Raw genomic sequence first — 143,647 nt, 5'->3', positions numbered from 1 at the left:
GGCCTACATCTCCATCTATCTCTCTCTCCCCTCAGAAGAGGGTGCTCTTTAAGCATCAACCATCCGGCCCTTCTAGCAGTCTCATTTTTCAGCTGGTTCCCATGTTTATGCCTGTTCTATGTTTTTCTTCTCCTGTTAAGCTGTCTGTTGTCAGCTCATTTCTGCAGTGAATCTTCAGAGAGGAGACTGGAAGCTTTCCTTCCACCCATATGCTAGAACTATAAAGCAGAAGAGTTTAGAAAGAATTTCCTATTTAAGTGATGAAACCTCATACTCCATTTCTGATAAATAACACTAAGGTTAAAAAAAGTTATTTTTGACCAAAAGCTCTGTTGACATTTTATTAAACAAACACCAACCTATTTAATTTTCATAATGTAAATGGCAGATATTTTCATAATTCTTATGCTAATAAATCATTTCCCTGATTTTTTGGGTAAAACCACATATTCATAATGAAGTCCAGAAACGTGAATTGTTTTAAATAATTTATTCTTATTTGTGATTACAAGTATACCTCTACAGAAAGTTAGTATACTCACACAAAGGCTAGTTTTCCAGAGGAAAATGGCAAGTGTAGAAATTCCCAGAAACACAATAATGATAACTATCCAAGGAATTCCACAAAAGTCAGTCCCAGGATGAAAATCATCAGGCAGAGAATTGATAACCTGGAATAATAATAGTTGAAATAATGAAAAGGTCAATGACACTGACAATATTTCACTCAGAAAGAATCATCCTTAGAAACCGTCAATCTCCTCCAAAAGGTAACCACATCCCTCAGATATCACCGTGGGATTCCACTGCTACAAAAAAGAACAGAAGTTAGAAGTCTCATGTTTTTCAGATGGCTGGTAGTGTTTCTAGGCATTGCAAATGTGGGGTGTCGTCTCTCTTGGTATAAAGCAGGGATATCCAATCTTTTGGCTTCCCTGGCTATATTAAAAGAAGCAAAGTTGTCTTGAGCCACACATAACATACACTAACACTAACAATAGCTGATGATCTAAAAAAAGCTCGTTTTTTTTTTTTTGGAGACAGTGTTCCGCTCCGCTCAGTCGTCCAGGCTGGAGTGCAGTGGTGCAATCCTGGCTCACTGCAACCTCCAGCTCCTGGGCTCAAGCCATTCTCCTCCCTCAGCCTCCCGAGTAGCTGAGATTACAGGTCTCTGCCACCATGCCTGACTAATTTTTGTATTTTTAGTAGAGATGAGGTTTCACCATGTTGGCCAGGCTGGTCTCGAACTCCTGACAGGCGATCTGCCTGCCTCGGCCTCCCAAAGTGCTGGGATTACAGGTGTGAGCCACCGTGCCCGGCCATTTTTTTGCTTTTGTTTTTGTTTGTTGTTTGTTTTTGAGATGGGGTCTCACTCTGTCACCCAGGCTGGAGTGCAGTGGCGTGCTCTCGGCTCATTGCAACCTCTGCCTCTCAGGTTCAAGTGATTCTCCTGCCTCAGCCTCCTGAGTAGCTGGGAGTACAGGTGCCTGACAGTGCACTCAGCAAATTTTTGTATTTTTTGTGGACATGGGGTTTTGCCATGTTGGCCAGGGTGGTCTCAAACTCCTGACCTCAGGTAATCTGCCCACCTCAGCCTCCCAAAATGCTGGGATTAGAGGCAAGAGCCACTGCACCTGGCCAAAATCTCATAATCTTTTAAGAAAGTTTACAAATTTGTGTTGAACTGCATTCAAAACTGTCCTGGGCCACATGCAGCCCATCACTCATGGGTAAGACAAGCTAAGTATAAAGTAATTATCTTATCTTTTCTTTTCTGTTTTGAGACAAAGTCTTGCTCTGTTACCCAGGCTAGATTGCAGTGGCATGATCTCAGGTCACTGCAACCTCTGCCTCCTGGGTTCAAGCGATTCTCCTGCCTCAGCCTACTGAATAACTGGGATTACAGGCGCCTGCCACCGTGCTCGGCTAATTTTTGTATTTTTAGTAGAGACAGGGTTTCACCATGTTGGCCAGGCTGGTCTCCAACTCCTGACCTCATGATCTACCTGCCTCGGCCTCCCAAAGTGCTGGGAATACAGGTGTGAGCCACCGCGCCTGGCCAGTAGTTATCTTTTCTTTAAAGTTATTTACTTGTTTTTTAAATTGACGTGTAACATTGGATGCATTTATTATATATCACATGATAAAAGAATCCCTCTAAATAATACTTCTCTCTTGGATTATGTGAATCTTTGTAATTTAAAGCTCAGCATAAGTAAAAAAAAAAAAAATACAATGAAGGGATTACTTCATTCACAAATAAGTATCAAATTTTAGTGCTTAAAAATTAACAAGGTGGGCCGGGCGCGGTGGCTCATGCTTGTAATCCCAGCAATTTGGGAAGCCGAGGTGGGTGGATCACGAGATCAGGAGATTGAGACCATGCTAGCTAACATGGTGAAACCCCATCTCTACTAAAAATACAAAAAATTAGCAGGGCCTGGTGGCACCCGCCTATAGTTCCAGCTACTCGGGAGGCTGAGGCAGACGAATCACTTGAACTGGGGAGGCAGAGGTTGCAGTGAGCCGAGATTGCACCACTGCACTCAGCCTGGGTGACAGAGTGAGACTTCGTCTCCAAAAAAAAAAAAAAAAAAAGACCAAGGTGGAGATCATGCAAATGGCATGAAGAGTGTGGGATTTCTCTAAGATTGTTCATATTCATTCCATTAGACTCTTATGTGAGTGAAGACGAAGACTTCCCCTGAGTAAGTTCAGACAGCTTGTGATAGCATTTCTACATCGATTCCTCAGGATTTAACTATATATTTTTGAAAACATCTCAATTTTAAATGTTTCTTTCAAGATGGTGAATTAAACAGAGATAGCCCTTCAACAGGGTGAACTCAGCATATGCTGAGTCTGAAATGCAAATGATGGAGTTAGAGAACCATACAACAATGGTAATGATTCAGAAACATGGTGTTGAGCAGAATAAGGCACACACAAAAGAGTACCTATGGCATGGCATGCATCTGTATACGTGAAATTCCACAATAAGCAAGCTAACCCATGATAAGAAAGAGACTGGCTGGGAACAGTGAGAGTTCACTTTCTGGGGTGACGTAATAGTTAGATCTTGGCTGGGCACGATGGTTTACGCTTGTAATCCCAACGCTTTGGGAGGCCGAGCGGGCGGATCACCTGAGGTCGGGAGTTCAAAACCAGCCTGATCAACATGGAGAAACCCTATCTCTACTAAAAATACAAAATTAGCTGGGCGTGGTGGCACACGGCTGTAATCCCAGCCACTCCGGAGGCTGAGGCAGGAGAATTGCTCGAACCTGGGAAGCAGAGGTTGCAGTGACCTGATACTGTGCCATGGCACTCCAATGGGCAACAAGGGATATTGTGCCATTCCACTCCAGCCTGGGCAACAAGGGAGAAACTCTGTCTCAAAAAAATAATAATAAAAAAAATAAAAATAATAAAAATAAAATAATGTAGATCTTGAACAGGGGTTGGGTTATGCTGGTGTACGTACTTTCCAAAGTTAGTAAACTTACACTTAAGGTTATATATTTTGGCCGGGCGCGGTGGCTCACGCCTGTAATCCCAGCACTTTGGGAGGCTGAGGCAGGTGGATCACGAGGTCGAGAGATGGAGACTATCCTGGCGAACATGGTGAAACCCCGTCTATACTAAAAATACAAAAATTAGCCAGGCGTGGTGGTCTGCGCTTGTAATCCCAGCTACTCAGGAGGCTGAGGCAGGACAATTGCTTGAACCCCGGAAGCGGAGGTTGCAGTGAGCCGAGATCTTGCCACTGCACTCCAGCCTGGGCGACAGAGTGAGACTCTGTCAAAAAAAAAAAAAAGGCGTCAAACCAGATGACACAAATCAAATGATATTTCACGTTGTTTTGGTCTATTTTGTTTTTTTGAGACAAGAGTGCAGCGGGGCCATCTCGGCTAACTGCAACTTCCAGCTCTTAGGCCCAAGCGATCCTTCCACCTCAGCCTCTCTGGTAACTGGGATAACAGGTACGCACCACCAGGCCCGACTAATCTTTTTTGGAATTTTTTGTAGAGATGGGGTTTCTCTATGATGCCCTGGCTAGTCTTCAACTCCTGGACTCAAGTGATCTGCCCACCTCGGCCCCCTAAAGTGCTGGGATTACAGGCCTGAGCTGTGTAATTTCATGCTGGGTGACACAGCCCGGGAACAAGGAAGAAACCCCGCGGGTCCAGCGTCTACTCACATAGGTGGGGTGATGGCTGATAAATCCCAGCAGGAGGAGCCAAAAGAGCAGCCACCACACCGGCATGTCCTGGTCCTTTCAGGGAGCCCTGAGGCGGCCAGGACAGAGGCGGGGGTGGCTTAGGGCGAGGGGAGGGAAGGGGACGGGACGGGGAGGCGGAGGGAAGGGGGAGGGGAGGGGAGGGAAGGGGGCTATTGGGCACCTGGAGGTGGAGGAAGAAGGAGGAGGAGGAGGAGGAGGAGAAGAGGGAGGAGGAGGAGGAGGGGGGAGGAGAAGAGGGAGGAGGAGGAGGAGGAGAAGAGGAGGAGGAGGAGGAGGAGGAGGAGGAGGAGGAGGAGGAGGAGGAGGGGGAGGAGGAGGAGGAGGAGGAGGAGGAGGAGGAGGAGGAGGAGGAGGAGGAGGTCTGGGAAAGGATCCGGTTCAAATTAAGTTCTCAAGTGCTGGTGGAAGGTTTAGTTACAGGTCACAGAGAAGGTCAATCAGGGAAGCAACAGGACGCGCAGGGCAAGGGAGCGTGAGGCTTAGGAGCAGTTAGATGGAGACCGGTTCTGCTTTCCACCAAACCTTCTTCGGGCTGGGCCGTCGCTTAGCAACCCTGGGATTTTTTATACTCCCTCTCCACCAATCCCTGGGGCCGGTGGTGCGGCCTCACAAGGGACATCCCATGAGCGCCCCGCCACTGGACGAGCGCCCCGCCATTCCAATGCCCCCTCCCCCATCTCAACCCCCAAGCTCCTCCCAAGGACAGGTCCTCTCTGGAACCTTCACAAACCTGATTTCTGGTCCTCCCCAACCAGCTCCCTGTCCCTGCTTCTGGGCACTCCTTCCTTCCTGAGCTCCCAGGGTTCCTCAAGGTCAAACATGGAGAAACCCTATCTCTACTAAAAATACAAAATTAACTGGGTGTGGTGGCACACGGCTGTAATCCCAGCCACTCGGGAGGTTGAGGCAGGAGAATTGCTCGAACCTGGGAAGCAGAGGTTGCGGTCAGCTGATATTGTGCCACTGCACCCCAATGGGCAACAAGGGATATTGTGCCATTGCACCCCAGCCTGGGCAACAAGGGAGAAACCCTGTCTCAAAAAAATAATAAGAAGAAAATAAAAATAAAAATAATAAAAATAAAATAATGTAGATCTTGAACGGGGGTTGGGTTATGCTGGTGTACGTACTTTCCAAAGTTAGTAAACTTACACTTAAGGTTATATATTTTGGCCGGGTGCGGTGGCTCACGCCTGTAATCCCAGCACTTTGGGAGACTGAGGCAGGTGGATCACGAGGTCGAGAGATGGAGACTATCCTGGCGAACATGGTGAAACCCCGTCTATACTAAAAATACAAAAATTAGCCAGGCGTGGTGGTCTGCGCTTGTAATCCCAGCTACTCAGGAGGCTGAGGCAGGACAATTGCTTGAACCCTGGAAGCGGAGGTTGCAGTGAGCCGAGATCTTGCCACTGCACTCCAGCCTGGGCGACAGAGTGAGACTCTGTCTTTTAAAAAAAAAAAAAAAAAAAAAAAAAAGTCGTCAAACCAGATGACACAAATCAAATGATATTTCAGTTTCTTTTGGTCCATTTTGTTTTTTCGAGACAAGAGTGCAGTGGGGCCATCTCGGCTAACTGCAACTTCCAGCTCTTAGGCCCAAGCGATCCTTCCACCTCAGCCTCTCCGGTAACTGGGATAACAGGTACGAACCACCAGGCCCGACTAATCTTTTTTGGAATTTTTTGTAGAGATGGGGTTTCGCTATGATGCCCTGGCTAGTCTTCAACTCCTGGACTCAAGTGATCTGCCCACCTCGGCCCCCTAAAGTGCTGGGATTACAGGCCTGAGCTGTGTAATTTCACGCCGCGTGACACAGCCCGGGAACAAGGAAGAAACCCCGCGGGTCCAGCGTCTACTCACATAGGTGGGGTGATGGCTGATAAATCCCAGCAGGAGGAGCCAAAAGAGCAGCCACCACACCGGCATGTCCTGGTCCTCTCAGGGCGCCCTGAGGTGGCCAAGACAGAGGCAGGGGTGGCTTAGGGCAGGGGGACGGAAGGGGACAGGGACGGGGAGGTGGAGGGAAGGGGGAGGGGAGGGGAGGGAAGGGAAGGGAAAGGAGAAGAAGGGGGCTGTTGGGCACCTGGAGGTGGAAGAGGAGGAGGAGGAGGAGGAGAAAGGGGTCTGGGAAAGGATCCGGTTCAAATTAAGTTCTCAAGCGCTGGTGGAAGGTTTAGCTACAGGTCACGGAGAAGTTCAATCAGGGAAGCAACAGGACGCGCAGGGCAAGGGAGCGTGAGGCTTAGGAGCAGTTAGATGGAGACCAAGGTTCTGCTTTCTGCCAAACCGCCAAACCTTCTTCGGTCTGGGCCCTCTCTTAGCAACCCTGGGATTTTATACTCCCTCTCCACCAATCCCTGATGCCGGTGGTGCCGCCTCACAATGGACGGTCCGTGCGCGCCCCGCCAGTCCAATGCCCCCTCCCCCATCTCAGCCCCCCACGCTCCTCCCAAGGACACGTCCTCTCTGGAACCTTCACAAACCTGATTTCTGGTCCTCCCCAGCCAGCTCCCTGTCCCTGCTTCTGGGCACTCCTTCCTTCCTGAGCTCCCAGGATTCCTCAAGGTCACTCTTGGCGACAAAACATAAAAAACAAATGATGGCAGGACGGCAGGAAGAACCTCATACCCAAGCAGAGTGCTAGGTTTTACAGTCCCCGCTCAGCCATTCATATCCTAAGCAACAAAACATCAGCAGGATGCGGAAGGTCCCAATAGTAAACCATCTCCATCACATCCACGTAGCCATCAGGCCATCAACCTGTATCTCAGGGACAAATGTTGTAGATACACTCATTTTAAGCATGCATGGTACATTTACAAAAATTAACCTGACTTATTTTGTTCCAGCAAATCTCAATATATTTTAGAGCAATCAAATCACACAGCATGTTTCTGATCATATAACTGTGCTAGAAGTCAATGATTAAAAGCTAACTCCAAATTATTATTTGCTTGGAAATTCAAAGTGCCCTTATAAGATATAAACATAAGAAAGAATCCAAAATGAAACAAGATTGCCTTTAAACTCAATGATAAGATCATAACATGGCAAGAAAATGTCTCCCTCTGGCCTGGGAATTCCACTTTGTGGCACAAGGTTGTGTGATCTCACATCACCCCTAACCCACCTAGACATGTTAACATCCTAAACAGAGTGATGATGTCACTTATCTATATCATCTTACTGCCTGTGTGCATGGACTTTAAATTCTGAACCCAAATGAGGGGGAGAAAACCAAGTTGACTTTCATGATTGACCTTTCAGGGATGTCCAAGAAATCTGCATTTCAAGAAACAAAGTTCATCAGCTTCTCTCCTAGGGTATTTGGCCACAATACCCAGAGGGCTTGGCAGCATCGTGAGTGATGGGTGGGGAGCACCAAGCAGGTGGGCAGGACCCAGGGCCTGGTGACCAGGACAGAACCCCACTATCCATCACCTTTGCAGGCCCTGTCCTCAGCTAAACTTCCCAAAGGCCTTCTTCTGCCCGATCACACAGAGTGTGCCCAAACTCACTCAGGCCTCTGGCAGCTGAAAACCACTGCTTTAAATCCCTTTACCATTTACTATGACATAAGGTTATTGTAAGCAGGAAATATTCTATTGATGCTACAAATGGAAAGCCAATGCCTTTACCATAAATAGAAAAACAACCCTAAGAAACAAGCAAAACAAAACAAAACAGGGGCTGGGTGTTGTGGCTCATGCCTGTAATCCCAGCACTTTGGGAGGCCGAGGTGGGCCGATCACAAGGTCAGGACTTCCAGACCAGCCTGGCCAATATGGTGAAACCACGTCTCTAATAAAATACAAAAATTAGCCGGGTGTGGTGGTGGGTGCCTGTAGTCCCACCTACTTGAGAGGCTGAGGCAGGAGAATAGTTTGAACCTGGGAGGCAGAGGTTGCAGTGAGCGGAGATTGCACCACTGCACTCCAGCCTAGGCGACAGAGCGAGAGTGTCTCAAAAACAGCAACAACAACAAATAAACAAACAAAAAACAGGGTTAACAAAACTATGGAATTCAATTCTATTTGTATGCTGCAGCCATGCTCCAGCCCTAGATTTGGCTGGGCGTGGTGGCTCATGCCTGTAATCCCAGCACTTTGGGAGGCTGAGGCAGGCGGATCACAAGGTCAGGAGCTCGAGACCAGCCTGACCAACATGGTGAAACCCCGTCTCTACTAAAAATACAAAAATTAGCCAGGCATGGTGGCACATGCCTGTAATCCCAGCTACTCAGGCGGCTGAGGCAGGACAATCCCTTGAACCCGGGAGGCGGAGGTTGCAGTGAGCCGAGATCGTACCATTGCACTCCAGCCTGGGTGACAGAATGGAATGAGACTCTGTCTTAAAAAAAAAAAGAAAAGAAAAGAAAAGAAAAAAAGAAGCCCTAGATTTCGGTTGTGTTGGTTGTAAAAGGAGAGACCAAGTAAGTGGGGGTTGAAGTCAGATTAGACCAAAAGTGAATGGCAGAGAGTAGTATAATGTCCATGAAGGGTTGCTAGAGTCACCTTCATTAGAGCCCAAGCAGAGACAGGGAAAAGAAGATGTGAGCAGAGTTTGGGGCCTCAAACAGTGGGGGTTATTCGTGCAGCCCAGGAAAGGCTCCCCAAAGCCAGGATCAACCTCCCTTGCAGGCCAGTCCCTCGTGGAGGCACGGCCAGGCACCTTAGATTTGAGACCAGCTGTGTTGCTGCTGACCAGCTGTGTGACCCTGGGCTGGTTTCCTTCCATGCAATGGGAGTGCCAATGGCTGCATGCATGCAAAGACTGTCTGAGGATAGGAGGAAGCAATCTGTTGAGCACCCGTGTACCTGAGTGTCATCATCTCCCAAGGGCATCTTTCGTTGCAGAGCTGGCAACTTGGAAGGCCCTTGGCCACTAAGGGCAGTGATGATGGTAACAGCAGAAAATCATCATGTACGGCTGACGAGGGAAGGACAGGGGGTAGGGCTCCTGGGTCCTGGATAAGAATGAGGGTCTGGGCACTCCTGGGGACAGCTGAGTGGTAGGACTCCTGGGTCCCCAGGGGGCAGGTCCAACTTCAGTGGCATTGGGCCTAGGCTGGGATGCTGAGTTAGCCACTGGAGCATCAGCAGTACAGGCAGGCACAGAGGCAGTGGATCCATCGGAGGTGACAGGTGTAGGAGCCTCTGGTGAGCAAGTAGAGTCACCAAGCCTGGCTTACCACTACCCCCACTCCCCCCACTCCCCCCACAGACGATGCCCTGTCCCTTGCCTCATGCTCCGGCAGGGTACAGGCTCCCACCTGGGGCCTCATGGAGCATCTCTCTAAAACTTCTGTGTCCTGGTCATTGAATGGGCACTTGAGTCACCCAGGGCCACTGGAACAAAGAGGAAGAATCAGGCCCCACGATGTTTTGGGAGAGTGTTTAGCACAGGAAAATGCACAGAATACATGCACGACACGGGGGCACCGTCGGTGTGGGAGCGATAGTTTACAACCTCCAGCCCTAATCTGAGCACTCTCACCTGTGCAATCTGAAAGGAACAGGAGACTTGCAGGAAAGATAGTGCCTGGATTTAACTTAAAGGAACTAAAATGTTAGAATTTTCACTCTTGATATCCTTCCAAATCAACTCTCTCAATGTTCCCATCCTCAAAACTATCATATGGGGTAACTGAGGCAGTCAGAGATTTACTGACTCAATGTCACTCAGTTGATTCTGAGTTCACTGCTGATTACATCTGACCAAACTGCTTTTTTGAAGTGTACCCCATTTAATCATGCTGGTGATGATTTAGTGCAGCTCTGGGACAAACTTCACCTGGTTGATGATAAAGCAAATCCGTGGTGACTTAGTCCTGCTGTCATTTCCCATCAATTCCCCACTCTCCTCCTCTGACCCTCCACAGTCTCCCGTGCAGGCTGACACCATATGACGGCCTTAATGAAATACTCCACCGAGTATTTCAGCTTCTCTCCTGGGCCACTTGAAAGTGGATGTACACATGGGATTTGCTTTGACCCAGGAGATGTGAGTGGAAGTGAAGCGTGTCACCTCGACACAAAAGAGTTGGGAGGCATTGAGACTGGCCACCCTCTCCTTCATCTCTTAGAGCAGCTGACGGCTCCCATATGGAGGCTGCTCCTTTATTCTCGTGGCAGGATGAGGGGATGTGGGGCACAGGGCACAGGAGAGCCATGGAGGACGTGCAGCATGGGCAGGAAAAGAGCCTTCAGTGTTGTACATTTCCATTGTTTGGGGCTGTTTGTTACCTACAGTGATACCTAGCCCATCCTAGCAGGCATGCACCGTCTACTCCACACTCTGTGAAGCAGACTGGCCTGCCGTCAGAACATGAATTGGTGGTCAGACACACGTAGGTTTCAGTTCCAGCTCTGCCTCTTATTGACTGCAACCTCATGCTTAACTTTCATTCTCTGAGGCTCAGTTTCAACTCTGTAAACTGGGGTGGCTATACCATCTCAGGTTGCAGAGAGAATTAAACGAAATATAAATGCATGTAGAGCACTGAACCCAGGGCCTGGCACACACAGTGAGTACTCAATGTTAGCCATGTAGCTTCATAATGCATACTGACTGTCAATATTCAGACAATGCAGTAAAGTATTACCAAAAAAACAGTAAACTTACTTGCATATGTATTTTTTCAATATTTATTTTTAAACAGATAGGGTAAAACTATGTATATTCTTTCATAGCCAGTGTTTTTCTCTTCATAGCATATTGTTAAAATAATTTTATCTCGGACCGGGCACAGTGGCTCACACCTATAGTCCCAGCACTTTGGGACGCTGAGGCTGGCAGATCACAAGGTCCAGAGTTTAAGACCAGCCTGGCCAATATGATGAAACCCCATCTCTACTAAAAATACAAAAATTAGCCGGGCGTGGTGGCACACATCTGTAGTCCCAGCTACTCGGAGGCTGAAGCAGAAGAATTGCTTGAACCCAGGAGATGGAGGTTGCAGTGAGCCAAGATTGTGCCATTGCACTCCAGCCTGGGTGAGAGAGTGAAACTCTGTCTCAAATAAAAATATATATATATGTATATATGTATATATATACGTATATATGTGTATATATATACGTATATATATAAATCTCAAAAATAAAAGATCATTTTTGAGATTATCATTTCAAAAGACAAGATAATGTTCAATTTAATGAATAATTTATTACTATTGGACTTTTTGTAGATTGCACAGAGCATTCAAAACAAATGAAGGAAAATAAAAAATATGTATTACATGTAAAATAAATATGATTTGGTTAATTCTTTTCTTCAAAAATATAGAACATATATATGTAAATACAGAATGTATTTCTTATTATGAGTCATGTTAAAAAATAGTTTAGAAGCTGTTGATTTGGATTTCCTTTTCAAATTTTGCAGGATAATTTTTTTTTTTTTTTTTTTTTTTTTTTTTTGACAGAGTCTCGCTCTGTCGCACAGTCTGGAGTGTGATGGCGTGAACTCGGCTCACTACAACCTCCACCTCCTGAGTCTAAGCAATTCTCCTGTCTCAGCCTCCTGAGTAGCTGGGACTACAGGCTCACACCACCATGCCCGGCTAATTTTTGTATTTTTAGTAGGGATGAGGTTTTGCCATGTTGGTCAGGCTGGTCTCGAACTCCTGGCCTCAGGTGATCCACCTGCCTCAGCCTCCCAAAGTGCTGGGATTACAGGCATGAGCCACCATGCCCAGCCTAAATTTGGCAAGATAATAAATAACATTTTTAAGTATCACTGGGCACTTGTCTGGTTGTTTTTCTTTAGGCTAACATGCCAGCAATGATTCCTTTTGAGTTTCTGACAGAAGATAGTGGTTTTTATCCAAATAAGTCAACTACTCTATCCCATCCCTAAGCCACTTGTATGGAAGGAAAAAGAGGAAGAAGCCAGTACTGTGACTGTGTAAGCTTCCCCAAGCAACGCCCACTATGAGACGTGTGGCAGCTGAGACCCAGGAAGTGCTCAAGGGCACCAGGCCCCACCTGTCTGCACTCACTCACCTTCCTCAGGTACTCGCATGGGGGATGTCACTGACTGTTCAAGGGCACCAGGCAGCATCTGTCTGCACTCACTCACCTTCCTCAGGTACTGGCGTGGGCATGTCACTGACTTTACGTGCTGCTGCAGCTCCTTGGTGAGCTGGCCCTGGTCATGGGACAGGAACTGTGGGGTCAGGACAATAGAGAGCTTCACCACCTGCAGAATGAGAACAGGGGCTCATGATGAGTGCCAACCTATTAGATAATTAAAAAAAAAAGTGTGTCGAATGAGTGGAAAAACAAGGTGATGTTTGAGTCTATAGTGGTCAAGAGCATGGGGGCTTCGGAAAAGGACAGAACCAAGTTCAACTTCCTGTACTTTGAATTTCTACTTCATGGCATGCAAAATTACTTTCCCCCTTTTAACCTCAGTTTTCTTCTGTGTGAAACAGGAACAATAAACTTTCATTCGTCATTCAGTTTCTCTCAAGGTTTCACGAGATCATACCTAGAAAACATCCAAGTCATTGAAATGTATCATCATTTCTGTCATAATTAGTGGGATCCATTTCACTATTATTGGATATACAGTTTTGTGCCTGAAACCTACATAAAAAGAAAATGTTAAGTCTAAAAAGTGTTAGTGATTCATCATTTTTATATTATTAATTATAACCCTATTTAATCACACAAGGCCTTGTCCATGGCAGGTGCTCAATAAACACTTGTCGAACCAATGCATGTTTAGATTCTATTCTGTTTAGATTCTATTCTGCCTCCAACACTTATTAGCTGTGTGATCTGGGTAAGATAATTCACCTCTTTATGTCTGCATTTCCTTCTCCATAAAATATATAGAATAAGAATGCTTAGCTCATTCGGTTGTTGCCAGGGGTGAATGATTTGGCACATAGGAGGGGCGGGTTAAACATCAGCTGTGATGATCTCCTTCCAAATCTTCATTTTCAGAGCCACAGATGAGGCCACAGTGCCACCTGGTGACCCTAGAGTGTAAGTACACATGATCGCCAGCTATGCTCTGTCTCCACCATAGGTCCAAGACTGGGTAGTTCCGGCCTGGAGGTTTCCTCCTCACATCCCCGCAGACGGGGTTCAGACTGCCCGACACAGCTGAGTGATCCCAGGGCAGTGGCCACCTGTGCCAGCCCTGTGAGGTAGCTGGAGGATCATTGTTCCTTCCTTCTCAGGCTCTGGGCAGATGCCAGGGTTGGGGTGACCATGCCCTCAAGTTTCTTGCTTTGGAGGGCCACATTTTCCCTCGGAAAAGAAGGTAAAGGTCACAGGAAGCCAGAGACCTGTGACTTCTCTGTGCCCTGGGCCCAAACTGTAAAGACCTAACACACTATGCTAAAGTCCAAGGCTGGGGTGCTCCCCAGAGCTTCTTGCCTCACCACCTCTGCTGAGGATGCATGAATACTATGTCCTCCCAGAGCTTTGGGAGCTTGTAGCAAGCAGTCTCCCCAGCACAAAATCTCTTGGAAACCTCTAACTGTGTCAGAAACATTTGTGCAAATTTTGCATCCTATTTCCCAAATGTCCGCATATTTTAGGAAAAACCCCGCAATTTCCTAAATATGCATGAAAAATTGGTATTATAGGACAATGTGACTTTTAAAAAATGTTATTTAAAAATCTTCCCCACCTCCTTTCTGCCCTCCAAGACTGCCAAATTCTTGTTGAACAAATATTATTAAATGCCTGTTACATGCCAGCCATGATTCATGGTCTTGGGGATATAGCAGAGAACAAACTCACGGGGTTCCTCTCTTATGTAACTCACATTCTTATACGATAATGATAAGGGTTAACATTAATTAAGCTGTCAATACATGTTAGTCACAGTGCAGTCATTCCCACACATTATTTCACTTAAACCTGCTAGCAAGCTTCCAAGGTAGTTAGTTGTTTCTCCCTTAAAAACTGAGTCTCAGAATGATGAAGCACTTTGTCCAATGTCACACAGCTACTAAGTGTGGAGACCTTGCATCCAATTAATGCCCATCTCATTCTAAAGGACATGTTATGTGTTCTCCAGCCCATGGAGAATAATTTTAACACAGCCGATGCGATTTCTACACAACAATGTTCTTGTCTCAAGTCCAAGAAGGCCTCCTACAGCTCCTATAATACTGGCTTTCTGGTGAGCAAAGATGCCATTCTCATGTGTAATCAGGTGGCAAATGGAGATATGACCAAAGTAATCATTTGTCTACACTCATAACACTGTACACACTCTTCCTGTGTCTGATTCAATTCAAGTACCCCTTTTGATTACTTAGCAAAACGGAGCTTTAAAAGGGTTAAGGTTTTTATATTCACGTAACTTTCCGTATTGCTTTGGAAGTCTCTGGTTAAATGAATACCCTTTTTTTTATTTTTTTGAGATGGAGTCTCGCTCTTTCACCCAGGCCGGACTGCAGTGGTGGGATCTCGGCTCACTGGAAGCTCCGCCTCCTGGGTTCATGCCATTCTCCTGCCTCAACCTCCCGAGTAGCTGGGACTACAGGCGCCCGCCACCACGCCCGGCTAATTTTTTTGTATTTTTAGTAGAGACAGGGTTACACTGTGTTAGCCGGGATGGTCTCGATCTCCCGACCTCTTGATCCGCCGGCTGTGGCCTTCCAAAGTGCTGGGATTACAGGCGTGAGCCACCGCACCCGGCATGAATATTCTTTTAATAGTGACCTGTGATTCTGTTTTGATCAAGTGTTTTCAAACTTGACATCTTTGATGGGTTTCTCCAGTGTCAAAATCCTAAATCAAGTCTTTTTGGCTTAAAATTAACTTTGGGATTTTTCAGCTAGGTCCCTTGGGGAGTCTAAAGAATGTATCTCTCATCTTGTAGAGGTATTAAGTGATTCGATTTATTTGGTAGATTATATGGGTGGGCATCGTCAAATGTGGTGATACTGCATGGGAGGGCATTGTCAAGTGAGGTGACATTAGATCTCATCTCAGTTATATTTATGGGTATGTTGTTGATAAACATGTTCCAAAAATTACATACATTTATACAAATTTAATATGTTATGATTTGTAATTTTGATTATTATGCTAAATATTTGCTGAAGTTTAGCTTTAGCAATATTATGCTAAATATATGTTAAATATTTGCTAAAGTTATGTTTGCATAAACATGTTATGAATGGCTGGGCACCATCACTCATGCCTATAATCCCAGCACTTTGGGAGACCAACGCAGGTGGATCACCTGAGGTCAGGAATTCGAGACCAGCCTGACCAATAGGGTGAAACCCTGTCTCCACGAAAAATACAAAAATTAGCCAGGCATGGTAGCACATACCTGTAGTCTCCGCAACTTGGAGGCTGAGATAGGATAATTGCTTGAACCCAGGAGGCGGAGGTTGCAGTGAGCCGAGATCGCGCCACTGCACTCCAGCCTGGGCGACAGAGCTAGAATCTATCTTAAAAAAAAAAAAAAAGTTATTAATTATTTCTGAAGATTATATGAAATTTATAAAACACTGGTGGTCCTGATGTGATGCTGTCAGTCATAATTCTGATTACTGTCTTAAAATGCTGCCCGTAAGATAAGTAATTGGCTGGACACAGTGGCTCACACCTGTAATCCCAGCACTTTGGGAGGCCGAGGCGGGTGGATCATGAGGTCAGGAAATCGAGACCATCCTGGCTAACACGGTGAAACCTCGTCTCTACTACAAATACAAAAAAAAATTAGCCGGGCATGGTGGCGGGCACCTGTAGTCCCAGCTACTTGGGAGGCTGAGAGGCTGAGGCAGGAGAATGGCGTGACCCTAGGAGGTGGAGCATGCAGTGAGCGGAGATCACGTCACTGCACTCCAGCCTGGGTGACAGAGTGAGACTCCTTCTCAAAAAAAAAAAAAAAAAAAAAAAAAAAAAAGATAAGTAATTAAATTTCCTTGTGAACTGGAAAGTTTCATCAGACTTTTATCATAACTATTGTTTTCATCATCCACAGTTACTGTTTTGAATTCTTCTCTAAAAATATTTGTAATTGGCAATAGTCCAAATTTTCTTTTGTTTTCTTTCCTGTTTTTGAGACACAGTCTGGCTCTGTCGCCTAAGCTGGAGTGCAGTGGTGCCATCTTGGCTCTCTGCAACCTCTGCCTTCTGGGTTCAAGCGATTCTCCTACTTCAGCCTCCCAAGTAGCTGGGACTACAGTCGCCCGCCACCACGCCCAGCTAACTGCCGGTGGTAGAGATGGGGTTTTACCATGTTGGCCAGGCTGGTCTCCAACTCCTGACCTCGTGATCCACCCACCTCAGCCTCCCAAAGCGCTGGGATTACAGCCGTGAGCCACCGCGCCCGGCCCCCAAATTTGCTTTGCATGGAGAAAACTCTAACAAATCCTCTTCAACACGGTTTTCTGATAACCCAGATCAATGAACTACCCAGGCTTCACCACTATAGGCATGTGAGAAACTCGCACTTATGCCCCCTCAATACATTAAAACTAAATATTTTTTAAAAAATCAATGGGCCAGGCGCAGTGGCTCACGCCTGAAATCTCAGCACTTTGGGAAGCCAAGGCGGGCGGATCACTTGCAGTCAGGAGTTCCAGACCAGCCTGGCCAGCCCGTCTTACTAAAAGTACAAAAATTAGCCAGGCATGGTGGTGCATGTCTGTAATCCCAGTTACTCGGGAGGCTGAGGCATGAGAATCGCTTGAACCTGGGAGACAGAGGTTGCAGTGAACCAAAATTGTGTCACTGCACTCCAGCCTGGGCGACAGACTGAGACTCTGTCTCAGAAATAAAAAAAAATAAAAACCAATGAACTAAAAACCGATTTCTAGTGGCTTCTAATAAGAAAACAATGGTTCAAAAAACTGCTAAGCGAGATCAAGCAAAACAAAAAATCTATTGATAATGTTTTTATAACTCGTATTTAAAACATTGTTGATTGTTGATTCTTGATTCATTCTTTTCTTTTTTTTTCAGACGGAGTCTCACTCTGTCACCCAGGCTGGAGTGCTGTGGTGGGATTTCCGCTCACTGCAACCTCCGCCTCCTGAGTTCAAGCCATTCTCCTGCCTCAGCCCCCCGAGTAGCTGGGATTACCGGCGCCCGCCACCACGCCCAGCTAGTTTTTGTATTTGTAGTGGAGACCGGGTTTCACCATGTTGGCCAGGCTGGTCTCCAACTCCTGATTTCAGGTGATCACCCCCCGACTGGGCCGCCCAAAGTGCTGGGATTGCAGGCGTGAGCCGCCACGCCCGGCCCGTTTTGTTTTCTAGATTGAAGAAATGTTTTTCTCAGAAGTTATCTAGAATTTACACCGATTTGGTAAAGCACACTTGTGAACAAAGATGGGTGGAAGCGTTTGTTTTTCCTCCCTACTTGATCCTTCCAAAGTTTGGAAACTATTCATGAATATTCTTATTTTCATGTACACATGTTCTCTTTATAAGCAGTCTATAATCAGAAAGATTGGTTATATTATCAAGGCTTTGACTGAAACATCCTATTTAAGAAAATGCAGGAAATGCCTGGCTTCGAGTTTGCAGCCTTACATTACAGTCAGGGGGAAACTGTCACTCCCTGCAGGCCTGAGAACCTTAGAGCTCTTCGGGGAGCAACTTGGCAGGGAGGGTCCCGGCAGCTGCTCGTGGGCAGGAACCATGGGGCGCAGCCCCAGGCGACCCTTTGGCCAGTGGGGACCTTCCGCTTCCTGGCCTCTTTCTCCATCGTCCCGCCGGCTGCTGGGGAAGCGGTGGCCGCCCAGGGCCTGGAGGTCGCTCCCTCGCCTCCTCTGGCTGCGGGAATGGAGAGGCGGCGGCGGCCGGAGCAGGGTGGGTGGCCTGAGGCGACAGCCCAGCCAGCCTCCGTGGAGAATATGGCGACCTGCGGCGAGGTGAGCGTCAGCTGCTGCGCCGCCGACTTCTCGGAGCAGCGAAGGCTACTCGCGACAAGGCGCCACCAAGTGGAGCCCGGCCCCGCGGCCCTGGGAGGGGGCAGCAGCCAGGCAGCCAGGAAGCCCCGGGCGGGGCGCTGGGCACCAACGAGCGCCAGGGCAACCTCCAGGCGGCGCCCTCACCAGCCTCCAGGCGGCGCCGCGGCAGCCTCCAGGCAGCGCCCACACCAGCCTACAGGGGGCGCCGCTCACACTGCACCTGCCGCCGCGGCCCCGGGACGTGAACTGCGCTATCTGTCGGCCTGGCCACGCTGACCCGGGCGGCCCAGGCCCGCAGCAGCCGGAGGAGGAGCCCAGGGCCACTGCCTGGGGTGACGAGAAGGGGCAGGACGGTGCCCCAGAAAAAGGCAAGAGCTCATAACTAGGGCCCCCGTGCCAGGAAAGGCTAGGAACAGAAGATGGAGAGATGGAGATGGAGAAGCAGCAGGTGGGAAGGAGCGGCGCTCCACCGGTGGGGTCAACATGCGCTGGCCGGGCTTAGAGTATGAAGAGGAAGAAGCAGGGCAGAAAGAGCAGAAACGAGAAGGTGCAATGACACAATGGAGCACAATGCAGAATCCAGCCCTAGGACTCCAATAAAGGCTGGGTTTCATTGCAGCTCACACCCCCCACCCCTAATCAGAGAGGATCAGGGGAGAGAGAGGACCCAAGGAACACTGGAAGCTGAAGGGCGGGAATCTGAGGCCAAGACTGATTGTTGGAAATTGTGGGAATCAGGAAAGGAGAAAGTGAGGCAGAATGGGTGGACGGAGGGTGGGGGGGGGGGCAGTGAACCGGGTTAGGAAGGATTAGAAATCAGAACCTTAGGAAAGATCCAGAAAGGAACTGTCCTTAAAAAGGTGCATGCTGCGGCTGGGTACTGTGGCTCACGCCTGTAATCCCAGCACTTTGGGAGGCCGAGGCGGGCAGATCACCTAAGGTCAGGAGTTCAAGACCAGCCTGGCCAACATGGCGAAACCCCATCTCTACTAGAAGTACAAAAATTAGCCAGGTGTGGTGGTGTGCACCCGTAATCCCAGCTACTTGGGAGGCTGAGGCAGGGAGAATTGCTTGAACCTGGGAGGTGGGAGTTGCAGTGAGCTGAGATCGTGCCACTCCATTGCAGCCTGGGTGACAAGAGTGAGACTCCGTCTCAAAAAAGAAAAAAAAGAAAAAGAAAAAAGAAGGTGTCCATTGCAGCCTGGGCGACAAGAGTGAGACTCCGTCTCAAAAAAGAAAAAAAAGAAAAAGAAAAAAGAAGGTGTATGCTGGTGATGAAGGAATGGGTTCTAAGAGTCAGGGAGTGAGGGAAGGGGAGGGACAGGGGTTGGGGGTGCAGTGGGGTGCTAATGCAGCACCCAAACAGAAGAAGACTGGAGGAAAACAGGGCCCTTCTCCTCCAACTCCAGCTGCTCCCCTGAGTCCTGGGCCACCTGCTCCTGTGTCTGCCGACCTACTGGCCTGTCTCTGAATCGCTGGAATGCCGTTCCTCCTGATCTCTGCCCTGCCTCAGACCTTTCACTAACACCACCACCCCCACTGCCCAGGGACCACCACCCCCACTGCCCCCGACCATAGCCTGCCCCTATCCCAGAAGCCCCTGCTTCCAGCCACATGCCCTAGGTGACCTAAAGGGGACCTGTACATGCAGATGAAGAGGGTGCTCTTCTGGCTCCTCCTGCTTAGGTATCCCAGTCGTGCAATCATGAGTGTGAGTAAATGTTGGATATCACACAGATTCTATTTCTCAAGCTGTTTCACACTGTGGTTTACCTAACAGTGTTTTTCTGGGGGTCATCGATGGGGATTTGGTTCTCCCTGCAGACCAAGGACCTCAGCGCAGATTTCTTGAGCAGCCTAGAGAGGCTCTGGCCTCACCTGTTCACATCAAGTTCTGGGTCCTGCCTGCCCTGCTTGGCCCAAACACAGCAAGGGTGACAGGAGGGAAACGGGAAAATGGTAACTTTATAATATTGGAAAGGAAGGATTTCATGGCCCAGTGGAACACAACAGAGAACCCAGAAATAAATCCATGCATTTACAGCCAGCTCATTTTGCACCGAGGCCCCAAAAACATACCGTGGGGAAACAGATGGTGTCTTCAATAAGTGGTGCTGGGAAAATGAGATATATCTATGTGTGAAGAATAAAACTAGACCCCTATGCTTCACCATATATAAAAATCAAATCAAAATTAATTAAAAACTTATACGTAAAAAACGACAGTCTGGGCACAGTGGCTCACACTGTGGAGCGGCCCCCTCCGAGCCCCGGCCGTCCCCCCTCCTCGCCCTGCACCCACCCCCATCGCCCCTGCCCCCGGCGGCGGCCTCGCGTGCGAGGGGGCTCCCTTCACCTCCGTGCCTCAGTTTCCCCAGCTGTAAAATAGGGACAGAGCGACCCAGTGGCAGAGAGGAGCCAGCTGTGGAGCCCCGCCCGCCCCCTGCCCCCTAGGTAGCCTCTGATGAGGATTGTTATTCTAAGCGCAATACTTGGCCCGCCGGCTTCCCGCTGCCCCCACCGCGCTCACGCAATAACCTGCCCAGCAGCCATCGACGCGCGTCCCGCGGTGACCTCCGCGAGCAGCACCCTGGCTCCCTCCAGCACCTGCGCCGAGGGGCGGGCCGTCCTGGCTGCGCAGGGCACGGGGGCGAGGCTGCAAAGGCTGGGGTCCCGCTGCCGTGATTAATGTACTGACAAACTGAGGCAGCAGTGCCCCCACCACGGCCACCATGGCCACCACACCCCACTAACCCCCACACCCCCACTCCGCGAAATAAACGACAGCATTGGCAAAAAAAAAAAAAAAAAAAAAAAAGGCAAAAGATCTCAATGGCTATTTTCCAACAGAAGACATACAAGTGGCTAACAGGTATATGCAAACTTGTTTAACATCACTAATCATCACAGAAATGCACATCAAAACCACAGTAAAATTTCATCTAACCTCAATTAAAATGGCGACTATCAGAAAGTCAGAAAACAACAAATGCTGACAAGGACACAGATAAACAGGAGCACTCAAACACTCTTGGTGGGAATGTTTTTTGTTTGTTTGTTTGTTTTGAGACAGAGTCTCTCTCTCTGTCGCCCAGGCTGGAGTAGTGCAAGGGCGCGGATCTCACTGCAACCTCCCGGGAGGGGCTCACTGCAACCTCCACCTCCTGGGTTCCAGCATTCTCCTGCCTCAGTCTCCCGAGTAGCTGGGACTACAGGCGTTTGCCACCACGCCCAGCTATTTTTTGTGTTTTTAGTAGAGATGGGGTTTCACCATTTTGGCCAGGATGTTTTTGATCTCTTGACCTCGTTATCCTCCCTCCTCAGCCTCCCAAAGAGCTGGGATTACCGGCGTGAGCCACCGTGCCCGGCCGGTGGGAATGTAAAATAGTTTATCCACTATGGAAAACTGCATGGAGGGTCCTCAATAAGCTAAAAATAGAAGTACCGTATAATTCGGCAATCACACTGCTGGGTATATGCCCACAAGAAACTAACTCAGTATATCAAAGACACATCTGCACTTCTATGTTTATTGCAGCACTATTCAAAACAGCCAAAATACAAAATCAACCTAAGTATTCATCAACAGATGAATGGACAAAGAAAATGTGGTACATATACACAAAAAGAAAGGATTTGTGAATATACTAAAAGCCATTGAATTGTATGCCTTAAATGGGGAAGTTGTATGTTATGTGAATTCTATTTCAATAAGGTTGCTTTTAAAAAACGCAAGGGGTCGGACACAATGGCTCATGCCTGTAATCACAGCACTTTGAGAGGCCGAGGCGGGTGGATTATGAGGTCAGGAGTTCAAGACCAGCCTGGCCAAGATGGTGAAACCCCGTCTCTACTAAAAATGCAAAATTAGCCAGCGTAGTGGCGGACACCTGTAATTCCAGCTACTCAGGAGGCTGAGACAGAGAATTGCTTGAACCCAGGAGGCGAAGGTTTCAGTGAGCTGAGATCGTGCCACTACAATCCAGTCTGGGTGACAGAGAAAAACTCAAAAAAATAAATAAATAAAATAAGGGGCCGGGCACCATGACTCATGCCTATAATCCCAGCAATTTGGGAAGCTGAAGTAGGTGGATCATCTGACGTCAGGAGTTGGAGACCAGCCTGAGCAACAGGGTGAAACCCCGTCTCTACTAAAAAGACAAAAATTAGCTAGGCATGGTGGTGGGTGCCTGTAATCCCAGCCACTCGGGAGGCTGAGGCAGGAGAATCGCTTGAACCCGGGAGGCAGAGGTTGTCGTGAGCCGAGATCACGCCACGGCACTCCAGCCTGGCGACAGAGCGAGACTCTGTCTCAAAATTAGAGAGTGTCTCTATCACTCAGGCTGGAGTGCAGTGGTACAATCACAGATCGCCATAACCTTGAACTCCTGGGCTCAAGTGATCCTCCCTCCTTGGTCTCCCAAAGTGCTGGGATTACAGGTGTGACCCACTGTACTCAGCCTCTATTAAATTCCAAATGGGAGAGGGAGAGAAGCCAGTAGGTGCAGCAATATCACCAACCAGCCAACGGCACTTCAGTTTTCTAATGTTATACTGCACATAAGTCTATTTAAATTTGCTATGTGTTCATTCAAACTAAAACCATAAATCAATGATGATAAGACACCGGTTTAAGAAAAATGTAGGCCGGGCACAGTGGCTCACACCTGTAATCCAAGCACTTTGGGAGGCCGAGGTGGGCAGATCACCTGAGGTCAAGGTCAGAAGTTAGAAACCAGCCTGGCCAACATGGCAAAATCCCGTCTCTACTGAAAATACAAAAATTAGCCAGATATGATGGTGCACGCTTGTAATCCCAGCTACTCGGGAGGCTGAGGCACGAGAAAGAACTGCTTGAACCCGGGAGGCGGAGGTTGCAGTGAGCCCAGATTGCACCACTGCACCCCATCCTGGGCAACAGAGCACGACTCCGTCTCAGAAACAAACAAACAAAAATTTACACCTTAACTAAAGGTATGGATCCTCATTGCCACCTACCTGCCCTGGAGTGGGCCTGGAATATCTCCGGATATGAGCTCCTTTCCATTTTCCTCTTCTGTTCTTCTAATTTAAAGAAAAGAAAAAGCTGTTCATTTGTTTCATCATACCAAATTTCTAACTCCTGAACATGCAAACATGACCATGTTGCCTATAACCTCCCAGTGACTGAGGCAGGATTTCAAACACATTTATCACATCTCCCTGCCTCCAGTTTCAGGTATCGTTTGAGTTTCTGGAAAAGACAAGAATATGCGACAAAAAAGTTCCACCCACTTCTTGTTTACTTGGTGCTCTATATGACCTGAATATATAATAAGTATTTATAGAGTCAAATCAATATATTAAGTAAATGAAACTTTTAATAGACAGAATTAAATAGTATAAGTCTTTCCTCTCAATTTCAAAATCCTTTAATTACAAGGCACCTTTTACCCAAGACAAATACCAATTTTCAAGTCAGCCGAAGCTGTGTGTGACACTGCGAAGCCAAGAGTCACCTTTAACAGAAGGAAACCGAAGCCACTGGCTTCACAGCAGGCTGAACTCGTTGAACAGGGTCACCTCTGTCCTACTCACCTCTGACTGTCCTCCAGCATCTTCATGGCCTCCTTCAAGTTTTTCCCCATTTCAGCTAACATGGGGTCTGCTATCTGGGAAACAAAAAAAAAAAGAAAGAAATTTTAATAATCCTCTATTACCTCTATAACACAATTCACCCAGAAAAATTAAGTGCATAATTTCTTCTGGATTTACTTTAAAATACATGATTTTAAAATTTGCAATAGTACAAAAGTATAACAGAAAAAGTAAAAGTCTTCCAGCCCCACTTCCCAGAGGAAGCCGCTGTTTTGATTTTTATTTTTTGAGATGGAGTCTCACTCTGTTGCCCAGGCTAGAGTGCAATGGCATGACCTTGCTCACTGCAACCTCTGCCTCCTGGGTTCAAGTGATTCTCTTGCCTCAGCCTCCCAAGTAGCTGGGATTACAGGCACACACCACCATACCCAGCTAATTTTTGTATTTTTAGTAGAGACGGGGGGTTTCACCATGTTGGCCATGCTAGTCTCGAACTCTTGACCTCAAGTGATCTGCCCGCCCCGGCTTCCCAAAGTGCTGGGATTGCAGGTGTGAGCCACTGTGCCTGGCCTCCTTAAGTTCCTTTTGAATTTTAGTGCCATGTGTACACCTATCTCCCATCCAAAAAGTAAACAAAATAGAACTTAAATTTTTCTGCAGAATTATTCTTTTTTCACCATTCATTCTGGGAAGAACCACGTGAGGCCAAAACCAAGGACCCTACCCTTCTTCACTTGGTGCCACCTTCCCACCTGACAAGTTACAAGTCCCATGGGGGTAACCACAAGGTCCCCTCAGCCTGGCCATTGTACACAGCCCCAGGGTACCGGCAACGCATGACCTACACTCCAAGGCAACTGGACAACTTGGTCTTTGGTGAGATCACTTCTGATAACAAAGTGAGTCAGCTTCACTTCAGACAAGCAATGTGGCAGTGATACAAAGACATGCTATTTTGACAAATATTATTTTTGAGACAGTCGCTCTGTTACATAGGCTGGGGTACAGTGGTTTGATCGTGGCTCACTGCAGCCTTGACCCCAGGGATCAAGTGATCCTCCCACCTCAGCCTCCTGAGTACCTGGGAATACAAGTGCTCGCCGCCATGCCTGGCTAATTTTCAAAATTGTTTTGTAGATACGAGGTCTCATTATGCTGCACAGGCTGGTCTCGAACTCCTGAGCTCAAGTTATCCTTCTGCTGGGATTACAGGCTGAGCCACTGTGCCCAAACTTTTTGCAGAATTAAAACATACACATTCATTTTCCTTTCTCTATTCTTAATCTCTGTAGTTATTTTTAGGGAGAAAATTCTTGTTGACTTCAATCTCTATGTAGCATGAGTTGTGTTATAACAATAAATTATCTATTATATATTATATTACATATAATACATATAATATCATATATAAGTTATAGCTCTTTTGTTCCCCTCTTACTCTTCTAAGTGTGCTGCTTAAAGGAAGAGCTGTGTTTACCTTTTCCTATTGCTCACTGTATCTAGCAATATCCTACGGCATGGCATACAATACGTACGTATTTAAAACTGCATTGCCTCCTCAAAATTGTTTTTAAGAAATTCCACTCCATTTATCAATATAAGATTCAGAAATTGTTACATTCTAGAAGGGACCTAAGGGATCTAGTCCAGGGATTTTCCAACTGTGTTCTCCTGAGCCTTAAGGTCCCTGGGAGGACTCTGAGAAGGAAGGGTTAGGTAAGCAGTTGGGGCTTCTAACTCCCTAGCAGATCAGCTCTGTCTTGTATAACAGGGTTTTGAGTAAAGTTTTTATTTGTAAAAAGTTTCACTGAATGATAAAGGGGATATCACCACCGATCCCACAGAAATACAAACTACCATCACGGAATACTATAAACACCTCTACACAAATAAACTAGAAAATCTACAAGAAATGGATAAATTCCTCGACACATACACCCTCCCAAGACTAAACCAGGAAGAAGTTGCATCTCTGAATAGACCAATAACAGGCTCTGAAATTGAGGCAATAATTAACAGCTTACCAACCAAAAAAAGTCCGGGACCAGATGGATTCACAGCCGAATTCTACCAGAGGTAAAAGGAGGAGCTGGTACCATTCCTTCTGAAACTATTCCAATCAATAGAAAAAGAGGGAATCCTTCCTAACTCATTTCATGAGGCCAGCATTATCCTGATACCAAAGCCTGGCAGAGACACAACAACAAAAGAGAATTTTAGGCCAATATCCCTGATGAACATCGATGCAAAAATCCTCAATAAAATACTGGCAAACCGAATCCAGCAGCACATCAAAAAGCTTATCCACCATGATCAAGTGGGCTTCATCCCTGGGATGCAAGGCTGGTTCAACATACACAAATCAATAAATCTAATCCAGTATATAAACAGAACCAACGACAAAAACCACATGATTATCTCAATAGATGCAGAAAGGCCTTTGACAAAATTCAACAACCTTTCATGCTAAAAACTCTCAATAAATTGGGTATTGATGGGACGTATCTCAAAATAATAAAAGCTATCTATGACAAACCCACAGCCAATATCATACTGAATGGGCAAAAACTGGAAGCATTCCCTTTGAAAACTGGCACAAGACAGGGATGCCCTCTCTCACCACTCCTATTCAACACAGTGTTGGAAGTTCTGGCCAGGGCAATGAGGCAGGAGAAGGAAATAAAGGGTATTCAGTTAGGAAAAGAGGAAGTCAAATTGTCCCTGTTTGCAGATGACATGATTGTATATCTAGAAAACCCCACTGTCTCAGCCCAAAATCTCCTTAAACTGATAGGTAACTTCAGCAAAGTCTCAGGATACAGAATCAATGTGCAAAAATCACAAGCATTCTTATACACCAATAACAGACAAACAGACAGCCAAATCATGAGTGAACTCCCATTCACAATTGCTTCAAAGAGAATAAAATACCTAGGAATCCAACTTACAAGGGATGTGAGGGACCTCTTCAAGGAGAACTGCAAACCACTGCTCAATGAAATAAAAGAAGATACAAACAAATGGAAGAACATTCCATGCTCATGGGTAGGAAGAATCAATATCGTGAAAACGGCCACACTGCCCAAGGTAATTTATAGATTCAATGCCATCCCCATCAAGCTACCAATGACTTTCTTCACAGAATTGGAAAAAACTACTTTAAAGTTCATATGGAACCAAAAAAGAGCCCGCATTGCCAAGTCACTCCTAAGCCAAAAAAACAAAGCTGGAGGCATCATGCTACCTGACTTCAAACTATACTACAAGGCTACAGTCACCAAAACAGCGTGGTACTGGTACCAATACAGAGATATAGACCAATGGAACAGAATAGAGCCCTCAGAAATAATGCCGAATATCTACAACTATCTGATCTTTGACAAACCTGACAAAAACAAGCAATGGGGAAAGGATTCCCTATTTAATAAATGGTGCTGGGAAAACTGGCTAGCCATATGTAGAAAGCTGAAACTGGATCCCTTCCTTACATCTTATACAAAAATTAATTCAAGATGGATTAAAGACTTAAATGTTAGACCTAAAACCATAAAAACCCTAGAAGAAAACCTAGCCAATACCATTCAGGACATAGGCATGGGCAAGGACTTCATGTCTAAAACACCAAAAGCAACGGCAACAAAAGCCAAAATTGACAAATGGGATCTAATTAAACTAAAGAGCTTCTGCACAGCAAAAGAAACTACCATCAGAGTGAACAGGCAACCTACAAAATGGGAGAAAATTTTTGCAGTCTACTCATCTGACAAAGGGCTAATATCCAGAATCTACAATGAACTCAAACAAATTTACAAGAAAAAACAACCCCATCGAAAAGTGGGTGAAGGATATGAACAGACACTTCTCAAAAGAAGACATTTATGCAGCCAAAAGACACATGAAAAAATGCTCATCAGCACTGGCCATCAGAGAAATGCAAATCAAAACCACAATGAGATACCATCTCACACCAGTTAGAATGGCCATCATTAAAAAGTCAGGAAACAACAGGTGCTGGAGAGGATGTGGAGAAATAGGAACACTTTTACACTGTTGGCGGGACTCTAAACTAGTTCAACCATTGTGGAAGTCAGTGTGGCGATTCCTCAGGGATCTAGAACTAGAAATACCATTTGATCCAGCCATCCCATTACTGGGTATATACCCAAAGGATTATAAATCATGCTGCTATAAAGACACATGCACACGTATGTTTATTGTGGCACTATTCACAATAGCAAAGACTTGGAACCAACCCAAATGTCCATCAATGATAGACCGGATTAAGAAAATGTGGCACATATACAGCATGGAATACTATGCAGCCATAAAAAATGATGAGTTCATGTCCTTTGTAGGGACATGGATGAAGCTTGAAACCATCATTCTCAGCAAACTATCTCAAGGACAAAAAACCAAACACCGCATGTTCTCACTCATAGGTGGGAATTGAAGAATGAGAATACATGGACACAGGAAGGGGAACATCATACACTGGTGCTTGTTGTGGGGTGGGGGGAGGGAGGAGGGATAGCATTAGGAGATATATCTAATGTTAAATGAAGAGTTAATGGGTGCAGCACACCAACACGGCACATGTATACATATGTAACAAACCTGCACATTGTGCACACGCACCCTAAAACTTAAAGTATAATTTTAAAAAATTAAAAAAAAATTTTTTTTTAAAGTTTCATTGAAAAGAAAAATAAAATTCTTTGGGAGGCCAAGGCAGAAGAATCACTTGAGGCCAGGAGTTTCAGATCAGCCTGGGCAACACAGTGAGAAATAAATTAGCTGGGTGTGGTGGTGCACACCTGTAGTCCTAGCTACTTGGGAGGCAGAGGTAGGAGGATCGCTTGAGCCTGGGAGTTTGAGGCTACAGTAAGCTATGATTGTGCCACTGCACTCCAGCCTGGAACAGAGTAAAACCCTGTCTCAAAAAAAAAAAATGTATAGCATAAAAACATCTGATTCTGGTCTAACATTTTGGAGGTGAGGAAACTAAGATGCAGAAAGGTTAAGCGACTTGCCTACGGTCATGGAGCTAATAAATGACAATGAGGTGCCAAAACCTGGGGTCCCTGACTCCTGTTTCTGACCTCTATTATACCACACTGGCTCCCACAAGGGTTTACAAGGTAATCATTTAGACACAACCAAATTTTTAGATAAAACAGACAAATTTTAAAACAAGTGTTTTCAATAAAATTCACCACTTTAACTATGAGAAGGTTCAGAAAGCACTCGAAAAAGGCCTCAGTGCTGACAGTGAAGAGAATGACGAATATGATGGTCAAGAGAATTTATCTTCACCCGAGTCAGCTGGTGATGCTCCTGACGATCCTCACTCCTGTGACACTCCTGTGTGTCCCCTACCATCTGGCCAAATGAAAAGATAAACAGTTTGGCTTGATTCACACCTTCATGCTCCCAACGACCATCCTGTCTGAAACATCCTCATGACTTTTCTGTCTCTCTCGCCTAGCACCTATTCAATTACAAGTCAATAATTCCAGGAAGCCTTTACAGATAAAGCCACTTTTGCTCTTTCCCATCCCCTCTAATGATACTGATGCCTTTTTTCCTAAACCAAAAATCTAGACTTGTTGCTTGACAACGTTGGTTGTATTTATGGGGACAATGTGCTGCACACTGTGGGGCACACACATGACTGTTGAGTGCCAACAGCAGTCCCACAGGACGAGGGTGTTTTTTCCCATTTGGGGTGAAAACTTGAAGCTCAGAGAAACGGGGCCCATTTCCCAGGTCATGTGTCCAGTAAGCCTCAGAGCTGGGCCTCAAACCCAGCCGCGTCTGACTAAAGTCTGTGTTCCTCACTGCCTCATTATTTATACCCCAAACAACTGATCACCTTGCAATTTAAAAGCATACAGTACCTGCTGCCCCATCAAAAGATGAAGCTAATTTGCCAAATGATCCAGTCCCTGAATTCCCAAATTTGCCAATGGCAGCCTCAGCTTACCTAGCAATATTCACTTTGGTAACTGACACTGAAATATGTTCTGAATATCAACTAAACTAAGCCTGTTACACTCCTTGAGAAGTCCTAAAAATGTTAAAAGGGTTGGCTCTGAATCCAAACACATTTTCCAGTGAAAAACATCAGCATTTCATAAACGAGATGATTTCTTTGGGGTGGCCTGAATGTGATTTCTGTTTTTTCACACTTTGAGCATTTTTAAAGAATTCTTTCACCCATTCCTCAAATGGCATATAAACCTTGGGTTTTCAGTTTTCTAACTTTTAAAATTACAGTATAATTTAATTAAGCACCCTAAGGGAATCAGACTTTAAATTAATTTGATCATTATTTTGGGTTAATTAAATTGTTCCAGCAAATTGCTCTTCAGTGACCCGGTCCAAAAGAATGCATAGTCCCGAGTGCAGAGGGGAGAAACTTCTCCTGCGTCCCAGTTCTCCTCTCTTTGTAGAACTTTATAGGAAAAGCTCTTACGAAGTAACAGAAGTTTGTTCTCTTTGCATTTGGATGCTGGGGTTCACACATACCTCCCACACCTTTTAGGCAGAGAACTGGAGCTGATGACCTAAAGATGTTCATTACTATTTTGACACAGTGAGTGTGGAGAGGGGTGTATGTATGTGCTGGTCCCTGATAATTTACAGCTATAAAGAAGCTGATAGCATAAACTTTTCTAAGATTCCGAAAACTTAAGGCCTTGACATTTGATGCTTTTTTTTTTTTTTTTTTTTTTTTAACCCCTTAACAAAGATGATTTGAAACTCACTGGTCCTCCTGCTAAAGTTCGCGCAGCACGCAGCTGCTCCTCCGGACCCCGATCTTGAAAGGAGGCTCTGTAAATCTCTGCAGTCTTAATGTTGACAGCTGTGAGGGACAAAAGGATGACTCTGAATTGACAAAAGACCAAAGTGGAAAGTCTGCACAGTCTTACATTTCTACCACCACTCCTAAGAGAAAGACCGGAAAGTGAACAGAATGGCTCCTAAGTATCTGGACTTCCCCCTCCCTGGAGGGGGAAAATGCAACCTTTACCCCAAGCATCTTGGTGAAAATCGCTGAGGCCCGAGCTGGACTCGGTGAGATTTTGTTCTAAACCAAGAGCTGCTTTCCACCTGGGAGGCAGCCATTCCTTCAGTCGGACGTGTAGCAAAACCTCTGGTCAGCCCTACTGGTGTACGGCCAGGGGTGGGTGGGTGAACTGTGATCGTTCTGTTTGAATCTTCACAATTTAGTATTTTATACATACACGAAGTTACAGAGAATAGAACAGTGAACACTGTGTACCTACCACCCAGCTAAATCAATCAAGTATCACCGCTACAGCAGAAGCCCTCTGAAATAGAGCCGATTCCATGATGCCTTTCCCGTGGGAGTCCTGGGGCTGCCAAGCAGGGAGGATGGTTCTAGGTTTTCTCTAGCCTGAGAGTTTTGCACTTTGGAGGATTTCTGTTCTCAAGCAAAACCTTCCTCAGTTCCTGATGTATAAAAGGATTCCAGTGCCTGCCTTCCTACCCCAGAGCACTGGCAGGAGAAAAGCACGCCGGGCCTGGGGTGCTGGGGGGAGAGGGAAACAAAACCAGGCACTCTCCCAGCTCCTGGGAAGGGTGGGCATGGCCTGTGCTTTCTATTTGCTACCACGTTGCTTCTTCAAAGTCTTAAGAAGTGAATGTTATCTCAGTTTTATAGGTAAAGCTTAGAGAAGTTAAGCTACTTGCCCAAGGCCTCACGGCAGATGTTCGGAGTAGCTGGGATCTGAACCCAAGGCTGTCCCATCCTGACAGCAGTGGGGTCATTGGTTTGCTGAATTAGACTTTTAACTGCACATGTGACCAAGCCTCCAACCCACAAAAGATGCACACTACTTACCAATGCCATATATTATTGGAAAGTGGCTTTCGTTTTCTTCCCGGTCATTTAATTCTACAAAATAAAAATGTTGAAGATACACTTTACTTCGTATAATAAAGGCGAAGGAGGAGCTCCTCAATGCAGAAAGGGAGGAAAATTCCAGAAAATGAAAGGGATTGTGGCCCTGTTTCCCTACCCTGTCCCAAGGCAGGGGGGTTTATACTGAACAAACTGGCAGCTGCAGAATCGGTCCCCACTCCCACCCCACCTTCTCTGTGCACCCTGTCTGCCACACGGGTGGCAGCTCCTCTGAGATCCAGTGCCCTCCTTCCTGGGAGACAAGGGGGCTGCATTGGAACTGAGGCCAGGCAGATGGTGGACGAGGGCAAGGGGAAGGGGAAGGCCATCCCACCACAGGAAGAGCCGGGACAGACGGTGGCCAAGCAGTGACAGCAGTGTGTGCCGGTGCTTGGGCCCACTGCAAGACTGGGGACAAAACGGTCCTGAGACCCACATCTTCGCTTTGGGGCAAATGGCAGAACTTACCTGTCACACATAATGTCACTAAGTGAATGTCATCTTCTTGCCTGTCAAATTCACCTATGATGAGAATTTTAAGACCGGATGTCAGAAAAGTTCCTCTAGTTACCAGAACAAACTGCTGAGCAAGCCAAGGACAGGGAGGGACGGCAGCCAACTGAGTGTGCTCCACCCTACAGCCTGCGCCCACACTGCCACAGCCTGGCCTATGGGGCCAGACACTAGGGAGCTGACACCACAGAACCCTGACTGCCAGGAGACGGCCACATTCTCAGCCTCAGGCCCGAAGGAGCCTGGGCTGAGCCTTCCCATTTTTCTCTTCATTCTGAGGGTTTTGCGGGGACCCATGGATTCGTAAGATTTTTACTTTTCTCCTAAGTAAACTGTTTTCCTGTTTCTCAGAATTACAAAAACAAAAATCTGGCCACTCTAACAGATTTGAAAAATACAGGAGAACATAAGGAAGTCGGTTTTTAATGTCCATAATCCTAGCACTGTTAATAATTAGTGGATTTTCTTCCATATTTTTCTATGCTCAGCAGAGCTGACCATAAAGACAATTTTATATCTTTTATTTTTTGAGATGGAGTCTTGCTCTGTCACCCAGGCTAGAGTGCAGTGGAGCGATCTCTGCTCATCATCATCTCCACCTCCCAGGTTCAAGCGATTTTCCTGCCTCAGCCTCCCGAGTAGCTGGAATTACAGGCGTGCGCCACCATGCCTGGCTAATTTTTGTATTTTCAGTAGAGACAGATGGGGTTTCACCATGTTGGCCAGGCTGGTCTCGAACTCCTGACCTCAAGTGATCCACCTGCCTTGGCTGCCCAAAGTTCTGGGATTACAGGAATGAGCCACCGCGCCCAGCCGACAATTTTATATCCTGATTTGCTTGTGCACAGGTATTTTCCCATGTAATTCTCACCCTTATATGTGTTATTTTTTAGCAACTACATAATTATTATTCTGATAACATCACATTTCCTGTTATAAGTAATGTTCTACCGCTCATCTTCAGGCTCAAATCTCTATGCACATTTCAGATTATTTTCTTAGCATATATTTCCACAAGGGGAATTACTGGGTCAAAGGATATGAACTATTTATTTATTTATTGAGATGAAGTCTCGCTCTGTCACCCAGGCTGGAGTGCAGTGGTGTGATCTCAGCTCACTGCAACCTCCACCTCCTAGGTTCAAGTGATTCTCCTGCGTCAGCCTCCTGAATAGCTGGGATTACAGGCGTGCGCCACCATGCCCAGATTTTTTTTTTTTTTTTTTTTTTTGAGATGGAGTTTTGCTCTTCATGTCCATGCTGGAGTGCAATGGCATCATCTCAGCTCACCACAACCTACACCTCCCCGGTTCAAGCGATTCTCCTGCCTCAGCCTCCCAAGTAGCTGGGATTATAGGCATGTACCACCATTCCCGGCTAATTTTGTATTTTTAGTAGAGACGGGGTTTTTCCATGTTGGTCAGGCTGGTCTTGAACTTCTGACCTCAGGTGATCGGCCTGCCTTGAACTCCCAAAGTGCTGGGATTACAGGCATGAGGCACTGCACCCGGCCTAATTTTTGTAATTTTAGTAGAGACAGGGTTTCACCATGTTGCCCAGGCTGGTGTTGAACTCCTGACCTTAGGTGATCCACCTGCCTTGGCCTCCCAAAGTGCTGGGATTACAGGCATGAGCCACCATGCCCGGCCGGATATCAACCTTTTTTAAGAGTTAAGTCATGGCGAGACCCTGTCTCCACAAAAAATTTAAAAATCAGCTGGGCATGGTGGCATGCACCTAGTCACAGCTACTTGGGAGGCTGAGGAGGGAGGATCACTTGAGCCCAGTAGGTTGACACTGCAGTGAGCCATGATGGCGCCACTGCACTACAGCCTGGGCGGCAGAGTGAGGCCTTCAGTCATGATGCCAAATTGCTTCCCAGACAGGCTGTACCATCATATGAGTAAGCTTACTTCATGGCCTGGTGGTTAGTCAACACACGACAATGTTGTTTTTGTTTCTTTCTTTTTTGAAAATATTTGCAAATTTAGGCCAAGTGTGGTGACTCACACCTGTAATCCCAGCACTTTGAGAGGCCAAGGCAGGTGCATCAAGAGATCAGAAGTTCACGACCAGCCTGGCCAACATGGTGAAACCCCATTTCTACCAAAAATACAAAAATTAGGTGGGTGTGGTGGCGCACGCCTGTGATCCCAGCTACTCAGGAGAGTGAGGCAAGAGAATTGCTTGAACCCAGGAGGCAGAGCTTGCAGTGAGCCGAGATCATGCTACTGCACTCCAGCCTGGGCAACAGAGCAAGACTCCACCCCTGAAAAAAAAAAAAAAAAAAAAATTTGCTAATAGGGAAAAAATGGTATCATCAGTGTTTTAATTTTCTGCAGATTAAAATGGACATTTTTGCCAGGAGGGAGGGTGGCTCTGTTTTCACACAATTCAGAGCACTTACTATTTTGGAATGTGTTCACTGCTGTTTTAGTAGAAAATCTTATCCCCAGCCCTGCTACCCCTACACATGAGCTCCACGCATTCAGTCTTTCTGTGAAATTCCAAGCTGGGCAGTCTGTTTCTCTGTGCTGCTCCAAGTGGGTGTGCCCTTCTCAGGTTTTGTACCAGTTGGGATTTTTAACCCAAGCAAATATGGGTACATATTTATGTCCAATTTGGGGGAAAGAAAAAAAACAATGAACTTACTAAGAAGTTGATGAGTGAGTTTTTGTGACAACTGCCTGTCGTCACTGAAGCCTCCAACGAGGTGCACTTCCAGCCTGGCAAAGAGATGAGACAGGGGTCAGAGGCCAGAAGAAGACACCGGTGCATGCGCTGGTCTCACTTTGAACTTTCATTCTCAGTTTCCATGAACACTTGCTCTACAGCAGAGCTTCAGGTCATCTTCGTGCCACCGCAAAAGAAAGTATCGGCAGCACACTGCCAAGGCCAGTGGCGAGCTTCTGGGGACCCTGCCCAGGGGCCCTGATGACTGAGGGGATCCGTATCTGAACACAAATGTGATGCCGCCTCCATGCACCAGTGGGGAGCTTTGCTCTAGAAGAGCACAGGCACAAGACAGGCGCAGTGGCTCACACCTGTAATCCTAGAACTTTGGGAGGCTGAGGTGGGCGGATCACTTGAGGTTAGGAGTTCGAGACCAGCCTGGCCAACAGGGTAAAACCCCATCTCTACTAAAAATACAAAAATTAGGCCGGGGGCAGTGGCTCACGCCTGTAATCCCAGCACTTTGGGAGGCTGAGGCGGGCAGATTGCTTGAGCTCAGGAGTTTGCAACCAGCCTGGGCAACAAGGTAAAACTGCATCTCTACTAAAATACAAAAAAAAAAATTAGCTGGGCATTATGGCATGCGCCTGTAGTCCCAGCTACTTGGGAGGCTGAGGCAGGAGAACTGCTTCACCCTGGGAGGCAGAGGTTGCAGTGAGTCAAGATCGTGCCACTGCACTCCAGCTTAGGCTACAGAGTAAGACTCCATCTCAAAAAAAAAAAAAAAAAAAAAAAAGAAATTAGCCAGGCATGGTGGCGCACCTGTAATCCCAGCTACTTGGGAGGCTGAGGCAGGAGAATTGCTTGAACCTGGGAGGCAGAGGTTGCAGTGAGCCGAGATCACGCCACTGCACTCCAGCTCTGGGCAATCGAGCAAGACTCCATCTCAGGGGGAAAAAATAAATAAGTAAGTTGGGTGTGGTGGTGGGCGTCTGTAATCCCAGCTACTCGGGAGGCTGAGGCAGGAGAATCACTTGAACCCAGGAGGCAGAGGCTGCAGTGAGCCAAGACTGCATCACTGTATGCCAGCCTGGGCGACAGAGCCAGACTCTGTCTCAAAAAAAAAAAAAAAAATGGTTTGGGGCCAGGTGTGCTGGCATACACCTCTATTCCCAGCTACTTGGGAGGCAGAGGTGGAAGGATTGCTTGAGCCCAGAAGTTTGAGACTAGCCTGGATGACAGGGTGAAACCCTGGCTCTAAAACAAATTTAAAAAAAAAAAAAAAGATTGGGCAACTGCCTGTTGGCAGCCCTCCTTAGGAGTCACACTGCGCATTAGCACAGTGAAGCTCTTGAGAAGTCCTGCGATTGAAAAAATCCAACTAACTTTCTTGAACCCAGTGTTTCCCACACTCATCTACTAACCCCCTTTTCCACAGCCCGTCAACTGGGCGAATTCACACTCGGCAAAGTGTTGCCAGACTTCACGCTGCCTTCTCAGACACAAAATCTTCCTAAGGGATGAACCAGAACCTTGGATGTACCTAACACAGGGCACAGCCTCAAGGGGCCTCATAATAAACTCCAAGTAGTAGTAGTAAGGAGAGCTGTGGCCACCATGGCTGTGCTTGCCACTGGGCCACCAGGTTTGCCTCTGACTCCCTGAGCGATCGCAGTTCTACAACAGAGCAGGAAGAGCTGACAGGCACGTTCTGAGAACCATGAAGCAGAGTGTGTGGCAACATAATGGCATTGATTATGTCCCCCTGCGGGGGCCAAGATGACAGGAAAATGAAAATACCATTTTGGGCCTGCACGGGTCACATGTCCATGAAGCCAGCCCAGCCTCGGCACAGACCGCAGAGGGAGAATTTAGAATCGATCGGTATTGACTGGCAAATCTCTCCCAGAGAACTCTCTCTTTCCTTTTTTGACTCCTAGGATTGTTAAGCCTTTGTATATGATGGGAATAGTTCACTCAATGGCTGCCTTAGACTTCAAATAAAATGAGAGCAATGCCTGCCAGGTCTACACAAAGACAGAGCAAGGAGAGGGGACAGGTGTGTGAACAGTGGTCTTGACAGCAGGCCTGTGTCATCAGCCTCCACTTAGCTCCTGTGTGCTCCAGCACATTGAGCCTCAGTGCCGGTCTCTGTCAAATGGAGGCAGCAGATACTTTACTGCAGTGAGAGAGGATGAGGTGCTGTGGGGGCACCCAGGCTAGAGGCCGCTTCTTATCCAGCAATCCTTGGTGAAACTACCAATCTGCTGGAATTTAAAACTATACCCCTCAGCTGGGAGGATCACTTGAGCCCAAGAGTTTAAGACCAGCCTGGGCAACTTGGCAAAACCCTGTCTCTACAGAAAAAAAAAAAACAACTAGCTGGGTATGGTGGTGTACACCTGTGGTCCCAGCTACTTGGGAGGCTGAGGTGGGAGAATCACCTGAGTCCGCAAAGTCAAGGCTGCAGTAAGCTGAGATCACACAACTGCGCTCCAGACAGGGCGACACAGCCAGACCCTATCTCAACAACAAAAAAAGAACAAGAAAAAAAAACTACATGCCTCGCCCCCTAGCGGTCCCCACATCTTCCTGGCCTGGTTTTCTCCACAGCCCCGCCTCACCACCCAACACCCCATCTTGTGTACAGTCTCTCGGCTTCGGAATACAAACATCTTGGGCCGGGCTTTCTGTCTAGTCTTCACTGCTGTGTCCCTAGAAACTACAAGGTGTAGGTGAGAGGAAGCATTTAACAAGCAACTGCGGGAGGAATGACTGCATGAAGAGCTACCACACCCGGGGGAGAGCAAAACGACGTGAAAATCGCAAACTCGACGTTCCTGAGGCGACATCAAGTTCAAAGTCAAGCCTTCCATCTCAAATCCAGCACGGACTCCTTGCCTGTGCCCAACACCCACTCATTCACTCAACCACTGCTGACGCAGTGCCCACGTCGTGCCAGGTTCTGTTCCAGGGGAACGAGGCAGACACGACGGCGGTGGCATCCTGTGTTCCCCTAACAGCTTCCACGGCCACGTCCTGTACGCAACGGTTCCAAGATCTCAATTCACCTATGAGAGCAGCGTGGATCTCACCTTCCACATTGAGCGTGGTCAGAAAAGGATTTTATGGAGTTCATGATCAAGGGGACCTCAGCTTTGGTGTCGGTTCCGTCACAACGTGTCAAGCAGGTGGCCCCATTACCTGAAGAACAAGGGTGAAACGACTCAAGTTATTCCTGATGGGAGTGCAGTGCGCAGGCCGAGACTCCGCCTGTCCCTCCGGACCGCCTCGTCTTTGAATATCCTGTAGGGGAAAAACGGAAAGGTCTGTACTGCCCAGCCAACCCATTCTGACCAGGACACCAGGGAGACACCATGCAGACCAGAAAAAAGGTAAGCGGAGTCCGCTTCCAACAAGACACCAGGAAACTCAACGCGAGAAATTCAATGCTCCCAAAGGTTGGGTCAGTTTAAGTAATGGTTTCCTTCACCTCTCTCATCATACCTGTGTGCCTCAGGACCACAAGGTGACAAGTAGTGGCATCATCAGAACCCAGAATGGAGATGGAGCCTGTTTAAAAAAGAAATAAAATAAAATATGCAATAGCCTTTTGGGATAGCGCCCAATTCACTGCTTCCTAACCTACCATCCTTTGGGGAGGCCACTACAAGCTCTGTTTGCTGAACAAACAGAAAGCCCTGGGGTCCCACTTGTTGAACACACTGACCTCTGAAAAGTCTGGCTCTTTCCTGTTTAAGTAAAAAAAAAATAAAATAGTGATGTAAATTAGTGAGGATGGAAAAACTAAAGATGTGGAGAGAGCCAAAGCGGGCTCTGCGTGGGCAGCACGCTAGTGTGTGGGGAGTGTGTCAGCGGACAGAGAGGCTCAAAGAAAAAGGCAGCAGCCACGGTCATTCAGAACAATGCAGAGAAAACGATGAGGTTCTGCGCGGTGGTTTTTTTAACCTATGAAATCAGATGTCATAGTAACCTATGAAATGAGATGCAAAAACCCTTTATTATAGTTTGTTTTTTGTTGTTGTTGTTGTTTTTGTTTTTTTTAAAGAGACAGGGCCTCACTATGTCTCCCAGGCTGGTCTTGAACTCCTGGGCTCAAGCAATCTTCCTGCCTTGGCCTCCCAAAGTGCTGGGATTACAGGCATGACCCACCACACCCAGCTATCACAGTTCTTTACTAAAGAGTGTGAGACTCTTAACAATTTTACCATTGTAAAGAGAATCAGATTACACAGGAATAGTGGATGGATGGCTCTGAAATCACATCCCCTCTTTTTTATTTTCTGAGACAGTCTCTCACTCTGTCACCAAAGCTGATGTATAGTGGTACAATTTCAACTCACTGCAGCCTCCACCTCCCAGGCTCAAGCGATCCTACCACCTTAGCCTCGCAAATAGCTGGGACTACAGGCCTGCGCCACCACACCCGGCTGATTTTTATACTTTTTGTAGTGACGAGGTCTCCCTATGCTCCCCAGGCTGGTCTCAAACTCCTGGGGTCAAGCAATCCACCCACCCCGGCCTCCCAAAGTGCTGGGAGTACAGGCGCACACCGCCACACCTGGCTGATTTTTATACTTTTTGTAGAGATGGGGCCTGCCTATGCTGCCCAGGCTGGTCTCAAACTCTTGGACTCAAGTGATCCACCCACCTTGGCCTCCTACAGTGCTGGGATTACAGGCATAAGCCACCATACCTGGCCTCCGCTTTTTTACCTTAGTCCCTAACCTAGTAATTTCACTTCTGGAAATCTGTCCTAAGGAAATAACTCAAAATATGTTCATCCCTGTGTTATTTCTTTTATCTTATTTTTTTTTTTTGAGACAGAGTCTCGTTCTGTTGCCCAGGCTGGAGTGCAGTGGCGTAATCTCAGTTCACTGCAATCTCCACCTCCCAGGTTCAAGCGATTCTCATGCCTCAGCCTCCCCAGTAGCTGGGATTACAGGCGTGTGCCACCATGCCCGGCTTTTCGTATTTTTAGTAGAAACCGGGTTTCACTATGTTGGCCACACTGGTATCAAACTCCTGGCCTCAAGTGATCTGCCTGCCTTGGCCTCCCAAGGTGCTGGGATTATAGCATGAGCCACCGTGCCCAGCCCCCTGTGTAATTTGTAATGGCAAAAAGCTGGGAGCAACAATGGAAAAGGTAAGTACATTAGGCACAGAACCAAGTCACAACCACTAACTGCACCGTCGTGAGAAATGAAAACTATGGGAAAAAGAGTTTTGAAATGCTAATTGCAAAGCAAGATACAAAAGTACAAAAAATGTTTTAAAGAGCTATAAATGTGCCGTTAATACAACAATGATTAAATGCTTATCCCCATAGAGAAAAACACTGGAAGGAAATTTCACCAATACAAGCATGGCTGTGCCAAAAGAGCAAACATGAGTGATTTCCTGCGGCTGCTGTCCTCTCTTCTCAATGTTCTACCACACAGTTATTATTAGAGTACAAGAACAAAATGGATAAGGCAAATTTACGAAAGGTATGTTAATACTAAGTGTCAATAATCTGAGTATTTGTACAAACTTATTTAGTAAGCTTGTAAAAAAAAATTAAGTGGTTAAAAATTCAGTGGTTATTTAACAAAAACTTTTTCAAAAATGTTAAATTGATACAACACTACAATGTATCATAATTTCCTTCTTACTTGCAACAAACTCCTGGATGAACAAAATCTTCCTCAAATGTCTAGACAATGTATGTATGTATTGTCTACACGGGAAGACAGTTTTGCAGTCTTAGTCTTCTATCAGCTTCTTGCCATTTCGCATGACTGGTGCTAATTTAGGTTAGTGCTCCCTTAATAAAACATAAGAGCAGCTGGGTGCGATGGCTCCCAACTGTAATTCCAGCACTTTGGGAGGCTGAGGAGGGAGGACTGCTTGAGCCTAAGAGTTCAAAACCAGCCTGGGCAACAAGGAAGATCCTGTCTCTACAAAAATTACAAAAATTAGCTGGGTGTGGTGGCATGTGCCTGTAGTTCAGCTACTCTGGAGGCTCAGGTAGGAGGAACACTTGCAGCCAGGAGGTGGAGGCTGCAGTGAGCCATGATTGCACCACTGTACTCCAGCCTGGGTGACAGACCAAGACCCTGCCTCAAAAAAAAAAAAAAAAAAAAAAATTAAAATTAAACTAAAAGAAGAGATGTAATAAACATAATGATCAGCTTGATTACTTACATGGTGTTTTCTTCTGTTTATAAACTTCCATTAACTGGAAGCAAGGTATCAATGAAAATGAGACAAGCCCCTAATTTAAGAAACAAACTAAAGATTAAATGAACTGCAGTGTAAAATTAGATGGGCAAGACAGCCTTGCTTGCTCCAGAAGTCAATGAGAAACAGGTGTGACTGCTCTAAAACTCAGAACACCTCTACAGGTGAAAGCCTCTCATTTTCATTCCACGTCTTACCTCACCTTAGTTCAGAATAACAGGGGAGAATTCAGAATTCCCTCTTGATTACTCCTGAGATACTTACCTTCTGCTTTGTTCTTTGAGGGAAGGGAAGAGAAGGGAGGGCGCAAAGGCGAATTTTTAACACTCATGTTCACAATTGGGTCACCACTCAAAAGCAAAGCTATTTGTGAGAAATTAATTACTGCTTTCACAAAGACCAAAAATCATGTCTCTCTTCAACACAGCTCTTATGATTTCCCAAAGAAATAAAAGCAAAAATTATCAGAAGAGAGAATGCCAGAAAACTAAAACAGCAGACTGCTTTGCTCTATCTTTTAATTTCTTTTTTTAGACAGGGTCTTACTGTCTCCCAGGCTGGAGTGCAGCGGCGAGATCGTGGCTCACTGCAGCCTCTGGCCTCAAGCAATCCTCCCACCTCAGCCTCCCAAGGAGCTGGGAACTACAGGCGTGAGCCAACACACCTGGCTAATTTTTGTATTGTTTGGAGAGATGGGGTCTCCCTGTATCGCCCGGGCTGGTCTCGAACTCCTGGGTTCATGTGATCCTCCTGCTTCAGCCTCCTTTGCAGTAGCTGGAACCACAGGCACACGCCACCCCACTTGTGCTAGGATTATAGGCATGAGCCACTGTGCCCAGCCTCTACTTTATTTTTAATTTTTTTTTTTCACAGACAAGGCCTCACTCTGTTGCCCAGGCTGAAGTGCTGTGGCCAGATCATAGCTCACTGCAACCTCAAACTCCTGGGCTCAAGCAATCCTCCCACCTCAGCATCCTTTGCAGTAGCTGGAACCACAGGCGCACGCCACCACACTTGGCTAATTTTTGCTCTTTTAAGTAGTGAAAAGAGTTTAGCCAAACTTCCCTTCTTTGGAAAAACACACAGTCCTACTTTATAAATTCATATTGCAAGTAGTCCCACTTTTCTTAACCTCTAATATTCTCTAGATACTAATATTTGCTTTAAAAAAAAAACTTTTCCCTCAGTCCCTCATCCCTATTTCCCAATTCCTATTCAATGGCAGTATTCTCTTAACCCAGTGACCGGCAGATTTTCTGAAAAAGGCCAGACAGGAAATATTTGGGGTTCTGCAAGGCCGCAGTCTCTGTCACAATTGCTCTACTCTGCTGTTATGAAGTGAAAGCAGCCATAGACAATACAGATGTGGCTGTGTTCCAATAAAACTTTATTTATAGGTGACACCGAAGTTTTAATTTCAACACCATTTCCCATGTTACAAAATACTATTTTGATTTTTCTCAACCTTTGAGAAATATAAAGACCATTCTTGGCCTATAGGCTATACATAAAGCAGGGTCCGGCCCATGAGCGGTGGCTTGTTGACCTGTGTCTTAGCCAATCACCTAGCTGTGACCTGGGGGATGATCATGTGACCCTCACGCCTGCTGTCCTGTTTGTCAATTCTTCCTTTAAAAACAGGAGAGGGGCATGAAAATGATTTGTGAACTGTAAAGCACAATGCTATATAAGAAATTATGAGGCCCAACACAGTGGCTAGCGCCTGTAATCCCAGCACTTTGGAGGCTGAGGCGGGAGGATCACTTGAGGTCAGGAGTTTCAGACCAGCCTGGCCAACATGTTGAAGCCCCATCTCTACTAAAAATACAAAAATTAGCCGGGCATGGTGGCGGATGTCTGTAATCCCAGATACTCAGGAGGCTGAGGCAGGAGAATCGCTTGAACCTGGGAGGCAGAGGTTGCAGTGAGCCAAGATCACGCCATTGCATTCCAGCCTGGGTGACAGAGCAAGGCTCCATCTCTCAAAAAATAAATAAATAATAGAAGCAGGAACTAAGCTACGCTGCGAGCATCTTGTAGACTCTGTGGAACTATATTACCCAAGATGTTGCAGGACTGGTTACCGAGTACCCAGTGACTGGTTAAGAGTGACTAAGGGAGGGCACAGCTCTGGCCAAAGGAACTCTATGCAGGGATGGCCACCGTCTATATTCACACTGTCTCATTAGTAGCCATGCCGTCTGCTCAGCACTTGAAATGTGGCTACTGCAACTGAGGAACTGAGTTTTCAATTGTATCTAATTGTAATTGATTTTTAATTTAAATCCTAAGTAACCACATGGCTCGTGGCTACTGTACTGAATAGCGCAGCTCCAGAGTCAAGGGCAGGCTGCCAGGGTTCCAATCCTGGCTTCACCACTCCCAGGATGTGGGGCCTGGGGCCAGTTTCCCAGCCTCTCTGTGCCTCACAGTCCTCATCTGTAAAATGGGAATAGCAGTAACTCTTGCTGTGGTGCTTGGCAGCTTCCACTGTATTACTGTTATTGTTGTTATTTGCTAGTCGTAGCTACACACAGGCTTCTAACTGTTGGTACTCCATACTCAGAACACATCGTTACATGAAAAACACACTATAATGTATAATGTATAGCAACATATAGTAAGCTATCATTTTTTTAAAAAAAGTATATACAAAGAAAAACCTTCATTAGGACTTTCACCAAACTGAAGAATGGTTGTAGTCATACATTTTTTTTTCTTTTCTGTATTATTATATTTTGCTTTCCTACAAAGAGGACACCCTGCTTTATTATATAAAAATAATCCAGGCCGGGTGGAGTGGCTCACACCGGTAATCCTAGCACTTCGGAGGCCGAGACGGGCAGATCACTTGAGGTCACGAGTTCAAGACCAGCCTGGCCAACACGGTGAAACCCCGTCTCTACCAAAAATAAAAAAATTAGCTGGGCGTGGTGGCATACACCTGTAATCCCAGCTACTTGGGAGGCTGAGGCATGAGAATCGCTTGAACCTTGGGAGACGGAGGTTGCAGTGAGCTGAGATTGCACCACAGCACTCCAGCCTGGGCAACAGAGCAAAACTAAGTCTCAAACAAAAACAAAAACAAAAACACCCCAACCTTTAATGTCTCCCTGTTGCTAAGTAGGTGAAAGGTCCATCTAAGCCCCTTGGTCATTTGGTCATCTGGGTACAATCCACCCCTGTAGCTTTACTTTCCATGCTTCCCCTCCTCACCCTGGCTGCTCTGGAGAAACTGGCCAGGCCACCCACCCACTGGGCCCTTCCCCTCCTGCCCGCCGCGCCCCAGGCGGCTTGCCCAGCTGCGATGCCCTCACCCTTCTTCTCCTTTTCAAATCTCTCTCGTGCCTGCATCCTTCTTCACTTACACTGCCGCAAATCAAAGTGATCGCCCCCTTCCAAAGTTCCTGTAACACAAACTGGTCCCCAGTACATAGCCTTTCTAGGACATGTCTTCTTAAATAGGCCAAAACCTTCCTCCGAGAGGAGCAGCCCCAATGTGTCACCAAATCCCCCTCCACACTTAAGTGTGCAGCCCAAGACACCCATCTAACTTTCTATCACGGACATTTTCAAACAGACATAAAAGTAGAGCATCCCCTAAATTCTTCAGGCGGCTGAAATTATTTTTCCTTGGTGAGTCCTACTCTCGACTTCGCTAGTTAACAGGACAGTAACACAATGCAAGGATAAAGTGACACGCCACCACGCCTAGCTCGGTGTATGTTGGCTAACAGACGATGGTCGGTCCTGAAATGCAAGCTGAGAATCACACAGAGCTGTCTGCCTTCTCCCCGTCAGTAAGTCCTTGTCACCCTTCAGAACACGTTCAGGGATCATTTTGTGCCATTTATGCAACAAATCTTTACTGAGCGCCAATTCTATGCCAGGGACCGTCCTACACTCTGAGGATACAAAAGTGAGGACACTACTCTTATCTGCCTTCAGGAGGCTTACATTCTGGGGACAGATCAAATAGAGAACAAACAAGCAAACAAAATAATCACAAACTGTACAGCTGTGACAGATGAAACCTCTAAATGCCTTCCCCAACCCAACACACTTGGTCAGGTTCCTGTGCTTCCCATTCAGAGTGAAAGGGGATGCTTTTTCTTTATGGCACTTAACAGTTTATAGTATCTGAGTCTTCTTCATCAGAAACCATTCTCCCTTCTAGACTACAAACACTTCGAGGGCAGGGACAGTGATTAGTACGGTGCCCAACAGATATTAGGGGCTCGATATTTGACTCTCAAATCAACGAAATGATTGATTCCCCTTTAACAGGATCTATGGCAAGTAGGATGTTTGCCCCCTGTCGCCACGCCCCGCTCTTTTTAAAACCTGAGAACCCCCTTGCCGACAGTCCCTGCAGAAGCGTGGACAAGAGTTCAGAGATCTATTTGAGCACAAAAGCAGAACAAACAAAAACAAAACCCGTGCATCAGGGCGTGGTCCTATGGCCCAGCTGCGGAAAGCAGGGCTCTCTCTTGCGGCTAAAAATAACTCGGCGCCCTACGCTCCGGGGGTAGGGGAGAGAGAAGAGGAAGGACTGGGGGTCCCCGCCAAGATCCCCCAGGCCAAACGCTCTCCGAAGCCCACCCTGGAATAACCTCCTGCTTCACGCGGACGCAAGGACAAAGCAACGTTCACCGCAGGCTGCGGGTCCCCGAAGGCGGGCGGCCATATTTGCCTAAACGGACAGAGCCCTCTGGGGGCTGCAGCCGCCCCGTCTGGGAATGGGGGTCCCGGCGTGTCCCCGAGCCGCAGTGCTGTGCGACCTTGGGCAAGTCACCTAACCTCTCTGGGCCCCCGTCCCCTCCCCTGTCAGACAGTGGCCTCCGCGGCAGCCTGCTGAAGTCTAAAGAAGGCAAAAACTCCCGCACCCCTCAAGGGGAAGACGCGAGCCGACGGCCGGGGCTCCGGATGTGCCAACAGCGCTAAGTTTCAAGTCTGTGTCGCGTGAGGCGGGCAGCGGTGGGGTGAGGAGGGCGCTCGCCCGCCCTGCAGCTTCCCCTCGGGCCCGCCCCGAAGCCCCGCGCCGCGCCCCACTCACCTCCAAAGGCGGATGGGCTCGGACGAGGTCCCCGGCTGACTGCTGCAGCCTCACTCGCCGCCCCTCGGCTAGCAGCGGCATAGCGGAGGCGGCCGCCAAGGCAGGCCCTGGGAGGAGGCGGCTCCTGCCCCTGCAGCCCCGGGCCGCCCCCGCCGCCCCCGCCGCCCCCGCCGCCCCCGCCGCCCCCGCCGCCCCCGCCCCTCGGGCCGCGCGTCTCGCCTCGTCCTGCCCCGCCCCACCGCGGGCGCTGCCGGGAAGTGGAGTCCAGGCGGAGGCGGAGCCGGCCGAAGAGACTGGAGAAATCCAGGACAGGGTCGCAAGGCCTCACGGGAAATGTAGTCCAAAGACAGGAATCGGCCCCGGAAGCAGCGCGCGGCCCGCCTCCTCCGCAAGGGGCGCTGGGAAGGGTAGTCCCAAAATCGTGGGAGTGAAGGAGCGGGGAAAGGGGAGCGGCCAGGGAGCAGCTGCACCAGCCAAGAGAGCCTCCAGGCGAGTTCCCTGGGTGGGCTCTGGCTCCGACTGCTGCGCTTTAGGTCATTGCTCCACGCTTCCCAGGTGTGCGACCTTCCACAGGCTTGAGTTTGGGACCCTGCTGTGCAGCTCCGTAGGATTGCATTCAATGAGTAATAATAAACCTAATCAGGCGGGCACGGTGGCTCACGCCTGTAATCCCAGCACTTTGGGGGGCCGAGGCAGGAGGATCGCTTGAGGCCAGGAGTTCGAGACCAGCCTGGGCAACCTAGTGAGACCCACCCTCCCCCATACCCTCGTCTCTGCCAAAAATTTAAAAATTAACTGGGCATGGTGGCATGCACCTGTAATCCCAGCCACTCTGTAGGCTGAGGCGGGAGGCTCTCTTGACCCCAGGAGTGGGAGGCTGCAATGAGCTATGTTTGGGCACTGCAGAGGAAGACTCTGTTTCTAAAAATAATAATAAAAATAAATGTAAATGGTCTTAAACTGAGAAAATATATCCTGAACTGTGCTAGCCCCACGTACTAAAGAGATCATCGATTAACACGTCGTGATTGGAATCCAATAGGCCACTCACAGGTGGGCTGGGAACCGTGGGGGAAGGATTTGCGGATACTGACTGCAGAGCCCTTAATCTGAGGACAGGTCCCCAAGGTGAGAGGCGTCTCACCGTGGAGCTCTCTTCTAAAACTTGGAAATATTGCTCAAATTCATCTGACTCTGCAGCACATTAACAAAAAGTAATTTTACAAAAGATACAGAGGAGCCACATGATAGAGCAGAAACTTTATTAGAATTTTATCATCCGTATTCATCGTCTTCTTTCATAAATCTCCCCCTCAGCTTACACACCCCGTTCAACAAAAATACCAGGAAATTTACTACAGTAAAGAAGTGACTGTAGAAGATGGTGTTCCCATCGCCAGGTTACCCAACTTCTCACCCAAAATAACTCTATTTCTAGCTACCAGGAAATTATTTCTCTGTATTATTACACCTACATTTCTCATTTGTCCTCACAAATGTAGGAGCTACTATCAACACCTCATTTGTCATTTGTCCTCACAAATGTAGGAGCTACTATCAACACCTCCGTTATAACAGATACAGTAACTTGCTCAAAGTGGTAGAAATAAATAGTAGAACGAAGACTGAACCTAGCTTTGCATGATTCCAAAGCCAGTGCTCTCCATCACTATAAGATGCTCCTAGACTGTAAACAACTCATTCTAACGCAGGCGACATTAAGTAAGTCCCAACTGGGAAGCTCAGAGCTAAAAACAGGGTTTGAATCCAGGGTGATCAATGACCAGCAGGCTGGCCTGGAGCAAGTTACTTAACTTCTCTGAACTGGTTTTGTAGAATAGCATGTTTGTCTCACCTGGTACAAACTAAACACTCTAAAGATAACTATTATTGGAATTGCAGAGCAAAGAGTAGTCAATCAAAGTGAGGCATTTGGAAGTGCAAAGGTGAAGAACAAGGTTCTGTGGGTTCTGCCTGGGGCTGGTGCAGTTTGCCTAACTGGTTTTTCACTTTTGGGTGATCTTTTCTCAAGTAATCTCAGGTTATCAATCTCCTAGGCTGAGTCCTGTGATAAAGGACTAAATGAGCCAGATAACAAGCAGGAAACCACTCCCCTACCTCTCTTCCCACCCCAGCTCCACAAATTTTGGTCTACAGGCAATGAGGAAGCAATAGCAGGTGTGTGGCCAGCACTGCGGCTCATGCCTGTAACCCCAGCACTTTGAAAGGCCGAAGGAGGACTCACTTGAGCCCAGAAGTTCGAGACGAGCCTGGACAACACAGGGAACCCTGCTTCTCCAACAAATACAAAAATTAGCTGGGCATGGTGGCAGGCCTGTAGTCCCAGCTACTCGGGAGGATCAGTCAAGCCCGAGAGGTCAAGGCTGCAATGAGGCACGACTGCGCCACTGCACTCCTGCCTGGGTGATTACAGCAAGACCGTCTCAAGAAAAGAAAAAGAAAAAGAAAGCACTAATTAACAATGTTGGAAAGCCTGTTTCTTTAAGATAGGAAACCAACCTGCCTCACAAGATGGCTGATGGCAAGGTTCAAAGAATATATACAGGGAAATATTTTTTAAATTACACTTTTTTGAGGCCAGACATGGTGGCTCACGCCTGTAATCCCAGCACTTTGGGAGGCCCAGGCGGACAGATTGCTTGAGGTTAGGAGTTCAAGACCAGCCTGGCCAACATAGTGAAACCCCATCTCTACTAAAAATACAAAAATTAGCCAGGCATGGTGGTGCGTACCTGTAGTCCCAGCTACTCAGGAGGCTGAGGTGGCCGGATCACTTGAACCCAGGAGGCAGAGGTTGCAGTTGTTGAGCCGTGATTGCACCACTGCACTCCAGCCTGGGTGATAGAGTGAAGTGAGACTCTGTCTCAAAAAAAAGAATGATGAACATTATACAGAACCTTAGTAAATATTTAGTGAAAGGATCCCAATTTGTGTTTCAAATTTTTTAATGTAGAGATGGGGGTCTCACTATGTTGCCCCAGCTGATCTCAAACTCCTAGCTTCAAGAGATCCTTTCACTGTCCTCCCCAAGTGCTCAGATTACAGGCATGAGCTACCACACCTGGCCCCAAATTATTAGATACATTATAAATCCTACTCAACGATCCAGAGTCAGACTGAAACACACAAAAGGAAAGCATTTGATGGAACAAAACATGGTGGAGCTTTGGATGTTCAATTAGTTGAAACAAGAAAAGTATGCAGTTGTAAACCAATGAACAGTTCTCAAGGCAACCTGCACCTTTGAATCACCAGGGGGCTTTAAAAACCATCCACATCCAGACCCTTCTTCTGGAGACTGATTCAATCAGAGGTTGAGTTGGTGTGTGATGTGAGCCTGGGCATCCTTATTTCTCAGCACTCCGAGGGACTGATTCTAGGGCACAGCTAGGGTTAAGAACCACCATCCTAAGCACTGCCTGGCAAGGGAAACACGCTGCTTCCTCCTCTCCAGTTCAGATCTAAGTTGGTACCAGGGAGGTAGGTATTATAGAAGAAATGGAAGTTATCTTTAACCGAAAAAAACTTCCCATGAAAGTGCTTCCTTTCTTACAAGAAAACAACGGCCGTTAACTTGTACATGCATCGAATCCTTAAAGCCTTACACTAGTATCTTTTTCCCATTTTACAGTTTAATTAGCGCTCAGAAAGGTTAGGTAACTTGCTCAAGGTCAAACAGCTAGTTAGGAAAGGAAGCCCGTGGCACTCGGTAAGTTGACTTGTAAAAATTCAGCCACTTCTCATCAAGGAAGACCAAACCAGAGCATACAGACAAAAGGACGGACCCTGGAGACTCCTACAACTGACAGCTTGCTTTTTAGTGAAAGGAAAAATTCCCATTGTTGGCATGCAATTTCTAAGGCGATTTCACAGTATTTTTCCCCATAGATGTCCCTTCAAAGCATGTAACTTTTTGAAAGAAGTGTCTGCTTCCCTTGGACCTGCTCAAGCCTCAATCACTCTTGGCTGGGTATGATTAAGGAGAGTCGCGGATACTTCATACGGTGCACACGGAAGCCATCCTCACCCCGGCATGCAATGAATTTCATCAAGCGCCCCACCACACCAGCACTATTTCTCCCTCTTCAACAGCAATGCCTCAGGAGTTTTCCACTGCAAAATGCTTTAATACATTAAATAAAAAAAAAAAAAAAAAACAGAAATTGAAAGAACATGTATTGAGGTACCTTTTATTGGTATAAGAATGAAAGTTCCAGATTAACCATGTCATTGTTTTATTTTCACCATGGATTTTTTTCACAAACTCTTTGAAATTAAACAGACTTATCTGTAAATATCTTTCTACGTTAAAACTACTTCCCAACCCACAAAGACCCCAGTTACTATTAATTTCTGGGGAATTTCATTTACTCATTTTATCTAATATAAAAAAATCAACATTTTGCCAGCAGTTAAAAAGAGAACCTTAAAGTTCTCAAATGACTTTCCACCAAGCCCCCAAAAGAAAACCACCCATATCCAAAACTTTAAAGCAATAAAAATTTCTATTTTCCAAAAAAGTATTTACACACTGAAATTCAAACTCTACATTGCCATCAATGTAATTATACAAGCGCATACAAAGCCCTGGGAAAGAGGACGTATTTCATTACAAAATATTTATGATCAAGAAAATATTGCTTGCCTTTAAATAAATAGAAGTGCCAGAAAATAAATATGCTTAAAGATGGCCATTTTCACAAGTAAACAAAAAAGTACACATGTAAGAAACAAAGTGAAAATGCTTGAGCTTCAAAATGACTCTAGCAGTGTTTGCACAAATTTGTTATAAAGCGAGGTCTTCTGAAGACTTCCTCTGTTTAGTTATAAAAATACAAAGAGGCTTTAGAGAAGGATTTCACCAAGCCGAATGTATGATACGCACAGCCATCAGACCAAGACTGCACTAGAAACTTCCACCTATTGTTGTGAGCAAAACCATAACACCAAATAATCTAAAAAAATTTTCCTGTTTGAACAAAGAAATTCTCAATAACTAACTGATGCAGATCAAAACTGACTCGATCTGATGGCCACCATGGAGCAGTTCTAGATCTAAGGGGACACTTGAGAGCCAAGGGGTCAAATCCAATCTCATGTGTTTCACACAAGCCCAGGCTCACTTTCAGTCCGTGTGAATTACATCTACCTGGACCTCCATTTCTGTCTTTAAATCCATTTTTTCGCTGTGCCAAGTATATTACACATCTGATCCTGTTTTTCTATATCCTCTCTCTCTTCCCTATGGGCTTTTATTGGTCTCTGAAGTCCCTGGAGATCTTCAGTGCCAGCTCCAACTCTGTGTCCCAGACCACATCGGGCCAGCTCTTGGCTTTCTTTCTATCTTCTCTACACTCCCTTGAAATCTCAACAGACAAATACCAATACAGCAGAAGGTGAACAATGTAGCCAAAATAAACACTTTCTAGTTAAAGTCTTTAAATAGAAGTTTTAACTTAGAGGATTCTTCACTGAAAGCTGATCAGCAAAGTCCTATGAGCATGGATCTGACAAAAACCCATGTTAAAACAGCAACCCGTGAAACAGTCTGCTGCCTATGTTAGAAATTACCCAGTAATTGTGTCAAAAAGCTGTTAACACAAAAAATGTACATATTAAACAAGCAAATCCTTCCAAATATATCATCAACCCCACTGTAAAAGATTGCACATGATAGTCTTCATTTTGTCTGTAAGGGGAACAACAACAACAAAAAAACCCAGTCTTCAGATGCTTGATTCAGTCGAACCTGGAAGTGCCACAGCCGAGGCAGGCACTCGCTCCAGCTCAATGCCATCAATGCCCAATGGCACGAGCTGGGTGCTGAGGGTATGACGAGTGATGAGGAATCCCAAATGTCACACTCAGTCACAAATCTCTGCCGTCAGAGGGGACTGGGTTGCATGTACAACACCGGTGGGGAGCCCACACTACTCGAAGGACTTCAGAAATGCGCATCAAAGGAGCTCGGTGTGATCCCAATCACGGTATCATTCTGGGGCACTTCGCCTTTCAGAAAGTCATCATCTTCATCTTCCACTATCTCCTGTAGAAACATCAGAAATCATCAGTAACGTCACCACTGCTGACTGAAAAGCTTTCAACAATTCCTTCCTCAGGAAGGTGTTAACGTTTGTAAAGATGGTGAAGAAGATATCTTAATTTCAAAAGAAAGCCAGTGTAGTGGCACACGCCTGTAGTCCCAGCTACTCGGGAGGCGGAGGTGGGAGGACTGCTTGAGCTCAAGAGTTCCGAATCTAGCCTGGGCAACATAGCGAGACCATGTCTCTAAAAAAACAAAACAGAACAGAACAAAAGCTCCCTCTGATAAGCACTTCCTTCTTACCAACATACCCACATAACTGCTCATCACACATTGTAATCATTTGTTTCAAGTCTGACTTGCAAACAGATTTGAAGCTCAATGGGGACAGAAAACATGACGAGTCATTCTTGCCCAGTGTTAGAGCTCTTGTACCTAACACAATGTGAATGAATTACACGCCCCTCAACAAATGCAAAACATAGAGAAAAAGATGAAAGGTGCTTTCCAATGATTACTTATTAAAAACAACAACAAAAAAGCCATCTTGAAGCTGCTTTTAATGAGAAAACAAATGTGCTCCCAAGCAACAGAGCAGCGAAATTCTTTATTACTGGATTCTAACTTTCCTCTCTAACTGTAACTGTCTCAGCTCCACCTCATGTGACCTGGAGGGTATGTTGCAACCTGCGTCTTCACCAGCCATTCATGAAGCTCTATAAAACTAATGTAAACTGCTGGGTCAATTTCAACATGAGTCAACTGGAGATTGTTACTTGGTGAGAATGCGCAAGTGGCAAAGATCTAAATTTGTTCAGCTAATTTGTAATTAACCTTCGCTTCTCACATGTCAGTATGTCAAGTGTCTGGTTAAGCAATTTATCCAAAAAAGCCACAGACTCTTTAAATAACACCAAAACCTGGGCTTGGAATTTTATAAAGGTAGAATGAGTAAGGCACGGTTTCGGTGTGCTTTTTTAAAGAAAACAGGGTCTTGCTCTGTTGCCCAGGCTGGAGTGCCGTGCTACATTTACAGCTCACTGCAGCCTTGACCTCCCACCTCAGCTTCCAGAGGAGCTGGGACTACAGATGTGCACCACCACGCCGAGCTAATTTAAAAAATTTTTGTAGAAACAGGGTGTCACTGTGTTGCCCAGGCTGGTCTCAAGCAATCCTCTGGCCTTGACCCCCTAAAGTGCGGGGATGACACGCATGAGTGACTTGCCACTTACTATCTGACTGTGACCGGGAGCCAGAAAGGAGATTCCGAGAGTGTGCTCAATCAATCACAAACTGACCTTTCTCATGGGTTTCTTGAACTCCTGTAGCTCTTCAGCACTCATGTCTTCCCATACCTGATAAATAGGATCAATGAATTTCTTTGACCTGTCAACAAAGATCACATTTCAAAGTCAAGTTAAATACTTCAGCAGAAGTCAAAATTGGTTTGGATCTTTTCTCACAAGATCTATTACCCAAAACCAAGAAGTGAAAACTATGGCTTAAATAATTACATTAAAAAAAACCTGGCTGGGCGCAGTGGCTCATGCCTGTAATCCCAGCACTTTGGGAGGCTGAGGTGGGCAGATCACGAGGTCAGGAGATCGAGACCATCCTGGCTAACACGGTGAAACCCCGTCTCTGCTAAAAATACAAAATATTAGCCGGGTGTGTTGGCGGACGCCTGTAGTCCCAGCTACCCGGGAGGCCGAGGCAGAATGGCCTGAACCTGGGAGGCGGAGCTTGCAGTGAGGCGAGATCACGCCACTGCACTCCAGCCTGGGCGACAGAGCGAGATCGTCTCAAAAAAAAAAAAAAAAGAAAAAAACCAAAACAAAAAAACAACCCTCTATGTAAATGCTGTAACTAATGTGGCTCTTTCTGTATAAGAGTTCATTCACTCATGTCAATGGAGTATTGAACTACCGTTTTTCATCTTTCCATTTTCACGTGAAATTGTTTCTAAACTTTACAGAGACTGACAAGTCAGTTAGATATAGTATATCCAAATGGAAATGAAACCGTAATATTCTGGAACTCTCTTTTTTATATTTCTGTAGTAATTTGCTGAAAAGTAAGTCTAGGAAAAACAACTAATCTGGTTTCAGTCAACCAAGACTTAAGGGACCAGACAATCCCAGATGGTCATGATGCTGCTAGTTATTTTAGAAAACATAATAAGCAAAAATCCTGCTTCCTTATACAAGTGCCAAGTTAAGGCTGGCCCAGTGGTTTTCTAGAACAACTCATCTAGATAAATCGCTTTTTGGTTTTTTTTTTTTTGTTTTTTGAGACAGAGTCTCACTCTCTCGCCCAGGCTGGAGTGCAGTGGCGCAATCTCGGCTCACTGCAACCTCCACCTCCCGAGTTCAAGCGATTCTCCTGCCTCAGCTTCCCGAGTAGCTGGAATTACAGGCGCCCACCACCACGCCCGGCTAATTTTTGTATTTTTAGTAGAGACAGGGTTTCACCATCTTGGCTAGGCTGGTCTTGAACTCCTGACTTCAAGTGATCCACCCGCCTCAGCCTCCCAAAGTGCTGGGATTACAAGCATGAGCCATTACACCCAGCCAATCATTTGTGTTTTGTTTATCCTGTGCAACAGAATGGGATGTGGTCTCTAGAGGAAGGAACAAGACACTTGGCACAAAATTATGAAGCAAGAAAAGACAGCACCCTCCCCTATCCTGGCACCATTATCCCCATAACCTTACATGTTTAAATAACAGTTTAAAGAAAAACAAAAAAAAAACCCAAAAACCCTTGATGTCAGTCTGGCTCCTAGTGAGGCAAAGATCTACCCACTCTGGGGTGCCTGCGCCACTCGGCAAGTCCTGCTAGGCATCCTCTACTTTGCATCTGTGAAATATACGCAGGGAGACCACGAGATGCTCATCAACAGCGAGGAAGGGCCACTTCTGGCGAAGAGTGGCCAATTTTGGGAAAAGCAAACATGTATCACGTTTAAATCCACCTCCTGGCCAGGCATGGTGGCTCATGCCTGTAACCCCAGCACTTTGGGAGGCTGAGGCGGGCGGATCACGAGGTCAGGAGATTGAGACCATCCTGGCTAACAAGGTGAAACCCCGTCTCTACTAAAAATACAAAAAAATTAGCCGGGCATGGCAGTGGGCGCCTGTAGTCCCAGTTACTCGGGAGGCTGAGGCAGGAGAATGGCGTGAACCCAGGAGGCGGAGCTTGCGGTGAGCCGAGATCACACCACCGCACTCCAGCCTGGGCGACAGAGCGAGACTCCGGCTCAAAAAGAAAAAAAAATCCACCTCCTCCAGTGTCAATGTTTAAAAGTACCTACCTCTTCAGCACACAGGGATCAAAGGGGAAGAAGGTGTCCAGCGGGTTTGTGCAGGTCTGCACCGAGTCTCCTCCAGCGGTACTCCTAATGACTGGCAGCATCTGGCGATTGTTCCTCTCAATGATGGTGTAGCAGAAGACGAGCTGGTACTTACTGTGGAACAAAAAAACAACACAGACAGAGGCATTAACATGCTGGAGTGACTCTGTGGGGATGTGAGCTGAGTGTGACAACTGTACCTACCACAGAGAAATTGCTGAATGTAACAAGTGCTAGTAAAAATAACAATATAAAGCAGAAAGTACCACTTTTAGGGTACCGTTCTGTGGGTCTTCTATTTGCAAGTTTGCTAAGGAGAAAGAAAATGTGGCTATCACTCAGAATGTAAAAATGAGTAATAGATATTATTCATTAAAAATAAATGTTTGCAAGGCAAAACTTAGATTACATAACTATAGGTGTCTTTATTTTTACTGTTTGCAAAAGAATTAGAAGGTTGGTGGAAGAGGGATTCAGGAGTTCCTCAGGAGGAAATAGTGGCTGGTGAAGAGACTTGCTGAAGAAGCACTGAAGAAGAAATAAGCCTTTACTGAAGGAGGGACACGGGGTTGACTAAGTCATGACCTCAAAAACAGGCACAGAAAGGACTGGGCATGCTGAGTGAGAACAGTTAAATGCATAGAAGAAAACATAAAATAAAAAAAGACAATTATGTTTTTAATTTTTCCAGTAGTTGTCTCTAAATGATTGAGCAACTTGAAAAATTATTTATTGGACAGCTTCTCCAAGATGAGGACTTAGACCTCACTTCTGTCACTCTCCATCTCAGGTTCTCAGGTCACCGTGGCAACTTCAAGCCACATACTTTGATTTCTGTCCTGTTAGCCCAGGCTCACAGCACTTGACCCCTCCTCCTGGTGGAGGACACATCAGCAAAACCACACTGGAGGGTGATTTGCACTATCAGGTAAAGTTGAAGATCTGCATCTCCTACAACCCCGCAGCTGACCGCACTTCTGGGTGTGTGACAAGGAAGCGTGTGCCCACACACAAGGACACACACACAAGAATGTTCCTGAGCACTAAAACACTAACACAGCCGGCTGGGCACGGTGGCTCACACCTGTAATCCCAGCACTTTGGGAGGTTGAGGCAGGCGGTTCACTTGAGCTCAGGAGTTTGAGACCAGCCTGGTCAACATGGTGAAACCCCGTCTCTACTAAAAATACAAAAATTAGCTGGGCATGGTGGCAGGCGCCTGTAGTCCCAGCTATTCGGGAGGCTGAGGCAGGAGAACTGCATGAGCCTGGGAGGTGGTGGTTGTAGTGAGCTAAGATCACGCCACTGCACTCCAGCCTGGGTGACAGAGCAAGACCTTGTCTCAAAAAAAAAAAAAAAAAAAAAAAGACAAAAACTAACAGATGAAATCCCAACAAAGACTCAATAAAAAAGATTCCCAGAACATAACAGAGCAGTTAAAATCAAAATAAAGCTTTGTGTCAGTATGGTTCAATCTCAAAACCATCAAGCAGGCAAAAGCAACAGCTACAGAATGGTACACACCTTTATTTACCATATCCGTACCTAGGCAGAGACTTTTATTTCAATCCCCTGCTCTTAGCCTCACATCACATCACACTCTGTGCCTCCAATGCACATGCCAACCCCAAATCGAGAGCCCCTGGACCAGATGGTTCACAAATGCAGTCCTCTGTCCCCACCCTGAGAACATACCAGGGGCAGCGGCCTCTGCTTTGCTTCATCCATCCTCACTCTTCGAGCTGCTCACCATCTTAACCAACATGCTGAAGCCTCCACCCACTCACCGCCGTTGCTTATTGGTCTCTTTATGCCTTTTCCTAATCCTTTACTATCACTGAGACTCAGAAGAGAGGACACCTTGAACCAGACGCCTAGCAAAGGAGAACTAAAGAGGCTGACGGAGCTCAGCAAGCTGCTGGCTCTTATCTGTTGAAGATTTTAAGCTATGATCCGGCCTAAATATCCTCATTGAATATTCAATTCTCCAATTCGCTTTCTCCATAAAGCAGAATAACTTAGTGAAAGCTTACAAAGGAGCCAGACTACATTTAAATCTGTGCTGCCAGTCTAGCTCTATGACTTTAGGCAAGTGATTTCACCTCTCTGTACCTCCACCTCCCCGTTGATAAACAGGGTTTCATCCTAGAGGGCTGTTTGAGGATCAAATGAGTTCTATGTAAAGTGCTTAGAACTGCCTGGCACAGAGGAGAGGCTATGGATTAGCCATAGCTACCAGACCTGAGAGAACAGAACTCTCTAAACCAATCTCTTACAGGTCAACATTTGCCTCACATCCAGTTTATTTCTATTACTATTACAGCAGTCACTCTAATAAGCATCTATGGCTTTGCCCCTCTCAGCTTACTGGTTGCCATACTTATTTCAAAGTGCTGCCCTTTGGATAAGAAGTAGTAGCAATTTCCAATGCCATCAAAGTATAAAAACAATAGCTGTATCACAGTATTTCCTGCAAGGACTGGGTTGTTTTTGTTTGTTTAAGAGACAGGGTCTCATTCTGGACCCCAGACTGGAGTGCAGTGGTACAATCAGGGCTCACTGCATCCTTGACCTCCTGGGCTCAAGTGATCCTCCTACCTCAGCCTCCTGAGTAGTTGGGACTACAGACACAGGCAACCACACCCAGCTAATTTTTAAAATTTTTTTGTAGAGATAGGGTCTCACTATGTTGCTCAGGCTGGTCTTTTAACTCCTGGCCTCAAGCAATCCTCCCACCCCAGCCTCCCAAAATGTTGAGATTACAGGCGTCAGCCACCACGCCTGGCCTTTTATAATGTTACTAATTTCATAGAAATTTAACAGACTCTTACAATACTAGATAAACATAAATAAAAATATTTTAAATAACTCCCATCAAGAAAGCGTAAATAACTTACTTTGTGATTGCAGCAAAAAAGTTAACCACTGAGGGCAGGCAAATCTTCAGGGGATTTAGCTGGCTCATCACTATCCGCTCAAAATTCAGACTGAAGATACCGCAAACCTTTGGTTTAAAAAAAAAAAAAAAGATTTTTTTAAAGGTACAAATAAGTGAAAAGTGTAAGATATCTTTAAAAGCACAAATTATCACACATTTAAAAAAAAAACTTAAAAAAATTTTTTGCAGAAATGCTTTAAATAAAGGTCCATGCAGATAGTCACACAGTATATGGCCCAGAAGAATATCACTAGGCTAACCACATTCATTGGTCACCAAGGCAGCTTCTCTAAAGAAAACTTAGGAAGTAGCAGGCTGTAAGATTCCACGACAATGTGAAGTTCATACGCTTGTAAGCTTAGTGTAGGCTGAGTTAATACAGAGGGAGAAAAAGATCTTGTGATTTGGTTTCAGCTAACAATCACGACAGGCAACAAAACAAAACAGCAATTTGATTCTAGCTTGCAAGTCTTGTTAGTGAAGCTGAGTGCTGTTTTCAGGTGCACAGTAGTCATTTGTAGTTTTTTTTCTAAACAAGAAAACTCCAAATTTGCCTTCTACCTCAACAGAAGGCAAATTTAGAAACCACTTTCTTAGACTTAATGAATATAATTCTTTCCTACATGAGTAAAATAAAGACATCACATTTATTTTAAGAGGCAAGCTGACCAACTTGTACTTAAGTATATTTTCTTAGGAGTTTCTTTGATGCATATTTCAATAAAAATTACCTAAATGGGATGTCACAGCTTACAAAAACAAGATATTTAATTCAGATTCCTGGCATTAATTTATACAAAGAAAAGCAGAGCTTGTATTTACTTACCTTGTGATAAAACCTCATCCTACTAGTTCATACAACATCTTTTAGAAGCATGTAGGATGTAGGTAAACATATATAATGCAACACGTACAACTTTCAGTTTAGAGCTGTGGCTGTTAACCGAAAGAGACTGCGACCCCCGCAGAGGACACCTGGCAGTATCTGGAGAGTTTTAGGTGTCACAGCTGGGGGTGGTCGGGGACTGCTGTTGGCAGCTAGTAGGTGGAGGCTGTTAAACATCCTACAGTGCAGAGGACAACCCCCGACGATGAAGGATGATGCAGCCCAAATGGCAATCGTGCAGGGTTGAGAGACCCCAGTTTAGAGGAAGTGACCCACCAAACCATGTGAATTATTCATAAACATAAACAGAACAATTTACAATGACTTATAAACACTGTTCTTGGAGACTCTCTTCAACTAAAATACACTAATCTAGTAAGTTTCAACTGATAGATTTGAATTATAAGTAACTCTTAGAAATCAGCAAAACAATAATGGTCAATTAAGTCTCAAGGCTCCAGGCAGAGTTTAATCTACATAAACTCAAACTTTAGGGTCAGCCCAACCTGGCTTCAGTTTTCTAATCCTGCCAGTAACCATGTGATGTTGGGAAAATGACTTTCTTGTGCTTTGGTGCTGTCTGTAAAGGGAGAATATCTGCCATTTACTAGGCTGTTACAAGGACAACAAAGAGAAGGTGCATCCAACTGAAGTTTTGTACAGGGCGCTGGCACAGCCCAGGGCTCAGCCTCACCTCTGGAGACATCTTCACATTTCAAACCTTCAAAGGCAGAAACCTCTTTCTTAACCTCAAATCCATCTTAAGGGGTTTGTAGGGTTCTCAAGCTCAAATCTATCTTAAGGGGTTTGTAGGGGCCTATGAGCTGCTTGAAATTATTATTAAAAGTTTGAGTGTACATGCAGTTTTCTGAATCCAGTTTTTATAAAAATCTCAAAAAAGTAATGAATCACCATTCTGAAGGGTGACAAGAACACAAGGAAAATCCAGTCCAGCACTCCCACAACACTGACCTTCTTTCAGGTTTCCGCTCAAAAGCTGCTTGTGTCTAAAAACAAAGGTGTAGAACACAGCTTGGCAGGCTGAGTAAAATGGTCCATGGAGAGCAACATCACAGAATGCCTTTGTTCCCGAATCCTGGTTATTAAGGTATATGTGCAGCCAGTTAACCAAAAGATCTAGGCATGATCTTACAGTACTAGAGAAAAGAAAAATTCAAGTCAACTTTACACTTCATAAAAAAACCAGAATAACATAAAAACACATAACTGCCTTTCATTACAAACCATGCTAAGTAAGTCCATAGGTTTCTTTAAATAATACTCATGGGTACAGAGGAAAAGCAAAGAAAGGAAGGATAAGGATGGGTGCGTAAGAAGACAACCTTCCAATTACAAGGCAGAGTAGCTCTGACCTTCTAGGAACAGGTGAGCCCCTAAGAACGTCCCAAGGGATGGAAAGCAGGTTCTCCTATCCATCTCAAAGGTACCCCTCTTAGGGTGACTGGCTAAATAGGACACATTCACCAACACCTCTCAAGAGAAAGACAGTCTGGTGGACTTCAGTATTCCCCGATGCATCCTAGTCAAGTCCTATGGTGAATAATTTTGTGGCTGGGGAAGGGTTTCAACAGCATCCTTGTCCAAAGATATCTTCATGGGCCACTGGAAGAAACTGGCCTCCTAGATAGGTCTATTACCTTTAAAAGGGTTTTTCTTCAGCTCTAACAGATACAATAGATTCGGAATGCAAATGAAAAAATGACAAACCTACAAAAAGAATCAAAACAGTATACAACTCTGTCCTCTATCCATAAAACAAATGGATCTTTAAGTGCAACCACACAAAAGAGATGACAAAAGCCTTACATACAGGGTTTTATATATAAAAAAGGAGACACTTTATTCTAAAATCACCACTTAGAAATATAAACATCTTGCACAGAGTAGGGATTTTATTCACTTTAAAAACATGCCAAAAAAATAAGGGAGATATTTCTGACTTGAGACAATGCTATACTCTTTTTAAAGCATGATATTAAAAAGTACTCGGAAAATTAGGCTACTTACATAAGAGGAATAAATTTAGCTCTTGCCAAAAAGCTTCCAATATAATTTCCAGCAGCCTGCCTGATGATGGCAGGATTACTTGGATCCTGCAATTTCTTCCAGAGATGTTCCAAAAATGCCTCTGCGAATCCCTATAAAAAGAGAGGGCGTCGGTGTGATCTTTTTTAATGCCTAAGATAATCTGACTATCAAAATCCCAAGATTTTTACTTCACCAATGTGGGGAAAAGTTCTACTACCTCATAAGTATCTCATGGGCTTCATTTTTAAAACACGTTGAGAGAATAACATTAAAAACAAAAGGCACCTCGGGTGTTAAATAATTCAATGGATCCCAAACCTAGCTAAGCATCAAAATCAACCCGGGGCCAGACGCAGTGGCTCACGCCTGTAATCCCAGCACTTTGGGAGGCCGAGGCGGGTGGATCGCCCAAGGTCAGGAGCTCGAGACCAGCCTGGCCAACATGGAGAAACCCTGTCTCTACTAAAAATACAAAAATTAGCCAGGCGTGGTGGCAGGTGCCTGTAATCCCAGCTACTTGGGAGGCTGAGGAAGGAGAATTGCTTGAACCCAGGAGGCAGAGGTTGCAGTGAGCTGAGATCATGCTACTACACTCCAGCCTGGGTGACAGAGTGAGACTCCGTCTCAAAAAGAAACAAACAAACAAACAAAAAACAACAAAAAATTCAACCTGGGAGGTACAAATTCAGTAGGTTTGTGATAGGGCTTTGGAATCCACATATTACAAAAACTCTCCAAGTGATTCCAATGTCAGCCAGAACTGGTGACCAACAATAATTCACATCCCATGGAGCTCCAAATGGGCACTCCTGTGAGTGCAAAGCACCTTCCAGTCTCTGGACACACTGAACTCAACCATGAACAGAAATACGGACTAACGTACAGCTGGTATTTGAGTTAATTATGCCAATCATGAAAAAAACTGACACAGCTTCTCACCAAAGGGTGTGACTTCCAACTTCTCCTAAATAGCGCTGTTCTAAAGCTAGGCACACCCATTTGGGCAGAATGAATTCAACCTTCTTTCCCATGCCAACACTCTCCTGACCTCTAGGAAGACACAAAATCGTTGCAGAGAAGGAAAAGCCTTCTACATTCTTTCCCCCACCAAAAAAAAAAAAAAAAAAAAAGAAGAAGAAAAGACAAAGTCTAAAGTTTTTAAAACTCTAGATTAATAAGTTGGTTTGGGCTAGTTACAACTCGACCCTTGGAAAGAATAAAGGAAATACAGTTAATTACCCCATATGAGATTTTAATAGAGAAAGGCTTAAGGGAAGAGCACCACCTAGTGACCAAAAGGCAGGATGACATTTTCGGAGCACCTAGCTGGGCTGGCAGGCGGCAATCTCTTTTCTCTCCAAGTGTACTGAGAAGGGAACGTGGGCCAGGCACAGTTGTTCACACCTGTAATCCCAACGCTTTGCAGGGCAGGGGGCGGGCAGATCACCTGCGGTCAGGAGTTCAAGACCAGTCTGGCCAACATGGCGAAACCCCGCCTCTTCTAAAAATACAAAAATTAGCCAGGCATGGTAACCTGTGGTCCCAGCTACTTGAGAGGGTAAGGACTGAGAGTCTGTTGAGCCCAAGAGGTGGAGGTTGCAGCAGTGGGCAGCAGAGCGAGACTGTGTCTCAAAAAAGAAAGGAAAAAAAACAAAAAAAGGAAGGAGAATGCGATTTTATTAAGCAGACTAGCAAGTAAGTTCAAGGAAAAGAATTATTGACTTCATGGTCTCCGTCCACCCCAGTTTTTAGGGAAAATTTTCGGGCAAAAACAAAATAAGCTAAGATAATGTTAATCACATTGTTACTCACCAATTTGAAACTACAGAGGTAAAACATGAAAAACTGTACGTGGCAGGAGGCATGGGTGGACAACAGGAGTTTGTCAAAGATGTTTATCAGGTCACGATATAGATCCTTTGTTTTGCCGTTATCAACCTGACCTATGGAGAAAATCTGGCATCTCAGTTTTTATAAAGACATATTTTCAAGTTTCATCTGCCATATTTTTTATAAACACAACACCATTAAAAAACAACATTATCCAGCCAGGCACAGTGGCTCCTGCCTGCAATCCTAGCACTTTGAGAGGCCAAAGTGGGAGGGAGCCCAGGAGTTCAAGGGCAGCCTGGGCAACACAGGGAAGCTCTGTCTCTACAAAAAATTAGCCAGGCATGGTGGCACGCCTGTGATCCCAGCTACATGGGAGGCTGAGGCAGATGAACCACTTGAGCCCAGGAGGTCAAGGCTGCAGTAAGCCATGTTTGTGCGACTGCATTCCAGCCTGGGTTACAGAGTAAGACCGTGTCTATTAAAAAAAAAAGAAAGAAAGACATTATCCATTAATGTGGTTAAAACAAAAAGACATTATCCATTAATATGGTTAAAACAAAATGCTACTTTTAGTTTGCACAGATTTTCCTCTGAATATAATAATCTAACACCTGCAAGGAAGCAGGCCCTCACCTCACACACTGTGGCAAGGTCAGAAATGCAAATCCTTCTGAAGGGCAAGTCTATAATTCGTGTAGCAAAAGACCTCTGATCCAATTATTTTACTGTTAGTAAACAGCTGAATATATAGGCACAAGGATGTTCATTACAACTGTTACTTATCATGGTGAAAACAGTAAAAGACAGTTAAACCCACGTGATCAGTAACATTTATTATTACAATTTTTTTTTTTTAGAGATGGGGTCTTGTTATGTTGCCCAGGCTAGTTAGTCTTGAACTCCTGGCCTCAGCAATCCTCCCACCGTGGCCTAAGTGCTGGGATTCAATAACAATTGTTTTAAAACAGGCAATGATATGAGAAAATGTTTATCTTCAGCATCCATGTAAAGGGCAGATTATGAAACACTTACGTTTAGTGTGACACCCAAATTCACTAAAAAATACTCTCCTACATATACAGACGCTAACAGAAAAGGGAAAAAAGTCAAACTTCAAAATGCTCATAATGGTTCTCTGAATAGTAGAAATGTGGCCATTTAAATTGTTTTTATCCTTTCCTGTAGTTTCCAAATTCTCTAATCAACATGTATTATTTTTATAACAGCAAGACCGTTAAAACAGTAATGCAGTCAACTCAGATTCCACTTCTATTATTCTGACTCACTGAGCTCATCTTAAATCTTAGCAATGTGAATGGAAAAAAATTCTGTTTTTGCCTGGCAAAGCCTTTAAAGTTCCATGAAGGCAAGAAGCACATATAGTACTAACACTAGCACAACAATGGTGCCAGGCAAAGACCCTCTAAACTCAATACATAACAGAGCACCACATATTAGTGCCCCCTACATCATTCTTAAATGCATTCAGCAACTTGAGTGTAATTTGATCTAAAACTGGCCAAACTCCATATATAATCTTTCAATACAACAATCAGTGAAAAGACAGAAGACAAATATAACTCAGCCAGAATCCCAGTCCCATTTTCAAGCTATGTGACTGGCAAGTAACTTGACCTCTTTAAATCATCTTAAACTCATACTCAATAGATATTTTTACAGGATTTTTATTAGTACTAGAGATAATGGATGGAAAATGCCCAGCACAAAGCCAGGTACACTGCAGGTGTTCAATAAACAGTAGCTACTGTGATTTACCATCTACATAGCAGACATCCTTCATGTAGGACAAAACCAAAGACATCAGGATGTCCAGGCACTCGGCTACAGGATGCACCATCTGGTCAAGCCGTTCAGGACCAGCCTTTGTTTCATGTTCAGTTTCTTCATCTTCATCCTTTGAAGACAAAAAGTAAATACTAACGTTAAAAAATTCAATGTGAAAGTGGTTTAGTAGGAAAACCATCATAAGTGATTATTTCCCTTAAAAGATAAAACAAAGAGGCTGGGGAAAGCGGCTCACATCTATAATCCCAGCACTTTGGGAAGCAGAGGTGGGGGGGATCACTTGAGGTCAGGAGTTCGAGACCAGCCTGGCCAACATGGTAAAACTCCGTCTCTACAAAAAATACAAAAATTAGCCAGGTATGGTGGCGCACGCCTGTAATTCCAGTTACTCAGGAGGCAGAGGCAGGAAAATAGCTTGAACAGGGAGGTGGAGGAGGCTACAGTGAGCCGAGTTTGTGTGCTCCAGCCTAGGGAACAGAGGAAGACTCTGTGCCCCACCAAAAAAAAAAAAAAAAAAAAAAAAAAAAAGAACTAAAACAAAGATATGGACCATGCACAGTGGCTCACACCTATAATTGCCAACACTTTGGGAGGCCAAGGCAGGAGGATCACTTGAGCTCAGGAACTTGAGACCAGCCTGGGCAACATAGTGAGACCCGTCTCTACAAAAATAGAAAAAAAGTAGCCGGGTGCGGCGGCACTGTATTCCCAGCTACTCGGGGAGGCGGAGGTGGGCAGATCACTTGGGTCCAGGAGGTCGAGGCTGGAGTGGGCCACGATCACACACCACCACACTCCAGCCTGGGCAACAGAGTGAGACCCTGTCTCAAATTAAAAAAGAAAAGAAAAGAAAGAAAGAAATGCAGACACCTTTCCAGGCAGGGGTCTCATTCAGGGATGTGAACCAGAACCACCTGTGAAATTTAAAATAAAAGCCAAGACTCACAGCACCAGCTTCTGATTCTCATTGAGAAGACCCAACGAGAGCTATCCATGCAAACATCACAGATGCCCCCTACCTCTGCTCCTGGTGCCCACCATGGCAGGTGCTTTTGATGCCAGGCCCCCTTTTACAGGTCAGGATATCCACCTCCCCGCTGCTGTGAGTACTGGCGGCCAACAGCTCACAGCTGCCTACTTTCTCCAGAACTGCCCTGAGCAGAAAGGAGCCAGGACCACCCTTGCACTCTTTCCAGCCCCACCCTCTTAGAACCAATGACTGATTGACAAGGCATCAGAAAAGGACATCTCCTTGGTCTCAAGCTGGGAGCAAACTCTGTAGACCAATCCATGCCCCAGAATGCCTGGTGGGATCAGGCTGTAGCGACCTCCCAAGTGAGACCCGGCCCTCGCTTAGCTCCCCTGCCCTCTTCTGCTCCCTGACACCCTCTGTCCCAAGGGCACCTGAATCCCTGTCTCAGACTCTCCTTCCACTGAACCCAACTTCAGATACCACCCAAAAGAAGTAATGCTATAAAGTGTACAAGTGGTAAAATGCAGAAATTAAATAGGTATGCTTTTCTATTAACCACGCCCTCACAAACAGCATCCGGCTTACAAAAACAAACACTGAAAGTCACAAGAACGAAAGTGAAACGTACTTCACCAAACCCAAATTCAAAGCCTTGGAAATAAACCAAGTACGCTAAGTGCTAAATGACATGGCAGCAAATTACTCATATAAGGAATCATTTTCAAGTTTGCTAAACTATTTTAATTCTTTCAATCTAAAGCCTTAACAAAGATGAGCAGCACTAGCTGTTTCCACCCTTTGATTATGATAAACTTCATCTCCACTTTCATTAATAAACTGCTAACCATATTAAACAATCCTTCTGTGGAATCTGTCCCACCACAAGTTTGAGTTGCTGTTTCTTCAGCATCTTCAATATCCTGCCGGGATGCATTCACCTATAACAAAGGGGGAAAAAAAAAAGAATAAAAGAATTTAAAAAATACAACTATGTTATTTTGGGATGGAAATTCATCGGATATACACACATTCAAGGTGTCCAGATTAGTGCCTTATATCGCACTCCAATACAATACATAATTCTGGTGCAAGCCTGTAAACTGACCTAGGACATGAAGGAATTTAAATATAATAAACCAAGCCCCTTTCACTACATACTTATATAAAATCGACAACTATCACATGATGCTCTATGCCAGGTAGCCTCAACAAATTCAACATTTATTCTAGCTCTGATATGGTCTGGCTCTGTGTCCCGACCCAAATCTCACTTTTTTTTTTTTTTCAGGCGGAGTTTTGCTCTTGTTGCCCAGGCTGGAATACAATGGCAAGATCTCGGCTCACCGCAAACTCCGCCCCCCAGGTTCAAGCGATTCTCCTGCCTCAGCCTCCCGAGTAGCTGGGATTACAGGCATGTGTCACTGTGCCCAGCTAATTTTGTATTTTTAGTAGAGACGGGGTTACTCCATGTTAGTCAGGCTGGTCTCGAACTCCTGACCTCAGGTGATCCACCTGCCTCAGCTTCCCAAAGTACTGGGATTACAGGCGTGAGCCACCGCGCCCGGCCCCAAATCTCATCTTGAATTGTACTCCTGTAAGTCCCACATGTTGTGGGGGGGACCGGTGGGAGGTAATTTGAATCATGGGGTCGGTTTCCCCCATGCTGTTCTTGTAACAGTGAATAAGTCTCACGAGATCTGATGGTTTTATAAGGGGTTTCCACTTCTACATCTTCCTCATTTTCTCTTGCCGCCACCACGTAAGAAGTGCCTTTCACCTCCCGCCATGATTCTGAGGCCTCCCCAGCCATGTGGAACTGTAAGTCCAATTAAACCTCTTTTTTGGCCAGGTGCAGTGGCTCACGCCTGTAATCCCAGCACTTTGGGAGGCCGAGGTGGACGGATCATGAGGTCCGGAGATTGAGACCATCCTGGCTAACATGGTGAAACCCCATCTCTACTAAAAATACAAAAAATTAGCTGGGCATGGTGGCACGTGCCTGTAATCCCAGCTAATCAGGAGGCTGAGGCAGAAGAACTGCTTGAACCCAGGAGGTGGAGGTTGCAGTGAGCCGAGATCGCACCACTGCACTCCAGCCTGGGCAACAGAGCAAGACACCATCTCAAACCAACCAACCAACCAACAAACAAACTAACAAAAACATCTCTTTTTCTTCCCAGGCTCAGCTATGTCTTTATCAGCAGTGTGAAAACGGACTAATACAATCTCTATGCACAAGACACTCACAGACACATTGTGTAATAAACATATCATAAATCAATTGAGCAGAAAAATGATGAACTGCAAGCCAAATGTGCATGATGCAGTATTTATTTTGGTATATCACCATTCAAATATCTTAACATACCACTCAAACCATGCCGTTTTGTATTATCTATGCTTGACCTTCTTTGTAAACATTCTAAAATGTTCCTTAAGTATATACCAGAGAAAGACTATAAAGAGTACATATCCAGTTGGCCAGAGAGGTGCAACTCCAAGTGAGCACTGCACCAGTGAGCCCAAGCTCCAGCTCTTCTAAGACCTCGTTCCATCTTCCTGCTTTCCTATAGCATCAATGTTTTCCTCCACCAAAGCTCCTCTCCCCTCAGTCCACAAACCTGCTCACGTCTCCCCACTCCTAAACCATGCCTCTTAGCCCTGCTCCATCCCCTCCTTCCACCACAACCCTGCACCAAGGCCTCTAACAGCCCCAATTCTGCTTCCCCACCATCCACATCCTCTCCCGAAATGCAGTTTCTGCCTCTTCACTGACATGGTCCTCCAGAAAGCAACAAAGACTACCTTCTAACCACTAAATCCAAGGACTGTTGCTCTTTTCATCCTTCTAAAAAATGACAGCAGTATCTGATGCTGCTGACCAAACTCCTTCTTCCGGCGGATCCCTCCTGAGCATCCAGACTCTTGGTTTTCCCCATACTTCTGATCACCCTTCTCCTCCCCTGTCCTAAACTGCATCTTTCCAAAGGTTTATGCTCAGGTCCCCACCTGCAGCCACGACTGCCTGTGAGTATTCTCTGGTAGGCTGCCCACCAGCAACTGAACATGGCCAAGATGGAACTACTCTCCCATCTGCCTCCTCTTCATGTCTTTTCTTTTTTTTTTTTTTTTGAGACAGAGTCTTGCTCTGTCACCTGGGCTGGAGCGCAGTGGCGCGATCTCGGCTCACTGCAAGCTCCGCCTCCTGGGTTCACGCCATTCTCCTGCCTCAGCCTCCCAAGTAGCTGGGACTACAGGTGCCCGTCACCATATCCGGCTAAGTTTTTCTATTTTTAATGAGACAGAGTTTCACCACGTTAGCCAGGATGGTCTCGATCTCCTAGCCTCGTGATCCACCCACCTCGGCCTCCCAAAGTGCAGGGATTACATGCGTGAGCCACCACGCCCAGCCTCCTCTTCATATTTCTAACTACCATTAATGGCAACACCTAGATTCGATTCCACAGTGAGCAACCTTTGAAGGATTCCTTTCCCTTACTGTCTGCCTCCCCTCCTCCAAACCAGTCTCAAGGACCAGTTCACCTTTCCTCACAATGTCATTAGAATCTACCACTTCCTTTCATTCCCAATGCACCTTAGTGTGGGCCTACTTAAATAAAGTTTTAACTGTTTATAATTATAATCTGTCCTTAAGAAAGGCCAAACAGGAAAAATCACTTCCTTAGGAATCCCTTCCTGACCCCACTGTGATTCTATCAGGTTCTCTAACTCATAATGTATGTTTCATTCATAGCATTTTCCACAACCATACTTTTACATTTGGATAACTATGTATTTAACGCCTTGTTCTCCAATCATGAGGAGGAATTGTCTACAACTGCCCAGCCCCTGCACAGATGGAGTTCAAGACACACTCAAAGAAAGGAAGCAAAGAATGGTGCTAGTGGTTTCTTTTTTTTTTTTTTTTGAGACGGAGTCTCGCTCTGTCGCCCAGGCTGGAGTGCAGTGGCGCGATCTTGGCTCACTGCAAGATCCGCCTCCCGGGTTCAAGTGATTATCCTGCCTCAGCCTCCTGAGTAGCTGGGATTACAGGCACCCACCATCATGCCTGGCTAATTTTTTTTTTTTTTTTTTTAGAGAGACGGGGTTTCGCCATGTTGGCCAGGCTGGTCTCGAACTCCTGACCTCAGGTGATGTGCCTGCCTCGGCCTCCCAAAGTGCTGGGAATACAGGCGTGAGCCACCACACCTGGCCAAGTGGATTCTTTTCTGTCACTGACTATTGTTTCCACATACTGTGATTATAACAAATTCAAGTCAGTAAATGAAAATAAAAATAGATTACTCAATACTTACATCCAACTTGAGTAGCTTTTCAATAATAAGCTCCAGAATTTCATGCCTCAAGGTTGGAAAATATACACTAATCCTCAGTAAGTTATGAACGTAACATTCCTAAAGCAGAAAACATAAGATAAAACATTTCAACAGAGATTAAATGTTTCACAGTTATGTAAGCAAAACATCAATTACATGACCTTTAGTTTCAAATATTTAAAAAGAAAAAAACAGACTATCCAGCAATACAAAAACTATACTGTTTCTACATGTATTATGTTCAGTATAATCATTTCAATTATCTCCAGTAAATGAAATTTTTAATTGGCATAACTAGGTTTTTAAGTAGCTGTATTGATAAAACTCATATCTCATACAATCACCAACTTAAAGTATACAATTTAAGTTTTTAATATATTCAGTTATGTGACCATCAACATAATCAATTTCAGAACATTTATTTTTCTTTTAGAGACAGGGTCTTGCTCTCTCTCTCAGGATGGGGTGCAGTGGTGCAATCATAGCTCACTGCAACCCTGAATTCCCAGGATAAGCAATCCTTCCTCCTCAGCCTCCCTAGTAGCTAGAACTACAGGTGCACACTACCACATCTGGTTAATTTTTCCTTTTAGAGAGACATGTTCTATGTTGCCCAGGCTGGTCTTCAACTCCTGGATCTTCCCACTTCAGCCTCCCGAAGTGCTGTGATTACAGGCATAAGCCACTGTGCCCAGCCAGCAATTTTGTAACATTTTAATCACTCTAAAAAGAAATCCTACATCCATTAGTGCACCCCTAAAAAATGAAGACCTTGGCAACCACTAGTCTATGAATCTGCCTCTTCGAGACATTTCATATAAATGGAGTCCTATAATACATGTTTTTAGAGTTCAATCATGTTGTAACATGTAAACCATTCCTTTCATATCAATGGAGTCATATAATACAGTCTTTTGGCATGTTTTTAGGGTCCAATCATGTTGTAACATATAAAGCATTCCTTTTCATTGCTGAGTAATATTCCATTGTACCATGTTTTGTCATCTGTTCATCAGTTGACAGACATTTGAGTTGCTTCTACTTGAGGCTAGTATGGATGATGCTGCTATGAACATCAATGTACAAGTTTTTCTGTGGACATATATTTTCATTTCTCTTGGGTATAAACCCAGCAATGGAACTGCTGAGTCATGTGTTAATTCTACATTTAAACTTGAAGAAATGCCAGGCTATTTTCCAAAACGGCTGCACCATTTTACATTCTCACAGCAACATATGACAGTTCCAACGTTCCCATTTCTCCATATCCTTGTCAACACTTGTTACTGTCTTCTCATTCGGATTATAGCCATCCTTGTGGGTGTATGAAGTGAAACCATTTCCCTGATGGCTAATGATGTTGAGCTTCTTTTCATGTGCTTTTTTCTGCAGAAATGCCTATTCAGATCCTTTGCCCATTTCAATTCGGCTATTTGCCCTTTTATTATTCAATTATAAGAGTTCTTTACATATACAAGTCCATTACCAGACATAAAATTTAGAAATATTTCCTCCCATTATTTGGGGATTATTTTCATCTTCTTGAAGATGTCCTATGAAGCATAACAACGTTTAATTTTGAAGTACAATTGATGCATTTTTTCTTTGGTTGCTTGTGCTTAGGCATCAAATCTGGAAATTACTGCCTAATCCAACATCATGAAAATGTACTTGTTTTCTTCTCAGAGTTCTACAGTTTTTACTCTTCATGTAGGGCTTTTATTGAGTTCATTTTTGTATATGGATATCCATATGCTTCATTCTTTTGCATGTTCATATCCACTTCTGCCAGCATTTGTTGAAATGACTATTCTCCCCTATTCAATCGCCTTGAACAACTGGTTACTGTATGTTGGTCTTCTGTTCCGTAACCATGCTGAACTCATTTATTATCTCTAAAATTTCTTGTGTGTGTGTAAATTCCTTAGGATGACATATAAAATCACCTTGCAAAAGAGAGTTTATGCCTTCCTTTCCATCTGGATGCTTTTATTTCTTTTTCTTGCCTAACTGCCTTGGCTAGACAAGCAGCAAGAGCGGACATCCTTGTTTTGTTCTTTGTCTTAGGAAAAAACTTTTGGTCTCTCACCATTGAATATGATGTTAGCTGTGGGTTTTTCAGATGCCCTTTATCAGGTTGAGAAAATTTCCTTCTGTTTTTCTCATAAAAGGATATTGGTGTTTGTCACACACTTCTGCATCTACTGAGATGATTATGTGGTTTTTGTCCTTTGTTCTATTGCTACAAAATATTTTATTAATTCATTTGCAGGTACTAACTCAATCTCGGCTGGTCACGGTGGTTCACGCCTCTAATCCCAACACTTTGCGAGGTGGAGACGGGTAGATCACTTGAGGTCAGGAGTGCAAGACCAGTCTGGCCAACGTGGCAAAACCCCATCTCTACCAAAAACACAAAAATTAGCAGGGTGTGGTACCCCATGTCTATAGTCCCACCTACTCGGGAGGCTGAGGTGGGAGAGTCACTTGAACCCTGGAGGCAGAGGCTGCAGCGAGCCGAGATGATGCCACTGCACTCCAGCCTGGGTGACAGACAGAGACTGTCCCCGCCGCCCCGAAAAAAAAAAATCAATCTTGCATTCCTAGCATCAGTCGCACTTGGTCATGGTACATAATTCTTTTTGTATGCTACTAGATTCGGTATTCTACTAAGACAACCACTATTAATTATTAAAAACTGCACAGATGATCTGAACATTGTATAAAAACTTAAGCAGAATTCTTCTATGGAAGGCTTTGTTTTCAGGTTAAAATAAGGCATGTACAATTAGTAATACATGAACTATTATCTTCTAATAATTCTTGTCCGTATGAGCATGCAGCCACTACAGATATTCCTCAAATGAACTCAGACCTTGACTTGCACATCGTAATAACAGAAAAAGGCACCGGGAATCCCCAGTAGCCGCTTTATAAGAAAGGAATCTGAGTCAAATTCTTAGACATCAGTTTAAAGTCTAGAAGACAAAGTAACCTTTAAGAAAAAGACCTAACATCAGCCGGACATGGTGGTTCACTAATCCCAGCACTTTGGGAGGCCGAGGCGGGCAGATCACAAGGTCAGGCGTTCGATACCAGTGTGGCCAATATGGTGAAACCCTGTCTCTACTAAAAATACAAAAATTAGCTGGGCATGGTGGTAGGCGCCTGCAGTCCCAGCTACTGGGGAGGCTGAGGCAGGAGAATCGCTTGAACCCGAGGTTGCAGTGAGCCAAGATGACGCCATTGCACTCCAGCTTAGGCAACAGAGTGAGACTCGGTCTCAAAAAATAAATAAATAAATAAATAAAGACAGAAAAAGAAAGAAAAAGACCTAATATCATCTAAAATGAAATCATACAGACAACTTTTCCATGATATTCTCAATGAAAAGATTTCTTACCAGTGTTCTCTCTGATTTTCGAACAAATGGAAATTTTTCCACCAGTATTGGCATAAGAAACCACGGTGTCCTATTTTTAAAAAATTAAATCAATCCATGTTAACTTTACTTTCTAGAAAAGGAATAAAAAGGAAAACTACCATTCTAAAAGCAAATATCAATAGATATAGGAGGCAAACAGGAATCCCTGTCTCAAAGAACTGGAACTTTTTTGTTTTTTGAGACAGAGTTTCGCTCTTGTTGCCCAGGATGGAGTGCAGTGGCGCAATCTCGGCTCACTGCAACCTCCGCCTCCTGGGTTCAAGTGATTCTCCTGCCTCAGCCTCCTAAACAGCTGGGATTGCAGGCATGCGCCACCACGCCCAGCTAATTTTGTATTTTTAGTAGAGACAGGGTTTCTCCATGTTGGTCAGGCTGGTCTCAAACTCCCGACCTCAGGTGATCCGCCCGCCTCAGCCTCCCAAAGTGCTGGGATTACAGGCGTGAGCCACCGCGCCCGGCCAGAACTGGAACTTACAATGTATAGCTTCTGAGAAAATCTATAATGACTTAGAGAAAATAAGCTTCTGTTAACTCTGATATCGAAAGCAAATCAAAGAGGGAGCTTCTCTCCCACAGAAACATAACAGCACTTTTGCTGACATTTCCCACTACACATGTATATTATTTTTAAAAGCAGAAAAAATTATCAAGTTGGATTTTTTTAAGTTAACAAATAATCAATGGACAGAGGGAACTAGAAGTCCACCCCTCCAAAAGAAACCCACAAACCTGAAAAGCTTTTCTTAGAAGTACAATTTTTATTCATATGGCATGACACAAACACACCCATGGGTTTCTCACTGAAAATTTTTGGATAGCATATCTGTTGAAGATAAAAGCAAAATTCCAACCACCATACAAAATTGGGGGAGAATCCACATACAAACTTTGGAAAACAATTAAAGAGAATAAATAGAAAATGGAAATGCCACTTTTTGTAGAATGTAATGTTTCCTCAAGTGGATACAAAAAAAAAAAGCAATGTAAGACTCAAGCTTTAATACTATTAACATTTTATAATTTTTACTAATTGATTACAATTTTCTTGAGAATTAAACATTCAAAATAAGAAAAAGTATACTCACGATGGTACATATCTTGCTATTATTTGCAAGGCTCTGTGACATGTGTCAAAATTTGCAGGAAGATCTGAAAGGAGAAAAGTTGAGAGTATGAGCATCAAAACAAAACTGAAGGGCGACACGCTTGAAACTAAAAATACATGCTGGCCAGGCACAGTGGCTCATGCCTGTAATCCCAGCACTTTGGGAGGTCGAGGTGGACGGATCATCTGAGGTCGGGAGTTCGAGACCAGCCTGACCAATATGGTGAAACCCCATCTCTACTAAAAATACAAAAATTAGCCAGGCATGGTGGCACACGCCTGTAGTCCCACCTACTCAGGAGGCTGAAGCAGGAGAATCACTTGAACCTGGGAGGCGAAGGCTGCAGTGAGCCGAGATCACACCACCGTACTCCAGCCTGGGCGACAGAGCGAGACTCTGTCTCAAAAAACAAACAAACAAAAAGTGACATACTTGAAGCTAAAAACACATGCTAACCAAAACGGAATAATTTATCAGAGAAATAATAATTTCAAGATTTTTCTCCACAACCATCAATGAAAACTAAATGGACTAAATATATAAATAATGCATTCAGGACAACTGACTGCATATCAATGGTAAATATAACAAAAAGATTATATCAAAGGTTGTCATTTGTTGCAGTCTACCTATTAGAATAGGTGCCAGGTATTCTGTGCTTTACTTTTTTTTTTTTTTTAAAGAAGACAATGTCTTGCCATCTTGTCCAGGCAGGGCTTGAACTCCTGGGCTCAAGCAATCCACCCACTTAAGCCTCCCAGGTCGCTGTGACTAAAGACACACACTACCCTGCGTAGTTCTGCTTTAAGCCTTTTTAAAGAAAATATTTGAATAAAAAGTGGTTTTTTTTTTGCAGAGACAAGGTCTCACTATGTTGCCCAGGCTGGTCTCAAACTCTTGGCCTCAAGTGATCCTCCTGTCTTGGCCTCCCAAAGTGCTGGGATTATGGGTGTAAGCTACTGTGCCCAGGCTTTAAACCTTTTTATACTTACTATCATCTTCATCATCAGAATCTGAAACATCTACATCGCCTTCCTTAATGATCACTCGGGCTTTTGAGGGAAAAAGAAAATATGTTATTCTGTCATTGATCTAGACAATGAATGGCTACACAAAAAAAGTTACTGACCTAGACAATGAACAGCTATACAAAAAAGTTATTTTTCCAAATCCAAAGTTAGCCCAATGATTAATTAAACGCACAATCTGAAAAAAAGTAAAGCAACTTTATAGTTTTTAAACAGCTAAAAATTCCTAGATTTCACCAGGAGTTCAATAAAGCAAATTACAACTCATAAAACTCACAGCAACAAATGAATCTAGACACCTCCATAGGGGTCATTACGGGGAACATATATCTACCACACCTGGTGCCAATATGCATCTGGAATCTTCCATCGTAGCAGTCTCTCATATGTAAGGAGAAGGTGGTATTTTAGTAAAGAAGTATTAAAAAGAAAAAAGAAAATTCCAAGCAAGCAAAGACTAATGACTTACGAGGCACAAAATGGGAAGCAATCATGCCGAGACACGGTCTGAGGAAAACAGTCTGTGCTGATACAAGATTAGCAAGAAAAGCCAAATACTCTTCCACTACTGTTTGACTTCTATTCAACCAAGGCAATCTCTACAGTGGGGGAAGAAAGATAAAAGCAGCATGTTATTAATATAACATATACTATTACCAAAGTTCTGAATTACACACTCGACAGTAAAATAAACGGTGAACTTACCAATATAATACTGATAAGCTGCTCAAAATCTTTTGTCAAGTACATGACAGAAGAACGGAATTCTAGCAGCCAGCTGATGATCTGGTCATCCTTAAGTTAAACAAAGAGTACTTTCAAAATCACAAATCCTCTAAGGTAATAGAAATTTATAGCTAGCTTATATCCATCGTTTATCAAGAATAGGTTGGGGGGAAAAGGTCACAAACTTGGAAGGAAATCAAAACTGGGTATCAAAACAGAAAAATACGTCACAATAAACTTAACTGTTTTAAAAAAGTAATCTAGTAACTCTAATACACAGGAAAAAGACTTAAATGCAATACTTCAGCCTGATCACTTTTGTTTGCCCTGAAAAAGCGAAATCACTTCAAATGTTGACACCTGGGACTTTTAAAAACTGCAGAACTCTAGCACATTCAAATATTAGAAGATCACAAAGGAACAATAGCTACCTCTATTTCCTCTATATTCAAGCTGACCAGGAAGCATGCTGATAAAACTCAGTCTAGGCTGATCAATTGGGGTCATGAATAAACATAACTTTTCTAAACCAAACCTGTGGCTGAGTTTAAATATATTATGATGTGTTTGTTCCGTATAAATGAGAGCCCCATTCCTCCATGAAATATTTTTCAGGCAATAAAATTACTGTTCATAATAATTGTTAGTGACATGAGAAGAACTGCTAAATTTGAAACACAATGTATAAAATACAGTGTCAATTATGTAAAATATTACTATATTAATTATATTCATGCATATACACTGCACAGGAAAAAAACCATTAAGAAAAAGCCCCTAATTTGTGGAAGGCTTAGACATATAAATAAAAGCAACACAAGGTCATACCTACAGGGATATTTATATGGAGTTATCATTTAGCGAGAATACACCATATGCCAGGCATGGTGTCTGACACTCTACATATATATCTTCTTCTAATCCTAAAAACTCTGCAAGATGTTTACTTATTCCCATTTTGCTGTTCAGGAAGCTGAGGCTAAGAACGATGAATAAGCAATCTGCCCAATCAAGAGGCCAGTAAAGAAGCAGGTCCAAACCTGTCTATCTCGGTCAAGGCTATCATCCGTCCACCATCCCACATGCCTCCCTATATGCGGAGAAGAAGCTGTCCCCTTTTCTCCACCTTAATTCAGCTACTGAGTGCTTACTATGCCATATCCATGTGTCAAACTCCCACAGATCAACCATTTTCTGATGAAATCCCGAGTAGCCTGGCAGTAAAATAAAGTAAAACCACAACTCATTTGTACTATGGTAATTTCACATGTCCACAACTCTTAAGGATAACATTAACGGTAGCTCACTAAGGCCAAAGGCATGTAGAAAACAAGCTAAGTTAGTGTGCAAATAAAATAATCTATCCTATCTCTTTTCCACTAAAAAGGCTGCAACAAAACTATAAGGATAACATTTAAACTGTACCATTTTTAAAAGTAAATCAGGCTTGGCGTGGTGGCTCACGCCTGTAATCCCAACACTTTGGGAGGCCGAGGTGGGTGGATCACCTGAGGTTGGGAGTTTGAGACGAGCCTAACTAACATGGAGAAACCCCGTCTCTACTAAAAATACAAAATTAGCCGGGCGTGGTGGTGCATGCCCATAATCCCAGCTACTCGGGAGGCTGAGGCAGGAGAATTGCTTAAACCCCGGAGGCAGAGGTTGCAGTGAGCCAAGATCGTGCCATTGCACTCCAGCCTGGGCAACAAGAGCAAAACTCCGTCTCAAAAAGAAAAAAAAAGTAAATCAGTTGCAGACTTTGATGCTTTAGTACTGAACTATTACTATTTCTACTAGCAGGCAGGAACAGTGGCTCATGCCTGTAATCCCAGCACTTTTGGGAGGCCAAGGCAGGAAGAGACTGCTTGAGCCCAGGAATTTGAGACCAGCCTGGGCAACAAAGGGAGACCTCGTCTCTAGAAAAATTATCCAGGCATGGTAGCACATGCTTGTGGTCCTAGGTACTCGGGATCCTGAGGTGGGAAGATTGCTTGAGCCTGGGAGGTTGAGGCTGCAGTGAGCCATGATCGGGCCCATTTCACTCCAGCCTGGGTGACAGAGCAAGACCCTGTCTCAAGATGAAAAAAGTTCTACTTGCAACACTCCACACAACTAGTGCAATTCTTGGTATGTCAAAATACCAAGAATGAGAACTGCTGATACAAAGTACAGTGGAACACAAAGAAAATGTCCCTTTGTATCTGGGAAAGAAGGCACGAGTCAGGAAAAGCTTTAAAGAGAAAGTGATGCTTCAGCTGTCTTTAAACAGTAACGCAGTTGGGTCTTTTCTGGAAGTTCTACTTCTTACAGAAGGAAAAGTATGTTTTCAGAAAACTGAAAGACGTTCAGTATGGCTGGCATGTATAGTGAGCAAGCCAACAGATAATAAATCTGGGGAACAAAGAAGCACCAAATAGACCATGGAGGGCCTTGTAAACCAGATCTGTAACTAGAGAGATCTGGAAGTGCGGGAAACGGACTCAATGAAGGAACAACTATGTGCTTAGAGAGAACCAGGGAAAGCGCCATTAAAGATGGAGCCCAGCCAAGAGTGGACATGCTAAGTTTAGAGCACCTATGATGATTCTGGGTAAATGCATCTAACAGACAGTTAAGAAACAAGTCTAGGCTGGGTGCAGTGGCTCACTTTGGGAGGCTGAGGCGCTTTGGGAGGCTGAGGCGGGTGGATCACTTGAGGTCAGGAGTTCGAGACCAGCCTGGCCAGCATGGTGAAACCCCAAATCTACTGAAAATACAAAAAAATTAGCTGGGCATGGTGGCATGGCTACTCGGGAAGCTGAGGTGGGAGGATGGCTTGAACCCAGGAGGCAGAGATTGCAGTGAGCCAAGATCATCCCACTACACTATGGCCTAGGTGATAGAGCAAGACTGTTCTGCCCCGGTCCCCAAAAACAAAAATGAAACAAGTCTGGAGGCCACAAGAGCAATCCTGGCTACAGACACAAATATATTAGGACACAGGCAGACTTCAAAGCCATGAAGGGAAATGAGGATATCACACAGAAGATTCTACAGAGTGAGAAAAGAGTCAAGTTTTGAAGCCCAATCAACACCGAATTTAAGATCAAGAACCTATCGAGAGATACTAGAGATTAAAGGATCACTGGCTGGGCGTGGTAGCTCACGCCTGTAATCCCAGCACTTTGGGAGGCCGAGGCGGGCAGATCACGAGGTCAGAAGATGCAGACCATCCTGGCTAACATGGTGAAACCCCATCTCTACTAAAAATACAAAAAATTAGCCGGGGGTGGTGGCGGGCGCATGTAGTCCCAGCTACTCGGGAGGCTGAGGCAGGAGAATCGCTTAAATCCGGGAAGCGGAGCTTGCAGTGAGCCAAGATTGCGCCATTGCACTCCAGCCTGGGCGACAGAGCGAGACTCCGTCTCAAAAAAAAAAAAAAAGAGAGATTAAAGGATCAGAAGACAGGAGGATCAGAAACACTGAAGTTTTAACAAGTGGGTGGCCAACAGTGTCGGCTGATACAAGGAATACAAGGCTTAAAAAAATAAGTCCACTGAGGCTGGGCTCAGTGGCTCACACTTGTAATCCCACCACTTTGGGAGGCCGAGGCGGGCAGGTCACCTGAGGTCAGGAGTTCGAGACCAGCCTGGCCAACATGGTGAAACCCTGTCTCTACTAAAAATAAAAAAATTAACCAGGCATGGTGGCGGGTGACTGTAATCCCAGCTATTTGGGAGGCTGAGGCAGGAGAACTGCTTGAACCCAGGAGGCAAAGGTTGCAGTGAGCCCAGATCACACCACTGCACTCCAGCCTGGGTGACAAGAACGAGACTTTGTCTCAAAAAAAAAGTCTACTGAAATCAGCATGTAAAAAAAAAACATGGGTAACCTGTCAGGGTAATTACTACAGTGATAAGAACAGTGTACTTAAATGTGAGTGAGAAATGATACAGCACAGTCAGCTGGAACAAAAACAACAGATGACAATTACTGCCCTTACTTTGAGTCAGAGACTGTTCTAAGTGCTTCTTGCATATTAGCTCATTGAATCCTTGTTAAATATTTCCATGTTTAAAGCCAGGCACAGTGGCATGCACCTATGGTCCCAGATTTTTAGAAGGCTGAAGAGAAAGGATCATTTGAGGCCAGGAGTTCAAGGCTGTAGTGCACTGTGACCACACCTGTGAATAGCCAGAGCAACACAGCAAGACCACATCTCTTAAAAAGCAAAACAGAACACCCCATATTTTTTTAAATCTCTATTCTTTTCTTGGTTTTACACAGTGAAAAATAGAGGCAGAGAGGTTAAAACAATTTGCTCAAGATCACACACTGGATAATAAAATTGGAATTTTATTCCAGGCAATCTAACTACCGCTGCCATGGTAATCAACTATTCTCTTCAAAACTGGGCAGGAAAGGAAGAATGGTGAAACAAAATGTACTAAGGGTTTACTACACGATGGTAATCAACTGTTCTCTTCAAAACTGGGCAGGAAAGGAAGAATGGTGAAACAAAATGTACTAAGGGTTTACCACACGATGGTAATCAACTGTTCTCTTCAAAACTGGGCAGGAAAGGAAGAATGGTGAAACAAAATGTACTAAGGGTTTACTACACGATGGTAATCAACTGTTCTCTTCAAAACTGGGCAGGAAAGGAAGAATGGCGAAACAAAATGTACTAAGGGTTTACTACACGATGGTAATCAACTGTTCTCTTCAAAACTGGGCAGGAAAGGAAGAATGGCGAAACAAAATGTACTAAGGGTTTACTACACGATGGTAATCAACTGTTCTCTTCAAAACTGGGCAGGAAAGGAAGAATGGCGAAACAAAATGTACTAAGGGTTTACTACACGATGGTAATCAACTATTCTCTTCAAAACTGGGCAGGAAAGGAAGAATGGCGAAACAAAATGTACTAAGGGTTTACTACACGATGGTAATCAACTATTCTCTTCAAAACTGGGCAGGAAAGGAAGAATGGCGAAACAAAATGTACTAAGGGTTTACTACACGATGGTAATCAACTATTCTCTTCAAAACTGGGCAGGAAAGGAAGAATGGCGAAACAAAATGTACTAAGGTTTTACTACACGATGGTAATCAACTATTCTCTTCAAAACTGGGCAGGAAAGGAAGAATGGCGAAACAAAATGTACTAAGGTTTTACTACACGATGGTAATCAACTATTCTCTTCAAAACTGGGCAGGAAAGGAAGAATGGCGAAACAAAATGTACTAAGGTTTTACTACACGATGGTAATCAACTATTCCTTCAAAACTGGGCAGGAAAGGAAGAATGGCGAAACAAAATGTACTAAGGTTTTACTACACGATGGTAATCAACTATTCCTTCAAAACTGGGCAGGAAAGGAAGAATGGCGAAACAAAATGTACTAAGGGTTTACTACACGATGGTAATCAACTATTCTCTTCAAAACTGGGCAGGAAAGGAAGAATGGCGAAACAAAATGTACTAAGGGTTTACTACACGATGGTAATCAACTATTCTCTTCAAAACTGGGCAGGAAAGGAAGAATGGCGAAACAAAATGTACTAAGGGTTTACTACACGATGGTAATCAACTATTCTCTTCAAAACTGGGCAGGAAAGGAAGAATGGTGAAACAAAATGTACTAAGTGTTTACTACACGATGGTAATCAACTATTCTCTTCAAAACTGGGCAGGAAAGGAAGAATGGTGAAACAAAATGTACTAAGGGTTTACTACATGATAGGTGGATCTTGAACCTGGAAATGCTGAATCAGTGGTTTTTCTTTGGTTTGTTTTAGCTTTAAAGAGACAGGAGAGTTGCATGCAGCATGGAGGAAAGAGGTAGCAATCTAATAGAAAGGAAGCATTAGAGCAGGGTTTCCCAGCCTCAACACTGTTGTCATTTGGGGCTGGATCACTCTTGGTTATGGGAGGCTGCCCTGTGCACTGTGAGATGTTTAGCAGCATCTCTGTCATTCACCCACTAGATGCCAGTAGCACCCTTTCCTCCCAATAGTGACAAACAAAAATATCTGCAGCCATCACCAAATGTCTTCTAGGGGGTAAAACTGTCCCTGGTTGAGAACCACCAGATTAAAGTAAGGGAGGACCATGGAGAGAGCAAGTTCTGGAGGACAGAATGGGACCCAAAGAGCAAACTATGTCTGTATAAAGTGGCAATAATTTTGCTAATGATCAAACACAAAATTAATTACCTTTATGTCTGGATCTAACAGCTGGTTCTTCAACAACTCAAAGTCATTTGTTTCACCCTTAACAAGAAGGGGAAAGAATTAAGTTATGCTTTTGTTTCCTGTTTAGTATCAACAGCAAGACTTTTAACCGTACCTTAACATCAGATGAAATTATAAAAGGAACACTAACTTTCACATGTCAATTGAGGATTAAAAAATAATGACTACAAAAATTTAAACACTCATGTTAGTGCAGCCAGAGGGCTTGTAAAAAGGAAAATGATAAGCTACATTTAGCTGTATTTCTGTATTGACATTTGAATATAATAGTTGATACTCCTGCGAATTCTCAAAAAGCATGAGGGAAAAAAACAGCCAGCTATAATGATCTAATTCAGGAGGATCTAAAAAAGTATTCACTCAAATATGGATACAAATGGATATGACATATAAACATACAGTTACTTAACATTTTCCCTCTATTGCTGAGATATAGTAGAAATGCTTCTAAACTACCACAAAAACAAAAATCTCTATTCAGAGAACTGGTTTACTGTCCCAAAGTAATGCTTAGGTAAGTTCCTCCTCAAAAAATAAAATGCTGTAGGCCAGGCATGGTGGCTCACGTCTGTAATCCCAGCACTTTGGGAGGCCGAGGCGGGTGGATCACAAGGTCAGGAGTTCGAGACCAGCCTGGCCAACATGGTGAAACCCCATCTCTACTAAAAAAATTAAAAAATTAGTCAGGTGTAGTGGTGCGTGCCTGTAACCCCAGCTATTCAGAAGACCGAGGCAGGAGAACTGCTTGAACCTGGGAGGTGGAGGATGCAGTGAGCCAAGATCACGCCACTGCACTCCAGCCTGGGCGACAGAGTGAAACTCCAGCACAAATAAATAAAATAAACAAATAAAATGCTGTAATTGTTTTTAATTCTAGCACTTGCTAAAGTTAAAAGATGCTTTGTAAATAAAGCATTTGAAGAGGTGAAACCTCAGCAAAGACCAGAGTTTTTTTTTTTTTTGAGACGGTGGGGGAAAAAACGACTCTACTACTCTAATTTTGCACTGACGGCATCATGCTATTATTAAATATTTGATTTCAACTGGTATCTTAATTAATCTTGCTATTTCTATTGGTCTTTAGTATAACAGCAATAGTTGTATTCTGACCTGACCAAAAGCAAACCTCACACATTATCTTCTCTTACCTTTTTGTACTTCAGCAAGACTTCTGTCACAGTTCCACCAAACTGAACAGTTTTTCTTGGGGGAGAACTGAAAAAATCATTCTCTAATGCACGCATATTTGAAATCCTGTGGAACCAAGATTAACAAGCTATTAAGTTCATGAAAATAATAAAAATTATAATAGCCAACATTTATTGAACCAACATAATTCAGTGGGACTATTCTTAAGGCCTCTTTACTGGTCTCCCTGCTTCCACTCTTAACCAACAATCCCTCCTTTGCTCAGCAACCAATAACTGTCTTCCCACTGCACTTACAGTAAAAATCCAAATCTCTCAGTGTGCTCTTTAAGATCCTACATTAATCTGGCCCCTGCCTACCTCTCTCACCTCATCTCCAACAACTTGTTTTACTACAGCCATAATGTCTTTTCTGCTCTTCAAACAAGCCAAGCTGTTTCTCATTTCACTTACTGTTCACTCTCTTGGAAATACTCTTTTCCCAAATCTCTACGTGGCTGGATTTTTTTTTTGAGACGGAGTCTTGCTCTGCTGCAGGCTGGAATGCAGTGGTGTGATCTCGGCTTAACTGCAACCTCCATCTCCCGGGTTCAAGCAATTCTCCTGCCTCAGCCTCCTGAGTAGCTGGGATTACAGGCACCTGCCACCATGCCCAGCTAATTTTTGTATTTTCAGTAGAGACGAGGTTTCGCATGTTGGCCAGGCTGGTCTCGAACTCCTGACTTCAGGTGATCCGCCCGCCTCGGCCTCCCAAAGTGTTGGGATTACAGGCGTGAGCAACCGCGCCCGGCCTAGATTTCTGTATTCATTCAAGTGGAAGCTCAAATGTCAGATGTCCTCCCCATGAGAAATCTCAAATACTCCTTCTCTCCCTTCTCCCCGCCCCCATTACCTTGTTGTATAACTGAAATCATCGTGTTCGTTTATTTATTGGCCTATGTACTGCCTTCCCCCCTATGCTGTAAGCTCTGTAGAAAGCAGGGACATTAGTGTCTTTGGATAAACCACTGTCCCCAGTGTTTAACACAGTAAGCAGGAGCTCGATAAATATTATGAATCATATTACGCTAATTGTTTTACAAGGTTTGCTTCACTTACACAGAGTAAATTAAAGAAAAACATAGCATTCTAATGACTCTGAAAGTTAAACGCCAAGAGTGCTATGGGGGTTAGGGATTTTAAAAGTGGAGCAAAATAAAGACTGCTAAACAAATACGTGTGTCGAAACAAATTTCAAACAAAAAAGATGTAATATTCAATTTGCCATGAGTGACAACGTTCGGCTGATAAACCAAATAGCCCAGGGAAATCCCTTCCAAATTTGGACGAAGAAGCGGGAAGGAAGACGGGTCAAGGCGCAGAAGGCAGTACCCAGGCCTGGGAAATCACGAGGAAACACAGTCGGGAAAGTGGGCCTCCAGAACAGAGAACATACTCATTTTTCCAGGCCCCACCCATGTCTATTACCCAGTTAGGAAGAATGAACTCATTTCTGTGAACGTGAGATGACCCTCGACCCCGTGCTCCTACTACACGCCATTAGCTTTGTCCCACATCCTTTCAACCCACTCCTCTAAGCGCGGTCCTGAGCTCTGGTCCCAGACGCGCAGAAGGAAGCGGCCTGAATCTTACCCAGTCCTCGACGCGCCCAGCGTCTTGACTGCAGAGGACGAAGCGGCCGCATCTCCCGGCAAACGCGTGTGAAGCAACGGTGCCGCCATTGGGCCGAACTAACGCGACGGCTGCGCCTCACGCCTGATGCCCAGCCCCTTCCAGCCACAGCCTCTGTCCCGGAAGTTGCGCGTGCCAGCACAACCTTCAGCCAATCAGGAGCCCCGCGTGGGGAGGGCGTATGCTCTTGGCGGGCTAGAGCGCCGCCAAAACCCGCTCCTCATTCTACTTGGACGACTTGTTCCACCCAGCGCCAGTGCGGGAGTATAAGGAGAGACGGGAAGGACCGGCTCCATCCAGCCCTGAGGATCCCAAAGAAAGGGTGGAAACACCCTGGATGTGCTAAGCTGTGGCCGGGTACACTCGAGTGTTAATTTTTTGGAGTCAAAGCCTCCCTCAGTCAAATCGAAGAAACTGAAGCACTTGTGACTGACCCAGATCTTCACGGAAGAAAGGGGATTCGAACCCGGCTGACCCAGAAGCCTGGGCTCTATACTCAATAGAGCATTCTCACAGACACCCAAGATAACGTTATCCTCATGGAAACGAGCTCCACGAAGTGACCTACCCCAGGGCCTCAAGGCTGTGATGATGCTGGAATGAGAAACAACAGGAGAGTTACCAAGAGGTGTTACCCCCTTGACTTTATTTATTTATTTATTTATTTATTTATTTTTTCTTTTGAGACCGAGTCTTGCCCTGTTGCCCAGGTGGAGTGCAGTGGTGTGATCTCAGCTCACTGCAACCTCCGCCTCCCCGGTTTAAGCAATTCTCGTGCCTCAGCCTCCCGAGTAGCTGGGATTACAGGAGCATGCCACCACACCCGGCTAATTTTTTTATTTTTAGTGGAGACGGGGTTGCACTGTGTTAGCCAGGCCGGTCTCGAACTCATGACCTCAGGTCATCCACCCACCTCGGCCTCCCAAAGTGCTGGGATTACAAGTGTGAGCCACCGCGCCCGGCCAAACTTAAATTTTTAAAAGAGGAACAGGAGTCAGCCAGACCAACAAAAGAGCGACTGGTGTTCCAAGCACAGGAAACAGAGAAAACAGAGGCCAAAACCTCGGGACTGTGGAGGATGTAGAGGGAGAGCAGGGGCTGCCCCTACTCTCAGGGAGGGGAAAACGTTGCAACTTTGGAAACTGTACAGGCCTATCAAAAATACAAAAATATCCAGCCTGGGTGACATGGTGAAACTCCCATCTCTACAAAAAATTTAAAAAATAAAAATAATACAAATTATCTGGGTGTGGTGGCACACACCTGTAGTCCCAGCTACGCGGGAGGCTGAGGATTGCTTGAGCCTGGGAGATAGCACCACTGCACTCCTCCTTGGGCAACAGAGTGAGACCCTGTCTTGAAATAAATAAATAAATTTTTAAAAATGCATATGTATGGGCCTGGCGCAGTGGCTCATGCCTGTTATCTCAACACTTTGGGAGGCTGAGGCAGGTGGATCACCTGAGGCCAGAAGTTTGAGACCAGCCTGGCCAACATGACAAAACCCTGTCTCTACTCAAAATACAAAATTAGCCAGGCATGGTGGCAGTGCCTGTAATCCCAGCTACTTGGGAGGCTGAGGCAGGAGAATAGCTTGAACCCAGGAGGCAGAGGTTGCAGTGAGCCAAGATCGTGCCATTGCACTCCAGCCTGGGTGACGAGCGAAACTGTGTCTCAAAAAAAAAAGAAAACGGTGTGTGTGTGTGTATGTGTGTGTGTGTGTTTATATGTATCTCTCTCCAGGAGTTCAAGATCAGCCTGGGCAACATATATGGTGGTGCATACCTGTAGTCCCAGCTACTTGAAAACTGAGGAGGGAGGATCGCTTGAGCCCTGGAGGTCAAGGCTGCAGTGAGCTGTGATTGCACCCCTGCACTCCAGCCTGGGCAACAGAGCTAGACCCTATTTCACAAAATAAAATACAGGAATTTGTTTTTTGGTTTTTTTTTTTTTTTGAGACAGAGTCTCGCTCTGTCACCCAGGCTGGAGTACAGTGTCGTGATCTCGGCTCACTGCAACCTCAGCTTCTCAGGTTCAAGTGATACTTGTGCCTCAGCCTCCCCAGTAGCTAGGATTACAGGCATGCGCCACCATGCCCAGCTAATGTTTGTATTTTTAGTGTGTATTTTCACCATGTTGGCCAGGCTGGTCTCGAACTCTTGACCTCAAGTGATCCACCCGACTTGGCATCACAAAGTGCTGGGATTACAGGCATGAGCCACCATGCCCCGCCAGCAGTTTGTTAAACATAAACCATAGCTCTGTTTTGCAACAGTGTAAAATCAGTAACTGTCTTTCCTGAGTCTCTATTTGGTCCTTACTGAGTTCCTTGGGAATGTTGGACAGGAATCATCTGTCTCAAGGACAGAGGAAATAATTGCACCCTAGCTCACAAAGATACTTCAAGATAACTGTTTAAATGAGAATCTCTTCTTCACTTCCAAGGTAAAGCAAAGCAAAAACAAAAAGCAACAATAGCAAAACAGCAATTTGACAATTATCTGTTTTGTTTTGTTTTGGTTTGAGACAGGATCTCATTGTCTAGCCCAAGTTAGAGCGCAATGGCGCAATCACAGCTCGCTGCAGCCTCGGGCTCCTACAGCTTAAGCAATCCTCTCACCTCAGCCTCCCAAACCCACAACACCAAGCCCAGCTAATTTTTTGTATTTTTGGTAAATACAAGGTCTCACTTTGTTGCCCAGGCTGGTCTTGAACCCCTGGCCCAAGTGATCCTCCCACCTTGGCCTCCCAAAGTGTGTCTCCCCACCTACACCCCCATTCTTTCACTTAAAAAAAGTCTGAGTCTGGGTGCAGTGGCTCACACCTGTAATGCCAGAGCTTTGGGAGGCTGAGGCAGGAGGATAACTTGAAGCCAGGAGTTTGAGACCAGCCCAGGCAACACAGCCAGACTCCATCTCTACAAATAACACTTTTAAAAAACTTACCCAGGTATGGTGGCACGTGCCTGTAGTCCCAATTTGGGAGACAGAGGTGGGAGAATCACTTGAACCCAGGAGTTGGAGGCTGCAGTGAGCTATGACTGCACCATAACACTCTCTGGCCTGGGTGACAAAGCAAAATCTCATCTCTTAAAAAACAAAAAAGGGAAAAAAAGCTTGACATGTACAAAATAATATGTTAATGTAAGTTATAAGAACATAATGGGCTGGGCGCAGCGGCTCACGCCTGTAATCCCAGCACTTTGGGAGGCCGAGGCGGGAGGATCACGAGGTCAGGAGATCAAGACCATCCTGGCTAACACGGTGAAACCCCGTCTCTACTAAAAATACAAAAATAAAAATAAAAATTAGCCGGGCGTGGTGGCAGGCACCTGTAGTCCCAGCTACTTGGGAAGCTGAGGCAGGAGAACGGCATGAACCCGAGAGGTGGAGCTTGCAGTGAGCCGAGATCGTGCCACTGCACCCTAGCCTGGGCGACAGAGTGAGACTCCGTCTCAAAAAAAAAAAAAAAAAAAAAAAAAAACATAATGAACACCTGTGAACATATCACCCAATTTAAGAAGCCGAACATTAACTAGGACAATTGACACTTACTGTGTGCTGCTCTCGGATCCCACCTCTACCTGCTTTCCTCCCAAAAATAGTCACCATCATGATTTTTAAAAGTCATTTTAGTTTTCTTTGCATAATTACCATATTTATACTCCTAAACAATGCACTATATTTACTTTTGTCTTTGCATTTTATAAAGTTATCTCCATGCTATATTATACTGCTGTTTGTTTTCAGCATTATGCTTTTTTTTTTTTTTGAGACGGAGTCTCCCTCTGTTGCCCAGACTGGAGTGCAGTGGCACGATCTCCCACCATCCTCCTCCCTTGGCTTCCCAAAATGCTGAGAGTATAGGCGTGAGCCACCATGACCAGCCTGAAGATTCTTGTATCGTGTCCTGATGTATGTGTACAAGTATTTTTCTAGGGTGGAACTGTTGGGTTGGAGGGGGCACAAAAAGCTTTTAGGAAAGGAGAAAGGAACAAATTGGATATCTACAATTTTTTTTTTTTTTTTTTTGAGACAGAGTCTCGCTCTGTTGCCCAGGCTGGAGTACAGTGGCACAAGCTCAGCTCACTGCAACCTCTGCCTCCTGGGTTCAAACGGTTCTCTTGCCTCAGCCTCCTGAGTAGCTGGGACTACATGTGCCCGCTACCACACCTGGCTAATTTTTGTATTTTTAGTAGAGACAGGGTTTCTCCATCTTGCCCAGGCTGGTCTCAAATGCCTGACCTCAGGTGATCTGCCTGCCTCGACCTCCTAAAATGCTGGAATTACAGGTGTGAGCCATCGTGTCTGGCTACTATTAGTTTTTCTATTTAGAAATTGTTAATCTGGATCCTCCCTACCTTTCAGCCATTTGCAATACATTTGTTGAGCATAAAGAGTGACCTTCTTGGCCGGGCGTGGTGGCTCACGCCTGTAATCCCAGCACTTTTGGAGGCCAAGGTGGGTGGATCACCTGAGGTCGGGAGTTCGAGACCAGCCTGACCAACATGGAAAAACCCTGTCTCTACTAAAAATACAAAATTAGTCTGGCATGGTGGCACATGCCTGTAATTCCAGCTACTCAGGGGGCTGAGGCAGGAGAATCACTTGAACCTGGGAGGCAGACGTTGCAGTGAGCCGAGATCACCGCCATTGCACTCCAGCCTAGGCATCAAAACTCCCTCTCAAAAAAAACAAAAAAAAAAAAAAAAAAAAAAAGAGTGACTTTCTTATCCACAGCAAAGAGTCACTGGAAGCCATTTGATGCAATATGACCTCATCTCTCTAGCCAGTGCCGATTGGGTTACAGGAGGGCACCAAGAAGCTTTTCGAAGGCTGTGCCAACGTACGCTTCCAGCAATATCTTTTTAAGCTTGAGTGCAGCTCCTTATTTTCCCAAAGCACAGCTAAGACTAAGGCTGCCAAGTTTTTAAAAAGATTTAAAGGAAACTCTGAGCATTATACAAGAAAAATACTGGCCGGGCCCTGTGGCTCATGCCTGTAATCCCTGTACTTTGGGAGGCTGAGACAGGTGGATCACTTGAGATCAGGAGTTCAAGACCAGCCGGGCCAACATGGTGAAACCCCATCTCTACTAAAAATATGAATTAGCCAAGTGTGGTGGCAGGTGCCTATAATCCCAGCTACTCGGGAGGCTGAGGCTGGAGAATCACTTGAACCCAGGAGGCAGAGTTTGCAGTGAGCCGAGATTGCAACACTGCACTCCAGCCTGGGCAACAGAGCAAGACTCAGTCTCAAACAAAAAAAAAAAAAAAAGGAGAAAAAGAAAACCTTGAAACTAAATAGCATAATTTCCTGTTGTAATTCTTTGGCCATGTCCGTTCTTTGTGGAGCCTCTATTCAGTCAAATTGTCCTGCGGGCCAACTCATCTTGCCAGGATAAAAGCCTCCTTATCCAGTCTTGCCTTCCCCAGAGAAAATAAAGGGGGTGGGGGAGGGACAAAGAAAATTAAGACCCTCCCCCTCCAAAAAGAGAAACAACAAAACGCACGCAAGGATTAACATGCTATCTGCAAAGTCACCACTCTGCCCACAGTGTGGTCTTTCACTTCACTGAGTAATATATTGTTTGTAATATAACAATGTAATCAGCTTCTTCATTCCAGAACAGAATTTTGCTTTCCTATCATCATATACCCAGAAGACCCATTAAACTGTGTTTTCAAAACAGCAGCCTTTCCTTAGAGAGAAATTTTACAACTACCCCTAGAGTAGTTCTCTTGGCCAAAGCCTCTTAGCTTGCTAGTGAAAGAAACGAAGTCAAGCCAGCTTAAGCAGAAAAGGAGAATTTGTTCTGAGGATACAAATATATAGTAAGGTACCAAAAAAGAATTTATCATTGGCCAATTTGGATAAGGTGCCCTCCTGTAACCCTCCTGTAATCTAATCAACACTGGTAGAGAGATGAGGTGACAGTATACCAAATGATTTTTGATGAATCTTTGCTGTGAACTAGAAGGGATTAAGTTATGCTCAACTAATGGTTTGCAAATGGCTGAATGGTAGGGAGGATCCACACGAACAATTTCTAAATAACAAAACCAATAGCATGTATCTCATTTGTCCTTTTTCCTTTCCAAAGAGTCAACAATTATTGTATGAGTCAATTATCTTTATAAAAACTACATTCATTAACAAAAATGCAAGATCTCAACTATATATCTTTAGTTATATACATGTATACACATATATGTGTATGTATACACACATTATCCTCAAAGACAACTAATTTAGAGCTTTCCTCATCCCAGTATCTCAGAGAAATACAAAGCAGTTTCTTAGACTTGGTATCATTGAGATTTTGGGCCAACCAGATACTTCTCTGTTGGGTGGGGAGGAGGCTGTTCTGTGCACTGTGGGGTGTTCAACAGCATCCCTGGCCTGTACCCAGCAGATGACAGTAGCACTCCCCTCCTCCCCACAGTAACATTCAAAAACATCTCCAGATGTTGCCAAATGTCCCTGGGGGACAAAACTCTTCCAATTAAGAACCACTGGTATAAACAAGTCAGCTGGGAGTGGTGGCACACACCTGCAGTCCCAGCTATATGGGAGGGTGAGGCAGGAGAATTGCTTGAGCCCAGGAGTTTGAGACCAGCCTAGCCAGAATCTCTGCCTAGTCTAGGCAGATCTCTACAGAAAAATACAAAAATTAGCCATAGTGTTGGTGTGCACCTGTAGTCCCGGTTACTCAGGAGGCTGAGACGTGAGGATCAATTGAGCCCAGGAGGTCGAGACTGCAGTGAGCTATGATCTCCCCACTGCATCCCGCAACAGGGACCCTATCTCAAATAATTAATTAATTAATGGAAGAAAAGAAAGAAATCCTAGCTTTGTCATTTACTCTATTACTTTGGGCAATTGCCTTATGTTTCCAGAACTTCAATTTCCTTATGTACAAAATGGGAATAACTTTTTGAGCTATTTTAGAGCTATCGTAAGGATCACAGCACATGATCACAAACCACAAAATATGTCACAGTGTACAGGACAGAGCAGGTTCTCTGTAAATGACAGTATTTGCCCATTTATTTTTCTGTAAATAGGAAATATACTAGGATACTTGATGTGGTTACAATCAGGTGGAAACTGACCTATGAGGGAGATAGACAGATAGGCACAGTCTTCTTTTTTTTTTTTTTTTGAAACGGAGTCTCGCTCTTTCGCCCAGGCCAGACTGCAGTGGCGCGATCTCGGCTCACTGCAAGCTCCGCCTCCCGGGTTCATGCCATTCTCGTGCCTCAGCCTCCCAAGTAGGTGGGACTACAGGCGCCCGCCACCACGCCCAGCTAAATTTTTTGTATTTTTAGTAGAGACGGGGTTTCACCATGTTAGCCAGGATGGTCTCGATCTCCTGACCTCGTGATCCGCCTGTCTCCGCCTCCCAAAGTGCTGGGATTACAGGCGTGAGCTACTGCGCCCAGCCAACAGATAGATACAGTCTTTATCTGTTCGTGCGGCTATAAGAAAGTACCAGAGACTGGGTTATTTATAAAAAATGGAAATTTTAGCCAGGCACAGTGGCTCATGCCTTTAATCCCAGCATGCTGGGAGGCCAGGGCAGGTGGATCGTATGACCTTAGGAGTTCGAGATCAGCCTGGGTAACATGACGAAACCCTGTCTGTACAATGCTACAAAAAAAAAAAAAGCTGGGTGTGGTGGTGCACACCTGTAATCCCAGCTACTCGGGAGGCTGAGGTGGGAGAATCACTTGAACCCAGGAGGCAGAGGTTGCAGTGAGCCGAGATCATGCCACTGCACTCCAGCTTAGGTGATGAGACCCTGTCTCAAACAAACAAACAAAAAACCCCAAAAATTTCTTTCTCACAGTTCTGGAGGCTAGGAAGGCCAAGATTAAGTTACTAGCAGGTTGGTATCTGGTGAGGGCATGGTGGCCATTTCCAATACGGCACCTTGCTGCTATGTCCTCCTGGAGGGACCAGTGCTGCGTCTTCACGTGACAGAGAGATGTAAGGGCAATGAAAGGGCCCAGCTCATTCCCGCCAACCTTTTTATGAGGTTACTAATCCCATGCCCTCATGACTTAATGATGCCCCACCTCTTAATACTACCAGACTGGCGGTTCAGTTTTCACTTATGAATCTTGGGGAACACATTCAGACCACAGCAGATACATTACAGAAGAGAATAGTCCGTAAATTCCCCAGCAGTAACACTTCGCATATTTGCCTCTTATTACTTGGAGTATACTGTGTTTCATATGGCTTTTTAAACTTTGTAAAAACTGCAGCAAGTGCCTGATTACTTAGGGCTTGTTTATCTAGTGACGGACTATTTAGTCCATTAATTTTGTGCTGTATAACAGGAAAGAGAGAGAAAGAAAATGACTTCTGCAAAGACTGAATCATCTTTATGTCCTCTATGGTAGTTGGCACTTAGTAGGTATTAAATAAACAACAGGCTGGGCAAGATGGCTCATGCCTGTAATCCCAGTACTTTGGGAGGCTGAAGCAGGTGGAGCACTTGAGCTCAGGAGTTCAAGACCAGCCTGGGCAACATGGTAAAATCCTGTCTCTACAAAACTACAAAAACTAGATGTGGTGGATGTGGTGGCATGTGCCTGTAGACCCAGCTACTTGGAAGGCTGAAGTGGGAGGATTGCTTGAGCCCGGGAGGTGGAAGTTAGACTGAGCCAAGGTCCAGCTCCAGCCTGGGTCACAGAGGGAGACCCTGTCTGAAAACAAACAAACAAAAAAATCTCTTTAACTCCCAAAATGGAAAGTTCTCCAAGGTATATGTTAAGTGATTAAAAAAAAAAGGGCCAGCCTGGCATGGTGGCTCATGCCTGTAATCCCAGCACTTTGGGAGGCCGAGGAGGGCAGATCACCTGAGGTCAGGAGTTCAAGACTAGCCTGACCAACATGGGGAAACCCCGTCTCTACTAAAAATACAAAATTAGCCAGGTGTGGTGGCGCATGCCTGTAATCCCAGCTACTCGGGAGGCTGAGGAGAATCGCTTGAACCCAGGAGGCGGAGGCTGCGGTGAACCGAGATCGCGCCATTGCACTCCAGCCTGGGCAAAGAGCGAGACTCTGTCTCAAAAAAAAAAAAAGTTTCAGTAAATTCCACCTAAGAATTCCACCAGAGTTCTGTTGTTTCCAATGTCATGTTCCACAGATTTCAAGTTGTGAAGCCCTGAACTGTTAATTTATCTTGAGAATGTATATTTAAGCTTAATTTAAGACTATATACCTAAAAATTGAGCATATAATTTGTATATGTAATTTGTTTACATAATTTGTTTATGTAAGTTTCTGTAAGTCATAAGTATGTAGTTTCCAAGTGTATAAGTTATCTGAATGTAATAGGCATTAATATATTTTACATTATTGGGACCATAGTAAAGGAATTTCTAAATGGTTTGTAAAATAACTTGTTATTTGCTTTGTTGTAAAAGTAGTTAATACAATGGAAAAACTGTTTCGTAATAATAAGATACATTTTAACACCAAAAAGTAGGCCAGGCGCGGTGGCTCATGCCTGTAATCTCAGCACTTTGGGAGGCCGAGGCGGGCGGATCACGAGGTCAGGAGATCGAGACCATCCTGGCTAACACAGTGAAACCCCGTCTCTACTGAAAAGACAAAAAATTAGCTGGGCATGGTGATGGGCACCAGTAGTCCCAGCTGCTCTGGAGGCTGAGGCAGGGGAATTGCATGAACCCGGGAGGCGGAGCTTGCAGTGAGCCGAGATCAGGCCACTGCACTCCAGCCTGGGCGACAGAGCGAGAATCCGTCTCAAAAAAAAAAACAAACAAAAAAAACTGTACCCAAGATAATTATAAGTACTACCTGGTGCAAAACTTTACAGAAGCTGTGGTATCACTTTTGTGATGGAAGAATAGTGTTTGCATTTTGTACAAAAGTACTTGGGGCTGGGCATGATGGCTCATGTCTGTAATCTGAGTGCTTTGGGAGGCGAAGGCAGGTGGATCATCTGAGCCCAGGAGTTTGAGACCAGCCTAGGCAACATGGCAAGAGCCTGTCTCTCCAAAACCTACAAAAATTAGCCAAGCATGGTGGTGTGAGCCTGTAGTCCCAGCTACTTGGGAGACTCACGCACGAGGATCTCTCAAGCCCAGGAGGCAGAAGATGAATAAATAAATGGATGCAACTGAATGAGATGAGTCCTCTCTTGAAGGAGAGAGCAAAAGAGATTTAAATAATAACAATTATAATAAGGCTGGGCGCGGTGGCTCACGCTTGTAATCCCAGCACTTTGGGAGGCCAAGGCAGGCGGATCGGTTGAGGTCAGGAGTTCAAGACCAGCATGGCCAACACAGTGAAACCCCGTCTCTCTTAAAAATACAAAATTAGCCGGACATGGCAGTGCGTCCTGTGGTCTCGGCTACTCAGGTGGCTGAGACAGGAGAATCGCTTGAACCTGGGAGGCATAGGTTGTAGTGAGCCGATAAATATAAAAAGTATTAAAGTACTAACAGAAGAAAATTTCCGCTGATCACCCTTTAGCTTTAAATAATGCAAAAGCACATGCCCAGTTTACTTGTAATTAAAAATCATGCCTCATTCACAATTTATCAGTCTTTTTTGTTTGTACAAAAACTAATATAAGTTATTCTCTTTTATTTGTATTGTGATTGGTTTGGTGAGAGGGAATCAGGCCACTTGAGAGTTCGTGCGTGTTTAAAATTTTCTGGCCTGGCACGGTGGCTCACGCCTGTAATCCCAGCACTTTGGGAGGCCAAGGTGGGAGGATCACTTGAGCTCAGGAGTTCTAGACCAACCTGGGCAATGTGGTGAAACCCTATCTTTACCAAAAATACAAAAATTAGCTGGGTGTGGTGGCTTGCGCCTGTCCTCCCAGCTACTTGGGGGGCTGAGGCAGGAGGATCGCTCAAGCCCAGGAGGCGGAGGTTGCAGTGAGCCAAGATCACGCCACTGCACTCCAGGAAGGGCAACAGAGCAAGACTCTGTCTATAAAAAAAAAAAAGAAAGAAAGAAAAGTAAATTAACTTTGGTATTTCAGGTTGTATTTATATGGGGACTTCACATCAACTATGTTCATTACAATTGACCAAGTTAAGTGTAGACAGTCTCTTTAATAGAGAGATTATCTGGAACTGCAATTTCTTTCTTTTTTTTTTTTTTTTTTTTTTTTTTGAGACAGAGTCTCACTTTGTAGCCCAGGTTGGAGTGCAGTGTCGCAATCTCGCCTCACTGCAACCTCTGCCTTCCGGGTTCACGCCATTCTCCTGCCTCAGCCGGAGTAGCAGGGACTAAAGGCGCCCGCCACCACGCCCCACTAATTTTTTTTTGTATTTTTAGTAGAGTCGGGGTTTCACTGTGTTAGCCAGGATGGTCTCAATCTCCTGACGTCATGATCTGCCTGCTTCAGCCTCCCAAAGTGCTGGGATTACAGGTGTGAGCCACCGCACCCAGCCTGGAACTGCAATTTCTAACTCATACATCATTGCTATAAACCTTATTTGTTTACTGCCTTATTTGTTTACTGTTTCTCTTCCAAGGACCGTCAGTCACCTTTAAAATTAATTTGAAGTTATGAAAAGATAGTTTTTGTTACATGGGCTATTTACTTTTAGTACAGTAAAATGTTATATGAATTTCTAAAGAATGTTTGCTAGAATGAATTATATCTAGGATATGCTTAACAATATATTCTGGAGGCAGCTTTCATTTGAAATTAGGTTCATCTTCTGAGAGTATTAAAAAGTTAATGGGTTTTTGTGCCTGAAGATTTTGATGTTGCATTTGGGTACATTAAATCCACTTTCACCCATAAGGTTTAGCATCTAAAAAAATTAAATCACTGCTAATGCAATTAAAATGACTGAAAAAGTTTCTTTTAATACTTTCAACAGCTGATACATACAAAGGGAAATCTGGAATTTAAAGATAAAGTATGTGCTGGAGTTGAAAGGTTAGGAACCCATGAAGATCTGTGAACTGTAGCTAACCTTGTGAATAGAAGGCAGTAATTACTGAGTAACATTTTTTGGTATTTTTCAAGTAAAAGCTTGTCTTTTCCTAGTTCTCTTCTCCTTTGTTAAGTGTATCCTTCTCTAACTACATCTTTATTCATTTCTTCCTTCCTTTCTTTGTCTACAACCCAACCAAACCCACTGCTCTCTCCTCTCACCCCCTGCCCGTGCCATGACCACTTGAACATTCCAGGAGGGCAGAATAATTGTAATAAGGCTAAGGGCTTATTACACTTATTACACTTAAGGACTCCACAGCCTTGCTTTAGAGAGGATGGTAGCTGAGGATCCTCTCTGGTAAAGGAGAAAAGACCATCCTAGGGAGAATTTATTTTTATTTTTATCTTTTTTGAGATGGAGTCTCACTCTGTTGATCAAGCTGCAGTGCAATGGCGTGATCTTGGCTCACTGCAACCTCCACCTCCCGGGTTCAAGCGATTCTCCTGCCTCAGCTTCCCGAGTAGCTGGGACTACAGGCATGCGCCACCATACCCAGCGAATTTTTGTATTTTTAGTAGAGATGGGATTTCACCATGTTGCCCAGACTGGTCTTGAACTCCTGACCTCAAGTGATCTGCCTATCTGTCTATGATATTTTAGATTGGCAGTTGCAAACTAATGGTCCACAGTGTGCTTTTTATGACATCTAGAAGGTTTGAAGACTTTGATTTCATAGTAAAAATCTGGGTTTCAGGTTGGGTGTGGTGGTGCATGCCTGTAATCCTAGCACTTTGGGAGGCTGAGGCAGGTGGATCACCTGAGGTCAGGAGTTCGAGACCAGCCTGGCCAACATGGTGAAACTGTCTCTACTAAAAATACAAAAATTAGCCAGGCGTGGTGGCATGTGCCTGTAATCCCAGCTACTCCGGAGGCTGAGGCATGAGAATCGCTTGAACCAGGGAGGTGGAGGTTGCAGTGAGCCAAGATTGTGCCACTGCACTCAAGCCTCGGCAACAGAGCGAGACTCCATCTCAAAAATAAATAAATAAATAAACAAATAAATATATAAATATATAAAATCTGGGTTTCAGGCCAGGTGTGGTGGTGCACTCCTGCAATCCCAGCACTTTGGGAGGCGGAGATGGGCAGACAGCTTGAGCTCAGGAATTCCAGACCAGCCTGGGCAACATGGCAAAACCCCATCTCTACAAATAACACCAAAACATTAGCTGGGTGTGGTAGAGTGCGCCTGTAATCCCAGCTACTTGGGAGGCTGAGGTGAGAGGATTGCTTGAGCCTGGGAGGTTGAGCTGTGATCACACTCCCACACTCCAACCTGGGCAACGGAGCCAGACTGTCTCAAAAAAGAAAAAAAAAAAAAAAAAAAGAAAGAAAAGAAAAAAAGGAAAGGTCTGGGCACATGGCTGCTACAGTCCTCTATTAAGCAATGTGCCACAGCAGGGGTCCCTAATCCCTGGGCCATGAACCTGTGCTGGTCTGTGGCCTGTTAGGAACTGGGCCACAGAGCAGGAGGTGAATAGTGGGTGGACAACTGAAGCTTCATCTGTATTTCTGGCCGCTCCCCATTGCTTGCATTGCTGCCTGAGCTCTGCCTCCTGTCAGATCAGCAGCATCATTAGATTCTCACAGGAGCATGAACCCTGTTGTAAATTGCACACACGAGGGATCCAGGTTGCATATTCCTTATGAGAATCTAATTTCTGATGATTTGTGGTGGAACAGTTTCATCCCAAGACCACTATCGTCCTGCGCCCCATCCCTTGCCACCTGTGGAAAAACTGTCTTCCACAAAGCCGGTCCCTTGTGCCAAAAATGTTGGGGACTGCTGTGCTTTAGAATGTGCCATGAATCTGCAGCCTCTATTATATAGTTCCCTATATACTTTGCTTCCTACCGTCTTACATTCTGCCCTATAGGCATTTGAGTTTGCAACCCTTCTTTTTGTTAGTATGCTACGCCGGTGACATTGACCAAATGACCACACATTAATTATAAGCTTAGTTGGTGAAGACCTCAATGGAATAACGTGACATAAGTATTGTGACAATACTTCTTGCATGTATCTGCAGGTGGAATTGTAAACCTGGTGGTCCGAGATGGTCTAATTCGATCTTCCTATGTATCTCCTTATATTAATAGTGGTAACATTTGAGGTAGTGATTCAGCGTTTCAATGCCTCTTCTCATGGCAACAACAAATGTTTTCCTTCTGAATCACATTAACCTAGATGTTACTGCAGATCAAAATTAGACTGTACATTTTCAACCACAGAAATATTGGGCAGTAAAAATTTTTCTTAATATTGATTGCCTATGTAGGTTGTGCAATTAGCATATGTTTATAGTTCTGTGATTTATGTGTGGCTGCTACTGAGCCAGAGGGGGCAAAGCAACAGCGTTTTCTCAGTTGTGTGAGCAGCATTACGTTATAATGAATAGGTAATATTAAATTGGGCTGATGAATCATATTACAGTAATCCAATATTTCACTTGTAAAGTCCCTGAGGTTTACAGAAGGAAATCTTTTCTAATAACAAGAAGAGTTACCTAATGCGAGATGACGAGTTGGTGGGTGCAGCGCACCAGCATGGCACATGTATACATATGTAACTTAAAAAAAAAAAAAAAAAAAAAAACATATTAAGTCAATAAAAAAAAATAATAATAAAATAAAAAGAAAAAGAAAAAAAAAAATAAAGAAGAGTAAGGCATGTGCTTTGGTCTTTATTTCGCAGTTATACGATCCTGGGTAAGGAGCTCAACTTTTCTCTGCCAAAATTAAATGAGGATTAAATGAGATCATATATGTGAAGGTGTGAAGGACAGTGCCTGGCACATAGTAGGATCAATCAATGTTAGTATCTCTAAAATAGAGATTGATTCTAAAGTTCCATAAAGTGGTAGAACCGATCTTAAGATTCCCAAATGATAGAATTGTTATTTATTTGCCTAAGTAGTAGGAGATTACTTATTGTATGTCCAGGGGATCCTTTTTTTTAAAATAATTTTTATTTATTTAAGACAGAGTCTCACTCTGTCCCCCAAGCTGAATGCAGTGGCACCATTTTGGCTCACTGCAACCTCTATCTCCCTGGTTCAAGCAATTCTCCTGCCTCAGCCTCCTGAGTAGCTGGGATTACAGGTGCGCACCACCATGCCCGGATAATTTTTGCAGTTTTAGTAGAGGCGGGATTTTGCCATGTTGGCCAGGCTGGTCTTAAATTCCTGACCTCAGGTGATCCAGCTGCCTCAGCCTCCCAAAGTTCTGGGATTGCAGGCGTTAGCCACTGGGCCTGGCCTTTTTTTTTTTTTTTTCAGACAGAATCTCACTCTGTTGTCCAGGCTGGAGTGCAGTGGCACTGCCATGCCTCACTGAAGCTTTGAACTCCCTGGCTCAAAAGATTCTCCCACCTCAGCCTCCTGAGTAGCTGGGACCACAGGTATGTACCACCACACCCTGTTATTTTATTTTATTTTTTGAGAAGGAGTCTCTCTCTGTCACCCAGGCTGGAGTACAGTGGCATGTTCTCGGCTCACTGCAACCTCCACCTCCCGGGTTTAAGCAATTCTCCTGCCTCAGCCTCCTGAGTAGCTGGGACTATAGGAGCATGCCACCACGCCTGGCTAATTTTTTTGTATTTTTTAACTAGAGACAGGGTTTCACCGTGTTAGCCAGGATGGTCTCGATCTCCTAACCTCGTGATCTGCCCACCTCAGCCTCTCAAAGTGCTGGGATTACAGGTGTGACCCACCGCGCCCAGCCCTGGTATTTTATTACTTTTTTTTGTAGAGATGAGGTCTTACTATGTGGCCCGGGCTGGTCTTACATTCCTGGACTCAAGTGATCCTCCCACGTTGACCTCCTGAAGTGTTGGGATTACAGGCATGAGCCACCGTGCCCAGTTCCCTGCTTAAATAGTTTTAAGGGGGAAAAGAAAGAAAAAGACTGATTTTCTTCCCTACCACTACCAAGACAGGCAAAACACACCAGAACACTTTGCTTAGCATTTCTTTTCTAAAGTGACCAAAATTTATAATAGACACTTAAAATATGTACTGGAATATATCCCAATTATATCCCCAGTCTATAACTCAGCTATATGCAGCTCCTTTATCTTATTAATGCTATGAATCAGCAATAGTTTATGCTTTCATATTACCTGAGGCCATGCAATCCTCTTTTTTGGTTGTTGAAATAATTTCTATAACTATTTCACAATTTCAATTGCCAACATTAATTCAACAGTATTTAAGCTGTCTGTCCCAGACACTATGCTAGCCTTTGGAGATTTCCAAGGTGAATAAGATGAGGACCCGGCTATTTGCCTACGGTCTAGCAGACAGACCTTTTTTTTAATTTTTTGAGACGGAGTCTCGCTCTGTCACCCAGGCTGGAGTGCAGTGGTGCAATCCTGGCTCACTGCAAGCTCCGCCTCCCCGGTTCATGCCATACTCCTGCCTCAGCCTCCCGAGGAGCTGGCACTACAGGCGCCCGCCACCACACCCGGCTAATTTTTTGTATTTTTAGTAGAGACACAGTTTCACCGTGTTGGCCAGGATGGTCTAGATCTCCTGACCTCGTGATCCGCCCGCCTTGGCCTCTCAAAGTGCTGGGATTACAGGCACGAGCCACTGCGCTCGGCCACCTTTTTTTTTTTTTTTTTGATAGGAGTCTCCCTCTGTCGCCCAGCCTGGAGTGCAGTGGTGCGATCGTGGCTCACTGCAACCTCTGCCTCCAGGGTTCAAGAGATTCTCCTGCTTCAGCCTTCCGAGTAGCTGCGACTTACAGGTGCGTGTCACCACGCCCAGATAATTTTTGTATTTTTAGTAGAGACAGGGTTTTGCCACGCTGTCAGGCTGGTCTCGAAATCCTGACCTCAGGTGATCTACCTGCCTCAGCCTCCCAAAGTGCCGGGATTACAGGCATGAGCCACCGCACCCGGCCAGCAGACAGACTTCTAAGCAAATTACAGCTACCACTTTTTGTATGCTCACTAACTGTAGATAAGGGTCTATGCCAGGCCCTTTACATCATGTGGTAATTGGCATGGTGTAGTTGAATGGTTTCTACCATCGATTTCCTTACCTCCCCCACTTCCCAACAGCTCCCAGTTCCTTTTTGGGGATCTTCCCAGAAGATGACTTTACTTGGCTCAAGAGGTGGAGCACATGACAGATTAAGCCAATCAGGGCATTTCATGCCCCTTCCTACAGGGTTCAGAGACAATCATGTTATCTGCAGCTGCCCAATTAGAGTGAATCTCATGACCTTTGTTGGAAAACCAGAACAACTGTGTCACAGAGATGTTAATATAGATGTAAGGCCTGGGACTACCATAGCCATTTTTGTTACCATGAAAGACATGGAGACAAGAGGGTATCACTGAAAGAATCTCAGAGAAATTCTGATGATTTCATAACCTCTGATATAGCCTATGCCCAAAGCCTGCTCTGGGCTTTTCTGTTATAGGAGCTAGTAGATTCCCTTTATTTTTCAAACCACTGTGAATTAGGTTTTCTGTTACTTGAAGGAAAGCATCGTAAAGGATACACCGGACCTTTTTTATAACACAGTAGATATCATTCTCATTTTATTTTTGTGTGTTTTGTCTTTTGTTTTGTTTTTTAAGACAGAGTCTTGCCATCTCGGCTCACTGCAACCTCCACCTCCTGGGTTCAAGCGATTCTCGTGCCTCAGCCTCCTGAGTAGCTGGGACTATAGGAGCGCACCGCCATGCTGAGCTAATTTTTGTTATTTTTAGTAGAGACAGGGTTTTGCCACATTGGCCAGTCTGGTCTCGAACCCCTGGCCTCAAGTGATCCACCCACCTTGGCCTCCCAAAGTGCTGGGATTATAGACGTAAGCCACCATGCTCAGCTGATTCATTTATTTTCATTTTTTTGCCATACAAACCAACAACTTGCAAACTCCCATTATAAACATTTCCAGAAATTTATGGTGTACAGGTGCAATTTTGTTGCATGCATAGATTTCATACTGGCGAAGTCAGAGCTTTTAGGCTGTCCATCACCTAAATGACGTGTATTGTACTGAATAAGTAACTTCTCATCATCCACCCACCTCCCACACCCTAAGCCTTCTCAATCCCCATCATCTATCATTCCACACTCTACATTTCTGTGTACACATTCTTTAGCTCCCACTTATGAGTGAGAACATGCAATATTTGTCTTTCTGTGTCTGGCTGGTTTAAGATAATGGCTTCCAGTTCTGTCCATATTGCTGCAAAGGACATGGTTTCATTCTTTTAATGGTTGAATAGTATTCTATTGCCTATATGTACCACATTTTCTTTATCCAGTCATCTGAAGATGGACACTTAGATTGAGTCCACATCTTTGCTATAGTGCATTCACTCATTGTTATAGCTGAGAAAACAAAGGTCCTTGCCCTTTGCCACTGAGCCAATACATGGCAGAGTCAGGTTGATTTCCAAACCCACACTCTTATGATCATGCTTCTAGTAACTCTAGTGCAGTTTAAGAGGTATATCAAAAATACAGTAGTGACAGCCAGGCATAGTGGCAGGCACCTGTAATCCCAGCTACTTGGGAGACAGGAGAATCGCTTGAACCGGGAGGTGGAGGTTGCAGTCAACCAAGATCGTGCCACTGCACTCCAGCCTGGTCAACATAGCGAGACTCCATCTCAAAATAAATAAACAACTAAATAAATAAAAGGGATACAATAGTGACATAAAGGAATGATCAGCTTAGTGTGTGTGTGTGTGTGTGTGTGTGTGTGTGTGTGTGTGTGTGTGTGTGTGTGTGTGTGTGTGTGTGTGTGTGTGTCTGGTGGCCATGGAGCTATTCCAGGGCACCAGACATGGACAAAAGTATGAAGGGCTCACGGCATATGCTAAATAAATGTTTCTATTTTATTTTCCTTTGTGCTTCTGAGAAATTTGCTGTGCTAAGGAATCTTAGTGGGAGGTTCCAAATATCTCTAATGGGTCCTTAAAAATAACACAGGGGACTGAGAGTTACTTTCAAAAAGCTAGTATTTCAAAACAGGTTGTGCAGATGAATTCAGATTTTTTTTTTTTTTTTTTTTTTGAGACAGGGTCTCATTCTGTTGCTCAGGCTGGAGTGAGGCAGTACAATTATAGTTCACTGTAGTCTTGACCTGCTGGGCTCAAGCAATCCTCCTACCTCAGTCTCTGGAGTAGCTGGGACTACAGGCCTCCATACCTGGATAATTTTTTTTTTTTTTTTTTTTTTTTGTAGAGACAGAGTTTCACCATATTGCCCAGGCTGGTCTTGAACTCCTGGCCTCAGGCAGTCCTCCTGCCTCAGCCTCTGAAAGCACTGGGATTACAAGCATGAGCCACTGTGCCTGGCCCAGACAGGCCCAGACAGGCCCAGACAGGCCCAGACAGGCCCAGACTTCTTTACCATGGATGAGATCTTTGTCAACTCAGTGTGGCTATCTCACGCTGCTTTGTCAACAAGTTTTTTTTTTTTTTTTTTTTTTTTTTTTAATGAGACAGAGTCTTACACTCTGTTACCAAGGCTGCAGTGCAGTGGTTCAATCTTGGCTCACTGCAACCCCTGCCTCCCGGGTTCAGGCAATTCTCCTGCCTCAGCCTCCTGAGTAGCTGGGATTATGGGTGCCCACTACCATACCCGGTGGTACATAATAATTTTTCTATTTTTAGTAGAGACAGGGTTTTGCCATGTTGGCCAGGATGGTCTCGAACTCCTGGCCTCAAGTGATCCGCCCTACATGGCCATCCAAAGTGCTGGAATTACAGGTGTGAGCCACCGCACCTGGCCACATTCTATCATTTTTATATTTGTTTAGTCCATCCCCTCTTTGATTCCACTGCCATTGCTTATTTCAGACCATTGCTGTTTCTCATGGAGACCCTTGATACTCAGAGTGTGGTCCATGGATCAGAGTCTCAACATCACCTGGGAACATCTAGGAATCTTAGATGCCCACCTCAGACTCTCTGGATTAGAATGTGCATTTTAACATACTGAAATTTGACAAGCACTAATACATTTTTTCACTAGAGTCTTCCAATGATCTCCTGACTCTAGTTTGGTTTTGTTTTTTCAGAGATAGGGTCTCTCTCTCTCTCTCTCACCCAGGTGAGAGTGCAGTGGTACACTCCATAGCTCACTACAGCCTTCAGCTCCTGAGCTCAAGTGATCCTCTTGCCTCAGCCTTCTGAATAGCTAGGATTACACACGCATGCCATTACACGCATCTACGTTTCTACTTTTTGTAGAGACAGGGTCTCACTGTGTTTTCCAGGCTGGTCTCGAACTCCTGGCCTCAAGGGATCATTCCACCGTGGCCTCCCAAAGTGCTGAGATTAGAGGCATGAACCACTGCGCTGGGCCCCGCCTCTAGTTTTTTTGTTTGTTTTGAGACAGAGTCTCACTCTATCACAAAGTCTAGAGTGCAGTGGCACAATCTTGGCTCACTGCAAACTCTGCCCCCGGGGTTCAAGCAATTCTCCTGCCTCAGCCTCCTAAGTAGCTGTTCCAAGCATTTTGAGAGGCGGAGGTGGGCAGATCGCTTCAGCCCAGGAGTTCAAGACCAGCCTGGACAACATGGCGAAACCCATCTCCACCAAAAATACAAAAAATTAGCTGGGTGTGGTGGTGCACCTCAGTGGTCCCAGCTATACAAGAGGCTGAGGTGGAAGGATCATTTGAGCCCAGGGGCGGAGGTTGCAGTGAGCCGAGATCCTGCAACTGTGCTCCAGCCTGGGTAACAGAGCGAGACCGTGAACATGAAATAAAAATGGATTGTCTAGGGGAGAGAGAAGTTGAGACCAAAATAGTTCAATGCTAGTAGAGAGTAAGGGACAGAGTATAGGTTAATAAATTTAGATTTACGTAGGTAGTATCAGCCAGATTTGTAGGTCAAAGTACAAATTTATGGCCGGGCACCGTCCCAGCACTTTGGGAAGGTAAGGCGGGTGGATCACTTGAGGTCAGGACTTCAAGACCAGCCTGGCCAACATGGTGAAACCCTGTCTCTACTAAAAATACAAAACGAAATTAGCCAGGTGTGGTGGCGCTGCCTGTAGTCCCAGCTACTAGGGAGGCTGAGGAAGGAGAATTGCTTGAACCCAGGAGGTGGAGGTTGCAGTGAGCTGAGATCACGCCACTGCACTCCAGCCTGGGCCACAGAGTGAGATTGTCTCAAAAACAACAACAAAAACAAAGTACAAATTTACTGGTTTCAATGACTAGCTCAAACAAAGGTGTCATCAGCTGTCATAGGAAATACACAAGACAGGTTCTGGAGGAAGATATTTGAAGTGCTTCTGGGATATCTAGTCTAGTGGTGCTGCCCAACAGAGAGTTGTATAGACACATCTGGAAACATAAATTCGTAAACTTTTAGCATGTCTTTACTCAATTTACTGTTTAGTTTAGGTTAACCTTTTTCCAGAGGGTAACTCCCCTGCATAGATGATGGTAAAAAACTGTAGAGACTAAGGTTGGGGTTATAAATACACAGTAAATATAGGTAAAATGAAAGTTTTTGTTTGTTTGTTTGTTTTTTGGAGAGACACGATCTCACCAAGTTGTGCCTAGCCTGGCCTTGAACTCCTGGGCTCAAGCAATCTCCATGCCTTGACCTCCCACAGTGCTTGGATTACAGGCATGGGGTACCACCTCCGGCCAGATACAAGGATTTTATTTCCTGGATGAAGCAGCATTTTGGAGCATCCAGAAATATCAGCCCTGTATGCAAGGGGATGCTGTTGAATCAATTCCACATGAAATAGACATGGCATACTAGCAGTTATGTTAGGATGTTATTATTTGAGCCATACACAGATCAGGGGGCACTTTAGAATTTTTCTTCTGCTTACTCAGTTCATTCATAGGTTCAACAAGCATTGGCTGGGTATCTACCACATGCCTTTCAATATTTCAGCTTTGATGATTTGAAAGTAAACAGAACACATTTCTACATCATGGGTATCCTCATGTAAATATGTGATTTATAAATGAGTTGTAGTACTCACGCACATTTCTTTTCTTTTCTCTTCTTCTTTTTTTTTTTTTTTTTTTTTTTTTTGAGATAGAGTCTCACTCTGTTGCCCAGGCTGCAGTGGTGTGATCTCGGCTCACTGCAACCTCTGCCTCCCAGGCTCAAGCGATTCTCATGCCTCAGCCTGCCAAGTAGCTGAGTAGCTGGGATTACAGGCACACGCCACTACGTCTTGCTAATTTTTGTATTTTTAGTAGAGATGGGATTTCACCATGTTGGCCAGGCTGATCTCGAACTCCTGGCCTCAAGTGATTTACCTGCCTCGGCCTCTCAAAGTGCTGGGATTACAGGCGTGAGCCACCATACCCAGCCCTCACACACACTTCTGGTGAGTATAACTTGGCATGACACTTTTGAAGGATGGCTTGATAATATAAAATGCCTTTAAAAATGTGCATATCCTTTGATTCAGCAATTTCACGTCAAGGAATTTTTCCCAAAAGAATAAGATATCTACAAAGCTTTAACTGCAAGACTGCTCCTCATATTTTGCTGATAATCTCGAGAATTTAGGAATAATCTGTTTGTCCCCAGAACCGACAAGATTGGTTATATAAATTATTCTATAGATAGCAGGAAACCAGTGGATGGTTTCCTTTTTAATGTTTTTTTTTTTTTTTTCAGAGACAGGTTCTTGTTCTGTAGCCCAGGCTGAAGCGCAGTGGTGTGTGATCACAGCTCATTGTAACCTTGAACTCCTAAGCTCAAGCGATCCTCCCACCTCAGCCTCCCAATGGAGGTTTTTAAGCAGGAGAGTGGCATTGGATGTGTGTGCGTGCGTGTGTGTGTGTGTGTGTGTGTCTAATTTTAGAAGTAGTGTGGAGAATGGTTTTCAGTAGGGAGAAAAAAAACCCAGAAAAGATGTTTTTTGCCACAGTGTAGGTCAGAGATGAGGCAAAATTGAGCTAACTTAGGCAGTAGGAATGAGGAGGAGAATCAGATTTGGGAGCTATTTCCAAAATAGAGTCAATAGGATTTGTTGACTGACTGTGGCGGAGAGTGTTGGGATGTTGGAGAATAAGGTACCAAGGATACACTGAGATTTCCAACTCAGATGGAGCAGGTATGGGGGCCGATATAGTGAATCTGACTTTGAATATCATCAGGTTGAGGTTATAAATCCCTCTTCATGGGCATTGCCATGGTGGTTTCTTGAAACACCTTTGAGAGGTGATGTGGGATGTGGTAAAGTGTTTAGGCTTTGAGACTGGCTGGCTGAGTTTGAATGCTGGTTCTGCCATGTGTTAGCAAGTAATTTACTTACCCAAACTCTCTGAGCTACACAGCCCCTGTCTCACAGGATACTACAGCACAGAATGAAGGATAAATCTGGTACAGTGCCCAGCACATAGTAACCACGCAATAAATATCAGCTTTAAAAAAACAGACAATGCGAGCCGGGTGCAGTGGCTCATGCCTGTTATCCCAGCACTTTGGGAGGCCGAGGCAGGCGGATCACCTGAGGTCAGGAGTTCCAGACCAGCCTGGCCAAAATGGTGAAACCTCGTCTCTACTAAAAATACAAAAATTAGCTGGGCCTGGTGATGCGCGCCTATAATCCCAGCTTCTCAGGAGGCTGAGACAGGAGAATCATTTGAACCTGGGAGGTGGAGGTTGCAGTGAGCCAAGATCACACTGCTACGCTCCAGCCTGGGCAACAGAGTGAGACTCCATGTAAAAAGAATAATGATAATAATAGTCCTCGGAATAGATAATAATGTCATTAGCATTTGAAAGAAAGTGAAAATTAAAGAAATTAAGGGACACAACACACAGAGTCACACAGCCAGCAGGTGGCAGAGTCAGGGCTCAAACTCAGATCCTCTGGATTTCACGGCCCGTATTTTTGAAAACCATGTGATTCTCATAAGCTCAGTGTCATGGACATTTGAAATTCTCAACATGCTGGATGAAGTATCAAATTACCAGGATGAGATTGCATTATTTTTCCTTTCAATCAACCAAAATGACAGTTATAAAAGTGTCTTGCACTGGCCCCCGCTGCCTTGGCTTTTTATAATCACCCAGGATCCCTCCAAGTCCTTGGCATTCCCAGCAAAGCCGAGGCACCGAGCCAGGACAAGCAGCCAGGGCTCGGGGGTGGGGGGGTGAGGGGGTGGAGAGGAGGGTGTGGGGGGGTCTTGCTGCTTCATGCTTCCATGTGGACAGTGACTTCAGCCAGTTACTGAACTTGAAGCATCATCACCCTCTGCTCATGCAAACAGACAGGGTTCTGGGCACTGTGGTGGCACGGATAGTGTGTCCTCTAGGATTATGGAATTGTATCACACACTTTTAGAAATGAAATTTATTCGTTTTTGAATTCTAAAACAATATGGGCTCAGAATAGATGGCTGGAAAATTCATAAAATTAAAAAAAAAACTTTCCCAAATTGCAACTCTAGAAACAACCATTGTTAATATTCTCTTGTATTTACTCCTAGTCATTTTATTTTTCATACATTAAAACCATTATTTATTGCCGGGTGCGATGGCTCACGCCTGTAATCCCAGCACTTTGGGAGGCTGAGGTAGGCGGATCACGAGGTCAGGAGATCGAGACCATCCTGGCTAACACGGTGAAACCCTGTCTCTACTAAAAATGCAAAAAATTAGCCGGGCATGGTGGCAGGTGTCTGTAGACCCAGCTACTTGGCAGGCTGAGGCAGGAGAATGGTGTGAACCCGAGAGGCGGAGCTTTCAGTGAGCCAATATAGCACCACTGCACTCCAGCCTAGGCAACAGAGCGAGACTCCGTCTCAAAAAAAAAACCAAAACCATTATTTATTTATATTTTAGAGACAGAGACTCACTCTGTAGCCCAGGCAGGAGTGCAGTGGCACAATCATAGCTCACTCACTGCAGTCTCAACCTCCTGGGCTCAAGCAATCCTCTCACCTCAACCTCCCGAGTAGCTAGGACTATAGGCGCATGCCACAACAGCTGGCTAATTTATTATTTTTTTGGTAGAGACAGGGTCTTGCTGTATTCCTCAGGCTGGTCTTGAACTCCTGGCCTCAGGCAATCCTCCTGCCTCGGCCTCCCAAAGTGCTGGGATTACAGGTGTGAGCCACTGCACCTGGCCTGATTTCTTTTCTGATTATAAAAGTAATACAGGCTGGGCTTGGTGGCTCATGCCTGTAATCCCAGCACTTTGGGAGGCCAAGGTGGGCAGATCACTTGAGGTCAAGAGTTTGAGACCAGCCTGGCCAAACTCATCTCTACTAAACCTCATCTCTACTAAAAATGCAAACTAAAAATGCATGACTGGAAGCTGAAATTGCGATGGTTTTCCTCCACAGTCAAGTTGAAAAATTGTAGTTGATCCATGGCAAGTTGGGGACAGTGCGTATTGTAAACCCACCTTTTGGCTGCTAGAGTGTGAAGACCAGGGATCTTGAAAAGACTTCTGTGAAACCAGGGTGTCAGGCCTGTGGTTGGTGTCACCACAGACAACTCCACCTGCCCACAGCTGGGGTCACAGTGTTACAAAGGTCACAGTCTTGACCTTTTCCTTTTGCCTTTTCCTTGTATGAACTGGGTTCTCTTCTTGGATGGAGGATACCGTTCAATGCTTATAGTTTGAAGATTCTCATGTTTATTTTCTTCTTATGCTATCGTTTCACTTGTATTACCTGTGAATTTTGGCAGGTTTTGGGGGTGTCTGAAGAGCTTCTGCTGTCTGTTCATTTCTGTGATATCCACTTCAGCTGTTGCTGCCTCTTTTAGGGCCTGTTTCCACCAAGGGTGAAGTAGTCAAGCCAGTTCCTCTTACACAGTGAAACAGGGCAATTTTAAGGTATGTGCCCCGAAACTCAACGTGTTTTTGGTAAACAGGCAAACTAACAACTTACAGTGCTAATGGCCTCCATTCTATTTCTTCAGTTCACCAAGTACTGTACTGTTTAAGTTACTATTTGGAAAGCTGTCAGGACAAAACTATACTGAAAACTCCACAGATTGCTTTTTGATTTGGGACCAGAACTTAGATCTAGGTAAAATTATTTTAATGTAAGGTTTTGATTACTGAAGCAACTCCTGCCTCTTGCTGAGATTTGTCTCAGTGAGCATAGGGTATGATAGAAAAGGCAGGTGGGGAAGGGCAGTACAGGTCTTGTAAGCAACAGCAGCTTAAATATGGGCACAAAAGCATCCACTTGAAATAAAACAATCCAATTCACGATTCTCCCAGAAACTTATTACTTATAGACATGGTGTTTGATAAGACAGTCGAGTTATTTGAACCTCAAACTATCATCCTTTAACACTCTACAGAAAGACTTCCATTTAAACATAATTACAATTTAATGCTGCAGTCTTACCACGTTGTCAGCTTAATTAAAAAATGATTTTACCTGCAATAAACTACCAAGAGGTTATTAGTGTGTCCTTTCAGCAATGACACCTCACATTCTCTCTTTCACTCAGGAAGAACTTACAAGAAAAAGTATCAACTCCATCAAAATGGCAGAAAACATACCTTGACATTAATAATCAAAATTCTACTTTCTGCATATTACCATACCTTGTAAGAACTGTTACACTTATTAAGAAAATATATTTTCTTAAATAAATTAGATTTGAAAAACTTAGGTTTTTCTTAAGTAAATCCAGTGTTTCAATGTATTCTCATCATGTTTTGTTTCTGGTACAATCAAGCAGCCCTGCATCCTATCGATTCTTGGTTCTATGTATACAATATTTAATAAATTGTGTTGTACTTATACAAGAGATGCAACTTTGTAGTGTGCTCAGCATAACAAAACTAACAATACTAATGGGAACAGAAATGACCAAAAGGTTGTTCCATCCTGGGTTGTAATTCTCCCTGTCATGCTTCCCCTGTGGGCAATACTAAATGATCATAACGACCACCGGAGTTGCAAGATTCACATTTTGAATTGTTCTAAGTAGATAGAGTCAAACTTAAATGTCTTAAGCTGCTGTATGAAAATGCAGGTTGATTTCCAATTTTGTCCCAAGTCTGTCTCTTTTAGAGAAACCCTCGAACTACTAATGAATTAGGAGTGTTGATAGCACTTTCAATCTGGACAGTGGGGATTTATAAATTGCCAAATAGCAGACAAGTATTTTAGTCTTTCTTATAAAACAAAACAAAATCAGATCTTTTTTGGGTATAAATTAGTAATGAAGAAAGAAACTATTGTAGAATAGGTACTCTTATATACTGGTGGTGTGATTAGAAACTGGTACAATCTCTTTAGATTTAGATTTGTGACTTAGAAATATATATATATATATATATATATATATATATATTTTTTTTTTTTTTTTTTTTTTTTTTAAAGAGACAGGGTCTTGCTCGGTTGCCCAGGCTAGTGTGCAATGGCGTGATCTTAGTTCACTGCAGCCTCAAACTCCTGGGCTCAAGCAATCTTCCCTCTTCAGCCTCCTGAGTAGCTGGGGCTACAGGCACACACTACCATACCTGGCTAGTTTTAAATATCTTTTTGTAAAGACAGCGTCTTGCCACATTACCAAGGCTGGTTGAACTCCTGGCCTCAAGCGATCCTCCTGCCCAAGCCTCCCAAAGTCCTGGGATTACGGGTATGAGCCACTGCGCCTAGTCAAATGTATTATTTAAACATACACACATACACACACTCTAACATGGAGCCTTTCGTTATAACTCTTAGTTGGGAATCTATACCAAGAAAGTAATATGAAATACAAAAATATTTTAAGCCCAAAGATATCTTTATAACTGCAGAAAATGCACAAGTGTATTTTGACACACCAATGAATATTGTTTAAATTTTTAGTAATTTGAATCAATGGAAACAGAATCATTGCTAGGGAAATCAGAGATCATTTTTGTCTTTTATTTGTAATTTTCAAACTTCTATAATAAGGATGCTATTTAAATAAGATAAAAAAGTATACAGATGGTCGCTAACTTAACTTATGACGGTTTGACTTATGTTTGTTTGGCTGGATGACTGGTTTATTAGGGTATTAAATGCATTTTTGATATACGGATTTCTCAGGGCGTTAACCCCAGTGTAAGTCAAGCAGCATCTATATATACAATATTAACGATTATGTTTAAAAATGCATGATCAATAAACTAAGAAAAATGTTAACAATTATTCTCTAATTTTGGTGGAGACGAGGTCTTGCTATGTTGCCCAGGCTGGTCTCAAACTCCTGGTCTCAAATGAAAACACCTGCCTTGGCCTCCCAAAGTGCTGGGATTAGTGAGCCACTGTGCCTGGCCAAAATGTTAACAATTATATCTTTAGGTGGTAGGATATGGGTATGTTTCCCTTTTTATGCTTTTGTGTACTTCTCAGTCCTTATGAGCATAGATTGTAATATTGTTATAATCTGAAAAGAATACAACTTTCAAATAACAAAAACATAAAACACAGTTAATACTGAGACTTACTTGGCAGCTTGGACATCTGTGTTGGAAAGGTTTCCTTGAGCTATTGTTTTTACTTGATTATAGGCAGCCTTGATAACCTAGGACAGATAAGAAAAGTTGGTCATCTGTGGTCAGTACCAGAGTCTCTGCAGCACTGACACACTTCTTTACCGAGGCAAAAACACAGATAGAAGGTTAGTTCCAGACAAACAGCACAGTGTCCATGCGGAATGCTGTCATCACTATGGGTTCCTTATTCTTCCTATGTTCATAAAGCAGCTGTTTATACACAATCCTCCTGCCCCAGCCTCCCAAGAAGCTGGGACTACAGGTGCATGCTACCAGGCCTGGCTAATTTTTTAGCTTTTTTTGTAGAGATGTGTGGGCTCAAGTAATCCTCCCACCTTAACCTCCCAAAGTGTTGGGATTATAGGTGTGAGCCACCACACCTGGCCAAACACATGGATTTCTAATCACCCATAAAGAACAAGCACCTTTAAAACTTCCCCAGACTCTTGCAGTGTCATGCCATTACTACTGCTATCTCTTACTATTCACTAAGAAGAGAGTAGTAATCCATACACAGCCAATTTGTAAGGCTTGTCCACACTTACTAAGCCAGAGTCAAGAAGGAATCTAATCCTTGTATGGTATTTAAAAAAAGAAAGAAAGAATAAAGTTCCAGGGATGTGGGTACTTGGTAAATATTTGTTGAATAAATAAATAAATCTGGCCATGATTTTCTCCATCCCAGTGCTGGCTGGGCCTGCTACTTATTTTTCCCTCTGATCACCTAAATTCTAGGACCTCCGTTTCCCCTTCATTTTAGCTGCCCATTTTCAGAGCCACACCCCAGACCTGATCATAGCCTAAATCTGCATGCCTCTGAAGCCCTCAATTCTAAGACCCCGACCTCAGTCTTTAATCTCACTATCCTTATTCTTCCACTTTATCAAGATCTCTAGTTCCTTGACTTGTCCAGTCTTTCAATTTATCAGGCCCCCTCTGGCTTCACTTCTCTATTGAGCCTAGATCCCTGAATCATCCTTTTAATCACTCTTGCCAATGCTCCCAACTCCCTTGCTATCTCCTCATACTTCTGACCTGCCCACTTTGCAGGATTCCAACCTGGGATTAACCCTAATACCTACCTCCTCCATTTCTCCATTAGGCTTGTGAATGCAACTGAAGAAAAATTACATGACAGTGCTGACTGACTGTACTATGAATCTGTGGTCGCTGATTTCAAGGATACATCTACACTACAGCGAATACCCACTTTTTGTGTACCTCACTATTTGTCTGTCCCAAACTTCACTACTTTCTTTAAACTTTCCTCTCTTGTCTGTCAAAACATGACTTAGCCTCCTGCCTCACTGAGGAGGTACTTCCCCATCTTCCCAATATCTTCCAATATTAGCCTGTCTGTAAGGCTAAAAGGTCCACTTGTGTGCTGGATCCCACGTATTCCTTTCTCAGACTTGAGCCATTTATAATTTTCTATCTCCGACATCTGCTTCGATCTTTTTGTTCAGTATGTCTCTTTCAACCTAATCTCTCAGTGTAACCTCTCCTAAAACAACCTGCTCCTTGAATGTCTAAGCTCCACTAGCCCACACCAACCTCTCATTTCTTACTTGTCATTCATTCCTTAATCACTACACATTTTAGCCAATTTCCACTACTCTAGTCAAAACTGTTAAGATCACCCATGATGTCCTAGCTTGCTGAAACTACCAGACTTCTCAGTGGTAATGAATGTTATTTCACTGTGGGCCAAAATGGTGTTAAACATACTCTCTTTCCTATCCATCAAATATATCAGCTTCTCTTTTTCTTTCTGTTTACCTGGGCCATTTTTCTTAGCCACTTACTCCTTAAATGGTGTTGTTTCCCAGAAATTGAGCTTTAGTTTTCTTTTCCTACAATCATTCATACATACCCCTGATTTCAACATAATCTGTATACTGAAGACTTGCAAATAAACATCCTGGCCTTCCCCTCTCCTGGGTTCTCAATTTAGATGTCTCAGAGCCAACTCAATGCAACTTGTCCAACCAGAACCAAAATATGAAGGAGGCAATTCTCTCCTCTTTCCTGGAAGCATTAGTATACATGTGTACATTTCCCTACAGCAGATAATGCTTCAATGATATCATACTCTACAGAGCTCTGATAAGTCATTGCATTGCATTCAAACATTCCATATTTTAACTAAAAACATGTTCATGTTGGGGGGGAGGAAATAACTTGTTCATGAAAGAAGTTTGGTGAGTTTGCAGCTTACATCTCCAGCAGCTGTGGCCTGGGAGATAGTATAAATCCCGAAGAGTCCAGAATCTGAGTAACTGGCATTAAATGCAGAAACCTGAAAGATAATGAGACTTTACCGTATGATATTCTACCAGGTAAAACAGGGCATGATTTCTTTAAGTTTGCCTTGAAAAAACTTGGACCTTCACAGTATAAACAAAATAGATTAATATTTTACTTAACCAGTTCTGTCAAGAAGTGAAGTATTCTGTAAATAGGTTACCTCTTTCAGAACTATCATGGCTTTGTTTTTTCATTAAATATTTCTAAAATGACTGCTCCCTTTCCTTTATGCTGGGTATTGTCTAACCTTCTTTAGATGATTAAAGGTTCATGCAAACACTAATCTGCAAACATTATTATTATAATACAGATGGGCTTTGGCATTAGGCAGACCTGGTTTCTTCTCTCTGCTGTTGGTAGGGACTTTTTCACCAATTTACTTTCATTTCTCTTATACACTCATGTCAAAAAGTTAAGAGAAAAATTTCTGCTTAGTGGTCATTACCCAGATGTCCAAGGTATCAAGAGTTTAGCCTCTGAATAACAGGGATATTGCTATCTAGTTTGAGCAGAGCTTTTAGCTCTCTAGGGTGAAACCGATTTGCAGTGTTTATGTGGACCATTTACATAAAAATTATCTAAATTCTTATTAAAAATACAAACTTTCAGATTCCCAAAATGGACCTACTGACTCAGGTCCCTGTGGATGTAGCCTGGGAGCCCAGATTTTTAACAAGTGTTCCAGGTGATTCTTCTGTACAATAAACTTGGAGAACCATTGGCTCAGTCCATGTAAAGCATAAGAATGGACTTCAATTTCTTTTATTTATTTATATATTTTTTTGAGACAGAGTCTCACTCTGTCACCCAGGCTGCAGTGCAGTAGCATGATCTCGGCTCACTGAATCCTCCACCTCCCAGGTTCAAGTGATTCTTCTGCCTCAGACTCCCGAGTAGCTGGGACTACAGGCGTGCGCCACCACGCCCAGCCAATTTTTGTATTTTTAGTAGAGACGGGGTTTCACCGTGTTAGCCAGGATGGTCTCGATCTCCTGACCTCGTGATCCACCCACCTCGGCCTCCCAAAGTGCTGGGATTACAGGCGTGAGCCACTGTGCTTGGCCTGGACTTCAATTTCTTTAATTATAATTCTGAGGCCATCCTATTTATACTCTAAATTTCTGGCCAAGTTCTGAACTAGGAATTTCTATTAAATTACTTCATTGGATTAGGAGAGATGGGGGTTTCACCATGTTGGCCAGGCTGGTCTCGAACTCCTGACCTCAAGTGATCCACCCACCTCAGCCTCTCAGAGTGCGGGGATTTTAGTTGTGAGCCACTGCACCCAGCCTCTCATTTTTCTTTTTAAATTTAATCTCAAGCGAATGAGTGAGTCTGTAAACAATTTCTTGGTGTTCATCTTGTCCACTTGGTTGGAAAACAAAGAATAGTGAGATTCAGGAAGTAGCCACAAGAACAGAAGGGGACAGAAGAAAATCTAGAAAAAAAGACTAGTTAGAATCTAGGGGAAAGTTTAATATCTACAACTTTATTCTAAAGGGAACGGATGTGTGGATTCTCTTTATTTCTAAGCATTCAATTCCTCTTTTTATATTACTAATGACAAGTAATAGACAAAGTGGAAAAGCCAGTGAGTTTTTGATAGGCCCTCAAAGATACTAAAATCAAGCCTGGCTATCTCTTCAATCGTACAAAGATTTTCTGTGTGTTTGTCTTACATTTTAAGAGTAGATTATCAGAATTATATCTTAAATACTGAGCCTTTGAAAGCAAAAAGAGAGATACCAACTATTCAGACTCACATCAAATGGCTGCTGAGTTGCCTTGGCAACAGCCTGGTGCAGATGGCTGGTGGTATTGCTGCTCCTCTTGACATGCGGCACAGCACCGAGGACATGCTGGAGAACACTAAATGCATTTGCCTCTGCACTTCCCACAACAGCACTTTCTGCTACAAAAGCAGCATGGACAAGACTGTCTCCATTCTGTTCTCGGATTTCACCTGGGGCCAGGTTAAGGATAGAGGGAACAAGAAAATGGCTTGTTCACCATTGGTTTCATTCTCCAGTATTTCCTACAACACAGTATTAACCCACGAGTCTTTTCTGCGGCTCGGTGCTTTCCCCATGCCATCCTGTCCCCAAACACACACAAAACATATGCTCAAAATACAACACCCAAGCCATCCAATTCTGTGCTGAGACTGTTGAGTAGTAAATATTCAGGCCTATTCCACCTCGACATGCTATTCTAGTGGGGAAATGCCCTTCTGATAAATTAACCCTAACAGAATGAAATGCTTACCTCCACGGTATTTGGCCTTTGCACCAGATAAACCAAGCCCACCCCTCATGTTGAGAAACTGTTCAGCAACTTGCTTTAGAACAGGATGACTCACACCTGTTTCAACAGAAGCAAAAACAAAGCTAGAACCAGAATTACTAAAACACAATCATAAAATATTTTTTCCTTGTTTTAAAAATACGATTGTAAAATCCAAACACTACAAAATAAATAAGAGTCTTCCTGCCATAATGCCACACAGAGATACCCAATTACAGTTTACTATTACTAAACTATTTACTATATACTTAGTATTACTATTCATCTAGAATTTTTTTCTGTGTAGTTAATATTATCCTCAATTTATTTCTAAAATGGTATCATTCTATTGATATTGTTTCTAACTTATCTTTCATAATTCGCAAATTTCTAAGTGAGTAGTCTACATCAAATATTTAATGGTTATAAAGAATCCCTTTCTATGGCTGTACCAACATTTATTTGATCAATCCCCTCCTAATGGACGTTAGCATGTTTCTAACAGTTAGCTCTTAAAACAACATTGCATTGTCCATCAAAGAACACTATATCAAGAAAGTAAAAACAGGACCCATGAAATGAAGGAAAATATTTACAGATAATATATCTGCTAACAGCTTGAGTATCCAAAATATATAAAGAACCTTTACAACTCAACAATTTAAAAAAAAATTTAAAAATGGGCAAAGACTTGAATAGACATTTCTCCAAAGCTGACCGGACACGGTGGCTCACATCTATAATCCCAACAGTTTGGGAGGCCGAGGTGGGTGGATCACCTGAGCTCAGGAGTTCGAGACCAGCCCAGCCAACATGGTGAAACCCCATCTCTACTAAAATCACAAAAATTAGCCAGGAATGGTGGCATGCACCTGTAATCCCAGCTACTTGGGAGGCTGAGGCCAGAGAATAGCTTGAACCTGGGAAGTGGAGGTTGCAGTGAGCTGAGATTGTGCCACTGCACTCCAGCCTGGGTGACAGAGCAAGCCTCTGTCTCAAAAAAACAAACAAACAAAAAGTTATACAAATGGACAAAAAGCACATGAAAATATGTTCAATGTCATTTGTCATTAGGGAAATACAAATCAAAACTACAATGAACACTTCCCACCCAGTAGTACGTTCATAATCAGAAAGACAGACAATAAGTGTTGGTAAGGATGTGGAGAAATTGAAACCTTTGTGCACTGCTGGTGGGAATGTAAAATGGTGCAGCTACTTTGGACAACAGTCTGGCAGTTCCCCAGATGGTTAAACAGAGTTACCATATGTCCTGGCAATTCTATTCTTAGACATAACCAAAAGAACTAAAAACAGGTGTCCTAAGAAAAATGTACACATGAATGTTTACATTTATGACAGCCAAAAGGTAAAAACAACCCAAATGCCAATGAATGAATAAACAAAATGTGGTAATGGGGTATTCTTGAGCCATAAAAGGGAATAAGACATTGACACATGCTACAATATGGATGGACCTTGAAAACATGATGCTAAGTAAGAAAAGCCAGTTACAAAAGGCCACATATCGTATGACTCCATTTATAGGAAATGTCCAGAATAGTCAAATCTATAGAGACAAAGTAGATTATTGCTACTTAGGAGGCTGAGGTGGGAGGATCACCTGAGCCTAGGAGTTCAAGGCAGTGAGCTATGATTGTGCCACTGTGCTCCAGCTTGGGCAACAGAATGAGACCTCCATCTCTTAAAAAAAAAAACAAAGTAGATTAGTGGATGCCACAGGCAGGGGGAAGATGAGAATGGGGAGTGGCTGCTAATGGGTATGGGGCTTTTGGGGGGATGATGAACACACCCTGAAATTAGGTAGTGGTAATAGTTGAATCTATTAAAAACCACAGAACTATTCACTTCAAAAGGGTGAATTTTATGGCATGTAAATTATATCTTAAGCTGTTATTTGCAAAACAAAACAAAAAATATTACAAATGATATTCTCATACAACTACTTTGTAAACTTGATCTAATGTTTCTGTAAGACAAATTCTTAAAAGTCACTGGGTCTACGAGTATAAACATTTAGAATTTTATTTTTTTGAGACAGAGTCTCACTCTATCGCCCATGCTGGAGTGCAGTGGCATGATCTCAGCTGACTGCAATCACTGCCTCCTGGGTTCAAGCAATTCTCCTCCTCAGCCCCTCGATAGCTGGGATTACAGGCATGTGTCACCATGCCTGACTAGTTTTTGTGTTTTTAGTAGAGACGGGGTTTCGCCATGTTGGCTAGGCTGGTCTTGAACTCCTGACCTCAGGTGATCTGCTCACCTCAGCCTCCCAAAGTGCTAGGATTACAGGCATAAGCCACCATGCCCAGCCTAGAATTTTAACAGATATATTCAAAAAGATCTCCCAAAATGTTGTACTAGTTTATATTCCTACTAACAATTTGTGAGAGTGCCTATTTCTCCATACCCTGGTTAATTCTGGGCAGAGTCAATCTTTTAATTTTGCCAATATCACAGATTAAAATTTTCTTAATTATTAGTGAGGCTGATCATTTAAAACAAAGATAGTTGGCTACACATGTACAAACATATTTCTCCCATGAACTGTCTGTTCATGCCCTCTGCCTGTTTTTCTAGTAAGCTGTACTTCCTTTTAAAAAAGTTTGTAAAAGCTCTTTGCTTTGAGAAATTCACCTTTGTCACAGGTTTTACAAATACTGTAAAGAATTTAAAGCCAGTGGTTTACGAATTTAAATGTTGGATTCTGCCTTCCAAAACAAATGACTAGCAATTAAAATCCTATGATATATTGCCTGTCTGACATAAATAGAAGGCTGAAGTTTTCAAATTTTGTTCAATCCTATGTTCACATAATTACAGTTTAAGGAACTGCTCTTAAGGAAGCAAACTGATAGGCAGGCAATACTCTAAACTTACCAAGTCCAATCAAAGCCATTCTTGCACTTGTGAAATGGTTCTGAATAAAGTAATGTAACTGAGGAAGTTAAAAACACTTATTAGGTTATATTAGCATAAATATAAAAAGCTGTAAAAACATAAAAGTACAGCTTGGAAGAAAATAAATACTTAGCCTTATAAGCTGCTGTAATGAACTACAAGGTACTAACTGAGGTGAATTACCCTGGGATTTTATTATAAAAATTATTGCTTAAAAGAACTAGAACCTAATTGTGGTCATGGTTGCACAACTCTGTGAATATAATGAAAACCACTGAATTGTGTACACTTTAAATAGGTTGTATAGTATGGTGAATTACATCTCAACAAAGCTGTTATTTATAAAAGGAATAAAAAGAGGCTGGGTGCAGTAGCTCATGCCTGTAATCCCAGCACTCTGGGAGGCCAAGGCTGGCAGATCATTTGAGGCCACGAGTTTGAGACCAGCCTGGGCAACACAGCGAAATCCTGACTCTACTAAAAATGCAAAAATTAGCCAGGCATGGTGGTGCATGCCTGTAATCCCAGCTACTTGGGTGGCTGAGGCACGAGAATTGTTTGAACCCAGGAGGCAGAGGTTGCAGTGAGCTGAGATCGTGCTACTGCACTCTGGCCTGGGTGACACAGCAAGACTCTGTCTCAAAAAAAAAAAAAAAAAAAGGGAATAAAAAGAAATTAGAGCATACGTTGGCCTAAACTTGAAAAAGTGGACTATGATTTTTATTATAATGTAGCTTACGTAGTATATCAGGTTTCTTTTTGTGTTTATATAGGTAGTAATGAAGCACTATTAACATTCTATAACAGGGCTAACAGAGTTTTACCACAACACCCTTCTCGTCCATCTTTGAAGCCAATCTCTACAAAGCTTTTCTGACCATGAAGTCATTGTTTGTACCAGGGTGTCCAAACTCTATGACCACAGAATTACTGAGAGAGCTTGAAAAACAAAAACGGTCACTGTCCCCCATTCTTGGCACTTACCCTACAGACTGATATAAAATATTAAATGTGGAATCCTAGAATCCTTATTTAAAACCAACCAACTACCCATCCATCCAATCAACCACTCAGGTGATCCGAAGATTGGTGAGACTTGGTAATCACTGGTTTATATTACCACCTTAGGCTTAATATACAAAAGTAGGGCTAAAACATCTACTTTCAACAGAAATGCTATCCCTTCCAGATGGGTGAAAACTGGTTTGGGGTAACTAAGAAAAAAAAACTCACGACTTTTATGTATAAAGTACAAATATACAGTACATAAACTCTATCTGTGGTATTAAAAGTAAGAGGTTTACAAAAAAATGGCTGGAAAGGCTCCTCAGGAAGGAAAGTGATAATGTTTGAGAATCACTGGGCTAAAGTAATGAAACTGAACTTTTAATCAATTTATCATAATCCGTGCCCTAAAATGAATGGTGTCTATATCTATGGAGTAACCTTGGAGAGTCATACTCTTTTTCTATTTATGTTTTTCTATTGATGCTGCCATTGCTCCAAGTATTCTAGCGCCAATTTCTTTAGAGTTTCCTTTAGCCTAGGGACACATTTAAAAAATACTATTAACTTTGAGATAACCAAGTTATGACAGTTAACATCTTGGTATTTGTCTATAATGCATACATACATACCTTTTATTAAAAAAAGGGACCTTTTGGTATGTCCTAATTCGTAAATTGCTTTATGTGACAATATGCTGTGAAGTTTTATGTATCAACTAATATTTTTGAATGGTTGAATACTGTTGCATTCTATAAGTTATTTAACTAGTTCCCTAATGCTGGATATTAACTTGTTTCTAATTTTTCACAATTATAAAACAATATTACAATAGCCATCCTTGTAGATAAACTTTTGCTATGTTTTAGCTAACTTAATGACACATCTTCATGAGGCTGAATTTGATTTCTAAAAAATTTCAAAACTCATTAGAGTCCAGTCTTATGAAAACTGCTGCCTGTTCAAGTTGGATGATATAAGTTAAAATTTGTAAATAAAAGTGCCATATAAATGGAAGGCATCAAATTGTTAATTGATAAGTCAAAAAGAGCAAGGGATACAGTTTAGTTTTCTGTAACGGCTAACTAAGAATGAAACGAGAGTAAAAACCTTAAATTTTTGAGTCAGATATACTTTGAAGGTGTTGATAATTCCCAATTTTTCTCTTAATGTCTTTTGATAAAATCTGTTTTTGGGTCTGGGTGGTAGGAATAGGAAATTAAGATTATATGCACATATCTACACTTGTAGATTTAGCATTCAATGTTTCATGTTTTGGAAACAAAGTTCTAAGATGCACATATGGCTGTGGCATGTGACAAACCCCTACAGCCAGCAAACGGAGGCTGGTGTGCTGAAGAACGTGAATGAGCGAGCGAGGATGGATTGGGAGCTAAGGAAGTGGGCTCAAGTCTTATTTACAAATTCAGAGAGACCAAAGAGTTTTAGTCAAAGGACCTATTTTATATATACATATACACACACACATACACATACACACACACACACACACACACACACATTTTTTTTTTTTTTTTGTAGAGACAGGGTCTTGCTATGTTGCCCAGGCTGATCTTGAACTCCTGGCCTCAAGTGATCCTTCTGTCTTGGCCTCCCAAAGTACTGAGATTACAGGTGTGAGCCACTGGGCCCAGCCCCTATTATGATACTTAAACATTTAAATACTGTTTAAAAAAGATACACAGGCTGGGTGCAATGGCTCATGCCTGTAATCCCAGCACTTTGAGAGGCAGAGGCAGAAGGACTGCTTGAGCTTAAGAGTTCAAGACCAGCCTAGGCAACACAGCAAGACCCCGTATTTAAAACAAACAAACAAACAAACAAAAAAGATACATACACACAGAAAAGGGTTTAGAAGAAAATATACCAGGTATTAACACTGAGTGCCTTTAGGTACGTGAGATGTTTTCTTTTCCTTCATTTTGTTTGATTTTACTTTTTAATTTTTCTGTAATGATCATGTCCCTTTAGTCATGAAAACATTTCTTAAAGGATATACAAAAATTGTTCAGATAAAATTTTAGTTAAAAAGCAGGCGGATGAAAAAGCAAGCACGTTGAATTTCTTAAGGTTAGAAGATAAAAGGAAAAATTAACAAACAAGCCTGAAATGGTAGATGTTCAATTTAATGTGAAAAACAAGCACATTTCAAAATATGTTTTATTGGTACCTCCTCTGATGTCACTTTTCCAATCCTATAGTCAGGACAATACAAGGGATTAGCCAAGGCATTCCGGTAAGCTGCTGCATGCAAATTTTCAATGACATCTGTGAGATAAGTGAAGAAGCATTTAGGGAAATGCACTTTCAGTAAAGACAACATTTTTAAAACCTAGAAAGCAACAAGCCTATACAAATTTGGTCATCTTCTGGCATTCATATGTTGACAGGACTTAAAATTTATTATTATTTAACCTCTAGTAACTGCCAGTTTCTGCCAGTAGAATGTGCTGAGAAAAAAAAAAAAAGATTACAAGGCAGCAGCTTCTATATACTGGAGTCCACCTAAACCACTTTTCTAACTTTAACCTAGCTGGTATCACTTGGAAGGTATACTGGCCTGGGTTTTGGGAAGTCCCCATCTAGTTATGGTTCTGCTGCCATCTTGCCATGTGACCTTGGACAAGTCATTTAATCTGAATTTTACTTACTCCTACGTTTCCTCTCTAGGTAATAAGGAGATTGTCAGGTAGCTTTCAGGGGACCAATGGGAGCTTCCACTGGGACATACTCCTCCGTGGTGCTTGGTGCTTTCCCTGCTTTCTTGCTTCAATGCCTTTTTGCCTGCAGTATTTCCTTCAGTTGCTCATTGCCTGGCAACTTGCCTATGCGAGGCACTGTGCTAGGTGCCAGAAATACAGAGATGTGGAACATACAATGCCTGCCCTCAAATTTTAAGAGGAAAAACTGTGAAATAAAGTATTATGGGTACAATGTCGGCAGTGTGTCAGAAGTGCAGTAGAGGTACAAGGGAAGGGCAGTGGGAATTGGAAAACAATTAATACAAGTAATATATGGGATCCATCTTACAGAACGAGCTGGTGTTTCCCAGGGGAAATCATTTGGGAACATCATTTTAGGCATAGGAAGCAGACAAAACAAAGGCATAAAGTATAACGATAATTTGATTCAAATGGGAATTGCAGCTGGAAGAAGAGGGTAGAGCATAAAGTAAGAGAAGTGGGCTGGGGTAAGATCATGCAAGGCCATATATGTATATGCTGTTTGGACTTTATCCCACAGATAATAAGAAGGCTTACTTTCATGTCAGAAGGATCACTGTAATGGCCGTGTGGGAGATGGACTCAAGATGTAAACCTGGAACCTGACACCAGCCAGGAGACTACATAGTAACTGTTCAGGCAGAATAGATGCAGGCTGGTGCCTCACAGCCGCCAGTGGGGAAGAAGCCACTCTGGACACATAGGTCATCTTTTCTAAAATTGTACTATTCTATCTATTTCTTCAGTAGAAATCCTGAGCAACAAAGATCATGCTTCTCTGTGACACCAAGCATCATCATGAAATAACATCAGTCCCCAGGCCTGCATGTGGAGGGCAGCCTGTCCCATGCTGAGCCACTGAGTTGAGCTCTTCCTGCACATTTCTGCTCCCACCAGAAGTTGTATGACTCCCAAGAGTCAGCAGCGCTTGTTTACAGACTTGTATTACCAGTTGTACTTGTCAAGATTATATAATTAGACATTATATAAACATAAAATATGAATGCAAAAAAGATTCCTATTTAAAAAAATTAAGTTACTTACTTTGGAAAGACTCAATAAAGAGGAGATGGCTAAACAATAATAGCAACACAACAGTAAGCAATAATAGCAGCAGCAATAAACTGGTACAGGATTTGGGATAAGCAAAACAACTCTTAAAAATCACTAGGGGTCAGGCACAGTGGCTCACGCCTGTAATCCTAGCACTTTGGGAAGCTGAGGTGGGAGGATCACTTCAGCCCAGGAGTTTGAGACCAGCCTGGGCAATAGAGTGAGACCTCATCTCCATAAAAAACTAAAAATAAAAATTAGCAGGGTGTGGTGGTGTGTGCCTGTAGTCCCAGCTACTCAGGAGGCTGAAGCAGGAGGATCACCTGAGTCCAGAAGGTTCAGGCTGCAGTGAGACTGTGCCACTGCACTCCAGCCTGGGCAACAAGCAACACCCTGTCTCAAAAACAAACAAACAAACAAAAACAAAACATTGGGAAGGAAACAGGAAAAACTTCTAGGATCTTACAAACAATTTACTTACCATCAAACATGAAAAATGATTATAAGTGTTTAGAAACAAAAGAATAATAAATCTAAATAACAAATTTTTGAAAAAGATATTTTCAAATTCAAGTAGTAAAACATTTGGCCAGGCATGGTAGCTCACACCTGTAACACCAGCACTTTGGGAGGCTGAGGTGGGTAGATCACTTGAGGCCAGGAATTCAAGACTGAACTCCAGTCTGACCAACATGGCAAAACCCCGTTTCTACTAAAAATACAAAAAATTAGCCAGGTGTGGTGGTGCACACCTATAATTCCAGCTGCTCAGGAGGCTGAGGCAGGAGAATTGCTTGAACCCGGGAGGCGGAGGTTGCAGTGAGCCAAGATCGTGCCACTGCACTCCAGCCTGGGTGACAGAGTGAGACTCTGTCTCAAAAAAAATAAATAAATAAAACTAAAAAAATAAATTTTGACAGCAATTTTTTTTCTTCTATAAAATGACCTTCTAAAAAACCCAGTATCTTAGAATCAAATGTGATCTGGAAATGTACTTACGAGTCTGCGGATTCTGAAAGGCCACAGCTTTGTCAATCTTTAGCTGAGGCTGAAGGTTAGCTACTTCCCAACGACGAAATTCTGGTGCTGTGGTGACATTGAGCAGGAACTCCATTAGAATATCACTACAGAAGACATCCAGATAAGAATTATGAGTCAAAAATGTAAAGTCAACATTTGAGATTCTACATAGCTGTAATGCTCTCAATGCGAAAGTTTACGTCTTGCGGTAAGCACAGTGTTTTTGAGCAGTTTATGAACAATAATCCAAAATGGAAGTCAGAGGTCATAATGATGCATTACAAAGACCAGAAATGTGCAGCTTAGTATTTCTTTCAAAGCAGAAGTCCTAAACACACACAGGTACTTACACATCATCTCGCAGGCATTCCACAGTGTAAGCCATGTTTTCCCTTGTTGCGGTCACACTGAATTGGAAAATAAACTACAGTAAATCATCTGAATCAGGATAGTAAGCTTCCCCTTATAATCTTCTGTTATATCAACCAATTCCTTTGGAAAGAAAATTTCTGAAGTATAAAAGGTACGAACAATAATATAACAAAACTCCACATATTCACCAACTAAAATTCAAAATTTTTTAAAAAACCAGCAAATAATTCATCCTTAAAAGGAGTGAAATCTGGTCACGTTACAACACAGATGAACCCTGAGGACATTATGCTAAGGATAATAAGCCAGTCACAAAGGGACAAATATTGTATGATTCTACTTATGAGGTACCCGGAGTAGTCAAATTTGTAGAGACTGAAAAGAGAATGGCAGTTGGCAGTTGCCAGAGGCTGAGGGGAGGGGAGAATGAGCAGCCATTGTTTAACAGGTACAGAGTTTCAGGTGGGAGAAGAAAGGAAAGTTCTGGAGCCGAATGTTGGTGATGGTTGCTGAATACCACTTAACAGCACACTTAAGAAAATGATAAATTTGGGCCGGGCGTGGTGGCTCACACCTGTAATCCCAGCACTTTGGGAGGCCGAGGTGGGCGGATCACTTGAGGTCAGGAGTTTGAGACCAGCCTGGCCGACAGGGTGAAACCATGGTCTCTACTAAAAATACAAAAATTAGCCAAGCATGGTGGCGCATGCCTGTAATCCCAGCTACCAGGGAGGCTGAGGTAGGAGAATCACTTGAACCCAAGAGGCAGAGGTTACAGTGAGCCAAGATCATGCCACTGCACTCCAGCCTGGGCGACACAGCGAGACTGTCTAAAAAAAAAAAAAAAAAAAAAAAAAAAAAAAAAAAAAATTGTATGTTATATACATTTGACCACAATTTTTTAAAATGGCAAATAAAGTTGAAGATCTTTTCGTACCCTTCCAAGGCCAATTCCCTCACTCTCTCCCACTCTGGAAACCACAATCATAAGCACCACATAGTATTTTTCTGCTTAAAAAATTAAAATACCTTAAAAAAATCTTGAAACTTGCTTGTTCACACACTATTTTGCCCTTCAGTTGTGCTATGTTGACGTATAGATCTAGTTCATTCCGTAATGGCTGTGTAGCGGTCTCATCATGACTCTCTCATACTTTACCCATTTCCCTAAAGATGGACACTTAGATCATTTCCAGTCTTTATAAAGAATACCTTTGTGAATGTGATTAAAAACTGTGGGGTTTTTCAATATTACCAGATATTCTTTGATTCTTTCCTAAGTGGTTGTATCAATTTATACTCTTATCAGCAGAATGAGACATTCTCTATCATCTTTACCACTGACAACACAATATATAAAAAATCTGGGCTGGGTGCAGTGGCTCACATCTGTAATCCCAGCATGCTGGGCTGAGGTGAGAGGATCACCTGAGGCCAGGAGTTCAAGACCAGTCTGGGCAACATAGTGAGACCTCCATCTGTACAAAAAAAAAACAAAAAATTAGCTGGGCATGGAGGAATGTGCCTATAGTCCTAGCTAACTGGGAAGCGGAGGGAGAAGAATCGCTTGAGCCCAGGAGTTCAAGGCTGCAATAAGACATGTCTGCACCACTCCACTCTAGGCTGGGCAACAGAGCAAGACCCTGTCTTTAAAATAAATTAATTAAAAAAAAGAAATGCTGTTTCTGTCCTGACTGTTCCACTGACCAGCTGCTCCCCAAGTCTCTCTCCCTCTCTTTGGATCTTCCTACTCCTGAGACACAGCAATATTGAAATTAAGCTAATGAATAACCCGACAATGGCCTCTAAGTATACAAGTGAAAGGAAGAATCTCATGTCTCTCACTTTAAATCAGAAGCTAGAAGGGATTAAGCTTCTGAGGAAGTGAAGAAGGCATGTTAAAAACGGAGACAGGTCAAAAGCTAGGCCTCTTGCAACAGTGCAGTTCTTGAAGAAAACTAAAAGTGCTACTCCACTGAACACATGAATGATATGAAAGCAAGACAGCCTTATTGCTGATAATAGAGAGTTTTACTGGTCTGGATTAGATCAAACTGTATTCCCTTAAGTCAAAGTTTAATCCAGAGCAATGCCCTAACTCTCTTCAATTATATGAAGGCTGAGAGAGGTGAGGTGCAGAAGAAAAGTCTGAAGCTAGCAGAGGTTAGTTCATGAGCTTTAAGGAAAGAAGCCATCTTCTTAATATAATAGTACACAGTGAAGCAGCAAATGCTAATATAGAAGCTGCAGCAAGTTATCCAGAAGATCTACATAAGATCATCGATGAAGGTGGCTACACTAAACCACAGATTTTCAATGCTGACAAAACAGCCTTACATTGGAAGATGCTGTCCAGGACTTTCGTAGCTAGAGAAAAGTCAATGCCTGGCGTCAAAGCTTCAAACGACAGGCTGACTCTTGTTGGGGACTAATGCAGCTGGTGACTTTAGGATGAGGTCATGTACCATTCTCAAAATCCTAGAGCCCTTAGGAATTATGCTAAATCTACTCTGCCTGTGCTCTGTAAATGGAACAAAAAAGCCTGGATGATAGTACATCTGTTTATAGCATGGTTGACTGAATATTTTAAGCCCATTGCTCAGAAAAAAGATTCCTTTCAAATTATTACTGCCGACAATGCCAAGAGCTCTGATGCAGATGTACAAGGAGATTGATACTGTTTTCATGCCTGCTAATAGAACATCCCTTCTGCACCCCATGGGTCAAGGAGTAATTTTTATTTTCAGGTCTTATTATTTAAGAAATACATTTTGTAAGGCTATAGCTACCACAGATAGTGAAGATGCTGATGGATCTGGGCAAAGTAAATTAAAAAACTTTCTGGAAAGAATTCACCATTCTAGACACCATTAAGAACATTTGTGACTCATGGGAGGATGTCAAAGTATCAACATTAACATAAGTTTGGAAGAAGCCAATTCCAACCCTTATGGGTGACTCTGAGTGGCAAGACTTCAGAGGGGGAAGAAACTGCAACTATGGTGGGAGTAGCAAGAGAACTAGAAGTGGGGCCTGAAGATATGACTGAAGGGCTGCAATCTTATGATAAAGCTTGAACAGATGAGGAGATGCTTCTTATGGATGAGCAAAGAAAGTGGTTTCTTGAGAGGGATTCTACTCCTGGTTGAAGATGCTGTGAACACTGTTGAAATGATAAAAAAGAGTATTACATAATCTTGGTTGATAAAAAACTGGGAGGGTTTGAGATGACTGACTCTAATTTTGAAAGAAGTTGTGTAGGTAAACGGCTAAAAACAGCATCTCATGATACAGAGAAGTCTTTCATAAAAGGAAGAGTCAATCAATGCAGCAAACTTCACTGTTGTCTGATTTTAAGAAATTATCAGTCACCACCACCTTCAGCAACCACCACCTTGATCAGTCAGCAGCCATTAACGTGGAGGCAAGACCCTCCACCAGCAAAAAGATTATGACTTGCTGAAGATTCAGATAACTGTTAACATTTTTAAAGCAACAAAATATTTTAAAATTAAGGTTATGTACTTTTTTTCCAAGACAAAATGACATTGTACACTTAGTAGACCACAGTATAGTGTAAACATAACTTTTATATGCACTGGGAAACCCCAAATTCCTATGACTTGCTTTGCTGCGATATTCCCTTCATTGTGGTGGTCTGGAACAGAACCTGCAACATCTCTGAGGTATGCCTATATATTGCAGATATCTACTCCCAGACAGTTACTTAAATTTTTACTTTAAGACATAAAGACGTTTTACATTTTGATGTACTCAAATTCATCAGTCTTTTCCTTCTTGTGTTGCTTAAGAAATCCTCAACCTCCTTGATAACAGAGAAAAGTTCCCTTAAAATTGAATATTTTCTGGCATTTTCACTATTTTCTATTACTTCTTTAACAAACCTTAATTTGCCACCAACTGCTTCAATTCCACGGGTTATCTTGAAAGATGAAGCTCCTTTTGTCGTCTTGAAAAAGAAAAGAATGATTATCTTTGTAGCTTTTCAATGCCAAGTTTGCCAAACATCACACTATATCAAAATCTGTTGTGAGCAGATTTAAAAAGAATTTTACTAAATTCCTGCATCCTTTTTTAGTTAAGAATTATAAAACAAGGCTCAACAGAAAGCTTAAGTATAGATTTTTACATTAAGTACATTCATGTAAAATTTCCAGTGTCAAATACAAGCTTACTGGATTCATTAGTCTATTCTGAAAGAGACTTGTATATGGGAAAAAAAGAGTTAATTTTTTTTCGTTTTAAAAATTTGTTTACTGAATTTCTTATGCTCTAACATCAACATTCATATGGATACTAATTTAGTGCTTCTCTGTGGCAAATATCTTGTGGTTTCTCATTTTACATTAGGGGACTGTACTGGGTTTAACAGTATTCCCCTCCAAATTTATGTCCAGCCAGAATGTTTGCATGTTACTTTATTTGGTAATAAGGTCTCTGCAGATGTAAGTACTTAAGATGACATCATATTGGATTATAGTGGGCACTAAATCTAATATAACTGGTATCCTTATTAGGAGGAAATGTGGACACAGACAGAAGGAAGGCCATGTGACAACAAACGCAGAGACTGCGGTGATGCAGTTGCAGGTCAAGGAACATGAAGGGTTGTGGGCAACTGCTGGAAGCTAGGAACAGGTGGGGGAGGCTATGTGCCTTCCTAGAACCTTTAGAGGGATCACAGCCCTGCTGATATCTTGGCTTGGCTTAGACACCTTGACTTGGACTTCTAGCCTCTAGAACTCTGACAGGATAAACTTATTTGGTTTAAGCTACCCAGTCCCTGGTAATTTGTTATGGCAGGTCAAGGAATCAAATATAAAGACATTGATTTTAGTTTTTCTTTTTCACAGGACCAAGATACCACAGCATTTCCAAACACTCGAGGTAGTGAAGATACTCACCAGACTGGATGTAAGACGCAGCAAATGGGTGGTTCCTAAATTGTTGGAGTCCTCATATCTACTGCCTGCTTTAATGAACAAACCAATTCTTGATATAGGAGCATAGTTTTCCAAAGAAGCAATCACCAAGCCATTTGGTAACTTGGTAAACTGTATTTAAAATAAAGTAGAGATATAATGAATGTCTTCGTATTATCAAGGAGAGTAGGGCATGTATAGCTTCCAGCGAGCAAGTTAGTGGGACTAACCTCAAGATCCTGAGGTTGTGGCAGTGCTCCTGCAGGCGCAGCTGTGGCTTTAACTTTGGGGGCAACTTTGAGGGAATAAAATCTCTAAACATAAAAAACACAGGTTACACATATTTCTCACAAGAACAGTGCTTTATATAAAAGCATGGTACCTTAGGGTACCCAAACGACAGAGGGTGTTCGGGGGTAAAAGGAGCAATAACCACCTCCATGGGAGGATTTAGCTGCATAACATTTTTTTTTTTTGAGACAGAGTGTCCCTCTGTCGCTCAGGCTGGAGTGCAGTGGCGCAATCTCAGTTCACTGCAACCTCCACCTCCTGGGTTCAAGTCATTCTCCTGCCTTAGCCTCCCAAGTAGCTGGAATTACAGGTGCGTGCCACCATGTCCAGCTAGTTTTTGTTTTGTATTTTTTAGTAGAGATGGGGTTTCACTGTGTTGGCCAAGCTGGTCTTGAACTCCTGATCTTAAGTGATCCGCCCGCCTTGGTCTCCCAAAGTGTTGGAATTACAGGCGTGAGCCACTGCACCCCGCCTAGCTGCATAACTTATTATGGACTTATTAACCCACCAGTTTGCCCAAGCCATTCTTAAACCTCTATTTATTAGTGATTTATAGAGTTCTTGATGCTTATTTTTTAAATGATGTAAAGAATCACTGTATTTTCTTATCTTTCAGTTACCTTATAAAAGTTTCATGGTTCTTTGTAGTTCTAAAGCTTTGGCATTTTTTGAAAAAGTGTCAGATCACCCCATCCACAACCTTTTTTGTTGAGACGGAGTCGTGCTCTGTGTCCCACACTGGAGTGCAACAGCGCGATCTCGGGTCATTGCAATGTCTGCCTCCTGGATTCCAGCGATTCTCCTGTCTCAGCCTCCCAAGTAGCTGGGATTACAGGCACATGCTGCCACGCCTGGCTAATTTTTTGTATTTTAGTAGAGATGGCGTTTCACCCCATAGCTCAGGCTGGTCTCAAACTCCTGAGCTCAGGCAATCCACCCACCTCAGCCTCCCGAAGTGTTAGAATTACAGGCGGGAGCCACCACACCCGGCCTGTGTCCACAACCTTTTATAGGTTTCAGCTTCTTGTTTCTTTTATCTGCCCAATGAATGTCATCCGTTCAGTCTATTTTCCAATTGAAATGGTTTCATCTCCTTAATCATCTTAGAAACCTTTAAAAAAGTCAAACTAGCTGGGCGCGGTGGCTCACGCCTGTAATCCCAGCACTCTGGGAGGCTGAGGTGGGCGGATCACCTGAGGTCAGGAGCTCGAGACTAGCCTGACAAACATGGAGAAACCCCATCTCTAATAAAAATACAAAATTAGCGGGGCGTGGTGACGCATGCCTGTAATCCCAGCTACTGGGGAGGCTGAGGCAAGAGAATCACTCGAACCCGGGAGGCGGAGGTTGCAGTGAGCCGAGATTGTGCCATTGCAGTCCAGCCTGGGCAACAAGAGCAAAACTCCATCTCAAGAAAAAAAAAAGAAAAAGACAAAGTATATACCAACTTCCTCCAAGCCCTCAATATTTTCCATTGTATCTTCACTCTCGTGTGCTGTATTAAGACCACACAACCAAAGGTCTTACTTTTTTTGACTAAATAAAACATTTATGACATGTATGTCATCCTGAGATTAACAATGGCTTCATCCACGTCAGATTCTCAATATATAAAATGCAGTTACTGGTAGGGTAAAAGGGTCCCATTAAATATTAGATAATGGACCCAAAATGCATTCATTTTATTCAGTTTGTTTTGGCAAATGTTATACAATACCATACAAATCATTCTGATTATGACTAAAATTCATGAGGTTATTAGAGGAGATGATAAGTGAATAAAACTTGGTGCTCCCGAGACCCAATGAACACCTCCTCGCTGGAGTTTCCCAGACATCCCTGCACAGTCTGCAATGCCTCCACTCTGTGCTGTCCAGAAGGCTGTTTGTTGTACATCATTAGTGCTGTACTAGGTTGGCTGCTGGTTATCACTTGCTTTTAGTACTGCTTTTCAGTTATGAATTACAATTAGCTTTACTTTATCGTCATCAATTTAGTTTGCTGGGTATGGTATAGTTAACCTTCTTTGTAATTTTGGCCTATAAAAGTAAACTCTTAAGATATATGGGCATAGCAATTCAAATATGAATAATCTATAATTCTGTTACCAAGTGAGATTTTAGGTGTTTTCCAACCAAATGTGCCCAAATAGTGACTCTTTGTTGGTAATTTTTTTTTTTTTTTTTTTTTGAAACAGGAGTGCTTCATGGTCTGAGTGGAGTGTTTGGGAGGAGTGCCTCCCGGCTCCTGCCTGTGGGCTCACCTGAGTGGGGGCCCAGCTGAGGCCACTGTGGGAAACACAACCCCCACTCCCAGGAGAGGCCTCACATGCTGCCTTCGGTCTCTCGCCAGCCTTCTAGCGTGGGGGCCCGGGCCGCCCTTTAGGGTGCGTCTGCACACCCGTGTTCAGGGCTCCCGGCCGGAAGCGGAGCCATAGGCATGCTGCGGCCCCGGGTGAGCACGGAGGGCAAGCAGGTGCCGGGGCAGTGCGCACCCCACAACCAAGCGGCCCCTGCCCAGCCTCTGTAAACAGACCCTCACAGGTCCCTCCTGGGCCTCAGTCACATCCCTGAGAAACACTGGGGACAGGCGGCTCTGCCCCGAGAGAGCCAGGGTGTCCACTGAGCCTGGCTGAAGCCAGCTGTCCCCTCCCTTCTTGCAGAGCAGGCTCACGCCGGACCTGGAGGCCCAGCACCTGCAGGGCCCAGCCCGGGGACCACCAATGCCCGGCATCTTCCAGCTCAGAAGTGCACACGGCAGCCACCGGGCAGCGGCAAAGGCGATGGTACAGAGGCAAACGCCTCCCCAGGCAGTGACAGGCACGCCCCCCCGCCCCAGGGCGGCCACTGCCCCCTCCGGCCTAGAGCTCCCCGTAGTCACCACCCCCAGGGTGGCGGCCGCCCGGGGCCCCGCCCCCCAGGAAAGCCTCCAGCTCATCTGCAGCCGTCCTCTCCCTGCTGCACGGAGGCCGCTGCTGCTGCCGCCGCCGCCGCTCTTCCTTGCCCTCCTCCTTGTCCTTGCTTTTCTTGTGTTTGCTCTTCTTCTTGGCAGCCTTTTCTTCCTCCTCTTTGCCTTTTTTCTTCTTCTTCTCCTTCGAGGGGGTTTTGCCCTCCTTACCTTCTTCACTGCTCTCCTTGGGTCCGGCCTCCTCCAGCCCCAGCCCAAAGAGATCGGAGTCATTCTTCAGTCTGAAGGCGGGGAGAGGGAGCTTGGGGGGTGGGGGCGGCTGGGCAGGGGCCTCATCCTCGTCAGTCACGTCGGAGGGGTCATCTCGCACGGGAAACTCATCCGCCCTGTGCTGTGTGCCTGATGCCTCGCTCTCAAAGTCGGGGTCATCCATGACGAAGGACAGCATTTGTGCAGCGATGGGCCCCTCGGGGTCACTCTCCAACGAAGAGGCCTGCTCACCCTTCCCTGGCTCAATCTCAGCAGGGGGCCTGGTGCTGCTGCGCTTCTCCGGACCTGTGCGAACAGAGGCACCGCCTGGCCAGGGGGGTGCTGCAGTCCTCGTGGGAGCTGTCCCCCTCCGTGGCTTCGAAGCTGGTATGGAGGACCACTTGGTCTCTGGCTCTGAGCACTGCTGGGGAGCCGGGGCAGGGTCTTTGGGGCGATCCGCCACTTCTGCTTCCTCACTCGAAAGAGTGATGTCTTGACTGGGGACGGGGCCCGCGGGCGGCGGGGGACTCCCACGTGGCCGGTCTTCGAGGTCCACGTCGTCCTGGAACCCTGCCACCATCGGGTTCCCGCCCAGGGCCTCCCCATCACTGTTGCTGTCCTGCTGGGCAGCCTTGGCCCCCACCTTCTTCTCGTCCCTGGCGGAGGTCGTGTCTTCCAGGAAGCTGCGGTCCAGGCGGTCATCGGGAACAAAGTCCTCCACACTCTGGACTGTTGCTGGGGCCTCTGCGGCCGGGACTGGCTCTGGAGGTGGAGGGGCTGCCTCGGCAGCAGGTGACGTCCCAAACAGCCTAGAGATGATGCTGCGCCGTGGGGCGGGGGCTGAGGGGCACGCAGATGGGGGCAGGGCCTCTGAGGGTGGTACGGGGGCACAGAGGATGGTGGGGCGGCATTGAGGGGCAGCTGTGGGGCGGGCTGGGGTGTGCCGGGGCTGGAGCTCCCCGTGGACACAGCGCCTGGAGGCACCACTGTTGACTGGGAGCCCGAGGATGGGCTCTGCCCGTTGGCCGCCAGTGGGGACGCATGGCCGCGGCTGCGAGCCTCCATCATTTCCAGGAAGATGCCGTAGTTCTGGTCCTCCGTCTCCTGCTGCACTGACAGCTCCTCCAGTGTGGTGTCCATGTCCAGCTGGTTTGTCTCCAGCTGCCGCAACAGCGTCTCCCTCTGAAGCTGCAAAAATGGGATATTGAAGAACTTATGAAGGTACTTTAGGCCGAAGCTGTTCTTCGTGGAAGACTCAGCGTAGCGGAAGTAGGAGGAACCTGGAGGTCTGTCCAGGTTGTCGATGAAGTCACGCACGTCGTCCGGCAGGATGACTCGGTGCTCGCCCATGTCCCGGTAGTTCCCCAGCACGCACACTGGCACATGGGTGGGCACTTTCGGAAGCTCCTGGAGAATGTAATTGAAGGTCCACTGCTTGGTGATATCGAACATCATGACCACCCCGTTGCAGTTCTTGTACACGTGCAGGAACTCAGCATCCAGGGCCATTTCGGACTCCGCCTCCTGGGGGTCCTTCTCCATTTTTAAGCCGTCGCCTCGCTTTTTGCATTTTCCTTTGTCTACCACATCCCAGACTTCAACCTTCACGATGTCATCCGTGGTCTTGTAGCTCCAGTGGATGCTGGTGACCTGGATCTCCTGCGTGGGGATGTACTCCTCCACGAACGGCCGGCCCTGCAGGCGCTGCCACAGCGCTGTTTTGCCCGTGTTCCTGTCTCCCCGGATCACTATCTTCATGTTGTACTGCACCCCCTTGGCGAAACGCCTCTGCAACGCCTGGTTCATGGACTGCAGCCCGGTGGGGATGTTCTTGTCCCGGCCCGGGGCCTGGTCCGACCCCACCAGCTTCTTCAGGGCGGAAAACATCTTCTCGCTCGGACGTCCCAGCCTGGGCGCGGCCGGCGAGCTCAGCGGCGGCGGGGAAGGGGTGCGACTCGCACCATGTCCCGGAGGCCGGAGCCGGCGCGGCCAAAGGCCAGGGTCCCGGCGGCGGAGCGCAGCCTAGAGCGGCGACTCGGGAACCTCAGCCGCGACTGCTCCGCTCCGGCCCCCGCTGCCTCCAGCGCGGCCGCTCTCCAGGCGTCAGCGCCACCATCTTGGCGCCGGCTCGGTAATTTTTTTTTTGAGACGGAGTCTCGCTCTGTCGCCTAGGCTGGAGTGCAGCGGTGCGATCTCGGCTCACTGCAACCTCCGCCTCCTGGGTTCAAGAGATTCTCCTGCCTCAGCCTCGCGAGTAGCTGGGATTAGAGGCGCCCACCACCACCACGCCCGGCTAATTTTTTTTTTTGTATTTTTAGTAGAGACGGGGTTTCACCATGATGGCCAGACTGGTTTCGAACTCCCGATCTCAAGTGATCCGCCTGCCTCCGACTCCCAAAGTGCTAGGATTACAGGTGTGAGCCATCGCGCTCGGCCGGTAATGTGCTTCTTAATCGTCCCATTCAAATCAGCAAATTATCCTAATAACTGTCATGCAATTTTCTAAATTATTTTGTTCTAATAACAAGATATATCTAAGTTTATTCTCCTATATAAAGTGCTAAAATTAGACACATAAATAATTGCTTTCAAGTTCACTGCAATTTGTTTACTTTGGGCCTCTCCAACTGTTTTCTCTGAGCTTTTTCTATTGCAAAATAGAATGGAGAAGGAAATTTTGGGGTCTTTTGCCAATCTAACCGTGCTTCCCTCCAAGGGTAATCACTGGTGTGTCTAGGTATACCTGGAAGGTTAATGCAATTACAGCCTAAATTGATATAGCCCACAGCACATTTATGTAAACATAAAGCATAAGAACATTCCATGCCCAGGTCTGGTCTTCCGCATCTCCATCTAGGGGGATTTCTCAACACAGGTACTACTACTGGCACTTAGGGCTAGATAATTCTTTGTTGTAGGGCGAAGTTTAGCAGCACCCCTGGCCTCTCCATGCCAACAGCACCCTCCTTACAAGTTGTTGCAACTAAATATGTCTCCAAACATCGCCACCTGTTCCCTGGGGGCATAATGTCCCTCGCTATAATTTTTTTAAGTGTTCCCCCTTACCCCTCTTAATAACCACTGTCCCACAGTGATATAACCCTGATGTTTGAGTTTTCCCCAAGTGACAGCTATGTTTAATTTAGGCCTGAAGAGGAAACTTAATTAAGGAGCTTTTGAGGACAAACAGAGACGTCTTGGAGGAACCGTCTAACATACGATCAAGAAAAGCAACGTTAGACTAAGACACCACAGTAATTAACAATGAAGTTCCAGGTACTGTGGTAAATGTTCTACCTGCATTAGCTCCTTTCTTATACTTTTATTCGCTGGGGAAACTGACGCTCCGTGATAAACCAAGGAGCAGAGGCTGCAGCGGATAAAGTGAAGGTGGGGGGCTAAGTGCGCCATCCTCCTGCTCCCCCTGGGTTTCACGGTCTCTTTCTCCAGCACTTTAGTACCGGAGTGACCTTCAGAAGTCTCTCCAGGGAGTCGCTTCAACTCCGCTCTTACGTCCTGCCCCTCTCTTCAGGTTTCCTGGTGTTAGGTCTCTTGTACTCAGAGCATGAGCTGGGCTTCCAAAGCCTGACCCAGTCTGCAGCCCACTTGGCCCGCAGGGTTCAGCTGGAAGGGCAGACCGAATCCCAAGGCCCAGACCCCAGGCCAGACACCTCCGCCTCGTATCACCTTGTCGACACACTGCTCCGCAGCCCTTTCCCAAACCCGCCACCTGAACTCACCGAGAAGGACCCGGCTCTGGTTAGTAGCTTCATGATTCAAGATTGTTCTGACACACGGTCACTGCCGGATTAAAAGAAAGCAGTTTCCCAGCGTTCCCCGCTAACACTTTCCCACGTCCCCTTCGTGAGGTACTCTCTATACTGCCGCGCTCTACTGCTCCCTGCATAGGGTTAGACCAGTCCAATTCCTCCAAGACTCAGAATAGGGAGACGCACAATTTCCCAAGCAAACATGCAGAGAATAATGTACGTCACTGCTTTTTGCGTTCTTCTCCTGGCCTGAATATCCAGTATGCACCCCTTTTCGAAGTACGTCTGCAGCAGCCCGTCACAACTCCCCCCGCTGTCTTGGCCTCTTCCGCTCGGGATTGTCCAATGGGACGCGCCTCTTTTGGGACTCCGCAGGCGCTCTCCGGGATGACACCTGCACTGGAGGCCCTGGGTTTCCGCGTCCCTGAACATTGGGGGCTTCAGGAGATTCCTGCCACTCCACCTTTCTGCAGAGGTCTTGGGCATCGAAGCCCAGCGTAGTTGCCTCTTGCTGGGTGAAGTCCTTACTGGATCTTTAGCTCCGTGAAACAGGGGCCTTGTTCAACGTATTCGCCGCTGTGTCCCCCAGAGCAGGCCCGGGACACACCGGGAGGGTCAGCAACCCGGGGGAATCATCACAAGGCTTTTGGTCTCGTGGAATTTACGTCCTAGGCTGGGGCTACATAGAATATAAAAACTTAGCTATAGTTTTTGTGTTAGGAAAATAGAAATGTTTTGGATAGTAAGTGTGTTATGTGAGCCGAAACCGGCAGTTGGAGAAAGGCAGTCACGTGACGACCTGGGGGAGCGTTCACTCCAGTCTTCAGCGAGCTTTAACCCAGAAAGTGCCTTGAGCCAGGCACTGTGCTAACGCGAGAGGCGTGGTCCCTGCCCTTTAGGGACTTAGTTTCGTACCTTGCTACGTTGCTTGGTTGGGAAACCGAAAGTATCAGCATCAATGCCATTTGGGAGTTGATTAGAAATGTATGAACTCCAGGTCCCATATTGGATCCGAATCGGTGTTTTTACAAGATCCTGAGATGATTTCGTATGCACAATAGTTTCAGAAAGGCTGGTGGTGTAGACGTTACAAGGCATAGGCAAATGTACGTTCTTTTTGCCTTGTGTCTAAATTGCTCCAGGCCTACAACGGACTTGGGCTCTCTAATTAAGATCTGGGCATTAAGAACCTGGCACCAACCCAGTTTCTGTGCTGCTGGGGACCCCCTCAACCCAATTCATATCATAGAGTTTCCCCACGTGTGGTAGACTTAACACTAGTAGTGCATGAGATGATTTTAAGTTGGTACATAGATGAACACTTCCATTTTTTTCCTTTTAAAAAATTTGTATAAATTTAAGGGGTGCAAGTACAGTTATGTTATATGGATATATTGCAGTAATGGTGAAGTCTGGGCTTTTAGTGTACCCATCACCCGAATAATGTACATGGTACCCATTAAGTACTTTCTCATCGTTCACCTCTCTCCCACCCCTCCACCCTTCGGAGTCTCCAGTGTCTGTCATTCCACGCTCTATGTCCATGTGTACACCTTATTTAGCACTGTTCCATTTTAATAATATATTTATTTTGATTATGGCAAGCAATGCTAGTAGTGAATTTCCTCTTTAAGTACATTTATAAAATAATAAAAGTTGGCATAAAAACGTATAAGTAACTTGATGATACGGAGATACGGCAAAAATCATGAATGTGTTATAAAGGTACCATTGAGTGAAATTTGGGAAGCAGTGCTCTGATCAAGCCACCTGCCTGCTTAAAATTCTTCAACGACAGCCACGTTTTTCAGGATAAAGTTCAAATTCATTAACATGGCATACAAAGCTGTCTCCAGAACTTCAAAATCCCAATTCCCAAGTTAGCTGCACCCCTGAGTCCAGTCATTGTAACTTCATCATTCAACAGTTCAGGTCAGGTAGGAGGAACACGCAAGTCTCCACGCTGAAGTGCACACGCACACACACACACACACAGACACACACCTGCTTATAATGTCCTCTCATTCTTAGGTTATGACCCAATATCAGAAAGGGGCAAAAATAAATTCTGTTCAAAATGTGGCAGGATTTGAAACATAATTCATGATATCAGCTACATAAATCATAAAATCCCAAGTTTGTCAATTGCAAAATGTCCTATTAAGCATTAAACTACAAATTAGGAGTGCCATCTTGTGGACATATCTACCACTTCCACATCATGTCACCTCCTAGCCAACTCCGTCGCTGTTCTCACTGTGGAGGTCTCTGCCACAACTCTAGCATTTTGTTGCAGAAGAAAACCCAGTCCTTGAACTGGTTTCTGCATAGAACACACTGAAAGCCCTGGGAAAGGAAACCAGCAGACAGGACAAGAGTAGACATGGAAGAGCAGATGAGTTCATTGCTGGAAAGCTCGAATTGTTAGTTTCGTTAATGTGGAGTCCAATTTGACTCTATGGAGTCTAACTACCTACCCTGAGCGCTCGCGGTGAGTATGGGGTGGGGGAATGTAAAGAGAAAGCAGGCAACAGTAGGAGTAAAACACACCAGAGGAAGGTGATGTGGGTTTATACTTGGGAACAACATTACCTTGCCATCTTAGGGCCAGAGGCATTAATCATAGCTTCCCCAATGCATAATTTTGATGTTGGCATTTCCTTCCCCATTCCTTTCAGAATCCTACCCTGTCAAGTATTATCTCTGATGAAATATTCCCTGGGCCGGGCACGGTGTCTCATGCCTGTAATCCCAGCACTATGGGAGGCCGAGGTGGGTGGATCACCTGAGGTCAGGAGTTCAAGACCTGCCTGGCCAACATGGCAAAACCCTGTCTCTACTGAAAAAAAAAAATACAAAAATTAGCTGGACGTGGTGGCAGGCAACTGAAATCTTAGATACTCGGGAGGCTGAGGCAGGGAGAATTGCTTGAACCTGGGAGGCAGAAGTTGCGGTGAGCCGAGATCACTGCCATTGTACTCCAGCCTAGGCGACACAGTGAGACTCTGTCTCTGGGGGGAAAAAAAGAAAGTTCATATCAATTTCTAATATTCCATAATTATTGTTTTTGGTCACGTATACTTTTACCATGTATTGAGGTGAACAGATTGGTCTTATTCTGTGTTGTTACACTGATTGATTCGAATTATAAATAAACCTTTCATTCCTGTTATAAACCCAACTTGGTCTGGATGTTTTATTCTTTTAATATATTGCTAGACCTAATTTGCTACTAATTTGTTGGGATTTGTGCATTTATGTTCCAGAGTGATACTGGCTTTAACTGTCGCTTTCATTCCCCTCATTCATGCATTTTTCTATCATAGATAAAATGAGTTAGGAAGTGTGAAAGGAAAAAAAATCTCAGGGCCCCCAAATCGCTAAGCCGAAGGGAAAATTCAAGCTGGGAATGATGTCAGACAAACCTACCTCCCGTTTTATTTCTAAATAAGATAGCTATAAGGATAAAAAGCTACATAACTTCCCTCACAATTTGCCCACAGGGAAATTCCATTTAGGTTTGAAGATCTTTACCCTAGAACAGTTCTGTTGAATTTCACCCTGGCAATGTAAATTGATAGC

The 143,647-nt window shown here is 44.4% G+C and overlaps 4 protein-coding genes and 1 pseudogene across 15 annotated transcripts in view; all 5 read right to left on the bottom strand.

Annotated features, from left to right (window-relative positions):
- Positions 1–11,285, bottom strand: part of LOC134759369 (uncharacterized) — a 26,272-nt gene extending 14,987 nt beyond the window's left edge. For 3 of the 4 annotated variants that reach the window (XM_063717618.1, XM_063717619.1, XM_063717621.1), the window contains exons 1-4: positions 9,519–11,284; positions 9,064–9,212; positions 6,730–6,817; positions 543–671 (exon numbers count right to left, since the gene is read on the bottom strand). In XM_063717618.1, the coding sequence (XP_063573688.1) occupies positions 543–671; positions 6,730–6,817; positions 9,064–9,212; positions 9,519–9,530 (378 nt within the window). In that variant the 5' untranslated portion in view covers positions 9,531–11,284. Of the gene's footprint in view, positions 1–542; positions 672–6,729; positions 6,818–9,063; positions 9,213–9,518 lie in introns of all 4 variants that reach the window. The other variant, XM_063717620.1, reaches the window with a different exon arrangement.
- A 129-nt stretch (positions 11,286–11,414) lies between these two features.
- LOC129047297 (protein N-terminal asparagine amidohydrolase-like) lies at positions 11,415–46,289 on the bottom strand. 6 transcript variants are annotated; one of them, XM_063717627.1, is made up of 12 exons: positions 46,138–46,289; positions 38,346–38,411; positions 37,934–38,042; positions 34,818–34,891; positions 32,121–32,174; positions 31,593–31,646; positions 30,493–30,590; positions 29,039–29,104; positions 23,726–23,799; positions 23,147–23,212; positions 12,740–12,837; positions 11,415–12,448 (listed from the first exon to the last, which is right to left on the bottom strand). In XM_063717627.1, exons 3-11 carry the CDS (start codon positions 37,975–37,977, stop codon positions 12,756–12,758), a joined length of 612 nt encoding a protein of 203 aa, XP_063573697.1. In that variant the 5' UTR covers positions 37,978–38,042; positions 38,346–38,411; positions 46,138–46,289; the 3' UTR covers positions 11,415–12,448; positions 12,740–12,755. The 6 variants fall into 6 exon arrangements, 5 of the variants coding, with proteins under 5 accessions (XP_063573697.1, XP_063573692.1, XP_063573693.1 ...); XR_010137823.1 differs by lacking the exon at positions 12,740–12,837 and adding an exon at positions 12,659–12,739 and having other exon boundaries at positions 11,417–12,448; positions 46,138–46,155; XM_063717622.1 differs by lacking the exon at positions 38,346–38,411 and having other exon boundaries at positions 46,138–46,241.
- Positions 46,290–50,332: 4,043 nt separating this feature from the next.
- On the bottom strand, positions 50,333–85,861 carry RRN3 (RRN3 homolog, RNA polymerase I transcription factor). Of its 3 annotated transcripts, NM_001133456.1 has the most exon segments (19): positions 50,333–52,204; positions 53,500–53,587; positions 55,515–55,667; positions 58,451–58,540; positions 58,542–58,557; positions 60,350–60,534; positions 61,406–61,536; positions 63,239–63,369; positions 65,036–65,174; positions 66,884–66,976; positions 70,355–70,453; positions 73,779–73,848; positions 74,906–74,969; positions 75,919–75,978; positions 76,424–76,553; positions 76,660–76,749; positions 82,879–82,935; positions 84,066–84,171; positions 85,698–85,821. In NM_001133456.1, coding segments are annotated over 19 exon segments (1,953 nt in total). In that variant the 5' UTR covers positions 85,787–85,821; the 3' UTR covers positions 50,333–52,042.
- LOC103889540 (cytochrome b-c1 complex subunit 2, mitochondrial) lies at positions 85,825–140,375 on the bottom strand. 2 transcript variants are annotated; one of them, XM_054533539.2, is made up of 13 exons: positions 140,036–140,375; positions 133,079–133,162; positions 132,831–132,980; positions 131,811–131,875; positions 127,884–127,940; positions 127,513–127,637; positions 124,908–125,005; positions 121,691–121,748; positions 118,772–118,867; positions 118,270–118,469; positions 116,418–116,498; positions 114,152–114,228; positions 85,825–86,330 (listed from the first exon to the last, which is right to left on the bottom strand). In XM_054533539.2, exons 1-13 carry the CDS (start codon positions 140,066–140,068, stop codon positions 85,892–85,894), a joined length of 1,563 nt encoding a protein of 520 aa, XP_054389514.1. In that variant the 5' UTR covers positions 140,069–140,375; the 3' UTR covers positions 85,825–85,891. The 2 variants fall into 2 exon arrangements, with proteins under 2 accessions (XP_054389514.1, XP_054389516.1); XM_054533541.2 differs by lacking the exon at positions 85,825–86,330 and adding an exon at positions 110,036–111,474.
- LOC129050702 (rab-like protein 6) lies at positions 135,876–140,028 on the bottom strand (annotated as a pseudogene).
- Positions 140,376–143,647: the final 3,272 nt, after the last annotated feature.

Source organism: Pongo abelii, chromosome 18 (genome assembly GCF_028885655.2).
Source record: "Pongo abelii isolate AG06213 chromosome 18, NHGRI_mPonAbe1-v2.0_pri, whole genome shotgun sequence".
Lineage (NCBI taxonomy): Eukaryota > Metazoa > Chordata > Mammalia > Primates > Hominidae > Pongo > Pongo abelii.
This window is presented reverse-complemented; position numbering and strand designations above follow the sequence as displayed.

Bases quoted from the DNA above. Each gene is read 5' to 3' on its own strand.
- LOC129047297 (XM_063717627.1), bottom strand. From the start codon at position 37,977: ATGAACTCCATAAAATCCTTTTCTGACCACGCTCAATGTGGAAG. The intron at 34,892-37,933 runs GTGAGATCCACG...TCTCTTTGCCAG, and splicing joins GACCACGCTCAATGTGGAAG to GCTGGAAGTGCACCTCGTTG. The intron at 32,175-34,817 runs GTAAGTTCATTG...TTCTCATCATAG, and splicing joins ACTCACTCATCAACTTCTTA to GTGAATTTGACAGGCAAGAA.
- RRN3 (XM_054533176.2), bottom strand. From the start codon at position 85,786: ATGGCGGCACCGTTGCTTCACACGCGTTTGCCGGGAGATGCGGCCGCT. The intron at 74,970-75,918 runs GTAAGTATAAAA...TTCTCCTTTCAG, and splicing joins TTCTGATGATGAAGATGATA to ATCTTCCTGCAAATTTTGAC. The intron at 58,558-60,349 runs GTCAGTGTTGTG...TTTAAACCAAAG, and splicing joins GAGCGGAAACCTGAAAGAAG to GTTTGCGGTATCTTCAGTCT.
- LOC103889540 (XM_054533539.2), bottom strand. From the start codon at position 140,068: ATGAAGCTACTAACCAGAGCCGGGTCCTTCTCG. The intron at 118,868-121,690 runs GTAAGTTTAGAG...CTGTTGAAACAG, and splicing joins AATGGCTTTGATTGGACTTG to GTGTGAGTCATCCTGTTCTA. The intron at 118,470-118,771 runs GTAAGCATTTCA...ACCTGGCCCCAG, and splicing joins AAAGGCCAAATACCGTGGAG to GTGAAATCCGAGAACAGAAT.